Here is a 141007-nt window from a genome sequence, read left to right as displayed (position 1 = left end):
AAGATACAGTAGGAAAGGATAACTAGAATCAAATCTAATCTAGGATTTACACAATCATACTTAAACTAGAATGTTTACAACACTTGCTACCATTTTGCACATGTCATATTGTTCTTTGATCTACTACGTCAACAATTCTACATCATTATATATAATCTTGCCTCCCTCCTTGATGATATGGTCGCAACAGTACAATACTATTTGATCTTCGCCTCAACTTTGGTGCTTTTAGGGATAGGCACGGTCCGGTTCGGCTTTGTTCCACTCTCAAATCGAAAATTTTTAACGGTTCTGTTCGGTGCAGTTTTGCTTAAATTTATTACTAAAATCTTATGGTTCAATTCATGTTGGTTCCAGTTCAGTTCATGCCAATTTACGATTTTAACCAAAATTATTTGTATATTTTTTCGAATTTTTTATTTTCAATGCCAAACACCTACTTCAACCACAAATTCAAGCAATTTTGAGTTCCCACTACTAGATCTACAAGATTTGTGATCGGAAGATAAAAAGTGTACATATAAATATAAATCTAAAGATAGAAAGCCTCATATCAAGACCAAAGTGTACACCCTAAACTAAAACTAAAGTGTACACAATGCATAATATACTAAAAAAGAATGAAGAAAAATAGAGTAGGGAAGAAAAGTGATAAAACAATGAAGGAGGGCGAGAGAACTAAAAAGAAATATTGGGTTTAAACATATAACTTTCTTGGAAAAATATCTTATTTATATAAAATAATAATATAAAAAACAATAATGTATATTAAAAGCAGTTTGGTCCGATTCTTCTAGTTCTTAATATTTCCAAATCAGAATCAAAACCGTTTTGAGACAGTCCGATTTGGTTTTTTTCCGGTTTAAAATTTTTTGGTCAACGCGGGTTTTTACGAGTTTCTTTTTATTTGTCATCGTTCAATTCGATTTACCGGTCCGGCGGTTTTTATGCACATCCATAGGTGTTATGGTCACCTATTGCGAAAAGTTGGGCCTTTTAGCTCCAGACAAAAATATCTAAAGTTTACAGTTGGCCACCAATTTTCACATGTGTTTTGACCAAGAAATAGAACCATATACAGGTCCATAAAACTACATAGAAGACCTGAGATTTCGACCCCCCACCCCCCAATACATGTGTGGACTGATTATTAAGTACCTAATGTCAGTTTCTAATGAGGATGAATTCAAACATAGAACTCGAGCGCATAATTGAATAGCCTTAAAAACGTGAATCACACATTGTTAGACACATGTAGTGAATTTGTTAAAATTGAATTATAATTGTACTTTTGATTGGTAGAAATAATTTTTAGTGTACAAGAAATGTAATTGTATATATTGTATTCCGTATCAATGAAAAGTTTATTTCAGCCAAATATATTTTTCTACATGGTATCACAACAGGTTTCAAACCTAGCTCTTCTTTTTTATTTTGGCAGCTATCCTTGCCGCTGTTTTCTTGTCACATGAGTAATTCTTCTTCTGACGGCACCAATCCTTTTTATTTACACCATTTTGATCACCCAAATCTTATTTTTGTCTCCACTATGTCTCCAAGAAGTTGAGAGGAGACAACTGAAAGAACTTAAGCAAGGATTGTAAAGACTGATTGCATAAGCTCAGCTCAATTAATTATGAGTGAGTTCTATACTTCATTATATAGGATTTTCAGGATTAGGTAGTTACAGTGTATCTATTATCAAGATTACAATGGGATTCAAATTACAAAATACATAAACCAAAAGCTAAGGTACACGGTGATGACAGAGTCATGTTGAATGAGGACTCTGGTTCTTCTCAATCTGTTGAAGATTTTGTGTGTTATCCAAACTGTGATTTGGAGTAGATGAGCAGGAACCATGTAATTCGAACGGTTGATGAATTGACACGGATTGCTAACCTGGAGGACATGTAGGATTAGTAGGTTTATCATTCCCTCTGCAAGTTAAGCGATCGTTGTCGAACGGGAAGCTTGGAAAGAACATAATGAAAACGAGTGGGAGACAATCCTTTTGTAAGAAGATCAGTAAGTTGGTTAGTAGTAGCAACATAGCCAGCAACTAACTCTTTGCACACCACTTTCTCTCTAACTTAGTGGTAGTCAACTTTAACGTGTCGCATGCGAGCTTGATAAACAAGATTAGAAGCAATGGCAAGACGCTGATATTGTCACACCATAACCGTGGTGATGTAAAAGGAAGATGAAGGTCATGAAAAATGTGACGAAACCAAGACAAGGTAGCCAACTATCGATATTCAGCTTCATTGCTGGAGTGGGAAACACCTTGTCGTTTCTTGGAGCCTCAAGATACTACGTTATCCCCATGAAAAATACAGTAGCCCCTTGTCGAGTAACGGTCATCGGGGTCGCCGGTATAGTCGGCATTAGCAAATGCAGTGAAGATAAGATGACTGGGTTTGTATACAATTCGATGATCATGTGTTGCTTTTAAATAACATAATATACGTTTGACAGCAGCCCAGTGAGCAGTGGTGGGTGAATGTATATATTGGCAGACCTGGTTGATAGTAAAGGTAATGTCAGGTCGTGTAAAAAAGAGATATTGAAGTGCCCCAACTACACTTCGAAAATCAATGTCATCCAATAATGGTTCGCCCTCGTATAAACTCAATTTTCAGCTAGTGGCAGCATGAGTGGTGAGTGTTTTGGCATAAACCATTTTTGTCTTGTTGAGGAGGTCCATGATTTACTTTGACTGAGAGAGATACTATTGAATTTTGAATGTCTATATTTGTATTGTGTGAAACCAAGTACAAGGAAAGCTCATATAAATGAGCGGAAGAAAGGAAAAGAAACAGGAGGAGCCGAAAACAAGGAAAAGCAAAACATAAAGAAAGAAAAAGCAAAGCATGAAACATGGAAGCAGAAAACATGGAAGGAAACATGGAAAAGTAAAGCAGCCATAGAAAAGTAAAGCAGCAGCCCTAGAACTTCTTCCATGCTTTCTTCCAATACTCCCCCTCAAGCTGGATCAAAGGGATTAATTAATCCAAGCTTGAACAAAAGACGTTGAAAATCAGCACAGGGTAATCCTTTTGTGAAAATATCCGCAAGTTGATCATGACTGCGCGTGTAGTGAGTGTCGATCACCTTGGACTGAACTTGATTTCTGACGTAGTGACAATCAACTTCAATATGTTTAGTTCGCTCATGGAATACAGGATTCGATGCAATGTGCATCGCGGCCTGATTATCACAGTGTAGGGATATGGGTTGTTGATGAGGAAAACCTAAAGTCAACAGAAGGCTTTTGAGCCAAATAAGTTCACAAGCAGTGAACGCCATAGCACGATACTCTGCCTCTGCACTAGAGCGTGCAACAACACTTTGTTTCTTGCTTTTCCAGGTAACTAGGTTGCCTCCCACAAACGTACAAAACCCAGTGGTAGACTTGCGATCGAGAGAATTGCCTGCCCAGTCAGCATCGGTATAGCCTGAGATCTGAGTGTGACTATTGTTGCGCATAAGAATTCCTCTACCAATGGAACCCTTAAAATAACGTAGCACACGATGAACAATCTTTAAGTGATCCATGCTTGGAGAGTGCATAAACTGGCTAACAATGCTGACAGCATATGATATATCAGGACGTGTGATAGTCAGATAAATGAGTTTGCCAACCATTCTTTGATAGTAACTTAAATTGGGAACTGGATCACCGTGAGTTTTTAGCTTCAAGTTGCTATCCAAGGGAGTACGAGCAGGCTTGCAATCTGTCATTTTTGCTTCGTGAAGAAGATCCATGACATACTTGCGTTGGTTGAGGAAGAAACCCTTGTGAGAGTGTGCCATCTCGATGCCCAGAAAGTATTTGAGAGTGCCAAGATCCTTGATAGCAAACTTGTTGTTGAGATACTGTTTAAGAGCATTAATCTCTGACATATTATCACCTGTCACAATTAGATCATCAACATAAATGAGCACAACTAGTTTACCCACTAAGCTGGAATGAACAAATAGGGAAGAATCCGCAATACTTCGACAAAAACCAACCCTTTCCAGAACATGACTGAGCTTGGCATACCATGCACGTGGACTTTGCTTGAGACCATAAATGGATTTATGGAGTTTGCACACCATTTCTGGATTGTTTGATTGAGGATGACCTGGGGGTAGCTTCATGTAAACCTCTTCTTCAAGTTCACCATGCAGGAAAGCATTTTTAACATCCATGTAAACCTCTAACAGTGCTCATTTTTGCCACCGGAGCAAATGTCTCTTTATAATCGACGCCATAGGTTTGTGTAAAACCTCAAGCAACCAAGCGAGCCTTATTCCTTTCGATTGTGCCATCTGAATGAAACTTAGTTTTGTACACCCAACGACTCCCCACTGCCTTCTTTCCTTTTGGAAGTTTCACTATAGTCCATGTGTTATTTTCATGGAGGGCTTGAAGCTCTTCTGCCATAGCATTTCTCCACTCACTGTAAAGATTGGCTTCTTGAAAACTTTGAGGTTCTCGAGCTTCATTAATGGCACTTAGGAATGTAGCAAAAGAAGATAAGACTTTGCTATAATCAATAACATCAGTCACGGGATACCTGGCAGTGTAGGTCACATAATCATGCAACTTGGATGGAAGTTTCCTCTCTCGTGCAGGATTGCGACGAACTGTAAGAGATTGAACTACAGGTATTTGAACAACATCATGGTTGGAAGGATCACTGGAGGGTGCAGTGTGAATCTCTGATGAGGAAGGGTTTTCATCTTCAAGATGTTCCACCGAGTGAAGGTTAACATCATCCGGCACATGATCACTAGGAGTGCATGTTGCATCTTCTCCGTTTGGATATGGAAAAGGAAATAAGTCCATCAAATGCTCCCCCTGTCTAGAGTAATCCAGTGATTGTGAGAAGTAAGGAACATGTTCTTCAAATTTAACATCCCTTGAAACAACCATTTTTCTAGTTGTTGAATTATAGCACTTGTAACCTTTTTGGGTAGATGAATAACCTAGAAAGACACATTTGGCAGCCCTTGGGTCTAGCTTGTCACGATTTTGAGTTTGAATGTGAACAAAGCATGTACACCCAAAGACTCTCAAATGGGAAAAGTTGATCTTTCTATTTTTCAAGACCTCATAAGGTGATTTAAAATTCAACACTTTACTAGGCAATCTATTGATGAGATATGCCGCAGTAAGGACTCCTTGAGACCAAAACTTCTTAGGCACATTCATGTGAAACATAAGAGCTCTAGTCTTCTCAAGTAGATCTCTATTCTTCCTCTCGGCCACCCCATTTTGTTGAGGTGTTCCAACACAGCTTGTTTGGTGTAATATACCATGCGTGCTCAAGTAGTGTGACATGTTATGAGACATATATTCTGTGCCATTATCTGATCGTAAAATATGAATTTTTGAAGCAAATTGGGTGGCCACAAGTCTATGAAAATCTTGAAAAACTTCCATCACTTCACTTTTAAATTTCAAAAGATACAACCAAGTAATCCTTGTGAAATCATCCACAAAAGTTACAAAATATTTGTATCCATCAAAAGACTCTATAGTTGGTCCCCAAACATCGGAATGCACAATTTCAAAAGGGTTACTAGCCCTAGACAAAGAGGAAGTAAATGGTAATCTAGTAAACTTAGAAAAATGACAAACATCACAAGGACTTGTAACTTTGCACATATTTGGGAACAAGGTGGATAGAACTTTTTCAGAAGGATGTGCTAGACGTTGGTGCCAAAGTTGTTGTTCTTGAGCTAAGCTTGAAGTGACTTGAAAAACCTTGGGAACTTGAATATGCTTGGAAAGATAGTAGAGACCATTTAAGAAAAATTCTTCACCAATCGTCTTCTTGGTGACTACATCCTAAAAGATCACATTTTTGGGAGAGAAAATGGCAAGACAATTTAATGAGTTTGTGATCTTGCTAACAGATAAAAGTTGAAAAGGGAATGAGGGAACATAAAGAGCCTCAGACTCGACATCACTTGAGATCAAATGTATTTTTCCTTTTCCCACAACCATAGCATTTTTTCCATTGGCAACTGACACTTGGGATGGAATAGAAAACTTTTCAAATTTATGCAAGTTTGTAGACTTGTTAGTCATATGATCAGTGGCTCCAGAATCTATAATCCAATAATCATGCACATTACCAATGTTAAGAGCAGTTGAGAAGGAGTGTAAGATACCTGGGATGTCCCTTTGTACCACGCCTTCATTTCCAGCCAGGAAGCCAGTAAACTGTCCTAGTAGTGCAGTTTGATTGTTGTCACACTGATTTAGTGGTCCTTCACTATCTCCAAGACCTTGTTTCTTGTGAAGAAACATAGCAAACTCGTTGATCAGTGCAGCTGGATTAGTGGTGAACTTCAGTGCTCCATCAGAAGAAGTTGTGGCAACATGATTTGCCTTGTAAGAAGGGTTGTACGAGCCTTTCGAGACACCTTTGTTATCCCTAGGAAACTTTGGTTTTAACTCTGGATGAAGAATCCAGCATCGGTCTCTTGAGTGCCCACCAGCATCACAATGGCTACATTTTAAGCCAGTTTTCTTTCCTTTGTAGCCTCTCTCCTCACCAAGTTTTTGGTTAGAGAAGTAAGCCCTAGTTTCTGGTATATTTGCCTTCATGTCCAAGGTCATGACTTTCCTTCGAACCTCTTCTCTTTGAATTGTGGCACACACACTTGAAAAATAAGGCAGGTCGGGATTCATAAGGATATGGCTTCGAAGATCTTCGAATTCAGGGCTCAGGCTTGCTAGGAGTTGGAATATTTTGTTTTCCTCGACTCTTTTAGTTAGCACAGCAGCGTCGATGGTGTGTGGTCGATACACATTCAACCGCATTGTTCTGATTTCCATACATTTCCTTGAGATTTTTCCAAAGAGTCATGGAGGATTCAGCATAGCTAAAAATTTCTGCAATCTTACGATCCATGGAATTGAGTAGCCACGACATGACCAACTAGTCTTTGCATAGCCAAGCATCATACTCCGGTGAGGTAGTCTCAGGCATTGGAATAGCACCATTAACATAACCAAGCTTTGATCATCCTCCTAGAGCAAGAGAAACTGCTCTTTCCCATGGAAGATAGTTAAACTCATTTAGCAAAACAGAACTAAGACGTTGATTTGGGTTGATATCAATATCTGAGTGTGGTGATGGTGGAGTAGCATGAAAGCGGTCTCCTTCCAATTTTCTAAGCTTTCTTCAGCCATGATTGAAGGACAAGAAGCTCACAAATCTCTCAAGAGAACACCACAGAGACAGGCCGGTTAGGGTCACTGCTCTGATACCATATTGAATTTTGAATGTCTATATTTGTATTGTGTGAAACCAAGTACAAGGAAAGCTCATATAAATGAGCGGAAGAAAGGAAAAGAAACAGGAGGAGCCGAAAACAAGGAAAAGCAAAACATAAAGAAAGAAAAAGCAAAGCATGAAACATGGAAGCAGAAAACATGGAAGGAAACATGGAAAAGTAAAGCAGCCCTAGAAAAGTAAAGCGGCAGCCCTAGAAAAGTAAAGCAGCCCTAGAACTTCTTCCATGCTTTCTTCCAATAGATACATTGCAATGGGAATCCTCTTGATTTCCATGCCCAGAAAGTAATGTAAAGGGTTGAGGTCCTTCATGGAAAACATTTGACCGAGTTGGGCAATAAGCTGGGATATGTGACTTGCATTGTTGCCCATAACAAGGATATCATCAACATAAATCAACAAATAAATAATGGTGGTGCCATTGAAGAAAGTAAAGAGTAATGAATCTACCATAGATGCTTGAAAACCCAAGTGCTCAAGATGTTAAGAAAAACAGTGAAACCAGGCGCGATGAGCATGTTTCAAACCATATAAAGATTTATACAAACAACAAACATGTGAGGGGTACTGAGGATCAACAAAGCCGGAAGGCTGACGCATATACATTTCCTCTGTCAAAAAGCCATGTAAAAATGCATTTTGGACGTTGAGTTAACGAATGGGCCAGTTATAGTGCAGGGCAATGGAAAGAAGAAGTCTGATCGTGGCATGAGTGACAACGGGGCTGAAGGTTTCACTGTAGTCAATTCTGGCTTGTTGATGAAAACCATTTACCACAAGACGTGTTTTGAATCGTTGTATGGAACCATCAGAATGCCTCTTAATTTTGTACACTTATTTATTAAGGAAAACGTTCATGGATGATTGAAATGGAACCAATGACCATGTACCAGTTCGTTGGAGGGCATTAAACTCTTCTGCCATAGCATGTCTCCATTATGCATATTTGTTTGCCTGTGTAAAACAAGTAGGCTCAACTACATCATTAGTTGTATAGGAAATAAATGCATATTTGGGATTAGGTTTGTGAATCCTTTCCTTGGCATGAGTAACCATGGGATGTGTAGGTAGAGTGGACCTCTAAGATGAAGAGGTGACATGCATGTACTTGCATTCTCAGGGTGGGGAGAAACTATGAGATCTAAGGGTAGAGTACTAACTAGAAGAGATAAAGATTAGGGAGTGGGGTTGGTAGAAGGGTTGGTACTAGTAGGATGTGGGGTAGCAGAAGGGATGGAGGGAGTAGGTGAAGCAGAAATTGGTTGGAAATGTGGCATGTAGGGTTCAATATTTATTATGGTGTTAGGTGAGAAATTAGAAGAATAAGACTAAGTAGAGTTGATTTCTTTGTAGGGAAATGTAGTTTCATCAAACACAACATGACGGGACAAAAAGACTCGACCTGTAGATAAATCTGGACACATATAACCTTGTTGATTTAATGAGTAGCCAAGAAAAACACAACGTTTGGATTGAAACTGTAATTTATTGGAATTGTATGGCTTAAGATATGGGAAACATGCACAACCAAATACTTTTAGAATATCATACTGAGGAGTTTTAAGAAAGAGTTTTTGAAATGAGGACTCATCATTCCAGATCTTAGTGGGCAAACGATTGATTAAATAAATGGCAGTGTGAAAAGCCTTGTCCCAAAAAAGAAGTGGGTAGGGATGAGTGAGCGAGAAGAGTAAGACTAGTTTCAACAATATGACGGTGTTTACGTTTTGAAACACCATTTTGTTTGAGATGATGAAGACATGTGAAACGATGATGTATACCATGATGAGTCAATAAGGTTTTGAAAGTGTTATTAATATATTCTCCTCCACCATCTGTTTGAAAGGATTTGATTGTGGTGGTAAATATTTTTCAACTAATTTTTTAAAATTTACAAAGGTGGAAAAAAAAACATCAGATTTTAGTTTTAATGGATACAACCATAAGTATCTAGAAAAATCATCAATAAACACTACATAATACTTAAATCCATTGATAGAAACAGAAGGAGAAGTCCATACATCCAAATGAATCAATTGTAAAAGAAAACTTGACCTAGAACTAGACAAACTGAAGGGTAACTTATGACTCTTGCCGAGTGGACATGAGTGACAAAAGTCACTAGTTACAACACCATTGACTGGTAATTTATTCCTAGAAATTAAAGAATTCAAAACATAGGGTGATGGATGACTTAATCCAGAGTGCCAAACAGAATTGGACACCCTAGCACCTAGGAATGCAAAGACTCCTTTATTGCATGATGAGACACTGGAAAAAGGGTAGAAACCATCCCTACTTGGGCCTTGGAAAGCGTCTTCCCGGTATAAAGGTCCTGAACACCATATGAATTTGGATATAAGGTTAGGGAACAATTGTTATTAGTGGTAAACTTACGAATGGATATAACATTGGTGGATGTGTTAGGGCAAAATAGTGTGTTGGTTAATTTAAAAGTGGCTTTGGGTGTGCAAAAGCAAGAGTATCCAATATGAGAGATGTGCAAACCTGTTCCACCTACTACACCATTCACTTGGTCAGTACCATGGTAAGGACGCGGGTTAGACACCTGGGCTGGATCATTTGTTATGTGAGCATTAGCACCACAATTGAAAAGCCAATTCTAGATAGCTGGAGCACTGGTAGATGCAGGTGGAACACCATCTGCATAGGCTTGAAGTTTTGGCATTGGAACACGCCATTCATAGGACATGTTGAGACAGTTAAAACTGTCGATTTTCGAGTGACCATGTATACTACAGATTTGGCATTGAATCCTACCAGTAGGAAAATGACTTAGAGATGGAGCATTATCGAGGATACCATTAGGTTGGCGAGAGTGAGATCTTTGATGAGGCCTATGATGAGAACTTGGTGAGTTGCATGGTCGAGATGAAGAGCCACGACCACCATTTAGACTGCCGAGACCTCAAACCCCAAAATATGATATGTGTCCTCAAAAAATAGCATGTGAACGACCGCCATTGCGAACTGCAGCAACGGCAATAGGTTTGGTGTCAACAGTGAATGCAAAATTCATTTTCTATCGTCATTCAGCGCCAAGAAGAAGTACTTTCAAAGCACTATAGGTGATGGCCTCGTTATGGGCTTGGGCAGAGCCAACCATTTTTTTATAAGCAAGGCCAACATTATTAAGGATAATGGCGACAATGTCGAAGTTTGAAATAGGAGCATCATAAAGAGAGAGTATTGGCTAGACAATTAATTTTATCCAAGAATTCAAAAATAAACAAATCACCTCTGTGAGTATTCATCAACTTACTTTGAAGTTGAAGAAGACGACCAGTTAATTGAGAAGCATATTGGTCACATAGTGTTGTCCAGGCAAAATGAGGGCAAGTTTTTCCAATTAAAGCAGCAAGGACGGTGGGATGAACTAAAAAGTTGATCCAGGACATGTCAATAGCATCCTGTTGTATACAGATGTCAAAGTCGGTGTTGACTGTATCAAGTGATGTTACCATTCGCATCTTTCAGAAACGCTAGAGGACACTGACTGATTCCATCTACAAATGATACAAGGCTTCAACTACGAATGAGTGGAAGCATTTAGGCTTGCCAAAATAGGTAGTTGGTACGATCAAGTTTGATTGTGAGGAAATTTGAGACATTTGGTAGAGGAATGTCATTTAACTTTAGCTCTGCGATACCATGAAAGAACTTAAGCAAAGATTGTAAAGATTGATTGCATAAGCTCAACTCAATTAATTATGAGTGAATTATGTACTTCATTATATAGGTTTTCAAGATTAGGTAGTTACAGTGTATCTATTATTAAGATTACAATGGGATTCAAATTACAAAATACATAAATCGAAAGCTAAGGTACACGACGATGATAGAGTCATGTTGAATGAGAACTCTGGTTCTTCTCAATCTGTTGAAGACTTCATGTGTTATCCAAACTGTGATTTGGAGTAGATGAGCGAGAACCATATAATTCGAACGTTGGTTGATGAGTTGACGCAGATTACTAACCTGGAGGACATGTAAGATTAGTAGGTTTATCAACAACTACACGGCATGTGCGCATGGTATGCAGATCTTTTTGAGTGCTAAGAATAAGCTTGGATTTATCGAAGGCAATGCCAAGGAGCTGTCTTCATCCGAGGATCCCGATGCCCAAGCTACCTAGCAGCGTTACAACGACATAATCTTTTCTTGGATCCTTCATTCAATAGAGCTTGATTTTAAGGAATCCGTCTTTTTTTTTCACCTGTGCTAAAGCTATATGGGACAATCTTTGCGAGAAATTTTCACAAAGCAACACATCCTGTATTTTCCAACTTAATTGTCACCTTGCCACTATTTTCCAAGGCTCTTCCTTCGTCTCTGCCTACTTTACTCGCCTCAAAGGGCTCTAGGATGAATTCACCTCTTATAGCAATGCATGCTCCTGCTCTTCAGGCACATAGAATGATCGTCAATAGCTCATGCAATTTCTTATGGGCCTTAACGAGTTGATTGCTGCCGTTCAAGACCAAATCCTTCAATGAATCCCTTTCCTACTATCTATCAAATGTGTTCCTCATTTTTCAGTCCAAGAAACTGTGTACTATCAGCGTCATGCATTATGCTGACCCTCATGCTACCATGGTTATTCATAGTTCCTCTTGGTCTTCTTTGGATCGACCTCTTCTTCAATGCACATATTGTTACTATGATTTCCACACTCGTAAGACCTACCACAAGCTTCATGGTTATCCCATTGGCCACCCTTTTCATGGCCAACCGCAAAGGCATCTTCATTGTTCACCTTCCTCCACCGGTTTCGCTCACAACCCCTCTACTAACTCACGGCCCAACATCAACCAATATGCTCACACTAGTTCTTCTCCATCTGCACATAATGTGCAGGGCTCTCTCAGCCTTCAGGACTTATGTCGCTATGTGGAGTCTCTTTGATGCTCAATATAGTCACATTCTAGCTATCGTAGATGAACCAACTACTTCATCCTCTTCTGCTCAAGCCCATTGATAGGAGCATATTTAGGCGACTTACTTAGCTTGTTTTCGTGCATCTATGTTGTTAATTCATAGTTGTTTTAGTAGTTTAAGCCATTTTCGTGTGTTTTTAGGTTCATATGGCTAAGGAAGCAAAAAGATGCATTTTGGAGCATTTTGGAGCAAAATTGGGCTTGGAATGGATAGCATATGATTGGAGCCAAAGTGTTGGACGAATTTGAAGGCCTTGTATTCATTTTGGACATAAAACAAAGGGCCTAGCCCATTCTCTCTTAAACCAACCCCAAGGCCATGCATTTCCTTCCAATTCCAAAGCCCACAATCACTTCAAAAGCCATGCAAAGAACCATCCATTCCATCAAAAACAATCCATCAATTCACATGCAAAACCACCATTAACACACATGCACCCAAACAAAGCCAACCTAGCTAACCCTACATGCATTCTTTATGCAACTCTTCATCATTCCACCATTCATTCTTTATTCCACAAACAAGTCACATGCATTTCCACCTTCCTACTTCATCATTTCACCACATTCTCCCTCTTTAACTCATTTCATTATTCATTCACTTTGCATCATTCAATTCCACCCCACATGCACCCTTTATTCTTCATCATTGCAACCATGGCACATTTACACCAACAAAACAACTCCCATGCCATGGCCTACTCATATTCCCATTTCCTTTCCAACATCTCACATGCATTTCCACCTTCCTACTTCATCATTTCACCACATTTTCCCTTTTATTTCCACATGCAATTCTTCATCATTGTAGCCACAAACACCTTAAACAAATAGCCATATACATCTCCACTCCTCCTATAAATACCCTTGCATTCATTCATTCAAATATCATCTCATTCACAACACAACAACACACCACAAACACATTCCTCTCTCCCTTAGAATCCAAAAACCATCTTCCATTTCCACCACTCCTCATCCATTTCCATAATTCCCCAATCCATTCAACACACCAACAACATCCCTTAGACCTTGTGCCACAATAAAGAGGAAGAGAAGAGTGCCTAAACGTTCATACAATTCAAGTTTGAGTTGTTGGAATGTTTAGGTGTTTCTTTGATTTCAATGCTTAAATTCAATTCTCTTTGTTTTTTTACGTATGAGGAATGGAAGAGAAGAGTGCCTAAACGTTCATACAATTCAAGTTTGAGTTGTTGGAATGTTTAGGTGTTTCTTTGATTTCAAAGTTATGAGGAACTAAACCCCCCCTTTAGCTAGGGGGTGATTCGAAATATATGTTTATGCTTGCAATATGATTTGAGTACTTCTAATTACGTTTCATAAGTTGTGAATTCAATTTGTTTAACTATTTGATTGATAACCTATTTATGTATGTTTATTGAGAGTCGACGCTTAATTTTCATGCATGAATTCGACGCTAGAATATAAGTGAGTTTCACGTAATAGTTATGAACTTATATTCACAAGTAGTGGAGGTTGCTTATAAACAATCGCGTTAAACAAATTCTTGGCATAAGTTTCATGCAATCATAGTAACGAATGCCTCGTCAACACTTATAGTTTTCATATTGCTTAATGATTCTTGCTTGTATCTCTATTATGCAATTCATGTAGGGAACTTGTGAGGAATGCTTTGGATTGTCGTATGCAATCATCCAATTCATTAACTTAAGGAAAACTTGACGGTTAATTTAAGCGGACCTAATTAACCCGGGGCGTTGAGAATTCATGGTTTATTGAAAAGCAATTGGAAATCGTTTTATATGCAAGTATAACATGTATGGAGATGAACCCCTTAGCTAGCCATTCCATCCATTCTATCCCTTTGTTTTATAATTCTTCCTAGTTTATTAACTTGTTTTGTTATTACAATTTTCATCAAAACACAATCCCCCTTTACTTTATTGTTCAATTTAGCTAGAAATCAATTTAGTTTATGTCTTTAAAGTATTTTGAGTCTTTTGGTTTGTCTTAGTGTTTTAACGTTTAGTTTCACATTCTTTGAGTCTAGTTTAGTGTTTTATATTGTTTTTACGTTTTTGAGTCAGTTTCCAAGAGATTAACAATCCCTCCTAATCCCCGGTCCAGAACGATCCCTACTTACACACTTCACTACAATTGACAAAAAGAGGGTTTAATTTGTGTGCGTATAATTCTCGCATCAAATTTTGGCGCCGTTGCCGGGGATTAGCAACTTTGCTAATCTCTTGGATTGTTTTATTTTCGTTTGTGTGTATATATTTTTAGTTTTATTTTGTTGATTTTAGACGCAAGACATGGCACTTGATAATGTTTCCCTTTTGTCACAGCTTATAGAAGAGTACCAAATGCAAAGAGTTGGTACATTTGATCATATTCAATCAAGGAACGACATGTTTTCCAATACTTACAATTCGGATTGGAGTGATCATTCAAACTCTATGTGGTGGGAACCTCAACATATTCAACAAGAAGGATATTGGCAGCCTTATGAGGAGTTCTATTCAACGTCTATGCATTCACCACAACCTCATATTCAATATGCCCAACCAAACTCAAGTTCGTCAATAGATTATAATCAAAAGCTTAATGAAATACTTTGTTTGGTGCAGGGCTCACAAAACCAAGTTGAGGAGGCTCAACAAAGGGAATATTGGCAACCATATGATGAGTTCTATACGACACCTATGCAGCCACCACAACCTGCCCAAAGCAATGTAAGTAATTCAAGTGATAATGATACGATTTTTCAATTACTTACTACTTTGACGCAGGAAGTCCAAACTCAAAACAAGAACGAACAAAATCAAGACAAAAAGTTGGGTAAATTGGAGGAGCAAATTGGGCAGATTATGGAGTTCATGAAACAAATTCAAGAGCAAGAAGTGGATGAGGAGCTGCTAATTGAGGAAGAGGAACACACGCAACCTATGGCAAGGGTGGAAACACCTTTGCCGCAGGCACCTATTGCTCCTACGCCATCCAATTCAGGTAAGGTTGTTCCAAAGTTAATTATTTCTAACCCCGTTCCACTGAATGTCCCTATTCCTTGCAGGATCATGCAATCCAAGGAAGAAGAAGGTGAGAAAGGCATCTTCGAATCCTTTCCAAAGAATCAAGAGCAAGATGTGACGGGGGAATTCGTCAAAGAGGACATATTTGAAACCACAACACCCGAAGAAGTTGAATTTGACGACATTGGACAAGTCATAACCATCACATGCAATCTGGCCAAGTCCAATATCCCTGAAACTTTCAAGGGAGTGGTGTTTGTCATTGAGTTCTTGCCGGAGCACACAGGTAAGCCGCCTCCCCGAATTTCAATTTTCTTTTATACTAATATGTTGTTAATGATCCAGGCACCCACTTTAGAATTTGAACCATTACCGAATCATCTCAAGTATCACCCCCCATTCAGAGATAAATTCCATGTCATGGGTCCTAAGTGAGCCTAAGAAGGTCTCGTCCGGCTGCAAGACGTAAAAGAAAGCGCTACTTGGGAGGCAACCCAATACAGTAAATAAAACTTTTGCTTGTTCATTGATTTTTTCGATAAATTACAATTGTATCTAAACATGGCAGAAAGATGGAGCCTTTACAAAGGTTGTGTACGTGAGGCCCCACTACGTGGCAACACTCTCGGAGCAAGAGGCATCGGAGCAGGAGGCATCGGAGCAGGAGGCATCGGAGCAGGAGGCATAGGAGCGGGAGGCACCGAAGATAGATCATTCAAGGCCCCAAACCTTGGTGGAACGCTGGATGACCCAGGAAAGAGGTGCCTCTGGAAGAAAGCTGCAAACCGTTGACGGTCATCAAGCTCATCAAGCTTCCTCTTCATGCCTGTTGAATAATTGTTGGCAAGCACGTGCAAACTTCGGTTCTCGTACTTAAGCTGTTTGATCTCCTGCTTAAGACTCTCTACCTCCGCCATCAAGGATTCAACCTGACGGGAGCGAGCAAGAAGGCGTTGGCCCATGTTGGACACAGAGCCAGCGCACTGAACACTCAGAGCCAGGGATTCTTGAACGGCCAACTCATCGGACCGTCCGGAAAGCAGCTGACTGTCTTTGGGAGTGAGGAGGTTCCGAGCCACTATCGTAGCCGTTGTGGGATCCGTCATCACAGAGTCCTCATCTGTAAGAGGACCATGAGAAGATAAGAAAGACGGGCACCATACCTTATCCTGACGCGGCGCAACAGGATCACTGCTTAGACTCAAATCTAAGCAAATGTTCGATGGGTTGGATGAGCTAGCCATTGTTCAAGAAGTTAAAAGAGAAGGGTTGGATGGAGGAAAATCTCGACGGGCCGAAGATGATTTTTGGGAAGTCTTCAAAGTGTGCAGATAGAGGTGATCGATCACCTCTATTAAAGGAGAGGCGTTCACCGATTCAGAAATGAAGAGACACCACTCTTCAAAACCGGATTTCCCGGCGTAAAGATCGCCTGCTCTTCAGACGCAATCCAGGCTTTTCAGAAAGCGTGTGCAAATTTGTCAAAAGCTCCCAGCTTTTCAGAAGACGCGTGGAAGGCGAGAAATCAGCTGCACACTTTAGCCGACAAACGTGGGTGAAAAGCCGAAAGCTCCCAGCTTTCCAGAAAGCGAGTGCAACTTTGTCAAAAGCTCCCGGCTTTTCAGAAGACGCGTGCCACTTTGTCAAAAGCTCCCAGCTTTTCAGAAGACGCGTGGAAGACATTGCCGCATCCGCACTGCCATTTGCCATTACAATGCCTATATACATCAACATTCATGGCAAGGCATATACCCAGAAGCGCATAACTTTCCTTCTCGGCCAAAAATGTAAGCTGCAACCAACCTGCATAAACATGCTCAGTTTTCTCCTTCTCTTGAGAACACACTTTCAACCATGGATGTATCCCCCAAAGAAGATACCAAAGGCCCGAAGAACAAAGAAGGCAAGAGGAAACGGTGGATCGAAGCATGTCGATTCATTCGCTGCCTCTTCGAAAGCAAAGGTATCTCATATCATCAAGGGCGAAAGCAAAAGTATCTCATATCATGCTCTTTCCCTGTCTTTTCCTTTGTCCTTGATATTACTTGCATGGCAAAGTGAAAGAAGCAATCAGCCAGCACTTGGAGTCTATCCGGACTCTATTCCCTGGTTGCTTACCTATCTTTGCTGAGCTATCCTCTAACCCTCTTCAATACGAATTGGAGAGATTGAACAAAGAAACAGATAAGAGGAGGAAGCTCAGACCTTCGGGGGAGACCAAAGGAAGCCTGCTTCCCAGTTCAAGAGTAGCACAAAGGAAAATCAACGATGGGAGCAGCGCAGTTCAAGAGTAAGCCTGTGGAATCACAAAGATCCAAGCCTCACTGCAATCACTAAGGAGAAGATGGAACGAAAACTCCATAACCAGATTTGCATCTCTAAACTCTTCTCTTTGTTAGATACATTCTGCCATGTTTAGATGTTTAATTGCTGTTTATATGTTCGTTTGTGTTTAGTGTGGTTTTTAACATTGAGGACAATGTTTGATTTAAGTGTGGGGGTATTAGTTACTAAAGTGTTTAATGCAAATTCGTAGGATTTTATCCACCATAACTTCAAATGTTGTTTCTTGCTGTTTTTAAGTGTGTTTAGTGTGTTTTGACTTAAAAATTCAAAAATCACATAAAAATTTGAAAAACATGTTTTGAAAAGCCTAAAAAGAGTGTTTTAAGTCGTTTTTGTGTCGTAGGTCACCTTCCAACACAATGATAAGGATTTGGTTTCTAATTGCATGACTGTTGAAAAGAGTTATAAACATGGAGAAAAGTTTGATTTACTCTTGGTATATGCTTGGTTATGGTTATAATGTATGACTTCACATGCAATCATAAAAGAAAAAAATTAGTTATGTAACATGCTTGAAGGAAGGAACTCAAACAAACGCTACAACCCTGAGAGACTTGAGCCTATAACGTTCTTTGGAGAGTATAATCTGTGATTTCTTGTTTTCTAAAGCTGTTGCATGATCTCATTATTCTTTGCTTGGTTACTACTTAGAAGGCGTTTCATCATATAGTTCCAAATGCTAGAACTCATGCCCGTTTCATTCAAAGCATGTTATTGATTTACATAACATATTCAAGATGAAGTTGTGTAATTGCCACCATAGCCAAATAACCTCACTTCCCATATTTCGTATATGTTGTAAGTTTTACCCCCGTTGAGCTTTGTTTAGCCTTTATTCTTTGTCAACCCACATTATCCTCACCTAGCCTAGTTTAGGACAATCCACACCTTTGTTCTTAGAAGATAGTGAGCATGACTTAAATGAATTCCTTTTGAGTTACATTATGCAAGAAAATGAGTGTGGGAGAAGGAATGCTTGTTCTTAAGTATGTTTTGAGTTTCAAAAGAAAAGAAAAACAGAAAAGAAAAGAAAGAAAGAAAAAAGAGCTTGAAAAAAATGAAAGAATGAGTGATTGAAGTAAGGGCTCAAAACACCAATTCTGGCCCTAAATTGTCTCCTTTTTTTTTTTTTGTTCCAAAGTTGAGTTTTCATTCAAAAGTGAATTCTAAGTTGATTCAATTGCCTTGCTCACTATTTCTTTAAGAACCTTTGTTTTCCATATCCCTTCTTTGTTATCCACACGCCCCAAGCCCCATTACAACCCGTGACTTCAATCTTGAGTGTTATGTGTTTCAATTTGTGGAGTTTGAACTTGGTATGAGCATATGGTGTCACTGGTTCTCGCGTCTAAGTAGTAGCATTCCATTCATGAGATCATAATCTAAACATGTTTATTAACTCCAAAAATTGCGTTCTTTGTGATACATATATGTGAGTGTTCGTTTTCATGTTTACATCAATCTTCTCACATATGACTAGATTAGGGTGTGTAGTTAGAAAATCTGAGTGAAAATTGACTGCATATCTTGTAAGGAATTGAGCAAATTCTCTAAGGCATGTTACTACATTCAAAACATGGTTTTAAATGCTTAATTGTGAACTAGTATGTGGTGACTATGATTAAGAATGTACTTAAGGGTAAAGATGGCTAAATTCTGTGGGAATAATAATTTTTAACTTGTCATGTGCATTGGAAATCCCTGAAACGATTGTTGGAAGGTGTAGGTTGTGTTTTACGTGTTTAGTGTCGTTTTGTTTATTTGTTTTTATTCTGTTTTGCTCGAGGACTAGCAAAAGATAAGTGTGGGGGAGTTTGATAGGAGCATATTTAGGCGACTTACTTAGCTTGTTTTCGTGCATCTATGTTGTTAATTCATAGTTGTTTTAGTAGTTTAAGCCATTTTCGTGTGTTTTTAGGTTCATATGGCTAAGGAAGCAAAAAGATGCATTTTGGAGCATTTTGGAGCAAAATTGGGCTTGGAATGGATAGCATATGATTGGAGCCAAAGTGTTGGACGAATTTGAAGGCCTTGTATTCATTTTGGACATAAAACAAAGGGCCTAGCCCATTCTCTCTTAAACCAACCCCAAGGCCATGCATTTCCTTCCAATTCCAAAGCCCACAATCACTTCAAAAGCCATGCAAAGAACCATCCATTCCATCAAAAACAATCCATCAATTCACATGCAAAACCACCATTAACACACATGCACCCAAACAAAGCCAACCTAGCTAACCCTACATGCATTCTTTATGCAACTCTTCATCATTCCACCATTCATTCTTTATTCCACAAACAAGTCACATGCATTTCCACCTTCCTACTTCATCATTTCACCACATTCTCCCTCTTTAACTCATTTCATTATTCATTCACTTTGCATCATTCAATTCCACCCCACATGCACCCTTTATTCTTCATCATTGCAACCATGGCACATTTACACCAACAAAACAACTCCCATGCCATGGCCTACTCATATTCCCATTTCCTTTCCAACATCTCACATGCATTTCCACCTTCCTACTTCATCATTTCACCACATTTTCCCTTTTATTTCCACATGCAATTCTTCATCATTGTAGCCACAAACACCTTAAACAAATAGCCATATACATCTCCACTCCTCCTATAAATACCCTTGCATTCATTCATTCAAATATCATCTCATTCACAACACAACAACACACCACAAACACATTCCTCTCTCCCTTAGAATCCAAAAACCATCTTCCATTTCCACCACTCCTCATCCATTTCCATAATTCCCCAATCCATTCAACACACCAACAACATCCCTTAGACCTTGTGCCACAATAAAGAGGAAGAGAAGAGTGCCTAAACGTTCATACAATTCAAGTTTGAGTTGTTGGAATGTTTAGGTGTTTCTTTGATTTCAATGCTTAAATTCAATTCTCTTTGTTTTTTTACGTATGAGGAATGGAAGAGAAGAGTGCCTAAACGTTCATACAATTCAAGTTTGAGTTGTTGGAATGTTTAGGTGTTTCTTTGATTTCAAAGTTATGAGGAACTAAACCCCCCCTTTAGCTAGGGGGTGATTCGAAATATATGTTTATGCTTGCAATATGATTTGAGTACTTCTAATTACGTTTCATAAGTTGTGAATTCAATTTGTTTAACTATTTGATTGATAACCTATTTATGTATGTTTATTGAGAGTCGACGCTTAATTTTCATGCATGAATTCGACGCTAGAATATAAGTGAGTTTCACGTAATAGTTATGAACTTATATTCACAAGTAGTGGAGGTTGCTTATAAACAATCGCGTTAAACAAATTCTTGGCATAAGTTTCATGCAATCATAGTAACGAATGCCTCGTCAACACTTATAGTTTTCATATTGCTTAATGATTCTTGCTTGTATCTCTATTATGCAATTCATGTAGGGAACTTGTGAGGAATGCTTTGGATTGTCGTATGCAATCATCCAATTCATTAACTTAAGGAAAACTTGACGGTTAATTTAAGCGGACCTAATTAACCCGGGGCGTTGAGAATTCATGGTTTATTGAAAAGCAATTGGAAATCGTTTTATATGCAAGTATAACATGTATGGAGATGAACCCCTTAGCTAGCCATTCCATCCATTCTATCCCTTTGTTTTATAATTCTTCCTAGTTTATTAACTTGTTTTGTTATTACAATTTTCATCAAAACACAATCCCCCTTTACTTTATTGTTCAATTTAGCTAGAAATCAATTTAGTTTATGTCTTTAAAGTATTTTGAGTCTTTTGGTTTGTCTTAGTGTTTTAACGTTTAGTTTCACATTCTTTGAGTCTAGTTTAGTGTTTTATATTGTTTTTACGTTTTTGAGTCAGTTTCCAAGAGATTAACAATCCCTCCTAATCCCCGGTCCAGAACGATCCCTACTTACACACTTCACTACAATTGACAAAAAGAGGGTTTAATTTGTGTGCGTATAATTCTCGCATCACCCATGTCATTTCCACCGATGATTTTGCTGTTAACGATTGATTCATCTCATGGTCAATATATCATTGACAGCAGAGCCACGAACCACGCCACCTCATCTCCTTCTTATTTGATGAATACATTAACCTCTAATTGCCGTCTGTATCTTTGCTGAGTGGAGCCAAGGCTCCAATCACAATGACAGGTGCTTTTCATTTCAATTACTCCATTGTTTAGTGGCCATCCTATTTTCCATGAGCGAACTCACTATATTGAGATTGATTGTCATTTTATACGTGATAGGGTTGATGGCATGATGGCTACTAGACATGTTGGTACAACATAGCTACTAGCAGACTTGTTTATGAAGCCGCTTGGAAATGAGAAGTTTTCAACTATGCTGCACAAGTTGCATCCATTCTCCAACTTGAAAGGGAGTGTTAAACAAAAATGATAAATTAGTTAAAATTAAATTATAATTGCAATTGCACTCCTAACTTGTAGAAGAAATTCTTGGTGTACAGAGAATGTAATTGTATATATTGTATTTAGGTATCAATGAAAGGATTACTCTAGCCAAATATAATTTTCTACACAAGTCTCTGGCATAATCTATTTCTTAGACAGAATTATCATTAGACGGCTGAACATATAATAAGTAGTGGATGCACTTTTCTATTTTTTGTTGAGAGTTGTCCCACATCGATGAGAGACAATGTTTGCTATGTGCTTATATGATCTTGGGCTACTCCCCATATTGCCAATTGGTTTTATGGTGGAACCTCAATTTCATCATGGTATCAAAGCAAGGTTGTCCACGTGTGAAGCCCAACGGCCACATGGGCGCCACGTCACCCAGTTGTTGTCCATGTGTAGGCTTGAAAATCCACCACACGTGCGGGGGCATGTTGAAGGTTGTCCCACATTGGTGAGGGACAAGGTTTGCTATGTGCTTATATGGTCTTGGGCTACTCTTCATATTGCCAATTGGTTTTATGGTGGAACCTCAATTTCATCATGATATCAGAGCAAGGTTGTCCACGTGTGAAGCCCAACGGCCACATGCGCTCCACGTCACCCAGTTGTTGTCCACGTGTGGACTTGAAAATCCGCCACACGTGTGGGGGCGTGTTGAGAGTTGTCTTACATTGGTGAGAGACAAGGTTTTCTATGTGCTTATATGATCTTGGGCTACTCCCCATATTGGTGAAACCTCAATTTCATCATGGTATCAGAGCAAGGTTGTCCACGTGTGAAGCCCAACGGCCACACGCGCGTCGCGTCACCCAGTTGTTGTCCACATGTAGGCTTGAAAATCCATCATACGTGCGGGGGAGTGTTGAGAGTTGTCCCACATTGGCGAGGGACAAGGTTTGCTATATGCTTATATGGTCTTGGGCTACTCCTCATTTTGCCAATTGGTTTTATGGTGGAAACTCAATTTCATCTCTTTTAAGATCATAATTTAGTGCATTTGCCTTTCTCAAGCCAGAAGAATGTGCATCAGCCAACCCAGGTGGAATAAACATAAATCAAGGAGCAAAATCCATTGCATCACTGATATAAATTCCTAATATTACCAAACATAAGTCAGGTCTGGCACTTTCCAGGAACCACAAGCGATATCAAGTGCCGACTGGCTAGGGTTGATTTTAAGGGCAAAATTAACGAACGATAAGGATGAATGGATGAAAGCATCATAGCAATATTGGCAGTGTTGGGCGTGACAGTGTTGGGTTCACCACTTTTCATTATGTTCCCCACTAAATCCTCTGGGCGTGGGCACTCAACACACTAAAAGAAATTAGACTTTCAAAGAAGAAATTGCAACTCCAATTTGGAGAAATGGAATTTTTAAGGCGAAGGTGGGAAACTTTTTCACCGTGTAGGGTTTTGATTCAAGGTGAAGAATGATGATAAGAAAGATTTAGGAAGGAGGCTCTACTTTAAACCATAGCCCTCAAGAATGACTTCTATGCATGGATATCAAATTTGTTTAAGAAGTCTATAGCACAAGGATGAAAAATATGTTAGTGGGGAAGGTGAGGATTTGATGAAATGAACGTGGCACTCACAACTATTGCATAATTCATCTGCTTTATTGCAGCCTTCCCTTGATTTTCTTTTTGCACTAGTAACCATTTCATAATTACAAGGACTTTAGGTATAGTGGCTAAGATATTTATCTCCACACCTAAAGTCTTAGCCTTGATTTTTCTTCCCTTAATATCCCATTAGCCTTCGCATCTATCTCCACATCTAAAGTCTTAGCCTTGATTTTTCTTCATGCACTCTTACCTTAATATCCCTCTAGCCTTCATGCACGCGCTCACGCGCATATAGAAGATATTTTTTGAATTACAACATACTATGCGTGATTTACACATTTTAAATATATTTATATGCGTAAATTGACAAAAGAAAAGTCAAATATTTGAAGTACATGAATAATTTTAGATCATGCTAGAAGAAACCCCTTATAAACCAATTAAAGCAGCTAAATTTATATGATAAAATCGGTTTCTATTGAATTTACATTAAGAATAGAGAAAATAATATTTAATAAACAATTGATTGAATCACATTATTGCTAGCTCATTGTGAGACTAAGCACATCCCCCTCTCCCTTAGTGTAGATAGCATCGTTTATTTAAAAAAAAAAAAACAATCATTTGATAATTAATTTAATCACATTATTATTCACATGCCAAAGGCCTTCTTTATAAAAAAAAAAACTGATTGAATCACATTATTGTTAGAACATTATGAGGCTAAGCCCATCCATTTCCCTTAGTATAGATAATATCGTTTGTTAAAAAAAAAAAAACAATTATCTGACAACTTATTTAATTACATTATTATCCGAGTGTGAAAGACATTTATTATAAACGGCATTACATGCCTATTAAGATGTTGGATTTTTTTGATTGAGGGGCAATTTTTTTCCTAATATTTTTGTCGAAGCCTGCAGTCAAACTTCAAACACGGCAAATCATTGTCCTAGTAAAACACAATTAACATCAAATTACCATCCATAATTCAAAATTAGCAGCCTAATTATTACCAATCCAACGGCCAAAGAATCGAGTCAAAATCCCAACGGCTGCGATTGATTTAGTCAACTGGGATGTGGCTGGTTGGCCCATCGTACTGTTTCGGAATCTAATCCAACTTCCCCAGAAATATCTGACTGCTGCCCGTAGTCAGTCCCAGTGACTGCCCGAACACTGACTCGTCAGCACCCAGTCTCGCTCCGGGCAGCTCCAAACTCCAAAGCTCTCTCTCTCCTCCCTCTTCTCTTTCTCTCTCTACACTTGGAAATACATAAATGTGAAACCTTTCATTCGGCGAGGAATGGAGGCCGCCACCTTCTGCCTTCAGGTAAAGGTGGCTCAAAGATATTGCTGAATGAAGTTCTCCCATTGACTCCATTGATAAGAGAAAAACAGAGAGGAGGAGGAGAGATAGAGAGAGAGAGAGAGAGAGAGAGATGGGTCAGGGGTTGAGTTGCAGAGAGAGTGACGAACATGGGCTGTTCCGAGCCGTAAAATTTGGGGAGCTGGACACCGTGGAAGCTGTGTTAGAGAGAGACCCAACTCTCCTCGGCCACTCCATCGTCTACGACCGCCACTCTGCTCTTCATATCGCCGCCGCTAACGGCCAGATCGAGGTGGATTCTTCATTTGCTTCATTGGGATTTCATCAAATCAGTGATTGTTCCCAGTTTTTCTGGATTTTGGGCAATTGTGTTTTTCTGGGTTTTTGATTCTTGGTGGGAAATAACTTTTATTTTTCGGAAATCTTTACGCGGTTTGAATGTTTGATTAATGACAGAGAAAATTGAAGAGATAGGTAGAAAGATTGTCAGGAGAGGATCAACTTTCTCTCTTGGGCCGAGTCCAAATTCCGGTGGGATTGGCCGGAATCAGCAAAACTCCGCCAAAAAAAGTCACTGTTCTAGGCTCCAATCTTTGAACACAGTTGATTTTGAGGTGTGGGTGTCATATCAGATGGAAGAGAGTTCTGATACGAATCTATAGGCTCCGACCTTGCGTGATTTCGTTACCGTATGAAAAAGTTACGATGAAATTAAGTTTTGCAGTGGAAGAATGCAGGAGGGAGGAGTATAAGAACAGCAGTGCAGCTGCTGGTCTGCACGCAGGAAGGAAGGTGACTTGTTTGGTATTTTCACTATGATAAAATAATAATTATTTAAAAAAACTGTTTATATGACGAAAATATCCCTATATTATTTGATGTATTATTTTGAACTTCTTACTAACTTTTTTGTTTTGAGGGCATTTGTGTTCAAAAAAATTTGTCGAAACCAGTGACACCAAAATTGGCATTTGGCTTTATATATAAAAGATATTCCCATGTATTAAAAAAATACAATTAACAACTCGCCTAGTATAATATACAATGTTATTAATTTATTGTCCAATAACATAATTTTAGTAATTGATATTTAGAACGTCAAAATTATAAACCATTAACTAATGAAAAAAATTACATAACTAGAAAATGTGAGATGGTAGAAAAAATTCGGAATGTTTATTTATAATTAGATCAATTTTCCATCACAGAAGGAGTTAAGTCAGGGACACCAATAGACATATGATGCCTCTGCCCATGGCCCCCGCCTCCAATTATTTTTCTAATGTTAATGCTAAGAAAATAAAATTTACAAACTAAATAATGTATCATTAATAGAAATACGTACATTTTTCAAAACTTAAGTAAGAATTTAATTATCAACTTTTGTATTATTTAATTTTTAAAATTTTATCTACAAATTTAATTTTTCTATTATTACCCATTTTGCTAATTAAGATTTTGCAATGCTTTTTGGATATCCTCTTCTTAAGCATAGTTATTGGGGAGACAAGATGTTTGACAAATGTCTGAAAGTGGTTCAGACATAATAGGTTAAAAGGATAATTCGTCAAATTGTCATTCAAACTTTCCACTTGTCAGTTATTAACTAAATATGCGAAGGAAAATTTTATAAATCTGTTATTGTATATTAACCAGATCCTCGCCGAATCTATTTCTTAGGGATTGTAGGGATTACGTAATCGTGTTCGTTTATCATATATCGTACGGTCAGTTTTCGTTAAGTATTATTTATATTTGAATTTTAAATTTTAATTATTTTATGATCGTACGATATATGATGAACGAACACGATTGTATGATTTTTAGGATTCTTAGAAAATGGATCCGGCGAGGATGCTGGTTCATTGTATATGACCACATCAAGTACCAAGTAGTGTCCAAAGTTGGGAGTACGATCATCCTGATCACAACTTTTCTTATCATCATGATCACAACGTACCAGCAAGGTCAAAATTAGGTTTAGATCCTACTGATTGCGATGCAGGATGGAACCTTACCACTGCCAAATCCTTTTTGAGTCTCTAGACATCCCAAACAATCTGCAATCGCAAATTTGTCTTTTTATAAGCAAAAGGAGAACAAAAATAAAGATTATGTTCAAGTAACTTAAATGTATCGTTAAAATAATGTTTTATTTTCGTAAAGAGTAAGTACCTTTCAATTTTCATTTAAAGAGACGTTGTAACTCGATCATCAAAAGAATCAAAACTAGTGGTTCATGAACAGAAGAAAGTAAAAGCAAAAGAAGTATTCTCATTCTTTGATGCTGCTTATAACTTTGCAATTTGCACAATTTGCGTAATGAATAGGTCCATTATGTCGATGTATACATTTCTTATTGGCTTATAATTATTAGTTTGTAAATTAAGTCTCAAAATTGAGGGCTCCAATGCTCATACATGCATATATATTGTTTGTTTTTTTTTAAAAAAAAAATCACGTTTGTGTTAGATTATAAGAAAAAAGAGAGATACGTGGAAAACAGATTACGAAAAAAATATATAAAGAAACATACAATAAAAATTAGACCTCAAAACTAGAAAATTATTTTAAATTTGTTTTCACTTTCAAAACCAAAGTTATCATGTGTAGACTTTGTAGGCTGATTGTTAGACTTTAATTCTATTCTATTTTATTGTTAGACTCCTAGGTTTAATGAAAGGGCAAATAAGTTCATTGACTCTCTCATGTTATGAGATAAGTTGATAACAGTTTTATGCACGCTTTGCGTTGGCAGATTTGCTCCAAACTTTACATGCCTCTTGAAATATTATCTTTTTCTTTTCTCTTTTTTTTAAGATTTATTTGATTTCATGTTTCGTCCGTAAATAAACACTGAGCCCATGTGATAATTAAGTGTTATCTTTAGATGAGCAATTTAATATGTGCTTTGACTTTATATTACAGCTTTATAGATAATCAAGTGTTATCTTTAGATGAGCAATTTAATATGTGCTTTGACTTTAGATTAAAACGTCGTATCCTGTAATATATAGTTATGTACATAAAAGATTAGCCTAACCTCCTCTATTATTGCCCTCTAAAGTTTATGACTCTTTATTTAATGTGTATTCTCCACTCATATCATGTAGTGCATGTGAAAGCATGTATGTTTGGTTGCGTGATTAGTGACTGTTAGGGTCTATTTTCCTACTTTTTTTTTTTTTTTTTTTTTTTCTTTGAGGATTAGTGGACAAATACAAGATTTGAAAGTGAAGAACAAAGCCCCACGGATTAGGGTTGATTCAAATACATAGATTTAACATAAAAGATGACATGAGATAATTTATTTGAAACATATTTTGTGTGTTTAATGGTTTTTTTTTTTTTTCAAATCATCAAACAATTAATAAATCTAACCATTAACAACCAATAAGGCTGAACTAGCCGGTTGACTTTTAAGACTAGCTCCAGAGGAGTTCAAATCTTATGCACCTAAAGGCTAAAACCCGTTGTGGCTTTTTTGTGACCCATGTACTTGAGTGACACTTGTCTTTTCAACTTAATTTATCTTTAGTTTTTATTTTTTTTAATTGAAAATATAAATTGAAGAGTTAACATTATTAAGTGAAACTTAAATAAATAGCCAAAGGTCACATCCCAGCCCAGGACAGACCACTTCCCGGGCCCGCTCCACCACCGTAGCACGATATTGTCCGCTTTGGGCCCCGATGACACACCCCGACCCAGAAATTCCACTTGGACCCTGAGTCGAGCTGTGCTGGCCGACACTTGGAAGGTGACGAAGCCATAAGATGTGATAGTGTATAAAAAGTGAATGAATTTGAATCTAAAAGTGTCTAAATACCAGAGTGCGCTACGAGTGGGAGCGAACCCGTTTCACACGCGATGTCAGAGCATAAGTAAGGTACAGTAGTATGAGTAAGAATCATACCCTCAAAAATATCCATCAATACTAAGATTCGCCACAGATTCTTGTTGATACAAACTCAGCAGCTAAAACCTGGAGGGCACTAAACAGAAGGTGTGAGTAAGCAATAAAACCAAGCTTCCCAAAGTTACTACCTCTCTAAAAGTAATGCCCCTAAATGTAAAACCCGTATCGTTTTCTCAAAAACAGTACAACATATATACATATATCCAAACCACACTCAGAAATGACCAAAACCACGGTTTGCCATCAAATCCACCATACATTAATAAGTAGGCCAAATGAACTAAATCAATACAAAGTGATATATCAGTCAGAGTCATCTAAAATGACATGTACAACTTAACCGTATCTCATCAATCATGGCTAGCATATAAGTCGGAGTCACCTATAGTGACCTGTACGACTTATCCATATCTCGTCAATCCTGGCTAGCATATAAGTCGGAGTCACCTATAGTGACCTGTACGACTTATCCATATCTCGTCAATCCTGGCTAGCATATAAGTCGGAGTCACCTATAGTGACATGTACGACTTATCCATATCTCATCAATCCTGGCTAGTATATAAGTCGGAGTCACCTATAGTGACCTGTACGACTTATCCATATCTCATCAATCCTGGCTAGCATATAGCTCAATAAGTATACCTGCACACGAGTCGGAACCACCTAAAGTGGTCTGTACGACAGGACTGGGTGTAAATAAATACACTCGAGTGCTACGATCACGTGAAGACTGGGCGAATAATCGCGGGTCACCTACGAGTCGAAACCACCTAAAGTGGTCTGTACGACAGGACTGTGCACCTACCTTGGATCCAAGGTGAGCGTAAGGTGCGGGAGGTGAACATCATGTGAAGGACTGTGCCCTGGCCACGGGCGGGAGCACTAACACTGGGGTGCAGGTTTATGAGCTCTCGATGCATCTCAATATAACATGTACAACTCATGGCAACCAGTACGACAGTATCGAAGTTGCCTAACTCATAACTGTAGTCATGCTATAACGCGATCGATTCAACTAGTACCATAAACTCACCTGAACTTACCTGGGTGTCCTGAGTTCACCTTTGCACTTGAAAGCGTTCCCAATAATTATATGCAAGTAATATACATATGAATATACCATGATGCAATCTAATACTTAACCATGTCGTAGCATTTTCAATTATAAACAATACAGTGAGAAGTGTACAATCAATAACGCCCTACACCCAACTACTTATTTTCAGGGATAATTATCCATGACAACCCAATTAACACTAATTTAACAAACTAATTCATAAAACTAAAACTTGCCTTTACCAATTTCCTTCGCATTACTCAATTTCCCAAGCAAGGCTTTTGTCTCAAATATTTTATGGCTGCATCTAACGTCTCGTTAGACTGCCTACGTACCCTAAATAGGGATCAAGCCATTCGTAGTTCATATAGGTACTTCAAGCATTCACAATAATTATATAAAGGTAATATACCTAATCAATTTAAAAGTGTCGAAAGAAATCTCAATAATATGCACAATAAAAAGGAAAATATCCACTCACCTAGAGTCCACGCTATACTTCTCTAGCGCACGCATCGAGGCGTCCTGAATGATCGGTCTCTGTGGCCAATTATCAAATCACATCTCAGAACTCTTATCTGTAGAATACGTAATTCACATAAAACACAACCTCAACGACATTCTAAAATAGTTTGATACCCATTGACCACAAGTCCGTAACTCCCAACGATCCGCATATCAGATTTCGAATCCGTAACTCCCAACGATCCACAATATGTTTCTAGAATAACATATTAAAATTTCATTACGATCCAACGGTCAGATCTCCGCCAATTGCCTAAAACAAGTGGTCGTGAACATTTATTTTACTAACTTACAAATCCAATTCAGGAAGATCCGTAAGTCGGATTCCCAATCTGTAAATTCCTATGATCTTTAAATATTACGTATTATAATGTATCCAATTTTGGTGACGATCCAACGGTCGGATCATCGATTCACATTTTTATCAAGTAACGCATCGTAACGAATTTAGGTTCCAACTATCAACTTACGTCATTCAAATGACAAAACTGAGTTCAAGACATTTGACATAGCCTAAAAATAGCATTAGCGGCCCACTGGCCACGCGCCGCCGCGGGTGGCGGTCGGCCGCCCCAACTCGCCGGAAAATCCAACTATTTCCAAAAATTCTCAAACTTCACAGAAATGAAGATCTCCATGAGTGGAACAACTTTCATACCTGCCACGAAGTCCAAAAGTGGACGGAAGATGGTCAATTTTGCCCACGAAGCCGGCGGGTGTCTAAAACTTTCCGACGTCGATTCGTCGTCCACGGTGGTCCAACGGGGTCAAGGTTGGTTGGGTTTTGCTCCTGGGATGATAGGCTACAAAGCCCAAGTGGTGGCATTGGCCATCACTTTGCCGATTTGCCGGAAAATCGAAAAGGGTGGCCGGAGCACCATTGATTTTCGTTAACTTTCGTGGCCTCAAACCGCCCCATACCATGGTTAATCAAGGTGGTTCTTGGGTGGGTTTTGTAGAGGGGAATGAGAGCTTCAAGATGGGGGTGTTGGCATCCAAAAACTTCACCGGAGTTGGCCGGAATCGGCCTTGGAAGATGGACCTGCGGTGGGTGCAGGTGGACGGAAACCACCTCCTTTTTTTTTTTTTTTTTTCCTCCCTCCATTTCTGATTTTGGGCCTCCCCCACAAAGTGGGGATTTAATTTAAATAAACATTAAACTTTGAATAACCAATTTCGAACCTCCGTAACTATACCGTTATAATCCGGACTCGCAAACGGCTTTTGCCTATACGTTCGTACCAAAGAGTACTACGAGAATATGTTTAAAGAATAAGTCTCACATCTCTCAAGTCGATGGTCAACGGAAGTCAAAGTCATTGCCTCTAGGGCAATTTTGTAAATTCACGCTTTTAAAATAAAATAAAAACGTAAAATTTGGAACGGGTTGTCACACCCGACCACGCCCTCACGGTTTTGTTTTTGGGAACTCACACGAGAACTTCCCGATGGGTTACCCATCCTGGGAGTGCTTTCGTGCGCTACTCACTTAACTTCGGAGTTCCCATAGAACCCGAAGCCAGTGAGCTCCCAAAAGGCCTCATACTGGGTAGGGATGAGAATATACATTTAAGGATCACTCTTATGGGCGATGTGGGATGTCACAATCCACCCTCCCTTAGGGGCCCGACGTCCTCGCCAGCACACACGCGACCAAGGTTAGGCTCTGATACCAAATTGTCACATCCCGGCTCGGGCGGGACCACTCCCCGGGCCCACTTCACCACCGTAGCACGATATTGTCCGCTTTGGGCTTACCATTCCCTCACGGTTTTGTTTTTGGGAACTCACGAGCAACTTCCCAATGGATCACCCATCATGGGATTGCTCTCGCGCGCTACTCGCTTAACTTCGGAGTTCCAACGGAACCCGAAGCCAGTGAGCTCCCAAAAAGCCTCGTGCTAGGTAGAGATGTGAATATACATATAAGGATCACTCCCCTGGGCGATGTGGGACGTTACACCAAATATCAATAAATGAGATAGATAACACAGAGGACACAAAAAGCTTTGAGCCAGAAGATTTCGTCTCCGATTAGAGTGGTCACTTGGGGTTGGCAGGTGTTTTTCGGTTTTTTCTTTTGGGTTGACCTACCTACCTCACTAATTAGTAAAATGCGAATTGCCAAACTGATCACAACCCTAGAGGTCTTCAATCACGTAGATCGAGCATGTATCACAATGAGAGTTACGCACACATTAGTGCTCACGTCAACTCAGAAAGCGTTATGAATTCACCATGTTCTTCCTGCACAAAGTTTCTAAGTAAGCAAACTCTTAAGCAAACATTAACTTAGCTAAATTGATTAGGGCAATCTACTGTCAAAATTTTGACTTTTTAGTCAAAATAATTCCTGAAATTAGCATAATTACTCTTTATTTTGGTTTCTAACAATGAAAATCTATAGAAATGGTTTATGAGTTTGTTCACTATAAATCATTTTGATCATTTCGTGACAAATCTATCAATATACTCATTAAGTGAAGGAGTTGGTTTGACAAAAATACCCTTTAAAAGTGGTCACGTGGCCGTTCACAAAACAATTTAATGAGGATACCGACAGATTTTTCATGGAAGAATCAAAATAATTTACGATAGACAAACTCAGAGATCACTTTTATTAATTTTCATCGTCAATAATGATCAAAGTGAATAGTTATGCTAATCTCAATAATCTGTCTAAAAAACCCTAAATCCCTTGACCCTTGAACCTTCAAAAGCAAAAACTACTTCCTAGGATCAACCGTGTTTCCTCCACAGCTATGTGCTCGGAATTTCGATAAAATAGTCACTCACCCGCTATCGAAGGGAGAAATACTCACAAAAGAAGGCCAACCTCTTTTTAATTTATTTGGAGCAAAAGAATAATCAACGGTTAAAAATACACATATAATATAACTTTGGAGTCAGGTAATCGAGTGAGGAATTATTTATGGTTCAAACCAACAAAATATAGGAAAAGAAAAAAGAATACTAGGAGTGTGAGTTGTTTATGCTCTGTAACCATTCCTACACTCTTGTACAAAGGGTGTTGTGCGCTTCCGAGAAGTGTAAGAGTAGAAGAGGAAAAGTGTTGAATCTCACTTTGGTGGGAAAAGAGATTTTGCATAGTCTTATAAGTAAGTTGGGCTATTTTTTATATTGCTAATTGGTTTTATGATGCTAGGCGGAGCTAGGCCTTTTTTTTTTTTTTAATGAAATTTCAAAAAAAAAAAATCCTATCTAAGTCTAAGTTGTTTAAAATTTTGAACTTGTTGTACATGTGTCATCCTACAATACTCATCACCATGGTTATATGGCATATATGCTTAATGTGTTTTTAAATTATGGACTTGTTGGATACTCTTTTTGCATTTTATCATTTTTTTATTATCTTATCTATGGATTTCATACAAGTATAATTTATTGTAAGTGTCAATATGCACTTATTTACAAGATATACAAGAAATTTATCTAAATCCGCTTAGACGCCAGCCCACCGCCCGACTAGCGTCTAACTTTTTTTTAAGAACCTTGGGTTTATATAGTTCCTTGAGCGGCCCCATAAGAAACGAAAAGAAAAAAAAAATAATTGTTCCATCATGCATGATGGTGCGATCACGAGAGCATTATGTTTGCGGACAAGCGTTGAAGTCAATGCAGTAAAGCCAGCTAACACTAACAAGGACCATCAGGATATTGGAGACTTGGGAAGTCAATGGACAACATCAAATGAAATGAATCGCATTGATCGCAAAAATAGACTTTGGCGAATTAGGCTACTCATTTTCGACAATAGAGGACAGCCACAATAAGGGACTCAAAAGTCTAAAGGCAATTTTCAAAGCATGACATATTACACAATGGGCAATCAAGAAGTTGTAGTTTGCAAAAATGATTCACTCTATTTTCCATGTGATATAAACAAGCAACAATTTAGGCAGCTCACACTTTTCAACAACTATGCTTATGGTAGAGAAAATAATGAACCATATTCATTAAAAAATTAAATAGAAATTCAATTCTTAATGTAGATAATATCATTTGTTTAAAAAAAATTCTGTTTAAAATTTAATCTAGTGCATCTAAGAAGACAAATCAAGTCCAATTCTCATTGATTTTGATAATTTAACAAAATAGATTGGATCCTTAAATTATTAAACTCCAAAATGATTCGACCAAATAACAGATTTACTTCTTAGAATTCAATCTATTACAAAGTACAAAAACAAAGTACCAAAAATAAAAGAACACCTAGGTAAAATATTGATTATATATGGTTTGTTTATTGCAATCAGTTTTCAACAATCTACGGAACGAAAAACAAATTAAAGAAAACTATACTTGAGGGTTTCCATGAACGCAAATATCTTGTTGTTAATATCTAGGATGAGGACTATGATTGACGATTGGAGATGTTGAAATTTGCCGTTTTCTATCCAACAAGGAGAAGTTGAAATTTGGACTGAAGTATTGGAAAGAGACAAATGCTAGTGGTTTTTATAGGAAACGTAGAGCTCTTATTTTCTCTAATCTAGATGTTGACTATCTTTAGAAAATACAAAGATTTCACAATAATTGGAACCAATATTGACTCCTAGTATGTGATCAGAAACTTCCCCTCTCACTAATTCATTTGTATTTTTATTTTTATTTATTACAAATAGTTTTACCATTTTATTTTTGTACACTGACATATTTTCATTAATTAACAAGAGAATAAATTGGTATCTAACAATTATTCATGATATTCAAATCAAACACCTAATGAATACTACCAAACTGTGAGTTGAAAAACAGAAAAAATATGAATTGTTATATAGCAAATGAAAAATAATAACATTAACCACCATGACAATCTACCACTAACAAAATGTCTCTGACCTTTATAATATTTATCTCTGTTCTTTCAACCTCAAATACACGCTATGCCATTATACAGACACAAATAAAACAAATACTATGAATATTTTTTATTTTTGGTGGAATAGATACTATAATATTAAAAGTGTGGAAAAGTATTAAAAAGAGAGCTTTCCAATCTATTCCCTATTACGGCGGGACTCATGAAAATGACATGGTGTTCAGAAGTCTTAAATAACAACTGATTCATTCCATACGCGTTGAGTCGTCGACTACTTTATTATAATCCACGGAATGTGACTCGTTGTTGGATATATATAATAAGAAACAATTTTCTGAGGAGCAATTAGCATGCAATTGAGATATGTTATGATACCTTCATGTAAGACTGTAAATCGGGTTAAAAACAACTTGAACTTGTACACATATAGAGATTTGTGTTCTGCTCGTGAAAGAGATTAGTCAAATTTATCTTTGATTCGATAAAAAACAAGTCAAGCTTGTTCTGCTCGTAAAACTTGAGTAACTCATACTTTTTAGGGAGAATTCAAACTAGATTATGTTCAAGAAGTTAATTGGCTTGCAATGGAAGATCATGTTTGAAATTGTAAATTGCAAATTTTTGTTATAAAAACAGATCAATTTTTTGTAGTAAATAGCTTGAAACAATTTGTGTTCGGTATCAAGCTTGAAAATTTTAATCTGGCTCAAGCTTGATTTGTATTAGAAGCAAACCAAGCTTAAACCCAACTTAAAAATAGTTAAACAATCCAGAGTGATATATATTCTGACTCGACTAGTTTACATTTTCGCATGAGATACAACACAACCAAAACATTCCCTTGGCTTAGGTCCATATGCTACATAATCAAACAATAGGACTCACTACAATTAATTACCGAACACGAACCAATATAAATGAAAAATCCGAATATGATCCATCGTTTTTATGAGAAAAAATGCATCAATGGCTAAAAATTATTAACAGAATTTACTTGCATTATTGGCTAGATATTATTAAACGTTTGGCGGTTGATTCTAGCATTTTCCAATTCGCAAGCATTACTATAAAAAAAAAAAAAAAAAGGAATAAGCAAAACAATGGGTCTGTGTGAAACCAAATGACAAGTGCCAAACCAATAGTCGTAAGAACGACGTAGAAGGTGAGACTTTAGACAGGGTGAGACGGTTGACTTAAAAAATAAAACTGGACGGGGGGAGAATCTTGAAAGAAAGATAGCTATCTAAACATCTATTTTTATTTTTACATTTTTTGTTAATTTTTATCGTTTGATCTTATTTCATTCATTTAATCTGATGATTAAAAATTCATATAAATGTATGATAGATCGAAATGACTGTGTGAATAACACTACTAATATGCCTGTAGAAGTTCATACTTTACTCTTTGTGTGAACGCATTGGCTGCTGCCGTTGCCTATAAATATTCACATTCTACCTTTTCCTTTTGTCACCACCAAATCTCTTCATCTCTCTCTCTCTCTCTCTCTCTCTCTCTCTCTCTCAACAAACAAAAATCCGAACAGGTTAGTCTGCAAATTAAATGAAGTAATTTAGCTAATTAGAGATTAAACTTCTTCGTTTGTGCTTAATATTTTCTTCCATTGTTGTTGCTCTTGTAATTAGCCCATTAATCTCTCCATGCATAATTCTCTATCACGCATGCAAAATGCAAGCTCAGTGAAAAGTGCAAAGTGCAAAGTACGGTTTTCTCTGTCATTGGGAATCAATACAATTTATAGCTTTTTCATACATATCATTCATGGGTTCTCTTCCCTTCTGTAATTTCCACATGGGTTGTCCCACTTCTGATTTAAAAACCTTAGAAACGTGAGTTTGGTCAGTTAGTTAATCAGGACGGTTTGCCCGCCCCTTGTGTCTAAGTTCAAAATCCCCTCTTTTTTACAGCCTTTCCAGGTACCAGATCAGAGTTTAGTTTTCTGTGTTTCACTCTAAAAACACCCCCTTTCATTGCCTTTATCTTCCTTTTTAGGGGTCTTAGCAGAGATGTAGGAAAGAGAGAATTTTTAGAAACCCATTGTGCATCAGATGCAACTAAGTTAGAAAAATAAGTTAAAAGTAGTATTAAATCTGAGTTTTGGATTTACCATTATCTTCTTCTGAATTTAGACTATCAAAGATTTGTAGCCGTCCAAACTAATTAATCACATTCATAATCTACACCTGTAAATAGCTGTAAATATTAGTTTAAGCCAATTAAATTACTATTTTGATCATTTTAATCCGAAGAAATCTGGTTCAACATCCCTGGAAAAATAGTGGCCACTCTGTTTGAAGGGTAATGTAAAGTGCTTAAGGTTTACAGGTCAACGAGTCAGTGTCTTTGGAGAGCAAAGATTAAAAAACTTAAATTAATTCTGTGGTTCGATATTGCTGGAGAGACAAAGGTTGAAAATTTTAATATAATTTGTGTTTTTGAATTATTTTTAGAGATAAAAAATTGGCATCTGTTTGTCTGCTTGTGTGGGGTAGTTCCTCAAGGATTTGTGTTTGACAACTCTTACGTCGATTTAAATTAGGGAGTTTTAACGAAAAGTTTACAGTACTGTTAATCACTTTAACGAAAAATTATATTTTTATATTAAAATGTCAATTTTGATACTATTCACTTTACCCTTATTTTGTCGTTATCGTTAAAACTCAAAATTTTCAAAACTTTTTTATTAGTTTTCCTTTTAAATTAGTTTGACATCGTTCTCCAAAAAAAAAAAACAAAAGAAAAGAAAAATTAGTATGGCATCGTGTGAAACAAAATATCACGGATCCCGTGTTTTGTGAGGGTTTTCCCCTACAAGAGTTTTTTTTCACTTTGAGAAAAATCTGAATAAAAGACAAATATTTCTTCAGCGACAGAATGAGGCAGAGTTCATTGTTGTTTTTGCCTTTTCTTCTACTTTCCCGGTTGTCATCGAGGTTTTTGCCTTTTTAATTTCCAGAAGATCATTTCACTTTTCATGCTCAAATAAAAAGGTCCACTTTTTGTTTTGGGATGCAAATAAAATTTCTTTAGTGTGTGTGATTAGTTATTATAATATCTTTTATTATTTTTTTGTTAATGTTCACTAGCATCTTGATGCGTGATGAATTAGTGACATAAATTAGCAAAAATAAGAATATTTGAAAGTCAAAAATCATAAAGTGAAGTGGTTGAATATATTTTCAACATACGACCAACGGGTCTCGTAGTCTTACTGGTGACCTGTCAGAGTTGAGAGTCCAATTTTCAAACTCCCTTGTTGATGTTGAACAGTTGTTAGATTTTCCCCCTTTGTTGAAGATTGACAGATTAATTATCACTCATAGCAAATCTGTGTTAATCATGATGTAGATGTATTTGCGATTTGAGGTTTGTGAGAGTTTAAATACTAATTTTGTTATTAGTAAAATTTTTTTCTGTCTTCAAATTAAATGTAGCGAAAGCCAAACCAGTATAAATTGTTGTATTATTCTCTTCAAATTATTGTTCAAATATTTTATATTATACTTGCGGTTTCCGCAGAAGAAGTATTTTTTTTTCATTTTCTCACTCTTATTCAATTTGTGCAGATAAAAAAAGCTGGTCAGAAAGAAAGAGAAGAGAAGGAGAATTTGTAAAAGCTAGCTTAGCCATGGCTAGAGAGCAATTACAGGTGCTTAATGCGCTTGATGTAGCAAAAACACAATGGTACCATTTCACTGCAATTATCATTGCTGGAATGGGATTCTTCACAGATGCATATGATCTCTTCTGCATATCTTTGGTGACCAAGTTGCTCGGCCGCATATACTACCACGTTGAAGGCGCAGCGAAGCCTGGGATATTGCCTCCGAATGTGTCAGCTGCCGTAAATGGTGTGGCATTTTGTGGAACCCTGGCAGGCCAGCTCTTCTTTGGCTGGCTTGGTGACAAGATGGGAAGGAAGAAAGTTTATGGAATGACTCTTATGCTTATGGTCATATGTTCTGTTGCTTCAGGTCTCTCATTTGGGCATACCCCAAAGTCCGTTATGTCAACGCTTTGTTTCTTCCGCTTCTGGCTAGGGTTTGGTATTGGCGGTGACTACCCTCTCTCTGCCACAATCATGTCTGAGTATGCTAACAAGAAGACTCGAGGCGCTTTCATTGCCGCTGTCTTTGCCATGCAGGGGTTTGGAATTTTAGCTGGTGGAATATTTGCTATCATCTCTGCGGCCGCATTTAAAGCGTTGTTTGATGCTCCAACATATGAGGTCAATGCACTTGCCTCAACCGTTCCACAAGCGGACTATCTGTGGAGGATTATTGTGATGGTAGGAGCAATTCCAGCCGCAATGACTTACTACTGGCGCATGAAGATGCCTGAAACTGCCCGTTACACCGCCCTGATTGCAAAGAATGCGCAACAGGCTGCATCCGACATGTCAAAGGTTCTGCAGGTTGAAATTGAAGCAGAACCGCAGAAGGCTGAGCCGACTGCTAATACATTTGCTTTGTTCTCCAAGGAGTTTATGCGCCGCCATGGACTTCACTTGCTTGGAACAACAAGCACTTGGTTCTTGCTTGACATTGCATTCTACAGCCAAAATCTGTTCCAAAAGGATATTTTCAGTGCGATCGGATGGATTCCTCCTGCAAAGACTATGAATGCTATTGAAGAAGTTTACAGAATCGCAAGGGCGCAAACTCTTATTGCATTGTGCAGTACCGTCCCGGGCTACTGGTTTACGGTAGCTCTCATTGACAGGATTGGAAGATTTGCAATTCAGTTGATGGGATTCTTCTTCATGACAGTGTTCATGTTTGCACTGGCTATTCCCTATGATCACTGGACTCACAAGGACAACCGAATTGGGTTCGTGGCGATCTACTCATTGACCTTCTTTTTTGCAAACTTTGGTCCTAATGCAACAACATTTGTTGTGCCGGCTGAGATCTTCCCAGCTAGGTTCCGGTCTACTTGTCATGGAATCTCAGCTGCATCCGGGAAGCTTGGCGCCATAGTTGGTGCATTCGGTTTCTTGTACTTGGCTCAGAACCAAGATAAGGCCAAGGCAGATGCAGGGTACCCTGCAGGCATCGGGGTTAAAAACTCGCTCATCGCGCTGGGTGTGGTCAACTTCTTGGGGATATTGTTCACTTTCTTGGTGCCCGAATCGAATGGGAGGTCGTTGGAGGAGATGTCGGGTGAGAACGAAGAAGAAAGCGAAAGCGTGGCAGTGGAGTTGGAGCACTCAGACTATAACAACAGGACAGTTCCAGTTGTGTAGGTTGGATCTGTTAGCAGTGTGCAGGAAATAATCTTGTAATGTAAGCCTGTTGTTAATTTTGGGGAGGGAAAAAGCCTACTTTTCGATTTCCTACTTTGTTGTATTCACTTGAGTCTAGGTCCTGGCTTTTACAAAGCCAGACAAAGGGTACGTTTTTCATGTATAACAACATGTACGTATCAATATCAACAGGCAAGACCATCGAGTAATCTTGTCCTTCAGTCATGTTCTTCTTCTGTCTATTTTTCTTATATGGTATCGACTATCGAGAGCTTAAACAGCTAATGCCCTAAACTCAACTTGTTTGGGTTAATATTTGAACATTGGGCTGCAAGTGTGTAGAAGCCTAGAAATACCAACTAAAAGAAGACTTAGCCAAAGCCCAAGCATCAAGCCCAGAGGCAAATTGGCGCCTTTTTAATGCATAGGCCATGTGCCTATGATTTAAATGTCAAGTGATGGGAACTAACTCACAATCAGCCAAAAAGCACATTTCAGTGGCAATACAAGTAAAAAGCTGATGACTCACTACCCTCCAAATGCTTTCGGGCAAGAGCAAAGTCATTGCAATCAAGCTAATTTGCCTATAAAAGGAGGAAGAGGCCTCAAAAACAAGGACACTCAACCAATTAAACAAACAAACATACAAACTCTGCTCTCAAGCCAGATTTGCATCTAAAAACTGTAATTAGCCCAGATCTCAATCCTTTTTAGGATATCTCCCTTACAAAAGTTTTTTTTTTTTTTTTTGGTCTTGTTTAAAAGCTCTGCTATCACCCCTAGTGGCGTAGTATCGATTCCTTTGTGTATACTGGTTTACCATCCATCCCTTTTTAGCATAGAAACCTCTTTAAACTCAAAGAGAAGTGATTGCAAGAAGTTCAACCTTACCTGAAATCTTGCTTAAAGTTCTTTGTGTGTTTTCTAAGATAATAGATCTCCTGCATTCTGTAGCATGTATTCAAGTCATTTCCGCATGTTTTCCTACTTTAAAAGTCTTATTTGTATCTGGATCTGGTCAGCTTAACGGATATGCTTTCATTTAAAACCAATCAAGAACCAAACAGATGACTTAAGGGATCTAGACTCCCCTCATTCGAATAAACAAAATTATAAACTGAAAGTCCTTGGTCACAAGGCAAGAAAAAGAACTTAAAATGGATTTAACCCATCCATGACAATCCTTTGATAAAGTCCGAGTAACTTGGGGCGCAAGTAATCGACTAAACACAATCTTGTTCTACATCTGCTATATACAAGACTATGAACTAAAAGTCCTTGGTCACAAGGTAAGAAAAAGAACTTAATGCGGACTTAACCCATCCACGACAATCCTTTGATAACAAGAAGTCTGAGTATCTTGGGGCGCAAGTAATTAACTAAACACAATCTTGTTCTACATCTGCCACACTGAGATAGCAGTGGCACGCCTAGCACTTAGTTAGTTTTGATTGCGAGCCTCAAGGCCTACACTTAAGGCCTCACAAAGGCACCTTTCAGAACTAACTATGTCATCTTGTTGTAGCACATCAGCTAGCAAGAGCCCGACTATACATCCAAAGTGTCAATCCCTTGGGGAGCTGTGCTGAGAGCCGAGGAGCCCTCTCCGGAGAAATCTTCGCCCGAACACAACCCAATGGCAAACACCCAATCTTCTTCCCTCCCTTCATCTGCTTCTGCTATTTCTGAAACCCCTGCAAGCCTAGCCTCTTCAACCATGGTAGCCATCTCCTCAAGGCTCCCTACCTCGTTCAGTATTTCTCACCTCTTCACTACCCCAATGGACCGATCCAATTTAAAGACGTAAATTTGAACTGCATAAATGGAGGGGAATATACCACTGAAACTCTCTTCACCTGCTTCTGTTTTCGGTTTTGGCTACTTTCTATTTACTACTAGAAACTCCCTGACATTTGGAACATACCACTGAAGGATGTCTTAAGTTCGTTGAACAGAAGGGTCTACAGAGAAACAACAGCTAGCTAAAATGGAGGGGAAAAATGCATCACTGTAATATTCCGGTTGCTCGGCGAAACGCCCTTCCCTTATAAATTCTCATGCCCGGCTTGCCCTACACCATTACCTATCCCCCCCCCCCTCCCTCCCTCTAGATCTCTCGTGGAGTGGGAGTCTCTGTAGGTTGAGAGAGAAGATCCAGGTTAGAAAAAAAAAAAGCTACAGCTCCACGCATGCATGTTCTTGTTTCTTCTTGATGAAGCTGCATGTTTTTCATATTTTATTTACCTTTTTTTTAATTTTTATAAATTAATTCTAGGCATTATTTTAATCCCATCCTATATATTACAACATGCGATCTTTCAAATTATATATGAAACATGATTTGTCCGGCTATGGAGCTGATGCCCGTTCTTTATTAATCAACAAAATGTCGTTATGTCATCGATAATATGTCAATATCATTGTCCGTAATAAAATGTACAAATGTGTTATTAGCATGTATTTTCAACATTATCAATGCACATCCGTTGTTTAATAAGAACCAACGTATTGCACATATAGTTTCAGGGAACTATTAGTTATATCCTCTGTGAATTTTGCCGACTTCTTATAAGTTTCTTCAAGAAATGTGAAACTCTTGTGCTTTAATTTTCTGTGTTTATCAATCAACTTCACATTTAAATCATTCTTTATTCATACATTGTTATGTAAATGTAATCTAACCGTTTGTGTTCTTGCATATTGAGAACCAGAGCAATAGAGTTTGCAAGAGAGAGATCAAACCAAGCAAAGCAAAGCAAATCCATGGCCAAAGAACAACTGCATGTGCTCAATGCACTTGACACTGCAAAAAACACAATGGAACCATTTCACCGCAATTGTAATCGCCAGAATGGGATTCTTCACCGACGCATACAACCTCTTCTGCATATCCCTCGTCACCAAATTGCTTGGCAGCACATACTACCATGTTGAAGGCTCACCAAAACCGGGCACATTGCCTCCAAATGTGACAGCGGCTGTCAATGGCGTGGCGCTTGTGGGCAAATTGGCAGGGCAAGTGGTCTTCGGCTGGCTTGGTGACAAAATGGGAGAAAAAAAGTGTATGGCATGACTCTTATGCTCATGATCATTTGCTCCATTGGTTCCGCGCTCTCCTTTGGGCACAACGCGAAGGCTGCAATGACCAGGGTTTGTTTCTTCCATTTCTGGCTAGGGTTTGGCATTGGTGATGACCACCCTCTTTCCGCCACCATAATGTCTGAATACGCAAATAAAAAGACTCGTGGTGCCTTTGTTGCGGCGGTGTTTGCCATGCAGGGGTTTGGAATTCTAGCAGGGGGGTTGTTTGCAATGCTCATCTCTGCGATTTTCGAGGCCAAGTTCAACGCTCCAGCTTATGAAGTTGATCCAGTTGGTTCAACTGTCCCAGAAGCAGGCAACCCTTGGAGAATCATTCTAATGGTTGGAGCACTTCCGGCCGCTCTAACTTACTACTGACGCTTGAAGATGCCAGAAACTGTTTGTTACACGGCACTTGTTGCGAAAAATGTCAACCAGGCTAATGCTGATATGGCAAAAGTTTTGCAGGTTGACATCGAAGCTGAACCCGTCAGGCTGCCTAAGGAAACCATGCAATCTTTTGGTTTATTCTCTAAGGAGTTTATACACACCGTCATGGACTCCACTTGCTTGGAATCGCAAGCACATGGTTCTTGCTTGATATTGCATTTTATAGCCAAAATCTGTTTCAGAAAGACATTTTCAGCACCATCGGATGGATTCCTAATGCGAAAATTTTGAATGCCGTTTCAGATGTTTATAGGATTGCTGGGGCACAAACGCTTATCGCCCTATGCAGTATGGTACCCGGATACTTGTTCACTGCAGCCTTAATCGAAAAAATCGGAAGATTCACAATTCAAGTGATGGGATTCTTCTTCATGACAGTGTTCATGTTTATAGTGGCATTTCTCTACAATTATTGGACACACCAGGATCACTTGATAGGGTTTGTCGTATTCTACTCACTTTCTTCTTTGCAAATTTCGGACCTAATGCCTACTACATTTCTGGTGCCGCCTGGAATTTTCCCAGCTAGACTGCGGTCTACTTGCCATGGCATATCTGCTGCAGCCGGAAAGTTCGAGGCAATGGTGGGTGCATTCTGTTCATCAAGTGGGGCAATATTTTAGGATGTGTTTTCATTTTTCTCTGTTTCGGTCTTTATATAACTATTTAATACATTAAAGTAGAAACCGGATACTCATCTCTGTATTTTTATGTTGTTTATCCTTGTATTAAAGTACCTGGTTGATCTTCGGTGATCTTTCCGTCTACATTGCCTATTAAGCATATATTTCGGGTTATGAATTTGTTCAAGAACAAAAGATCAATGACTTGGTGTATTTCTTGCTCCGCAAACATAAATCCATAAGTGACCAAATGTATATAGCAACAATTTTCGGGTTTTAATCACCTAAAGGTAATTAAATCCTGAAACAAGAAGATAACATCAAACCATACTTTTTGTACCTGCTAACTGATCTGCCAGTTTATTCAAGCAACAGTAATGCAGTTTTGTGCCGGTGATGGGTTCTAACATAGTGAAGCCAGCAGAACAAACTTACAGAACCCTAGAGATTTTGATTGACCAAGGAAGATGTGTTTTAGTACTGCAGAGATTTCAATGGGCACGGTCTCTGAGCACCTCAAGATCCATCTCTGTTGGGTCAGTAGCCTGAATCTCGTAGTGGATACCGTCCAGCTCCCTCCTAAACCTGTCTTTAGATGTGGCGTAGAGCATCTTCGCACGGATTTGAGAGGCCGAAGGGGACCTGAGCATTATTATGTAAATAATCATGACTTAGCACAAGACAGAACAACTATTTGAATTTCCAAGCGCACAAAGTTCTGGTTTATTAGGACCAAAACTTGCATCAATAGTATCCTGCACCACTGAGTTTATATGAAAGGATCATAAAACTGGATACCAAATTAAGGGAGCAAGTGCAACCGTATGGATGATTTATTGTAAAAAAAAAGAGGTTTGTATTTGCAAATAACTGCACGGGATTGAAATATTGCGACTTCGGAATTGGGATCAAAATTTGTGATTGTTCCTTCATTGATCAAGACTTTATATTTTTGATAAGTATAATGATCATCTAACAAAGAAGAGTTTCAATTTTTTCAAATGAACGATTTGAAGACCTCTTGATTCTAACAACTGATTGTAGAGTTGATCATTCAGACCTTTCAATTCATACATGTGTGGATCACCAAAAGAAAACAGCCTGGTAGTGATAGTTTTTCTTTTTTCAACAATGTGACTAATCTACGGGGAGCAGGATTCCGAACTTAAGTGCAAGGAGGAGACGTAATGATCTGGCCAACTAGCCTAATCTGCGTCTGGATTTGAGTCCATAGTGATAAATCATATGGTGAAGAGATTAAAGGGAAAAACTAACCATGCGATGAAGAAGATCTTGCTCTTTTGACAGTTCTCAGAAGTTACGAAATCATAGTCATATACGGCATATCGACAATCATTATCAGGTAAAGCTGCCACAAAATCATCATAGCTCTCCGCCGGACCACCAATCTTTTCAACTACAACCTCTCTCTTCTTCTCATCAACCTTGAATATCACATAGCGGTGAAGCTTCTTCCTCTGCAGCTCCATGAAAGTGTTCTTGCTCTCATCAGAAACCCCCATGGCACATGAAGCATTTGGCTGGAAAATCAACAAAAACATCCAATGCTGTTATATAATTTAACCCAATACTAAGGAAAACTTAGTAACTAGCTTGCCTAGACATCTATCCTCTGTCTGGCCATCAGGACCACGAAAAATTTGGAAGTCTAATACAACGATCACACAGCAATATTTCAAACTACTCTAATATATAAGGAAGGATTCCAATATGGTGCGGGAAACACCGCACTGATTAACTAGCTCAACTCACGTATGCAAAAAATTCCTCGAGAACCGTGTGGATACTAAATACAATTTATTGGGTTCATCCAAAGCTACATCAGACTGAATTATCTTTACGGAAACATGGGATTTAATACAAAATCATGAGCTCTTAAATAAAATTAAGTCACTAAACAAAACCCACAGTTAAACCAAACCATATAGAAGCTTCAAAAACCCACACACACACATATATATATATATAGAGAGAGAGAGAGAGAGTACCCGACCGAGCCCTCTGAAAGACATTGCAGCCGTGAAAATCTCAAATATCCCAAGAGAAAGCTTGATCAAGAACGAGAAAGAACAGATTTTTCAGCGAAGGCTAGCAGCTAAAGAGAGATTTGAACAAATGAGGCATGCAGAAGAAAAGATAAAGAAATGGGAAATCTGAAACGAATCGAACTATACCAATCAAAACCACAAAAAAAGAAAATCAACTTATCAAACTAAAAGGTTTAGAAAAAGATAAGGAAATGGAAAGAAAAATAGAAAGGTGGAAAGATTCGGATTCTAAAGGAGAGCGGTGCAGTCTGCAGTGCGCCTATGCTTTCTGGTATTACCCTTTTGCTGTGAGGCTCTCTGGTGATGAAAGATACGTACACATGGCGATGATGCTGCGTGGGACTAACGCTTTGCCTGCAAGCAAATTGCAATGGCCGACGTTGACTTTGGGGACCAGAGTTTCGGGGAGGGACCACTCTCCACCACCGTCCGCGCTGACGCGCTATATATTAATCTTTGTCCACTCGCCACGTACAGAAGACTGACTCTACTTTTGCTACTGCCAAGACAAACGGATTATGTTTGTGAGAATTCAGAAGATTCGTCAATCTTATTTGTTTATAGTATATCATGTGGTTAGAAATTATCTTAAATATTTTTATTTAAAATTAAACACAAACAGTTAAAAAAACTAACCGCACAATGTACTATAAACAGACATAATTCACGGATTTTCAAGATCTTCACCAAAAATATCCGGAGATGATCCTGTTAGGTGTTATCATGCAACTAACATCGATCTTGTGATTAAAGTAAGAAGATATAAGTTGGGTCAATTAGTTATAGTAATGTTTCGTTGTATAGGAGAAACCAAACTTACGTTAATAAAAATTAATTTCATATAACTGTTTGCAATCGGGGTCACATATTCAAGCAATTTAGATAATTACCCTGTCCAAAAAAATAAGAGTAATTCAAACAATGATCTGATCCAAAAAAACATTTAAACGTAGATTTGTATGAAATACTTCCAAGTGTTTCTTGAATGGCAAAAATCATTTTTTGACGCACTAATACATTTCTGATTGTGTTTCCTAGAAAAACTATGAGTGCTTACTTACAATTAGAGATGTTTTGCCTGATGAAATTTTGTTTCGGCTAGTATTCTTATTCATTTCCTTGTTGATCCAATTTAATGTTGAAAAATGGTTAAAGAAAAAAAAAACCCTATTTTGACTATGTTTCTATTGCACTCAAATGTGAAAATGTTACGCCATTTAGTATTACGGTATAGTAGTATTTTTTTTTTCATTTGTAAGTGTGAGGCTTTAAGTTTAATTTTCACAAAAGACGAATCTGAACCATATTATTGCTACTCTATTATGAGGTTTAGCATACTCTTCCATCCTTGTTTCTATGTAGATAACAAATTTTGTTATAAAATAATAAAAATAAAAAAAGTGAAAGGGTCACGTGATTGTCACGAGCTCTCCACCAACAAAGAGCAGGAGCATCCGCAACCCAAACCCGAAACATCGACTGCTTTCCTGGATCGAAATTTTGTGCCCTAAAATTTGGGGTTTTTGGGTTTTCGAAATTTGGTTCCTGGGCAGCTGCTAAACGATTCCCTGATGAAAATGGATTCAGAAGGTACGCGTCGGGATTGTATTCTTTCACAAAATAATTGAAAAAAATCGATCTTAATTTTATTATCAATGAAAAATTGATTATTTTTTATTTGTGTTAAATATTTAGCAGCGCAAAAGGCGTCGAGCAATAATCCGTCGGTAATGCTCGCTTCTCTTCTGAGTAGGAGAGCCAAGCTTCAAGATGAACTCCGAGGCATTGAAAAACAGGTTCAATTTTTATTTATTTCTTAAATAATTTAATTACATTTTTCGTTGTTCTTTCACGTAGGGTTGGAGAATGAGTTTTTTTGGCTACTGGGTTTATTAGTTAGAGTTCATTTCTGGGGATATAGCTGAAATGGAAGACCTTTTTCTTTTGTGCCTTTTTTTTTTTGGTTACACAAATGATTTTAATTGGTCATGTATAGAAAATCAGAAATGTATGTAAAAAAAATTGAGTTTTTTTCTTTGTCGTGTTATTAACTTTACATGAAATGGGTGTTAACCCTTTTTTGTTCTAAACTTACATGTTCTAAACTTCCATGAAATGGGTGTTAACCCTTTTGTGTCCATCTCCCTTATCACATAACATGTAAGTTAGCCCGCGATAGGTAAGCGTTTCTCGTCTTAATGATGTTTCTATGGAAATTTGTTCTTTCTCGTTTTGGTTTGGTCCACAGTTTAGAACCGAAATGCAGCAGCAGATATGAATAGAAATGTATGCAAGTTAGTGGAGAAAAAATTACTTGGTTTTGTATAGTATGTTTAAAGAATAAAGCATTTTTCTTTCGTGTCTTAATGGAGGCAAACTTACATGAAATGAGTATATAAGCACTCAATGAGAGAGAGAGAGAGAGAGAGAGTGTGTATACGCCCATGATAGGTAAGTTTTTCTTGGTTATGTTGCCACGGATATTTGGTTGTAATTGTTTCTTTGTCGTTTTGGTTTGGTGCACCGTTTAGAATTGAAATGCAGCACAAGCCATGGGATGGAAAAGTTTTTTTATGTCTTGTTGTAGTTGCAGCTGAGCTGTGTATTTGATACGCCTCTTTACTGGAACTAATGTCTTCTTATAATGCAGGTCTATGATTTGGAGACTAGTTATCTGCAGGATCCAACTCAATGTGGAAATGTACTAAAAGGTTTTGAAGGGTTTCTATCGTCATCCAAGAACACTAACCTGTGAGAACTAGCTAAGATATCCTTTGGCTTTTTTTTCTTTGTACTCCTATGTAGGGTTATCCTCCTTAGTTAACTCTTGCCCATGAGGCTTCTGTGTTTGCGTGATAGTCTTAAACAAACTACTCTTTTTCCCATGAAGAACTGGTTCTTTAGTATTCTGGCTAGTTAGATTCAATGCTCTGATTATTCAGTTTTCCCTCTGGTTCACTTCCTTTCTGATCTTACCTGTTGTGTTACTCCTCCAAGCGGTCTTTTTCTTTGCTAGCAGGGTTCTTTCACTGACCACTTTTGCAGCTAACTAAAACTGGTAGTATTAGCTCATCTAGTGATCCCCATTAACTATAGACAAAAACTCACGAAATGACCTTTGGTTTCGCAGGTTGAGTCTAAATTCATGGAATGATTATCTCTATATATGATATTTGGCGGTTTTGAATAAATTATATTCTTGAATTATTTCTCGGGCAAGCCTTTTTTATGTCGGAAACATGCTTTAGCTGGGAGATGATTGGCCGTTACTCATTGCTCTGATGGCATCTGAATTGAATGTTCTTACAGCACATTTCCCCTGAATAATCTATTTTTCCATACAAAAGATTCCACATGGCACATGCAAATTATATTAAATCAAACACGCAGCACTGATATTTTCTGCATTATATGCACAAAACTTTCATGTTTGGATTTTGGAGTCTGCTGTATACGGATTAATGGAATGGAATTCTTCATACCTTTTGACTGCAGCTTGAAGCGATCTAGGAAATTTCAGCCTGAAGATAGAATGTTTTCATTATCTTCTGTTACATCACCAGCAGTAAGTATTCTAAACATTAAAAGTCCCGTTATGGTGGCTGTACCGGTTGTCCTCATCTTTTATTGTTCTAATTTAATGTCATTTTCGCATTATCAGTACATTCATGCAAGTGAATGTGGACTTAAAATTTCAAACCACTTTTATTTGCATGTATAGGTTTACATTGATAAATAATTGTTTGAAACATGAAACCGATGTTCATAGGTTCTCTTCTCTTTTCTCAGGCTGAGGAACTTGCGGCTGCACGAGATGGTAAAGCTTATGTTGCCAAATATACAACAACAGCCTGCGCAATTCTTATTCATTGTTTTGTCCCCTTGTGTTTATTGTAGATGGGAGATCAGACTTTGGTCCAGGTCGGTCCAAAGGCGGTATATATGCAAATGGGCAGTAAGAACTCCACTATCTATCTTTGATGGAAAACAGTTTGTATCAATTGCCGCCATTTATCTTTGAGGCTCTATCTCCTGGCATCACTGTCTGAAATATATAATTTATGTCACAGAGGAAAACCGAAGAAGGGAAGACCTGCACCGAGGGATGTGAAGAGAATCAGGCCAAGCGAACAAGATTACGACTATGAAGATGATGCCGAGATGTCATAGTGAAATGGGGAAATTATGGTTTTACCTTTCCATATGAGGTCTGCGCAAGCAAGAGCTGGGACCGAGAGCTTTCGTTTAAGAAGTCTTTCGACTGTCAAAAGCCACATGCCCCTCAGGCGAGCAAAGCCCCCTTTTTCACTTGTGTAATTAATCTTTTCTCAGGCTGTAAGTATTACTCCCGAGTCCTGATAGTATTTAAGATTTGGTTATTTCTGCATAGATCTTGTTACTCGACCAAATGTGAAACTTCAATTGGGAAACAACTTTCATGAGAAATATAGTTGTCAATCTTGCAACGTTGTTTGATTTGTTTTCCATCTCACAAGGTTGCATCGTGCCATCAGGTATTTACTTGCGAAATTGGGTTGCTATCAAATTCGTTAAAATAAATATTGGACTCGAGAAAGCGATAATAAAAGGCTTGTAGCTCAAGTGGTTAAAGATACGAGAGGATTGTGATTCATTAAGCACAAAGTTAGCTAAGTGCATTTGTAAATACTCGTTTCCACATAAAATTTGGCTTCTTACCTTAATGCGTCATTTTCTCAGTACAAACTAACATCTCATTGAAGTGATTTGACAAAATAATTAAATGAAGCTGAGCAAACGAACGTACATGCAATTGAACGTCAAGCTTAGTATCGTTAATTTGTGATTAATGCTGGTGTATTTTCGAAGTAAAACACGTAATAACACATAATTCATGCTGATATATTTTCAAGTTAAAACACGTGGTGCCACGCGATAGACTTAGAGTTGAGTAATTGAATGACGTCCTTTTTGCTTGTGGGACTCAAATTGTCATTACATAGCACGATGTCGTTTCACTTGTTTCTTGGACTCGGAATCCAAATACCAAAACCGTTAAGCTAGTGCCGCATTATCGTTGAATTTATTTCCGGGTGGTTTGGCCCACCCTATTCCGCCGCGGAAATTCTTATCTCCTTTGTAGAGTCACCCATTTCACTCCACCTCCTTCCCCCTCCCATGAAATTGTTGGTATGTCCCTACACCTACACCTATACATACACATATACATATATATTTTATCATATATTTGTTTTCATTCGTGATTCAATAGGAGAAGATAATGATGCCGAAGAAGGAGCCAGATAAAGCTCCAGCCCCTCCTGAGGTGCCGGCTTACTGGATTGAAACCTCCGAGTCGGTCTCCTACCGCTGCGAGTTTGACCCCAGCGGTCAACTCTCTGTAAGTTCTCATCTACTTCCCCATGTTTAAATTGCGTATTCACTTCTGGGTTCAGCTGGGTAAGCGGTAGTTTTAGCTGCTGATGCACCCTTGACTGAAATTCCCAAGTTGGGTCTGATTTGAGCTATGGGTTCTTGTTGATTTGGTGAAAAGTTGGGGACTTTGTGGTCAAATGGCAATGCAAGTCGGTCACTGAGTGTCGGGTTGCTGGGTTTGATTTTAATGTATGGGTAGAGAGAGAGAGAGAGAGAGAGAGAGTTGTTTTGAAATAAACATGGTGTGGAAATGAAAGAAGGGGATTTGAAATAGTTAATTGTACTCGAAGGTGTAGTTTTTTTTGTGGGAAATGAAATGAGGATGCTTTTGGTTCAACAATGTCTTAGAATTTTCGGCAAAATAAAATACATAGCCATTGCAAAAATGGGAACTGGGGACCCGGTGGGAATTCGGGTTTTGGGGAATGGAAAGAGGATTAGTTGAAGTAGCTGCGGTCCGGTGTGTTTTTTGCGTGCCGGGTTGATTTTGTTCTTGCTTTTGTTGAACTACTTTAACTGCATTGAGTTTTCTGCAGGTGAAGATTCTTGATGACTCGAGGCCAGTGTTCCTTAAGGTCGCTGACTCATTCGTCAATAAATTTTTCCCCTCGGGATATCCATATAGGTAAAGTATTGGTTTATTCCTTTTGAGAACCCATAGACTGGTTCAATTACTCATGTACCTTTTACTTGTGCAGTGTAAATGAAGGATATCTCAGATACACACAATTCCGGGCACTGCAGCACTTAACCAGTGCAGCCCTGTCAGTGCTTTCAACTCAGGTCTTTTTTCCGATGCCTTCAATGCATTTAAAATCGTCATTTATATTTCTTGCGTGGAAATTTAACCCTATGAATTCTGGTCGATATTGCACCTTGGACCTTTTATATGTTGTTTTTTGTGCTATTTAGTATATACTATCTATTTATTTGCTACAATTCTTGAGTGACAATTCATCATATAAGCTACAGATTTTCTTATTCTCTCTCTTCCCCACACCCCCACCCTAAAATAAGAAATCTTCAAGACAACTATGATTTGGGTCATTGGCTGCATTCTTACTCCTTTACAGTCACTCCTATTTGCTGCAGGCTTGCGACCAACCCCTGCACAAGCAACTGTTGTAAGTTGGGTAAGTTCTCACTTTTTGAAGAGTATAAGATCACTTGCGACCAAATCATGACTCTGATCGCTTTCATTTCGAATATTATCAATTCCATATTGTTGACATGCAGGTTCTAAAGGATGGGATGCAGCACATGGGAAAGCTTATATGTAGCAATCTGGGCGCAAGAATGGATTCCGAGCCTAAATGTTGGAGAATTTTGGGTCTGTTTGGGAGCTTTAATTCTTATCTAACTATATGTTTTTGGCGGAAAGTGACTTTAATGCTTTTAGAAGATTTTTAATTAGATTAAGCTTTTCGCCTTGCAGCTGATGTGCTCTATGACTTTGGCACTGGCTTGGAAGTACTTTCTCCTTTGTGTCCACAGCTTTTTCTTCAAGTTGCAGGTTTAGGCAATTTCGCAAAGGTATAGTTTTCATAGAGATGCATACATGTGCATATTAATTTCTTCTCAAGTCCTCCTCACTTTTTTCATTTTTATTATAATTTATTTATTACTGGTAAACATTAGGTTTTTTTTTTTTTTTTCCTTTTTCTGATTTAACGTTTTATTTAAAGTAATAGGTAAACTTGTCATTGAAATTTATTTTATTGTCTTTGTATTTAATACCATGTCCGTGTAAAGTTTTGAGTCCCTTCTCCAATCCTAAAATATAAATTTGTTGATTGTTCCTTAAGATTTTTACCTTTGAAGTTAACAGGGGATGGCAGTTGTTGCTGCGAGAGCAACAAGATTACCAATTTATTCGGCCTTTGCAAAAGAGGGCAATCTTAGTGATCTATTTGCCAAAGGGGAGGCAATATCAACTGTGTTCAATGTCATTGGAATGGGAGCAGGGATCCAATTAGCATCTACTGTCTGTTCGTCTATGCAAGGAAAGGTAGTGGATATGATTCACTGTCTAACCCTCAATTTTACCATTCAGCCTCATCTATTATTTCTATTGTGTTCGGAATTGCACGAAATGTCCATTTTCAAACTGAGTTAAAAACAGGTTTGCATCACTCGTGTGCTATGACTGCAGTGAATATTGCATAGTTTGTTATTCTGAATTCATTTCGTACGGTGGTTGTGAATTTCTAATATTCCTTTTGAAGGAAATAGATTCGAATGATCTTTAACTTGTTGCAGATGGTTGTTGGGCCTCTTCTTTCAATGGTACATGTATACTGTGTCATTGAAGAAATGCGGGCAACTCCTATCAACACATTGAATCCACAGAGGACTGCAATGATTGTGGCTGATTTTCTGAAGACAGGAAAAGTATCAAGCCCGGCTGACCTGAGGTATCGGGAAGACCTCCTATTCCCTGGGCGACTCATAAAGGATGCCGGAAATGTAAGAGTGGGGAGGTCATTCCACAAGGTCATTAAGCCTTCAAAACTTGGTGAATTGAAAGAAATGTTCCCTGAAGAGAAGTTTCTTTTAAATCGTGGAAACAAAGGGGTTGACATGATATTGGAGCAAAATGCTACCGGCGAAGACGCATTGAGAGGGTGGCTTGTTGCTGGATACACTGCAGATATAGAGAAGTCTTTTCATGTGCCGAGTCCGAGTGCACTGGAAGAGGCTTACGAGAAGATGAATGACGTATTTGGTCCATTTGTATTGGAACTGCAGGCCAAGGGGTGGTATACCGATCGATTTCTCGATGGAACAGGAAGCCGTTTTGCGTGGGGGTCGAATCTAGGTACAGATAATTCTTCTCAAAGATATTGAAGTTCTTTGGTACGGGTAGGATTGGACAAAGCAGGGACTTTGTGATACAACGTTTATAGAAGTAGGGAAATACTGTTACTAGGGAATTGCACTCGCACACCATAACTTTCAGTTGTATTTAGGATCATCGTAATAGTTTTTTGCCTATTTCCCTCTATACCTTGCTACTGTCGATTTCTTCCCTTTAACTTTTTTTCTGGCCTCTTTTCTCTTGTTTAAACACATTCTCGTCACCCTTCTTCACACTCTTCTCATATCACAGATGCAAAAATAAAAACAAAAAACAAATTGGTTATCAAAAAGACTCTTCATTTTTATTTAACTTTCCTAATCTTATTTGTTATTATTTTTGTACTTTTTTTTTTTTTGGGTTTTTATCACAAATGGTCCCTAAAATTGACCTTCACTATCAAAATGGTCCTTAAAATTGAAAATCAATCAATGTAGTTCCTGAAAATAGATGTTGCAAATTAATGTGATCCTTCCGTCACAATTTTGTTGAAAACTCTGTTAAGTACTGATGTGGCACATAAATGGGTTCCATAAGTCATTTTTTCTTACAAATAATTCCTGAAATTGACCCGAGACATCAAAATAGTTCTTAAAATTGAAAATTGATCAATGTAGTCATTCTGTCACACTTTTGTCAAAAATTCTGTATGTGTTTAATGGGATACATAAATGGGTCATACAAGTCTAATTAAATTTAAAAAATTACAAATAGGCTTAGTAATTTAACAGTTAATAAAAAAGTTGTCAACCTAAAAACCCAGTCCTGTAATCACCTCCGATCCCAGTGTACATTTCTTTACCTCATTCCCTTTCTATTCTCTAAAATATATATATATATAATATAATATAAAATAAAATAAAATAAAAACTCTATATAACCATCTTTACACACTTTGACACCCTTTATCGAATTGAACATGGATCAATATCACCTTTGGTGAAGGCTTGGCCGATTGGTAACGACTTCTGGGACATCACTGTTAACATTTAGGAGATCAACTTCCTCACAACTTTAATCTTGGAGAGCTTGTTCGACGCTTCACTAGCGGTCTGGTGATGCAAATAACAGCAAGTTCTATCTTGAGATAATGAGGTTATACTCGAGGTGCGTCTATTGTTGGTTAAAAACTATTTTCACACCCCCTCTTAGGCCTTGGTTAAGCTTTGTGCCTTTGAGAATTTATGGGAGGGAACTCTCTTCGGAGTATGCCCTACTATAAGAAAAACATTTCATTATGCAAAAAGGTATTTAGACAACTATTTTAATTCATTATTAAACCCACATTAGCATATAACAAAATTTTTATAGATTGTCGCGGAATGATCATATTAATTTGTGACATCTATTTTCAAGGACTACATTGACCGATTTTCAATTTTAGAGACCATCTTGATAGTGTGGGTCAATTTCAGGAACCATCTTGACGGTGTTGGTCAATTTTAGGGACCATTTGTGATAAAAACTCGTAAATCTTGTGGGGACCATTTATGTGCCATATTAGCACTTAACGAAATTTTTAACAGAATTGTGATAGAAGAGCCACATTGATTTGCGACATCTATTTTCAAGAACTACATTGATTTATTTTTAATTTCAAATATCATCTTGATGATGAGTCAATTTTAGGGACCAATAAAACCCCTTTTGGTTTTGAAATTTGACATTTATCACCGACAAGTTGAATAAATATGAGGAATCACATTTGAATGTAAAACCGACCATTTGTGATAGTTCAAAGGAAGAAATTAGCGACACTAAAATCTCTTTCAATCCAAGAGTAGAAAAGAAAAGGTGATGATGATAGCACGCCATTGATGATAGCATGGGAAGTAGACTAGCCACATCAGTTGGTACTGATTTGGAATTGTGGTGTCTTAAAAAAAAAGTTAATTAAAAATTTTGGAACATCAAATGTTTTTTTTGGTAATAAAAAGTTTATTTTCTTAAAACTGTTATCAAGGACAATCGAAAAGCAAAAACAGTGTCTACCATACTTCTAAAAAAAATGTTTTTTTTTTTTTCAAAGCATAGTAATTATTGTATATTTAATGAAATTTTCAAATAGAAAATATACCCTCGTATATTTTACAAAATTATAATCATTTTTTTGACAATTGTTATATCGCATTAAATAACATATTATTTTTATGCATTAAACTTATTCACAGCAATTTATATAAAAGTTTATCAAACACTCAAACACTTTTTTTTTTTTTTGGTTATAAGCACTAAAAAAAGAAAAAAAAATTATCAAACACTCAACAACTTTATTTTACAGCTGTTTATTCTCATAGCACAATAAAAACAATGTTTTTAAAAAGCACCACAATACCTAACTAGCCGTAAGTGGCTATTTAGAAATTAAATTAAAAAGCATCTTTCTTTCTTTGGTGTTTTCGATTTTTATCTTTCACAACTGGACAAAGCTGACGTATATATATTGAGGTAATGTTAAGAATATCAAAATTTTAAATCAAATTTACAAACCAAATAATACAATACTAATTAAAATAAGCACGTTAATCAACACTTAAATAATAATTCTTCAACCATCAACATTCACATGATTTAGTTTGCAAATTTTAATATATAAATTTTGCATTACTCCTTAATTGATGCAGCCTTACCATCTTTGTGATGGCTGCCGATTTTCAGTTGGACAGACAGACAAAGACAAACTCGCTGCATTCCTATTTCCATTCTATATGTGAGGGCGAGCCAGCCTATAAGGAAGTTGGACATCTTCAAATTCTTCATTCAGTGGACTGGACATGCATGTCGACTGATATAATACGTGCACTCCTCCTCCTTGCAGGTCCCATACTTCACATGGTATACAGTTTATACTACATTATCTTAATCAGTTTTTCAGTTATAATAGTATGATATGATATGATAAATCATGAGAACTGTTTATGGACATTCTAAACAAGTGTGGTTACACACGCTTCTCTTATATTTTTTATAAGGATTAAATTGTACTTAAAGAAGTCACTCAGTATTACGGTTTAGTGGGTATTCTTTTTCGTTTAGAAAAAAGAGGTTTTAGGTTCGAATCTCGTGAATGACGAATATAATATCGAATTAAGCTACCCATTATGTGGTGTAAACACGAGAAATTATGTGACACGTGAACGTTGAAATTTTAATTATTGGTCAACATTCATTTCACCGAAATTTTGATGTCTACATGTGGCTTAGCCAAACTACTTAAATAGATTCATAATATATATATATATATATATATATGAAACTTATTTTAAGAGAAAAATGTACATCAGGAAATTAACTACTTATGTGTTTATAATTAAATAATCAGCTATCATTACCATTTAATTTTATAATAAAACTTGGAGGTATATAATTAAGGTAATGTTAGATAAACTAGATTTTTAAATCAAATTTTGTAAATCAAATGATGCGATTGTTGATAATTGAATTATTAATTAAGTATTGATTAACGTATTTATTTTCTCTTGATGACATATAATTTGATTTGTAAATTTAATTTAAAATTTTAATCTACCTAGCATTTTCTATATAATTAAGTTAGCTACATGACAAAGGTCAAAAGATGAGGTTCTACTCACTTTATAGAAGAGATGAAAAGTTGAAGTGCAGCTTTGTCGAAACGATGCATCAATTGTTATCTCAATCTAAGTTTCTTACATTTCCGATCGATATCATATTTGGTGCATCTGTCTACACGTTATTAACCAACACCAACATCGATTGTTTCAAATGCATGCGTTAGCGATTTGCTTTGCATATCCTGATATCCAAGTTAATCACGGCAATAGAAATTTAACCCTAATGTTTAATTGCACGTGCATGTGCCACAATTTATTATCTCATATTTGTGCTTGTTTGAAGTTGCAGTCCTCGCCTCATCAGATATACAAATTCCTTGAATTATATATAAATAAATTTGAATTCACATACTTTTCTGTCTGAGAGCAGGTTTGAACTTTGAAATTCTGGGAATCTCTCTCTCAGAGGAATATATACATTTACAATATATCCCACTACAGTATGATCCTATCTAAATGTTTGAGAATTACAATTTGTTATCTATATGTTCTAATCAACAATCGAGCATCGCTAGCTCCACCGGACTCGGACCAGCTCCACCATCTTCCTTGCACGGTTGGACTACGAATATATGAACATTTATATATTCAATTGTAGATTAAAAATCTATTCACATATCATTATGGTTTTAGCGACTTTGTTTTGTCAATTTTTTCTTTCACAATTAAATATTGAACATCTTCTGATTGAATGAATAGTTGTAAAGGATGATCTTTAAACCAGATTTACAAATATGAACGGTTTAAATCTTAGAAAAATACTGTGAACTCAAACATGTAATTAGCTTGCGGTTTTCAGTTACTAATTAATTAGCATTTGAGAACTCAAATAAAAAATAAAAAAATAGCATACATATATATTGAAAAGTATGAATGAGGATCCTCTTTGTAAGCATTCTAGGAATTTTTTAATTATATTAGCTCATCGTATGTCGTGCAATAAAAAATTATTGTAAATATTTGTATTTAAAATTAAATATATATAGTACCTGACGAAAATTGATCGCATAATGTATAATGAACGAATGTAATTGAAAGATTTCCGAAATCCTCACAAAAAGAATCCAAGGAGGACCCTCAATCGAAAAGTATGATCAGCTACTCGATCGCTCTGTTACATAGAATTACTATATCCAATTGCCGATCGGTTAAGTGCTTGACGAACTTTAGGTTTTCGAGCCTGTAGGTTGAAACTACTTTAGGGGCTTCTAGTTCTAGGGCATCCTCCCCAATTCAAAAGCTGGATATGTATTATATGTATGAAGAAATTTTACGACACATCAGAAGTCAAGTCTCAAGATTTTATTACTCGGTAACTCAAACATATATCTTAGGTCTCAATACAATTAACCATGAAACAGTTTCCAACGTTTAACACATATAATAATGTGATGAATAAAGCGAGAAGATGAGAGATTGAAACTGGCTGCCTTGCTGCTTTTTCTTGGGGAGTAAAGTTGAAGTAATTTTTGTGTAGTGTAGGACCGATCATATATATGTGCACGAGTTGATTGAATCATATTCCCACCTAACTTATCATAAAAAATAAAAAAATAAAAAATATTCATCTTTTGCTTATCCAATTTTATGGCACTTCAACCGTAAGCATATCAAAGCATGGACTTTTTTATTTGCTTTTGGAGTAGGGATGGCAATTACAGTTGGCATGATTTTCAGATGTCCAGTTATATGGTTAATGTAAAATAGTTTCACATCGAAAAAATATAACAAAATAACATACATCTTAATTATATAACAAAATAACATACATCTTAATTATATGTGGGGTATAACTTTTTAATATTACCAAGGCTTTTGTGCTAAAACATCACATCTAACAATAAGTGATTAAATTAAAAACAATATCGATGATATTGATTCTGAATATATTAAGCCTAAAAATGTCAATTGTGAGCATTTTTCTTTTAATAAGTAAAATTGAAGATTAGCTATATTAAAACATCTGAGAAGAACGCAAAATGTCACCCTCAAAATCCTAAGAAGAATAGTCCTACATGCACAGTCTAACCTATGGTCAGTAATACGATACGGAGAAACAAGTTTGAAAAGTATCTTTTTACTTTGTATTTCGAATTACGTATGCATTAACTGATTTTTAAAGTTTTTGTCTCATGCAGGAAAAAAAGAAATAGTTAGTGTAACTTTGACTGTATTCGTGACATCATTCAATTACTAATTGTGAAAGTAATAGTCTATTACAAATAGGCGCACAACTTAATCCATGGTCCATTACTAATCGGGAAACCATAAAAAACTCAACTTGCGCGGGGCGTCGTCCCCCCACCCCTGCCCTTTTCCCTACTCCAGTTTTTTCTCCTATTGCCAGCTACATTAATAGATTTTATTTATTTTTTTATTTATTTTTTCTTAGAATAAGAAAAAAATTTCAAATTGAATTACGTTCCTTAGTTTTATTTTTGAGGTGTGGTTTTGCAATAGTAGTTAAGATGAAGAAAGATTTTTCAATATGCCTGGAACACGGTATGATACAACATATGTCTCTATATAAGTTGTGAGATTCTTTTGTTAAAAAATTAATAACATAAAAAAGAAAATCTTCCACCACTTACATAATAACACGTGGTGTACCATTTGTGTCATGGGCACAATGAAAATTTTCTCCGGGTTGACACCCTAGTTCAAGAAATTAGATGGAGAGCTGCATTTATTATTGTAGATATGTAAAAAATGTGAGAAAATTTTAATTTGGTAATTAAAAACAGCTTTTTATATAAATTATTAAGAACATAATCTTCTCAAGGTTTTGATCTAAAGCATCATTTCTGGGTTCATTGTTTTTGGCACAATTGGTGCTTTTACAGCACCAAAAAGGGTATAAGTTTCAAACCTTATGAAACTAAACCAAGAATTAAACACTATTTACAAAACTTGATCAATAAGTAGACACTATTCATGAAACTAAACTAATGAGTAGACACTATTTATGAAACTGGACCAATAAATAGACACTATTTATGAAGCGAAACCAAGAATTAGGCACTATTTTCAAAACTAAACCAATAGGTGGAAATTATTTATGAAATTGGACTATACACTATTTATGAAACTAGACTAGGAACTAGACAATATTTATGAAATATAACTAAGGACTAGACACTATTTATGAAAGTGAACTAATAACTAGACACTATTTATGAAACCGGACCAAGAAAGAGATACTATTTATGAAACTATACCAATTACTATACATTATTTATGAAATAGAGCCCAATAACTAGGCACTATGTATGAAACATGACCAAGAACTAAACACTATGTATGAAACATGACCAATGACTAGGCATTATTTATGAAAGTGGATCAACAACTAGAAATTATTTATGAAATTGGACCAATAAATAGTGTAGTCCTGTTCATTTTTATAAATAGTGTGTTCAATTTCATAAATAATGTTTAGTTTCATAAATAGTATCCGCAATAGACGCACGGGGCCCGCACGTCAATTTTTTTTTTAATTTTATCATTTTCACTAAAATTTAGTTCTTTTGTCCCCTTTCATTAAAATTTATGGGTTTTCATTAAAATTTAATTCTTTTTCATTAAATAAAGTTATAGTATGATTTTTTTGTTAAAATAAATTTAGCCCAAATTTTTTTCATGAAAGTTCTTTTTTTTTAATTGTGTTCCTTTAGACTTAATCAGCACTTCTTTATCCACATGATGACCGGATTCGCCACTAACTCTCCTACTTTTCTTCAGTTCAATTAGTGATATCATTGGTGGAACTTAGGGGTCCCCAGTTCAAAGTCGGCAAAAATATTTTAATCCTTTGTGTTTGAACATTTTACACACCAGATAATGATCGACATAGAAAAATAGGGTGATATACGACTGATGAAGAAGGTGGTGAACTCAGTGGCATTTCCATGCCCTACTAGTTAATTTATAGTTTCACTTGTAATTGGTTTGAGAGTTTTCTATGTTTAATTGGTTGTAAAAGTATTTGATGTGATTTTCTTAATATTCTCATAAACTGAGAACTTGGATCTGAACAGAACTTGGTTTTAACTCGAGAGTCTAAACCACACACGTTTGACGTTTGTCTGAGTTGAACTTGGGTGCATGCTTACAAAAATATAGAGAACAGAACATTTTGTCGGAGGCTTGTTTCTAATGTGAATGCCGTATTGAGCACGTTTTACTGTCATGACTCGTATAGATTTCAAGATGTTACATTTATGTCTGAATGCCTATCATTTTTTGTTTGTGATTTACTAATTCATGGGATTTAATATGCATACTGAGCTTCATTGCATGAAAGAATTGATTAAAAAAATAAGTATTATCATGCTCTAAATATAACAATTTATTTTCTCAAATAAATTGTATCTGGTGAGCTTAAACTTTAAAAGAATAGTTTTGAAGTTTGTCCGTACAAGTTCAAGAAAACCAGTCCTCTATGTTGACCACCAAAGCATTGATGCTGTAACTTGAAACAACGCCAGAAAAAGGCTGGCCTTGCCTCATTTTTTTGGTCCCTATTCATACATATTTGTCATGTACAAAAAAGCCAGAAGCAAAACTAAACGGTAAACCCACTAAGGCATAGTAGTCTAATCTCCCGGGCTGTATGTAAATATTAATGAATGTATAACGCATCAGAATTAAATTACAGAAAGATACTCATCACCTATCAACTGTTAGGGTCGATAGAGATGTCTTAGGTGCAATATGCCAATTGAGGTCAAGGTTTTTTCCCCTTCAAAACGGTATTTTAGATGTTTATTACGATTTTTCTACAACACAAAAAAATTTAAATCCAAACTAATGTTAACTATGACTTCCTTAAGAAAAATTCCAATACCAAAGATTTGACTTATTACGTTCTAAGCTTGCAAAAGCATATGTTGACATGTATATTTCCCTAAAAATATATTGAAATTAAGATAATAAGAATTTGTCTCAATAAATATATTGGATCATGAATTGGATTCGCCAGTATTCGTGTTTTTTGTTGTAGAATTTGAATTAATATCGTAGAATCTCCATGTGAGAGGGGTGGGCACGGTGCGGTTCCACCCCTAAATCGGAACCGAAACTGAAAAATATCAATGGTTCGGTTCGGTGCGGTTTCGCTTAAATTTATTACTAGAACCGTACGGTTTGGTCTACACTGATTCCAATTTGGTTCTTGCCGATTTACGGTTCCAAATACTAAATTATTTGAACACCAAATCATTATGCATTCAAATTATTTATGGCACAAATCCTCAAGAATTGTACAGTACGTTTTCACAAAGGGATTTGGCCAAATGGAAGAATAACTACCTAATTTCCATTTGGACTGTCCCTCAAACTGATCCACAAGCAGCATCAATTTGAAGTCCACATAAATTTTTTTTATTGTTCTTTTGTCAAGAAATTGGCATAAAGTTTATGTAAAAAAACCTAGGAAAAGCGATGAAACAAAATGTTCTTCAACTGACATGAGATCACATATCCTAGCAACAGGACAGCATAGCAATAGATGCACCGCACCACCCCTTTCCTCTACTAATATAACACTAAACCAAAGCAATGACACTCCTCTTGGGAGAATTCTCAATTTAAGGTAGCCACTGATATTGGTTTATGTAGAATAGAATGCAGACTTTCCTTTTTTCCAAATGGCAGTGACAACTAAAAAAGTGCAACCAAATGGGGTTGGCTATGTGAAATTGAAATGGGGAAATGGGGATGTGAGGCCGTGAGTGAGGTGAGAGGGTGGGGTGAGTGAGCTCTCATTGGGATGGGATCCATTGTTTTGCAACTTGGTGAAACTAATTTTTCAACCTATCATACCATGACATGTGTGTATATATATTATTTATTTATTTATTATTAATAAACGGTTTGGTTTGGTTCCGGCCGGTTCTTGTTCATTCGAAATCGGAACTGGAACCGGTTTGAACGGTCTGGTTCGGTTTTTGGCTCAAAGTTGACTTTTCCTGTCAACACGGTTCTTTTCGGTTTATTTTCATACGGTTTGATGCTGTTTTATGGTTTTTATGCCCACCCCTATGTGAGATGCTTTATATGCTTAGTTACTGTGCAAATGTTAAAAAAAAAATGGTGTTGAATATTCAAGAGCAAATATGAGAGAAGCATGTATAAATCCTCACGTTTTAGTTCGACTAATAAAAAACAAAAAGTCATATACGCCACTGCACCCCACAAATACATGAGAGAAAAAGAGATTTCAAATTATGCATGTCTGTACTTTGGACTATTTCGTACAAGGCCAAAGCTAGCCAGCACGCACATGCATGTATATAAATAGACTTGGGAGTCTTCACAATCTTAGACCTTGCCATTGTTTATAAGTTTATAGCAACAGCCTAAGCAGAAGGAGAAGGAGAAGAAGAAGCAGCTCAAAGTAACACTCCTACGATATCGCCTCAGCCTTGGACCTAGGCCAAGTGATTGGTTTCGTGAGTGTGCCACTAATTTAGGCCCGAACAGAGAGTTTTTAATCACTTTCTGATCAAATTCGAAAGAGAAAAATGGTTAGAGCTCCTTGCTGCCAGAAGATGGGTTTGAAGAAAGGACCTTGGACTGCAGAAGAAGATCACATACTCGTCACTTACATTCAGCAGCATGGCCATGGAAACTGGAGAGCTCTCCCAAAACTAGCTGGTAATTACTGATTAGACCTTGCTTTATCAACTGCTAATCCACTAATGCAAACAAAAAAATGGCTTCTTGGGTTGTTCCAAATTAAGTTCTTAAAGGACATTTTGGAGAAGAATTATATATATATATATATACACACACACACACACACACACGTACATACATACTAGAAACTAGAAAGTTTTGAGCTTTTGATTGACCTTGAGTGTTTATTTTTTCTAGGTTTGTTACGGTGTGGAAAGAGTTGTAGACTCAGATGGACAAACTACTTGAGGCCAGATATCAAAAGAGGGAATTTTAGCAGGGAAGAAGAAGACGCCATCATCAACTTACATCAAATGTTAGGAAATAGGTACGTAGTACGTAGTTCCATTTCCTCTTCGATTTTTCTGCAAATTTGAACTGCAGGTTAACGCAGTACTAACAGTTAGATCTATAATTTCATCATTCTCCGCTAGAGTAAAAGACCATATTAAGTTATTGAGAGGTATTCATTTTCCAAGTATTGCATGTTTACGCAATTATAATTGGTCCATAACTTCACCTTTCTCGTGAATTATAAATCATTAAAACGTGTTTGTATTGAATACGAATTCATACTATCGACAAACTCTTTTTTTTTCTTCTTAATTTCTAAATGGAAGATCACATCATACCAATGAAGAACATTGTTGCATGTGGGGACTAGATGACAATCTAGCTAGTCGACTAGTGAAACATGTGGGGACTGAAAAAAGATTCCTTACATAACTTTTTCATGCACTACCTAAAACCCAAGAAATAAAAATGAAAAACACGATTTTCAAGCATTTAAAGTACTACGCAACATTTTTTGCACTCTTGCGTAGTGCTCACAATGATTCATGTGACACAACAGAACAGATTTGATATCCCTAAATCTGATTTCCTTATTGTTTTTTTCTCAGATGGTCACAAATCGCAGCGAGATTGCCTGGTCGCACAGACAATGAAATAAAAAATGTATGGCACACCCATTTAAAAAAAAGGCTGAAATCGAACCAAACCGAATCAGATTCTAGGGCACATTTCTACTCTAGAAAAACGGAGCAAGAGCTAGAGCCCATTGATGATTCTTCACATTGTGCAAAATCTGATAGCTTGGATTGTGTGCCTGTTTCGCCGGCTCGATGTACTTCAAGTAACACGTCATTTGTCACGACCAACGAGGACAACAACAACAACATTAGTAACAATGTATGCGTGACATTTGACGATTACCAAGCAAATTTACCAGAACCGGATGACAGTTTTTGGTCGGAAGTTTTGTCAACTAAGTACTATGAAGAGACGGTGAATGAGTTTCAGGCATTTGGTGGTGACCCACAAGTGAATATGGGGCCTACTGATGGTGGTTTTAGTTTAGACACGTACAATGACAACAACATGGACTTTTGGTTTAATATATTCTCAGGAGCTGAGGAAATTCCAGAATTGTTAGGAATTTGATATGTCAATAAGGAAGGCTGTTTTATAATTTTGTTTATGAAATTATGAGTTGGGAAATAGAATTTTGTGTTGTTGCTGTCCAATTCTTTGACCTTTCGAGATGAGGCCCCATTGTAATCATGGCGGCAAAAATTATATATAATTCTTGTTCAATTTTGCCGGAATGATTTGTCAATTTTGCCGGAATGAATTTACTTGGACAATTCAGATTAGTATTTGATTGGTAACGCAATCATTTGTTAATTTACAGCATAAATGAATTTCATATAGGATGAGGATTTATGGTCAACCATCTGAATCTCACATCGGATAATTAAGAGATTTAGTGTCTGATTATAAGAAGTTATGTTATTCTTCATACTGTTAATTCATTCTAGGAATTGGATCCGCTCCGGACTTTAGTGTCCGGAGCCTAAAGATCAATTCATCTGGGCCGTTGATTAGTGTATAAAAAAAATCAGAGTCATTGGTTTTGTGTGATGGGCCAGGAAAATGAGTTAATAGGGACCGTTGGATTCAATTTGTGTGGCTCAAATGAATTGATCCTTAGGCTCTGGATACTAAGGTTTCAAGCGGATCCAATTCCTTTATTCTATACTATAAAGTGAAATGTCGATTCCTTCCTGATATCAGAGTCATATTCACTTCTGTTGCCCAATATGTGTGCATGCATGGTTCATCCATGTTAGCCCAACGAGATACATGCTCCTACATCCAGTGTTGAAGCCACGTGAGAACGAGGAGTGGCGGCCGCCACTCCCCTTGGCGGAAAACACCATTGGAGAGTTGGGTTCAGCCCTTCCCCTCGCCGAAAAACTGACTGGTGCAACCCCTCTGTTTCCGGTGTTCTATTTCTGCTGCGTGCAGCAGCTGCAAATTTGAATTTTGTTTTTTTTAAAAAAAACATCCAGGCCAAAACGACGTCGTTTTGGTCCTGGTAAAAAAATTAAAAATTTTAAAATAAAATGATGCCGTTTTGGGTGTTTGAATAAAACAAATATATATATATATATATCTATATGGGGGATCGCGTGTTCCCTTCCCTCAGTCCTTCAGACTCGTGCCCCCTTTATTGTTTCAACCTTCCCATTCACCAATCAGAGAGAGAGAGAGCAGATTTGCCCCCTAAATCCAAGCAGCCAACACCCAACAGAACGGAAAAGTTAGGAAGGTTGATTCCCGTTGGCTTTTTGCAGCCATCACCAGCCACTCTTCAGCCACTGAAGTATGAGCCACCAGCTTCCAGGCTTCAATCAAAGGTAAATTTTTTATTTCCTAAATTTATAATCCCTAACCCTAATTAATTATTTAATACGAATTTTGTTTAATTAGTACAGAATCATATGGTAATGCAGTAATATGGTTATTGGTTATTGATTATTGATTTGATTCTATGATATCGTGTGGACCTCTATTTTCAAGTCCTTGATATGCAACTAAATGAATTGAATGAGCGCTTCAATGAGGTAAACACCGAGTTGCTTCTTTGTATGGCATGTTTGAGTCCGGTGAATAATTTTGCATCTTTTGACAAAGCAAAAATTGTTCGTTTAGCCCAACTTTATCCTCAGATTTTGATCGTATGGACCTCATGAATCTTCCAATTCAACTTGACAATTACATTCATGATATGAAGATGCATAGTGAGTTTTCATCATTGAGAGGAATTAGTGATCTTGCAAAAGAGTTAGTGATGACCGGGAGTTGTGAAAGCTATATGTTAGTGTATAAGTTTTTTACATTGGCTTTGGTGTTACCGATTGCAATGGCTTCGGTGGAGAGAGCTTTTTTTGCTATGAAGATTGTGAAAACACCATTGCGTAACAAAATGGGAGATCAATGGTTGAGTGATAGCATGGTTGTTTACATTAAGAGAGATGTATTTGCTTTTATTGATAATGAGCCTATTATGCGACGTTTTCATGACATGAAACATCGCCGGCAACAATTATAATTTGTTTGAATTGATTAATTATGGAAGACATTACTATATAAAAAGATTTAGTTGTTGTCATTTTTCTTTAACCTTGCACTCTTTTAAGTTCGCCCCTTCCCCCGAGAAATCCTGGCTTCGCCACTGCCTACATCCTAATACGTGTTGTCTACATATTAAACTTAAATGACCTCATGCGCGAGAAAACGTGTGAATAGTATAAAACTCACATCAAAAAAATATAAGAGACCCAATATGTTTTTATAAGAAGTTGAGTTGCTCTCTATATCATCATTTGAGTTTTTGATTTTCTGATATATGAGACGCGCTATATCTCATACCCATGAATCGATAGTTACTGGAAACAAGGAAAAGAAACTACTTACCTAAATGTATCTAGTCTTATGCAAGAATAGATCATAGTACATAATAAAGTTTTGCACTTAATTAGGGCATTTTAAATTATGCAATGAGGAAATTTCCGTGGAAATTTGCCAGGCTAAATCATGTCGTACATGTTGTAATCATCTTTTGTTATCAAATATCTAACCTGTTAACTGATCAAACCGTGAACATGATTTTCTTGGTACATGTTAAACTTTCAATAAATCATACTATGTAGATCTGCAGTAATGTTCCTTTTTCTTTTTCTTTTTTTAAGCAACGGCATGATTTTTCATAGACAAAAATAACCAATACAGAGTAAGCCGGCAGAGTAATGCCAACATTAGTTACATTCAGACGAGATTAAACTTAAAATGAAGTCTGGGGGCTCCTCAAACGAGGAGCAAGTAACCAAATCCATACGGAGAGCATGGCGAGCAAGGCGATGTGCAATACTATTTCCTTGACAAGGGTGTGGGAAATTGAAACTCCAGTGATGTTGAGGAGGAGCAGCCTTGGAATCCTCCACGATATGTCAAACTACAGTAATGTTCCTCCTTTATCAGATGATACGTATACATATTTCCAACTCACACAAAAACAAAAAAATTGACCAAATCTCCAACTCATTCCGCATATTTCATCCATGGAGTGCATCTTCACACTTATTGATTATTGCTAGATTAGTTATTCAGTTAATTGATCCAAGACACAAATTTAAAAATTTAAAATAATCTAACCGCTATTAGCTCACCTTAAATTTGCAAATTAAATGATGTGTCACCAATAGAAATGAGCATGTTTATCAACGCTTAAATAATAAATCAATCATCAGCTCCAACAATAAACCAATCATCAGCTCTGCTTAAGAGCATGATTATCCTTACCAATCATCAGCTCCAACAATAAACCAATCATCAGCTCTGCTTAAGCAATAAACCAATCATCAACTTTCATTTTCTTTAGTTTTTAAAATTTAGTCTACAAATCGAGTCTCTCTAACATTATCCTTACCAAAAAGTAGATTTTTACATGAAATTTGGAGTTTATCTGCAAACCAACTTGTATGAAGACGTGTAAAATCTCAACTTGAATATCTAATGCTTAGAAAAATCTGTCCACTTCAAAGTTGAGCAGAAGTATTCCCATCAATTAATTAGGCCAAATGTATCTTTTCATGTTATAAAAATCATATATGACTCTCTCCCTCTCTCTGAATATGAAGAGGGTTTTTATTGTGATTGGAACACGAGATAATATATCACGCGTCATTATACAAATGATAAGATATATGTGTTAAAAAGTTAATAAATTAAAACATAAAATTTTCTATCACTTATATAAAAATACGTGATGTACCACCTATATTCCAATCATAATGAAAATTTTCTCCTCAATATGGGCTCCACTTAAGAACATGATTACCAAATACTATATTTTCACATGAAATTTAGAGTTATCGCCTTGCCTGTTGTATAATCCTTCCTTTGCAGGCGTGCATGAACTAAGAACATAAAAAAACAAAATATCCGGCGAACACGTGCGCTTTGCGTAGACGAGAAAAAAACAGTTTTTTGTGCATATAATAGTCAAGCCTAACACGAGAATAGAGCAATATTTAATGGTTGTGATATTCACGCACCTTATTTCACTTCTTACATATTTTTTTAATTTTCAATCGTCGGATCGGATTAATTAAAGAAGATCAATGGACAGAAATTATTAAGAGATGTGTGAAAAATAAAATGGGATGTGTGAATATCACACCCCTATTTAAACCAGAATTTTCTCTTTTTTTTTTTCCTCTGGACAAAATATTAATCCTAAATAATCCCCAAAGGATTTGTATGCAAGTTTGCCACCCTCTCAAGTCATGAACTACTACTAACTTTGAACATTTCTATTCCACTTGAAAAGTGTACTGACTCTGATACTAGTCATCTAAGACCATCTCCAACCGAAGAGTCCAGAGAGACCAAAAATAGTTTGAAAACCATCTTCAACCGAAGGCCAGACCAAAGGGCTCATGGACCCCATTGGACAAAAAAGGGCCAAAGAGCCAACCGGGCAGGGCCATTTGCTGACGTCTCATATTTGATTTTTTTTTACATTAAATAGTATTAAACAATATTAAACAATATTAAACAACATTAAGTAATATTAAACAACATAAAAAAAATTGGCAATGTGAAACTTAAACAACATTTTTAAAAACATTTAACAACATGAAAATTATTGACAATCCATAACATAAAATTATTGAGGTAATTTAATTTAAGTAACCATAATAATTCAATTAAAATAATAAATTATGTTTGACCCTAGACCCTTTGGCCCTCGATTGGATATGGTTTTTTGTGACAATGTTATGTTTGGCCTAACTGTGAACACGAAAGTTCATTGAAACAAGAGACAAGAATAACGTGTACAAAATAATATTTTGTGTTTAATGATTTTGGGGTTACGATCTCTCTCAAATTTGATCCTCTGATTCGATCTCCGTAAGATGTAGATTTGTTGATCCAAGGGCCGTCGAGGCTTGATCTTGGATGAACGGTTGTAAGTTTCTTCAAGGGCCTTCATGGCTTTGATCTTGAAGGTTGATGGAAGTTTCTTCAAGGGCCTTCAGGGCTTGATCTTGAATGTTGATGGATGAGCGGATCTTCAAGGGCTTTTGGGCTTGATCTTGAAGAACGGTTGGTTTTCTTCAAGGGCCGTCGAGGCTTGATCTTGAATGAACAGTTGGTTTTCTTCAAGGGCTTTTGGGCTTGATCTTGAAGAATAGATGTGTGGATTTGTTTGTTGATCCAAGGGGCCGTCGGGGCTTGATCTAAGGATGAACAGTTGATGAATGGATCTTCAAGGGGCGTTGGGCTTGATCTTGAAGAATGGGTGTATGGGTTTGTTGAGGTCGTTGATCCAAAGGGCCGTTGGGGCTTGATCTTAGGATGAACAGATGATGAATGATGAACGCTTTCTTCAAGGGCCGTTGGGGCTTGATCTTGAATAATGGTTGTGTGGATTTCTTCAAGGCTTTTGGGCTTGATCTTGAAGGTTGATGGATGAGCGGATCTTCAAGGGCTTTTGGGCTTAATCTTGAAGAACGATTGGATGTGTGGATTTGTTAAGGTTGTTGATCCAAAGGGCCGTTGGGGCTTGAGCTTAGGATGAACGGATGATGAATGATGAACGCTTTCTTCAAGGGCCGTTGGGGCTTGATCTTGAATAATGGTTGTGTGGATTTCTTCAAGGGCTTTTGGGCTTGATCTTGAAGGTTGATAGATGAGCGGATCTTCAAGAGCTTTTGGGCTTAATCTTGAAGAACGATTGGATGTGTGGATTTATTGAGGTTGTTGATCCAAAGGGCCGTTGGGGCTTGAGCTTAGGATGAACGGATGATGAATGATGAACGCTTTCTTCAAGGGTCGTTGGGGCTTGATCTTGAATAATGGTTGTGTGGATTTCTTCAAGGACTTTTGGGCTTGATCTTGAAGGTTGATGGATGAGCGGATCTTCAAGGGCTTTTGGGCTTAATCTTGAAGAACGATTGGATGTGTGGATTTGTTGAGGTTGTTGATCCAAAGGGCCGTTGGGGGCTTATGCTTAGGATGAACGGATGAACACTTTCTTCAAGGGCCGTTGGGGCTTGATCTTGAAAGAGGATTTAACGAAGAACGAAGAGAGCTTTCTTGATCCTTCGGAATTCTTGGGAATTTGGATGGTTGGAAGCTTTGGAGTTTCAAAGCTTCAAGGATTTGGGGAATTCTCTTCTAATTTTGGAGTAGAGAAATGTATTTGTGAATTCCTTGATGCTTGATACCTTGATGGAGAAGCCTATTTATAGGCTTTGAGAATGAATCACCACCACAAAAATATTTTTTTTCCTTTCCAAGCATCATTACCTAATTTTCCCACTTAATGCAATATTGAAATTGAAGTGGTGTAACTTATGGCCTAATTTCCCACTTAATACCATTTTAAACTTGAAGTGGTGTAACTTATGGCCTAATTTCCCACTTAACACCATTTTCAACTTGAAATGTGTAAGCTTTGTCATTACCCAAATGAGAAAAACTTGCTTTGATCCGTAATGGATTGAAGTGTGCTTGCCTTGTCATTGCCCAACATGAGAAGAAAAACTTGTTTTGATCCTCAATGGATTGAAATGTACTTGTCTTGTCATTGCCCAAAATGAGAAGAAAAACTTGTTTAATCCTTCAAGGGTATTTCTTCCTATTTTGTTGAGTCACACGCCATGTGTACAATTTGTACAACACGTGGCGTATGCCATGTATGCCTTGACACGTCAAAACTTTAATGCATTGGTGAACATTTGTTTTACTGAAATTTCGATGTCTACAAATACCCCCACTTCAAGGCGCGTCGTAGACATGTGCTTGACACGTGTAGAAGATGCGTTTTGAAGTCCCTTAATGTAGATGTCAACCCAAGGGCCGTCGAGGTTTGATCTTGAATTGGGCTGGAAATTTCTTCAAGGGCCATTGAGGCTTGATCTTGAGTTCGACTGGAAGATTTTCTGGTTTCTTCCAATCGTTGATTTTCCACAGGCTTAGTCTTGAACTGGGCTGGAGGATTCTTTTGGTCTCCCCCGAAGGCCTGAACTTACTCCTTTTATCTGGAGTTGAATTTGATTCAAGGGTGGTGAACACTTGATTTTGAATCGGACTTGTGATTTCTTCAAGGGCCATCGAGGCTTGATCTTGAATTGGGCTGGAAATTTCTTCAAGGGCCATTGAGGCTTGATCTTGAGTTCGACTGGAAGATTTTCTGGTTTCCTCCAATCGTTGATTTTCCACAGGCTTAGTCTTGAACTGGGCTGGAGGATTCTTTTGGTTTCCCCCGAAGGTCTGAACTTACTCCTTTTATCTGGAGTTGAATTTGATTCAAGGGTGGTGAACACTTGATTTTGAATCGGACTTGTGATTTCTTCAAGGGCCATCGAGGCTTGATCTTGAATTGGGCTGGAGGATTCTTTTGGTCTCCCCCGAAGGTCTGAACTTACTCCTTTTATCTGGAGTTGAATTTGATTCAAGGAGAACACTTGATTTCGAATCGGGCTTGTGATTTCTTCAAGGGCCATCGAGGCTTGATCTTGAATTGGGCTGGAGGATTCTTTTGGTCTCCCCCGAAGGTCTGAACTTACTCCTTTTATCTGGAGTTGAATTTGATTCAAGGGTGGAGAACACTTGATTTTGAATCGGGCTTGTGATTTCTTCAAGGGCCATCGAGGCTTGATCTTGAATTGGGCTGGAGGATTCTTTTGGTCTCCCCCGAAGGTCTGAACTTACTCCTTTTATCTGGAGTTGAATTTGATTCAAAGGTGGAGAACACTTGATTTTGAATCGGGCTTGTGATTTCTTCAAAGGCCATCGAGGCTTGATCTTGAGTGAAAATAGGACCATGAGCGGTTTCAGGATTCAGACACATGGCAGGCAAGCACGAGGTGGAGGTCATGACCTGTTTCTTTGTTCAATCTTTCCAATTCGTATTGAAGAGGGTTAGAGGATGACTCAGCATATGCAGTTGCGTTTGCTGACGATCCACAAGATTGATGTTTCATTGTCACTCGTCTTAGCTGTTCTCCAAGCAGATGTGGTCCCTTCTCTGGAAGTGTATCAATCGTTGAAGAAGACTACTCGAGAGCAACGCTAGGTAAGCAACCAGGGAATAGATTCTAGGTAGTCGGTTCCAGATCGGAAGACTGACTCCAAGTGCCGGCTGATTGTTCTCTTTCACTTTGCCATGCGAGTAAGAACAAAAACAAAGGAAAGGACATGGAGAAAGCATGATATGAGATACTTTTGCTTTTGAAGAAGCAGCGAACGAATCAACACATATATTTGTTGTGCTTGTCTCCACATGCTTCGATGTATCATTTTCACTTGCCTTACTTGCTCCCCTTGTAGAAGTGGTATTTCCTTATGCAAGTTTGGCATCTTCTCTTGTAGTATTTGTCCTCTGATACAGGAGTGGAATGCAAACCTTGTATTTGAATGGACCATCACTTCTTGGTGGCAGCGCCAGTTTGAGTAGAGGTTCCGACATATTATTTTCTCTGTCCTTGTCTTGGCAGGTGAGAACAAGGGCAAAGGAAAAGACAGGGAAAAAGCATGATATGAGATACCTTTGCTTTCGCCCTTGATGATATGAGATACTTTTGCTTTTGAAGAAGCAGCGAACGAATCAGCACATATATTTGTTGTGCTTGTCTCCACATGCTTTGATCTACCGTTTCCTTCTGCCTCATCTGTATCCCAGGCATCTGGTATCTTCTTTGGGGAAGAAGAAAAAATTAAGTATTTCAAGAGGCTTTGCTGGGAGTGCGCCCTCAGAGGTGAGGAAGAGTTGGGCTTTTTTTTTTTTTTTTTTTTTTTTTGCAGGTCTGCCTTGCCATAAAAGATGAAGGTTGACATATATAGGGATTTCCCAATAGCAAGTGGTGGTACTGTTCCTTTACCATTGTCGACAACTGTTGGGTAATTGAACAGTAAGATTCACGCGTTCTCAACTTTGTCAGAAATCTTTGACAAAGTTGCCCGTGATTTCTGCAAAGCTGGGGTTGCATACGAAGGGTGATGACAAATCTGGAAGAGCCCAGCTTTTGAAATTCAGAGAGTGATGACTATTCAATCCTTGAATAAGCGGCCCAGCTTTTGAGGTTCGGAGGGTGTTACCTCTTTGATTTCTGAACAAACGCTTCTTCGATTTTTGAGTACGCGTCTCTTCTATTTCTGAATGGCAAACAGTAGTGCGGATGCGGCTTTGTCAGAGATCTTTTGACAAAGTTGAACGCGTTTTCTGAAAAGCCGAGAAAGCGTCGCCTAACTTACGCCTTTTATCTGGCTTTTGAGATTTTGAAGAGTGGTGTCTCTTCCATTTTTTAATCGGTGGTCGTGTCGCCTCTCCTCTTTATAGAGGTATCGATTACCTCCAACATGCACATCTTGAAGGTTGCTCATTCCTGAAAATCATCTCAGGTATATTTTGTTTTAATAGCCCCTTGAGATTTTTCTCCATCCGACCCTTCTCTTTTAACACCCTTTGAAAAATGGCCAACCCATCTAACATTTGCTTAGATTTGAGTCTCAGCAGTGCGCCACGTCAGGGTAAGGTATGGTGCCCGTCTTTTTTATCTTCTAATGGCCCTCTTACAGGTGAAGACTCCGTGATGACGGATGCAACAACAGCTACGATAGTAGCTAGGAACCTCCTTACTCCCAAAGATAGTAGGCTGCTTTCAGGACGGTCCGATGAGTTGGCCGTTCAAGAGTCCCTCGCTCTCAGTGTTCAGTGTGCGGGCTCTGTGTCCAACATGGGCCAACGCCTGCTTGCTCGATCCCGTCAAGTGGAATCATTGATGGCAGAGATGGAAAATCTTAAGCAAGAGATCAAACAGCTTAAGTACGAGAATAGAAGTTTGCATGTGCTTACAAATAACTATTCGACGGGCATGAAGAGGAAGCTTGATGAATTGCAAGAATCTGAAGGTCGAATTCAAAGTGACCGTCAAAGGCTTGCGACTTATCTCCAGAGGCACCTTTTTCCTGGGTCATCTAGCGTTCCACCCAGTATTGAGGCCTCGAATGCTCTATCTTCAATGCCTCCCGCTCCGATGCCTTCTACTCCGATGCCTTCCGCTTCTAGAGTTTTGCCACGTAATGGGTCTTCACGTGAACAAACTTTGTGAAAGCTCCATCTTTTTTTTTTTTTTGATGATGTAATAAAATTGACTTTCTTTAATGAAACATTTATTTATTTAGTTTGATGTGACTGTACTTGAAGTTTTGAAGTTTCAAGTTGCCTACGTACTCTTCCAAAGAAGGGATCAAGTCATAACGTAGTTCAAATGAGTGATGGTTTTGATGATGATTTTGCCGTACACAGTTTATGCTCTTGCGGGCCAGGAGCGTTTGGTGCCGTTTGCAGTTTCAGCTCGTGCAGGCAAGGAGTGTTTGGTGCCGTTTGCAGTTTCAGCTCGTGCAGGCAAGGAGCGTTTGGTTGTCACCTTTTAGGCTCGTGCGAACGAGGAGCTTTGGTTGTTGTTGTGGATTTGTCAAGCGATCTGGGAGAGGTGTTCCTCGCAATCTTCATAGGAAGGAGCCTTGACCGAGTAATTGAAGAAGTCTTCTGGGAAGAAGTCGCACATTGTGATGGGGATGGACGATCTTTGTGTCGAAATTTCATTATCTCCAATACTTTCACATTGTTCTGGAGGTTGACAAGAGCTGTTTTGCCTCCTTTTCGACTGATAAACTTGTGGACAAGATGGTTGCTGCTTGTCCAATTTCTTCGAAGTGATCTTCGAAAGGCATTCCTCACAATCTTCATAGCAAGGAGCCTTGATCGAGAAATTGAATAAGTCTTCGAGGAAGAAAAGATCCCGCATGAACGATCTTTGTGTTGAAATTTTCTTATCTTCAACATTTTCACATTGCTTTGGAGGTTGGCGAAAGCTGTTTTCCCCCCTTTCTGATTGGTGCACTTGTGGAGAAGACATATGTTTCTCGTGCAGTTTCTTCGAAGCGACATGAGTCCATCCTTCAATTTCACTTGACTTGGAGCATGCCCCCAACAGTCGAGGTGAAGACTTTGAGTCGAAAGAGCCAGAAGTGACATCTTTCTTAGGGATTTCATCTTCAGTGCCGTCCTCTTGGGTTTGTTGGCATGAAGATTTGCCAGTGTGGACGATGATGCGCCTCCTTACCTTCAGTGGTCCTTTTGTGTCGACCTCTAGGATTGCTTGGCGCTTCATCCTTGAAGGAATCAAGCTTCGAACGTCGCCTTTTTCTGCTAACCCATCGAACTTTTCTTCCTTTGGTGTTGTCTTCCTCTTTCCAAAAGGCTTCTCATTATCTTCAAATCTTTCCGAAGCTGATCGTCGCAGAGGAGAGATAGCTGTGTTGCTTTGTTTCTTAGGCTTTAACAACCTTTCAAAAACAGAGCTTTGGGATGTTGGCGCGCTAAGCCTCTTGAAGACAGAGGTTCGTCCTTGACTACCAATGCGATTAAGCGTTGAAATTCTGGAGCTTGAATGGCTCATCCTATCGAAGACCGACGTCCGAGGGGCGGGTTTAGGCTCTTTTTGGTCTTGTTCAATGCTCACGCTGATGTGTTGAGCGCTAGCTTTCTTCACTTTACTTGAAATCTTCACGGGTGCATTTGGTGTGAAGCCAAGTCCGGCTTTGTTGTTGTCAACTCTGTAACCATGCTCCTTCAACTTCTTTTGAGTTTTGGTGAGATTACGTTCTTTGTCTTGTGGTTAGGTCCTTAATCTTTGATTATGTCAAAGTCACTCTATCAGGGTGTCCACGGCATCGTTGGGGTTAAGCCACTTAGCCATGGAGGCAAGTGAATGCGCAACAAGGGATCTCTAACCTTCAAACTGTTTGAGGGAGAATACTCTATGATATGATTTAGAATCTCTGGCCAGAGTATGAATGAGATGTTGGAATGCGTTCCAGATCACATTCAAGGTAATCATATAAGTACAAGATTCACATTGGATAGTAGACATGAATAAACTATCAAACCAAACAATGTGGTCAAGAGTATTGTATTAGAGAAAGACCGTATTGCATTTGTAATCCTAAACTGAATAGGTTCTCCACCTCTTCTGATTAGCTTGGGTAACCATGATATGCTGCTAGGTGTCACTTATGGTTTGTGGAAGCCCTAAAAGTGTATTATCACTAACGGGAGAATTGAAAGTAAGTTTCAATTCACAATCGATTTGAAAGAGTTTGAATCGCCCACTGCCTCGCTAAAAGGAACCTAATGGATCGTACACCGTGTAAGGTAGAGTTTGAAGAAACAACGGAGATGAGTAAGAATAATTAAATGGTTTAATTATTTATCTAAGGCTAGGATTAATTAATATGTTAATTAATCAAACGAATAAGTTCGTTAAAGACCTCGGGTTAGTTTTGGGCCGCAAGGCCCAATGGGATTTGAATGTCAAGCCCATTAACTCAAGTTTTATGACAACTTGAATAAAACAAAGGGCTTGAAAGCCCAATAAACCTATAGGCTAGCCATGTGTAAAAGAATAGGGCTTTTGGTCCATTAGGTCACTTATTTGAAGGGACTATATAAAGGACTTTATAGCCTAAAATTTACTAAGGGTTATTTTTGGGGGAAAGGATGAGAACACAAGCTCTCCTTTCTCTCTAAAATTTTGGCCAATCTAGAGGGGAATAGCTAGCAATCTTACTTCCTCTAGGTCACTCATTTCTTCTACAATATACCTTGGTGTGGAGACTTAGAGGTTCTCAATTTTGAGAACTTGGAGAAACCTTTTCATCCATCCAAATCCATGGATCCAAGATGCAAGGAATGAAGGCCCTCTCTTTGGGTGATTAGCCTTTGCTTATGCAAAGAGGAATCTACAAAGGTATTGATTTCTCAACTCACTTTGTTTTGAGTTGAGTCTTGATTCACCTATCTACTAGGCTTTGAATTTCATGGGTAAATGTTTTGTTTTAAGTGCATACAAGCATGATTCCGCCTTTAATTGTTAATTGCATGCTATTGATGTTGCTTAAATGAACATGTTTTTCACAAATTTTCCTTCATGGATTTGTTGAGGTTGTTGATCCAAAGGGCCGTTGGGGGCTTATGCTTAGGATGAACGGATGAACACTTTCTTCAAGGGCCGTCGGAGCTTGATCTTGAAAGAGGATTTAACGAAGAACGAAGAGAGCTTTCTTGATCCTTCGGAATTCTTGGGAATTTGGATGGTTGGAAGCTTTGGAGTTTCAAAGCTTCAAGGATTTAAGGAATTCTCTTCTAATTTTGGAGTAGAGAAATGTATTTGTGAATTCCTTGATGCTTGATACCTTGATGGAGAAGCCTATTTATAGGCTTTGAGAATGAATCACCACCACAAAAATATTTTTTTTCCTTTCCAAGCATCATTACCTAATTTTCCCACTTAATGCAATATTGAAATTGAAGTGGTGTAACTTATGGCCTAATTTCCCACTTAATACCATTTTAAACTTGAAGTGGTGTAACTTATGGCCTAATTTCCCACTTAACACCATTTTCAACTTGAAATGTGTATGCTTTGTCATTGCCCAAATGAGAAAAACTTGCTTTGATCCGTAATGGATTGAAGTGTGCTTGCCTTGTCATTGCCCAACATGAGAAGAAAAACTTGTTTTGATCCTCAATGGATTGAAATGTACTTGCCTTGTCATTGCCCAAAATGAGAAGAAAAACTTGTTTAATCCTTCAAGGGTATTTCTTCCTATTTTGTTGAGTCACACGCCATGTGTACAATTTGTACAACACATGGCGTATGCCATGTATGCCTTGACACGTCAAAACTTTAATGCATTGGTGAACATTTGTTTTACTGAAATTTCGATGTCTACACTAACTCTCGGTTGGAGACGGTAAAAAATATGTGTCACATCCCGGTCCGGGCAAGTCCACTTCCCAGGCCTGACTCGACCAAAGCACGATATTGTCCGCTTTGAGCTCCCAGCACACCCTCACGGTTTTGTTTCTAGGAACTTCCCAGTGGGTCACCCATCATGGGAGTGCTCTCGTGTGCTACTCGCTTAACTTCAGAGTTCCAACGGAACCCGAAGCCAATGAGCTCTCAAAAGGCCTCGTGCTAGGTAGAGATGGAAATATACATATAAAGATCATTTCCCTTGGGTGATGTGGGATGTCACAATCCACCCCTCTTAAGGGCCCGACGTCCTTGTCGGCACACCACGACCAGGGTTAGGCTCTAATACCAAATTGTTACATCCCGGCCCAGGCGGGACCACTTCCCGAGCCCGACTTCACCATAGCACGATATTATCTACTTTTGGCCCCCAGCACACCCTCACGGTTTTATTTCTGGGAACTCACACGAGAACTTTCCAGTGGGTCACTCATCATGGGAATGCTCTCGTGCGTTACTCGCTTAACTTCGGAATTCCAACGGAAGCCGAAGCCAGTGAGCTCCTAAAAGGCCTCGTGCTAGATAGAGATGGAAATATACATATAATGATCACTCCCCTGGGCGATGTGGGATGTCACAATATGACCCTGCACTGTTCATTAAAATATTAATTTCTTGGAGGATCAGATGGTTAAAACGAGCCATCTAGCCCTCATTCAGTTGGAGATGATCTAACACAACTGAGCTTTGAAATGCTCAAGCTTGGTTAAGGGGACCGTATTAAAGGAGAGCACACAATGGTCACCCAATATGTGTCCTGAGCTTTGAACATAAAATTTTAGGATGATCTCATCCTTAGTTGTCGAATTTATAGGAGGTTTTGATCTAATAAGTCAATTTAATTTGATGATAAAATGAGGAATATGATGGATGGAAACATCAGGACCTAAAATTTGGGCAAACAAAGTCACATGCTAAAGCTTTGTTGTTATTGGTTTTTATTTTTTATTTTTATTTTTTGTGTATTTCACTTGAGGTATAATTGTATTTCGATATTAGGATTAACTATATAGTTCAACATTTTAGGGCTCGTTTGGATGTGCTTTTAAAATAACTAAAAACGCTTTTAGAGAAAATATTTTTGAGTTCCAAAATCACTTAAAGTGCTTTCTACAAGAAGCACCAATTTTGTACTTCTTCCAGGAAGCACTTTAAGATTTTTTTTTTTTCAGGATTTACTTGCATTTTTACTAAGGATTGGTTCTAAAAACATTTTTACTAAAAACGCTTTCAGTCATTTTAAAATCACATCCAAACAAGCTCTTATTCAAAGGAAGAGGCAAACGAAACATTAACTTTTAGCAAGTATTATTGACCTATAAAAATAAAGAGTGCTGATAAACCCACCCCATTGTCTTATTTTTCCACCCACATTTTAATATAAATTTTAATGTCAATTTTACCCTCTTGTAAAATGACATGTAAGGACCAAAACAAAAATGTGATGCAGATTGCCAATGTCCTTATGCTCACTACACATTGCAGGATTGCCCATTTCCTTATGCCCGTTCACCATCTCTATAATAGAAAAAAAATTCTTATCTCTTTCAATTTAATTATTGTGCATTTCTAGAACGAAATCTCATCTCTTGTAAACAAGTATTTCTACTTCCATTTTTTCTTTCTCCAAAATCCTAATTCCAAGGATCTAATCAAATATGAACCAACCGATCACATATCACCATCATTGCTTCATAACATCCATAACTTTAAACTCTCTGTCCTTCCAGCCCTTTCTTTGGTTCTACTCCCAACCTAAACCTCACCTCCCTTCTCTCTCATTTCCCTTCTTTCTAAAACTTTAAATACATAACCCACCCATTGAATTCCATTGCAATCTGCAATACTTGAAATTCATAGGAAAAAGTATAATATCTAGACTATGCAAGGAACAAGAAGATGGGTGGTGAGGCAATTTTGCTGTCATGGTGGCGTTCCGATGGTTGGGGGACCTGGGTTGGGTGTTAGGAGTTGGTGCGGCACTCCAGCGGAGTAGGGGTGTCGAGGGCTAAAATCACATTAGGGTATTTTAGGAATGATGGTGGGTGACAAAAGAGTGTTTTCTTCTTTTAACAGTTTTGGTGGGTGAAAAAATAAAATGGGATGGGAAAATAAGACAATGGGGCGGGCGTGATACCACTCAAAATAAAATATTCATTGACATATGACGAAATGTGAAGTTACTTAAAACCCCTAAACAAATTTGCTATTCTCTATTTAATTCACTTTTTTATTTCAAACAAATGATGTTATGTACACTAAAGGAGATGGGTGAGCTTAGCCTCATAATGGTTAACTATAATATGGTTCAAATTCGTCTTTGACGAGAACCGAACCTGAAACTTTTCATGTACAAGTAAAAAGAAATATCACTAAACTGTAGTACTAAGTGACCTCTCTTTAATTCAGTTGGATTTAACACACACACACACATACAAAAACAAAAACAAAAAAAAAAATTACTTGGACTAGCTGTGAGAAAATGAAAGCCCAGTTGGTAGTCCTCTTAAGTTTTAAGAAATCCTCCTTAGGAAAGTTATTGGCATCAATATAATTAATCAAATGAGCACTAAATACCAAAGGGTGTTTTCAAAACTTACATCATCACCTGTCTTAATTCTCTATTTCATACTTTTGCGTAACAAATCAGTTTCATACAAAATTATTTGTAAGTGTAAGATCAGTCAAACCTCATGTAGTTTAGTATTCAAAATAGAACTCCCTTACAAGTATTTTGCCTCGTAGATTTTTGCACAAAGACATGTATCCTTAACATGAATTCTCCATCAAACTTTAACCAATAAAGCTTGATTTATCTCTGTTGTTTCTTCAATCACACACCTCCACCGCACATAGATCTTAATAAACAATAAAATCATATATGCCATCACTACCTCATCGCTCCACCACTACCACAACATTCTCCACTGTCTCACCATCATCACCACCACAGCCAACATCTTTGACACCACCACCATTGCAACCACTGCCATATCCTCTATTGTCATCACTCTCACCACCATGTCCACCACTAATGTCTCACCATCGCTACAACCCAAATCATTGCCGCCATGTCACCATGACCATCACCACCTGCACCTTCGCCGCCACTACTGCTACCACCACCACCACCATATTATCCACCTCATCACCCCTGTCACCATGGTCATCACCACCTCCACCATCGCACTGTTGCCACTACCACCACCTCCACTATCTCCACCCATTACCCTCAGTACTACCAACACTCCAACCATCATTGCTACCAACACCATCTCTACCCACCACCACCATCTCCATCACCATTACTACCAAACATGAACTTATACTAATTTTTTGAACATGTTACATATTGGTACCAGACTCGCGCTTTTTCAATGTTTGATCATTCTCAATAATCATGCTCATATTAAACAACCAAACTCATTTTCAAATCATAAAAATGCAAAATCATATTTGTTTTCGTTTCACAAAACATTTCTTCAAAAATCATGTTACGAAATATTACCGAACGGGCCCTTATTTTTAGTGTGTTCTCAGTTTTCACTTTTTTATATTATGTACGACTTGGAAAACGAAAGTTTTCTTGGGGGTAAAATTGCAAATTTAAGATGGCGATGGGACGAAGTGTTTGTACCATTTTCGGTCAATTTTTTGGAGTTAAGATAGTTAGAATGCTACAAGAGGCTGATCTATCAGATTTCGAGACCGGAGTGCGATGTATGTTTTGTGACATACAAGCTGAAAATTGTAATATGAAATTAAACATGTTTTTAATTTTCAAAAACAAGTGAAAACTAAAAGCTAAATGTTTATCGAACGCTCTCTAAACTACTCTAATATACAAGAAGTGGGGATCAAATTGGGTGTAGGAACATATGCACACTATTCTTACTAACTCCCCTACATATCCCCATGAGATCATTTGAATGTTTTTTTTTTAAATTGCTTCTAGCTCAATTGGTTAGAGCATTTGCTCTTGCACTCGGGATCTCACTCTCCATAATTTAGATGAGTTTAACGTAAATGATCATATTGTTTGTCAAAAGAATTCTATAGCAAAACTTTGGGTTCAAAAGAAAGGCCCAATCTGTAAACCCTGTTTGGGTAAATTTGGGCCGAGATCAGCAGGAAAACTAAAGCCCTGCTGCCTTATGGTTTGCTAAGAAGGTGAAACGTTGCCGTTTTGGCGGGAAGGAACATAACCGCAAACACCTCCCCCAAAATCTGACCTCTCAATTCAATTTTTCCGGTTGGGGCTAGGGTTTTGATTCTTCATCTTCGACGGTACAAATTCGAATCAATTTTTTTGAAGTTTGAGCTTCCAGACCAGCGAACATGGCGACTGCTTCAGGTTCGTTCATCTTCTCCATTGTTTGTCCCCAATCTATCGTCAATTTTACACTTTTTTACTTCAAATTTAATCCATTGTTTGAATGTGACATTCTTTGGTGCTGTTTTTGTTGAAATTGATCGGTTTAAGATTTACGAATCGTATCATTACGTAATTTCAATCGGCGATTTAGGGTTTTGAGCTCGGTTGGTCCAAATTAGATTCGTATATAGATACCTGGGTTGGAATTACGCTGTAAAAAGTTGAAATTTATTGGGTTTTACCAGTCATCACATTCGATTCGGTTGAATATATGAATTGGTGAAACAAACATATATATTCGAAAGTAGGAATTACATCGTAGATGAATGCTGTGCTACTAAATTTTATACCTTTTTTGTGGAAGGTTGATTTTTCCAGTGTTTAAGTTACTATGGTGCTGTCTGGTTTTTGGCAAAACTGGTAGATTTCAGAGTTTTCCGGGTTCTCCTTTGCTACTCTGTATATTGATTTATCTCATGTGGTGGTCTTGTAGGGTCATTCAAATCTAGGGAAGACCATCGTAAGCAAATGGAATTGGAAGAAGCGCGTAAAGCTGGGCTTGCGCCAGCTGAACTGGACGAGGATGGAAAGGAGATTAATCCTCATATTCCCCAATATATGTCATCTGCGCCTTGGTATCTCAAACACGAGAGGCCTGTAAGTTGTTCGTTTTCTTTCTAATAAGTTAATAGTTTTCATAAACGCACCCTTGTGGTATAAGTTCTGAATATTGATACATTTTTTTCCCCAAATCAGAGCTTGAAACATCAAAGGAAATGGAAATCAGATCCAAATTACACAACATCATGGTATGACAGAGGTGCAAAGATATTCCAGGCTGATAAATATAGGAAGGGTGCATGTGAGAAGTAAGTCTCTCTATCTCTCTCTCTCTCTCTCTCTCTCTCTCTCTCTCTCTCTGTGTTTCTTGCAAACCGAATTGTAAACAACTTCATGGATTTAAGGCCCTTACCGAACCTTTTTGGTCCATCTTGACAGGCTTAGAAATTCATAAATGTCATTCAATTTTAAATTTTCAATGCATATGTACTTGATTAATTGCACTTTGTGGTAAGTCGTGTTGGGTCTTTCCCTTACCTGTCAAAAGTAAGGCTTTCTTTCCCCTTTTATTATATCTCAAGGCCTAGAGATTAATGAATGTCTATTCTTACAGCTGTGGTGCCAGTACACACGACTCAAAGTCATGCATGGATAGGCCCAGGAAAGTGGGAGCAAAGTGGACAAACACGCACATTGCTCCTGATGAAAAGATAGAGACTTTTGAGCTTGACTATGATGGAAAACGGGACCGCTGGAATGGATATGATGCAACGAGCTATGCTTTGGTTGTTGAAAGATATGAATCAAGAGATGAAGCTCGAAAGAAATTCTTAAAGGAACAGCAACTAAAGAAGTTAGAGGAGAAAAATAATAACCCAAATGGTGAGGATAAGGTTAGTGATGTGGATGAAGATGAGGATGAGGATGAGGATGAGGATGATTTGAGGGTAGATGAAGCCAAGGTTGATGAAAGCAAACAAATGGACTTTGCAAAGGTTGAGAAGCGTGTACGTACAACTGGTGGTGGAAGCACAGGAACTGTCAGGTAAGGGTTTTAAACCGATTTTTTTAAATTTTCATCTTGTCTTGAAGGGGCGTTATTGTCTCAATACCGATTTTTTATTTATTTATTTTTTTTTTTTTTTTCACTTGTGCGTTGGTCTCTATATATGAGTCCTTACTGAGATCTTTTTGTTTTCAGGAATTTGCGTATTCGCGAGGATACTGCAAAATATCTCTTAAACCTTGATGTCAACTCTGCACATTATGACCCCAAAACCCGATCCATGCGTGAAGACCCTCTTCCAGATGCTGATCCGAATGAGAAGTTTTACGGGGGTGATAATCGATATAGAAATAGTGGTCAAGCCATGGAGTTCAAGGAGCTCAATATCCATGCTTGGGAAGCATTTGAGAAGGGACAAGATATCCACATGCAAGCGGCGCCATCCCAAGCTGAGTTGCTGTATAAGAATTATCAGGTGATCAAGGATAATTTGAAGTCAAAAACAAAGGACACTGTTCTGGAGAAGTATGGCAATGCAGCTAATGAAGAAGAATTTCCTAGGGAGCTTCTACTGGGACAAAGTGAAAGAGAAGTTGAATATGATCGCGCTGGGAGAATCATAAAGGGCCAGGTAAACTATTTGCATCTACCATTTCTCTTCATCTTTTTATTTCAGAACTCAAAACTTTTTATTTGCCTCAGTATGGAACATAAGGCCTTAATCAGCATGTCAAAGTCTCAATTATATAGACAGCTGATGATTATACTTTGCACAAATACAGGATATAGCACTTCCCAGAAGCAAGTATGAAGAAGATGTCTATGTCAATAACCACACCACTGTATGGGGTTCGTGGTGGAAGGATCATCAATGGGGCTACAGGTGTTGTAAGCAGGTTACTCGTAATAGCTATTGCACAGGCACTGCTGGAATTGAGGCTGCTGAGGCTGCAACTGATCTTATGAAGGCTAACATTGCTCGCAAAGAGGCCAATGGTGGTTAGTCTACCGTCTTTTTCCCCCTTCTTTGTTTTAGATAGATATAATCTTTTATGTAAATATGTCATGCTTAAACCATTCTCCATTAGCCCTTTGATTTGGTTGTTTTATTGACATGTTGTGTTCCCAACCTGGAAACAGATATGCCTGCACCAGTGGAGGAGAAAAGACCCGCTACTTGGGGAACTGATATACCAGATGATTTGGTTTTAGATGAGAAATTACTTGCTGAAGCTCTTAAAAAGGTGAGAGTTTGTCAACTTATGCGAATTGAATTCTTGAGTTGAAAATTGACGTGTATGTTGTGTTTGTTGTTTGACTAGTTAACTAAATCTCATACAATTTTGACTTCAACAGGAGGATGGAAGAAAGAGAGAAGAGAGAGATGAGAGGAAGCGTAAATACAATGTTAAATGGAATGATGATGTTACTGCAGAGGACATGGAGGCTTATAGGATGAAGAAAGTCCACCATGATGATCCAATGAAGGACTTTCTCAACTAAGTTGAGACATGGCACGTACTTCTGATGGAGCCCTTTCCTCAAAACACTTTCGAGGCTGTCAACGTGATGCACTGGCGTGGCTGTTATACCGCAGTTCTGCAAGCCTATTTCTTGAATTTGTTCAGTTGTGGCAGAACACAGCTGAGTTTGACCCTCCGTCTTTAATTTCTGACCTATCGAGTGTGATTGCTGTAAGCTATTACATGAGCTACCCTGTGGTTGAGCCATGAGGTTGAAGGGGGCCGGAATGCCGATAAGCGGTTACCCGTTTAAATTGTCGTTTACCTTGTACTCGAGTGTCATGTGGAATTTACCTATTATGTTGTTCTTGTTCTGATGCTCATCAATTAAGGCTGGTTTGGGTTGGTTCAAATTGTTTTAAAATCACCTTCTGAAGAAAATTGGAGCCTTGATTGTCTTTAGTAAATGAAAAAAAAAAAAAAAAAAAGTGTTCTTTTAGCAGAAGCAGTTATACACATTCCTCTAAAATAAAAATGACATGTTATTTTCTTATTGGAGGCATGTGAACAGTACCTATTGATGGAAACTTTGATATTGACAATCGTATCCCATCTATAACATCTCTGTTTTTTTCTTTTTTTGGCTAGAAGCACTTTTATCGTTATTGTTTACTAAACACTTCTTTTTTTACAGCTGTTTATTCTTACAGCACACTAAAAAAATAAAAAAATGCATGCCAACTCCAAACAAGCCATTAATAAATTGTTCAAAGAAAAAATGCACTGATGTATTGTGTTAGTTCCACATTAATGTATCAACTCGGAAAAATTACATGTTTCCAACTTCAAATGATCAGGCATTTAAAAAAAAAAAAAAAACTTCAAAATGATTAGAGTTTAGTCTAGTAGGCTAGATTATTAAGTTCCAATTCCATCATTGGCACCCAAAATTCAAATCTTACCTCCTTAGTTTAGATTAATTTAGAATAGACTATCGGTGGTATGGGAATTTATGGTGACCATCCTATATCTTCCATAGAATATTATAATAAAATTTAAAATATTAAGTTCATTTTTTCTGGGGACAAACGATAGTTTTAGCGGGTTAATAGCTAGTTGTTCGAAGGGAGGAAAATCAACGGGAATTGAACTTGCACATATAACGCATAGGCATAATTATTTTCTGTCATTACGATAAAATGTCATCTTCATACAAATACTAAGATTCTTGCATACAAATAAATATGTCTTTCTATATTTTTCATCACACAATTGAATTCTTGCATACAATCATATATAAACTCTGCTCTTCCACAAGCAAGATGGAAATCTATCCCTTATTTGTCTCAGCACGGCCAATAACTTCCCCCATCCAAGTCATGCTTGTGGAAAAGCTGCAAAAGCTTCATCCTGTTCTTCCTCTTCTACCCACTCGTGTTTTTTTTTTTTTCCCTCATTGAAGCCAATAAATATAACAGAAATTCATGCGAAACAAATTATTTTCAGAATAATTAATCACACTTAATTTACAAATTTACATCATGTATATATTTCTTAATCTAATTAAACAAGAAAAGCTTATGCTACAAATGATCACGTGCCAACTTCTCCTGAACCGCCATGTCCCTTCTAAACTTGGCTATGAACTCCTCAGCTCTTTCATCAATCCCATGCATCATTGGGGAAGCAAATCCCAATGACTCCCACATATCATCCGCCGTCGCAGAACATCCTCTCTCAGCCCCACTTTCAGCACCCGCGGCGGCAGTGGTAGCTTGCTTGCACTTCGCTACCGGAGGCTCAGAACTCCTCACCAGCTCAGTCACAGCAGGCTCTTTAAAAAGCTTGTCAACGTAGACATGCGCATCACTACCACGGTTCTGAAGAAGCTGGCGGTGCTTGTAGCGACGCCCCTTGCGTTTAAAACGCACCTGGAGAAACTTGTAGGATTTCAGTCCAACAGAAGAAAAAGCAAAAGCAGAAGCAGAAGATGAAGCGGCAGCAGTAATGGCCTTGACTCGATTTTTTCCGGGTTTCGCGATGCCTTTAGGCTTTTGGAGTTTTCTCTGTAGTTTGGAAGTGAAGCTCTTCCAGGCCCTTCTGGCTGGTGGAAGCCTCAATCTCAAGCAAGACATGGATAACTAGGGTTTGCATAGAGTGAGTGGATGATGGCTTTTTTAAAAGCTGCTAGAGAGATTCTTTCAGCTTTTGGATTGTGGATTCGTTTTTGTGCAGTTTTATACTATCGGATTTGGACTAATTAAAGGTAGCTTACTTCTTACTCTACGCGTTTGACATGAAAGAAAAATCCATTATTCTAAAAATCCTTGCCTAGCATTGTCTAAGCTCTGCCTAGACGTTAGGCGGTTAGCAATCGTCCCGATTAATACCTAAACATTTGAAAATTAAGAAAGGGCGCCTAGACCTCCTGAGATGCCCGCCTAGCCAGCCCAGACCCGCCAAGGTTGTGACTCACTTAGACAGAAAATAGATAACTATCATTTTGCATTTTATTTTTTCAATAAATTGTAAGGGACTTGTTGAATACTTAAAGGAACACACATTATATACTTGTTCTCCATGTTGTCATTATGTTTCAATAGGTTATAATATATATGGCATTCCATTTTTTAATTTATGATGAAATCATATATATTTTAAGTATAAACAGACATTTATTTATACAAAATATAATAGATTTAATTAAATCCTCTAAGTCTGCCTAGGCGCCCGCCTAAATCCCACCTAACCTCCTAGGCGTTAAGCTTCAGCCCACCATTCGATTAGCGCCTAACGTCTTTTAGAATCTTATAAAAATCTAAGTATATGGGTAGTCTTTGTGTGTGGGGGGGGTGGGGTGGGGTGGAAGCAGTTTGGACGCTTCATCTTATCCATGTTGGACGTTGAAAAGTTTAATTACTTAAAGCCCAAGATCATTCTACAAGGATTGGAATGAGCTTAACCTAAACTTATAAGTGAACATTATGAGTTGAATCGCAATCAATTTCAATTTATGGCATGTTTACTTATCAGGAATGAAAACTACAATTACTTGACATTGCATTCGTTACTAACTATTTGGACAATAATTTTCCGCATTCATTCTAGATTTCCTTAAGGACATATTTTTGTCATACATTCACAGCATGCGCTAACACGCACGGAATAAAAACTTTCATTAAGTTCCCAATTCATTGTTTTTGGGATAATCAATTCATTATTCCAAGTAAATATACGATCAAATTGAGTTTTTCTGTTTTCAGTTCTCTTTTATACAATGATATTCAACTTTAAAGATTTATTTAGCCACATAAGTGCCCGAGTTTGCTTCGTAACCCCGAAGGGGAATAGATAAGTGAATTTGCTGCTAACTAGGCAGAGGAACCATCATGAAATTGGGGTATATACATGGGCCTTTCTATAGCTTGGGATAAGGGATGCGGAGATGTGATTCTTGTGTTGTTATTTTAATCCAACAATCTATTTTGGTTTAGCACCCGCTCTACAATCTCATTAAAGATCGTAAAAAAGTTATCGTAAGAAATTAGAGATGCCAAAGTCATTCATATTTATAGAGAAAAGAATGCATCAGCTTATCACCTCCACCTACCACTGCTGCTAATTTTCTAGTTTCTGATATTATTGGCAGGGCCCTTCCTAGGGTTGTTCTTGCCAAGCTTTTTTGTTTGCTTGCTTGGCTACGCCCTCCTCTGTACGATTAAAAAAAAAAAAGAAGATATTCTACTTGAGTGCATTTTTGCTCACCACCATTTAGTGTGGTATATGTTCAACATCCTATTTATCAACGTTAGATAAGTTTGAATTTTGAGTGGTGAGCAAAAATACTCCAGATTCTACTTTAAAGGGTAATTTTCAACTAAACTATACTGAATCAACCATAACAATTAAATATCAAACTCGTTATTCTAATTTTTCTAGTGCTAGTGCGTTGTGAACTTTGATGGATTTTTTAAACCAACCTAGGCCTCATCTAAGTTTTATAATTATGTCCTCACATGAAATATCATTATATGATTGATGTGGATGCCTTCATGTTCCTTTCTGTTGTCTCTTCTCTCAACTTGGGTAATTGCAATCACGTAAAGCAAGTGCAGTATTACAACAGATGCATCTACTTTTCTTTCTTTTCTGCAACTTGCGAAAATATTCGAATTTCCAAGGTCGCGTAGAATAAAAAGATGGCACCAAAAAAACAAAGGGGAAACAACTTCCTTCAGATAATATATGATTGTTCTTAATTAAGCAACTATATTTATCTACTACAAAACTCCCTGGAAGTGAATAACAAAACCCAGGCAAGTTCGGACGCGGGAAAAACGAAACACCATTTCTATTTCGAGCAATAAAAATGCTACAACATCCATCAAGACTCGCGATTTATACAGAGAACTAAATGAGGGCTTGAACTCCGAACTGCTGCATCTCTCTAACTTTCCAAATTGGATACATAGCACCTTCACTCAGTTCTTCTAAATCTACCTGTTGCATCGCCCATGCGTAATACACCGTGTGGATTGTGTCCTGATGAATCAATAGGATTTGACAAAACTTATAAGAACTTTGATTAGAAATATAATGAAGTCTCGTACATGTTTTCGTAGAGAATTGTGGTTCAAATGGGGAATAACACATTTGATATAACGTGCAGAGGGGTGTGTGTGTGTTTTACCTTGCCACCTTCTGTTACATCACCATTTCTATCTCGTACACAGTACACTTGCTGCGTTTGGAACTGTTAAATTCACCAAATATGGATGTCACTATCAACTTCTGCTAAACAAATCAAACATAGAAAACATAATCGAAAATGCCTACCATTACAATAATAATGGGAGAATGTCCCATCATTTTGGTCTCTTTTATTTCCGCCTCCGAAATATGTAGAATCTGCACCACCAGAAAATCATGAATTAGTTACGTGGCAACTAGCATATCCCTGCCACATACACAGCACAAGCCCTGAAGAAGTTTCCATCACTCGGTATATAAGTAAAATTTAGGCTACAAATGACTTTGTCACCCAACTACCGGTAATTACACTGCAGCATACAAAAGCCTCTGTTCGTTAACCTAAATTCTCAAAGTAGTCTTAGACTCAAAGATCGATACTGTATGATCAAAAGTAGTAGACAAAAAGAAGCACGTGTTTTTAATTAGCATTTCTTCAGTATAGAATATTAGCATGGTAACACTGATATATTTTAGGAAGAGGCACACTGTCTACCTTGTGATCGAAAAAGATGCCATGGCTTTTAAAACCATCATGCTCGGCTTTACACCGCTCAATCACCTCCCTACTACAATACTTCTTCAATGTCTCAAGATCCCCCTACATATCAAATGCCCTTGTTATTCCAAAAAGATGAGAAACTATAATGGTACTCAGGCATCTTGGAATGATGATAAGTTGACAGCAAAGCATGAACAAGAAAAACAAAGATGAGAGACGAGGAGGGAGAAGGAGGGAGAAAAAGAGACGAATAGGTAACACGGTTCCAGCACTAACCTTGATGTAAGCATTAAGCACGGGTTTAACAGCATCCTGAACTTCTGCCAAAAAGTCTGGTAAAGAGAAGGATCTACCATCCAGAGTTTACAATTAGAAAAAGAAATTAATAGTCATCCAAATACAAAATAAGTATGACAAGAAGCAGCGGCAAATGAAAAATATGATCATACGGATCTCTGCGACGTATCTCCTTGATTGATGCAGCAGTGTCTGTTTCTTGAAAAATAGTTTCGTTTAAACTGGCAAAGGAAGAAGGGTCAATTCAGGACTCAAATATTTTACAATTGACTCCACCACTCATATATTTACAAGTAACTGTTTTAGGGAAAAACTCTCATTCTGTGGGGATAGACGGCAAAGCAAAGTCTGTTACAAAAAAGAAAAAAAGAAAAAAAGAAAAAAAGGATAATGAACACTAATGAACAAACAAGAAGTAAAGAAAGTTTAGCAGCATACTCCTGAATTTTGTGAACAATTGGGCTATCGCTTGTATCCCAATGTTCCCGTATGTCCTCAGCAATCTGCCAATTTCAACAAAGACATACAGCAACACTAAGAGATTTAGTACAAATAAAAAGGCTGTCAAACATAAGTACAACAGAAATTTACTCAGTAGATTTTTATACAAATGACAACATCCTTTGCAATGTTGTAACATTAAAAAAAGAAGCAAAACAAAAGACAGCAGAAATGTTCTACGTCCATAAACATTAAGTATAAACTAGAATTTTAACATAACAGAGACAACAATTGAATTGTAACATACCTCCTGGGTTTTGTTTGTAACTGGTTTACGTATTTCATCAAGACGCTTGAATATAGGATAACCTTGCATCTAGGTAAGAGAGTAAAAACAAAAAAATCAAATAATTTATAGAGGAAAGGCAACTAGATATTACTTACTGGTAATATTTAACAAGCGGATAAAAAGTTAACCTTCATTCTGAAAGCCTCCCACTTTTTACTCCAGCGAGATCGGGGTACAGCAACAATGTCCGTTCTTGAACTAGTTTCAACTTTTGGGGTGGAAGAAGGATCAAACTCCAGGTGCTTTCTCCTAGTTGTAGTACCACTTAACTCATCCCTTACAATGTCATATCCCTTTCTAGCCAAGTCCGTAATCTTTGCTTCCTTAACTCGAGAGAAGGCAGAGGAAATATACGAGGAAGAAACACTAGACCTAAATTTTCCAAAAAATGTTTGTTCAGTGTTACTAGACCCTGAATGCGGGTTTTTATGTTCCCCAGATTGCTGATTATTATGTTCCCCAGATGAGCCCTTCGTTCCATCATCAGCAACATGCTCAGATTTAGTACCAGAAGGTCCTGAGGCCTCTTCTTTCCCAATTCCAAAAGTTCCTTTGACCTACATAGAACAACAGAGAATTAGAAAAACAATAAAGTTCAGCAGATCAAAGCATGTACAAGTACAGATCCAAGAGACGAAAATTATAGCAGCAAGCAGACCTCCTCTGTGGCAGCTGAGATCTTCTCCTTTACATTGACAGAAACCTGCAAACATAAATTCAATGAAAAGTTGACAACATGTTTGTCAAAACAAATGCAAGTTTCTTACAGTAATAATCAACAAAAACTTGATATACACCACAAACAACATAATGGGAGGGGGTGGATATCTTGCACAAATTCAGCACCATCGAGTACACTAGATATTGAAGCGCTAAAGATTTTAATATATTTGAAATGATACCTTCTTTGCCGTTGCTTCCGCCTCTGTCCACGCACCATCCACCCGCTTGTATAGCTGCTCACTTGTCTGCTTCGTTCTGCATTCGCCATTTCACCATCTCAGAGCTTCCACTTGGAAGTGCCCTTGACATACAAGGGTATGTCTCAGCCTATGAACTACAAATACAAATCATAGCATAAAGTGACTATATAAAACAATTACCTCACTTTCAAATCTTCTTTAACCCCTTTGAGCTCTTCCGCTTTCTCTTTCAGCTCCTTCACTGACTGTTGAAATTGAGGATTCCTGCAAGCAGGGCAATGATGGTGAGCCAGATGTCCCAGAAATTTCTTACGAGAACTCGATAAAAGTAAATGTTAACAATTGCGGTTTGAATAACAGCTTCTCTCAGTAAAAGACCCGAAACTAAGCCGAAGGACTGCATTACCTTCCACTTTCAAATATCTGGCTCTTACTGGTTTTTAAGTTCAAGAAACAAACTTCAAATACAAAGTTCAATTTTTTGTTGGTTATAAACAGAGGAATAACAATTTGTTGGAAGTAAAACAAATTTGAGCCAACACTAAACAAGAAAAACCAATTAAAACAGCAGATATTACACGGGCAAATTAGAGAGAGAGAGAGGTACTTAGTAGCTTCGCCTTTGAATTGCTTCGAAAACTCATTGAAAACACTGAATCGACGATTCCCCAAATACCCATTTGCCGAAATCAATCGAACTCTCGCGCTCGAAACCTATCAAATCCCCAACCCACAAAAAAAATCATCAAAATCAACCCAAAAAGCACCGAAAGTTTCAGTCTTTGATTCATAACTTCTTCCATTAGAATTTGGAACGAACCTGCTGTTGGGAGGTCAGATGAAGAAAGAGGGGTCGTCTGTAGAGGTGCAAATCTCGCACTAGCTTTCTGCCCGCCATTAAATTGCAGGCGAGTTAACAATTTTCGAGCAGAGAAAAACAAACAAAAACCCAATGGCGTTTTGATTTTGACTTTTTTTTTTGGGTTTTTTGCAATGTGGGTGTCTGAATTAGTAGAGACGGTGCCCCTGCGTGGGAAGGAAGATAGGGACGAACAAAGAAGGAGATAACGTGGATGTTACACTTCCCAAACCAAACACGGCCTAGGGTTTCTGTTTCCCGGCGGATTTGGGAGATGAATGAGCCCAATAGTAAAATATAGGCCCAATACTGTTGGGGCGGCCCACTACTTTCTTTTTTGTTGTAGAAATGGTATCTCAACTTTAACCTAATTAAAGTAATGGTCTCTCAACTAAAAATCTATGACTATTGGTCCCTTAACTCATCAAAACATGCAATTATAGTCATTTTCGTAGCTCCATCAGAATTCTGTAAAAATAGTCGTGTTGGAAGGATCATTACTACAATTTTTCTCATTTGGTTTTCCATATTTGTCTCTTGATTTAACCTCACGTACGTGACACGTGACTCGTTTGACTGAAGTTCTAATGGAGTTGAGAAAAAGGACAATAGCTGCACGTTTTGATGAGTTAAAAGATCACTGGTCATGGATTTTTAGTTAAACGATCATTGCTTCAATTGGATTAAAGTTGAATGACTATTTCTACAATTTTCTCAATAATGATTTGTAGCACTCCGAAGATTTAACTGTGCACTACAAATTTTTGATATTTAAAAAGAAAAACAACCTTACGAGGAGTCACAATCAAAATTTTGGATTTTCATTAAGAAATAATACTTGGATGCTTGTTAGTCAGCTCTCACATTTTGATTTGACACATCGTAATGGTGGAGAGCAAACGTTTGGGAAAGTTTTGAGGGCAATGAGGAAGAGTGAAAAGAGAGTTGTGGTCTGGTTGTGCAGCGTAAGACGGAAGAAAATACATTCTTTCAAACCCACCATTAAGAATGAAGTATTCTACTAGTATTAAGGACCTAAGGTCCATACAAACAAAAATCATAACATAACCAAGTTGGTTAGAGCAGCATGCTCTAACTCTACACTTGAATTCAAATTTTCATCACCTTAATTTAGACTAAAATAGAACATCGCTCAAATAACAAAGAGGATGACAAGGGTTGCTTGCTAATGCTAATGACATGCCTCATTGGCATTAGAGAAGTGCTGGGCTTGAAGGGCAGCTGCCTTCTTAGACACCAAAGCTTGGATCAACAAAGTCTTGACCTCCCAAGCTGTGTAAGGATACCCTTTTCTTGCATAAGAGTTCAGCAGTGCAGCACTCGCCTGCTTCAGCAGCCTAGGGTACACGTTCTCCTCGTCATTCATCGCCGTCGCTTCAAGCAACGTCAGATCGGATCTGTACCGTTCGTACGCTCTTGATCCAAACACCTTGGACACCGTCGATGTCTGTGGGACCATCTTCGGCCACGCCTCCATCCTGCTCCCCCAGTACCTGTGCAAACAACAGATTATAACTCAGAAACGTCACCACCACTCAACAGAGGGATAAATTGAACTAATAGGCCAGTAATTTTTTTGAATTTTCACTTTTGTTCTCATAGTTTTTTTTACTTACATTTTCATCCATTGGGTTGTTACTGTCCGTCCAATCCGTTGGACTCGGCATGGTTCCTTTCAAGTTGGAATTTTTTAAACAAAAAAATTGCATCATACATCTTGAGTTATAATCAAACTGTTGCTTTGGTCGCTAAATTGAGAACTTTAAAAAATTAAGAATTATTATTGGCACTCTAAAAATTTCATTCTACGTTCCAAACTTTTTATATTAGAAAAAAAAATACACTTCCGATGAGTGTAAAATGAAAATTTTGAAATGCTAATAACATTTTTCTAAAAAATTAGTATCTAAATTTGACAAAATCTGAAACATTTTTCCTTCACGCCAACTCTTTAAAAATTTGCTTCAAAACTAAGCACGTGAAATCTTTTGATAAAGTAAATCTAAACCAAACAGATGTATCGTTCATACACGTGCTTAGTTTTTGTCAAATTCCAGCAATAATTTTAATTAATTTCTAATTTAGAGACCAAGGCTACTATTCTCCCATTTACTATTTTTCAAATAACAAGGATTGGACTAAACCGAAAACAAAATGAAACTGCAAAGACACATATGTATTAAAAAAAATCTACAAAACAGTGAAAATCTAGTTAACTACGGAGAGTAATTGCAATCTAATCCCCAACACATCGATCCCAACTGAAGAAGAGAAAAGAGAGATAGGAATCCAGAGGGGTTTGCTTACTGAGGAGTGCATCTTCCTGTTGTTCTTGTGAAGAGAAATCCTGGCCGTTGGTTTCTGGCTGTTGTTGCGGGTACAGAGCAGGCAACAAGTAGCAGAAGAAGAAGAAAGAGTTGACTCAGTTGAACTAAGATTTGCTTCATTTTTGGTGGTGGGGTTTCTGTCTATCTTCTGTTTGGGATCTGAGTTTATATATGGAGCTTGACTTGGTTTCAAACTTGGTCTGTCTTTACCAACACTGGCAGACTGGTACTTGTTTTTCAAATACAACTGGTTCGGTTCTCAATACATGTTGATGTGCTCATGGTTTTATGTTTTATAGGGAAATTTTTTATTATGACTGAAACACGGATAATACATTATTTATTTTTATATAAGCGATGGAAAATTTTATTTTTAATTTATTAACTTTTTACCATATATATTATATCATTTGCATAATGACACGTGATGTACCATCACGTATTCCGGACACACTGAAAAATCTCTCTGTTTCATGGAGATTTGGTTCAAATGTGAGGGGTGATATTGTCTTTTGGTGCACGTGCTGAAGAGCTTTGGACTTGAGAGTGTTGGAACCTTTCCCTTTTTTTTGTTCAAATGACAGTGTTGGAACTTTGGTTGTGCTTTTCATTGAAAACACTACAACACAAGGGGAACTATGCGTTGCTTACAACAAAAGGGGAACTATGGGTATCGCCTTGGGATTGAATTTTTTTGTTATTGTTGAATCTGATTCCTTGGAATCAATCTCTTACCTTAGGGGTAAGATAACAAATGGCAGTTGGGAGGTTTTTCCTAATCTGACGAAGAGCAGGAAACTTAAAAAAAAATTTCAAAACTGTCACTGGTCTTGGATACCAAGATCAGCCAATGTGGCGGCAAACCACTTGGCGTCGCGAAGATGTTTGGAGATGTATGACATTACTTGGGTCGATAGACCCCATCTTCACTTGTTCACGTCCTAAACAATGATGGGTTACCTTACCCTCCTTAAATTTGTAGTGACGGTGTAAGAGATGACGTTTTTAGCTATGCTTGCAGCGTCTAGTTTCCTTTCACCCGCTTGCACTAGCCGGTTTGTTATTGTGTTGCTTGTCTTGTCGTAGGCTTCATTATGTGCTTTTGACACTTTTGTCTTGGTTATGAGAATTTCCAATTCATCAAAAAAAAAAAAAAAAAAAAAAAAAAAAAACAGGTTGGGGGCAGGTCTTGTTATTTTAGAACGAAAATTCGGCCCACGGTTCTTCTTTAGGAAAAAGAAGCAGCTAATCTCAGACCAGTGCACAAATTATGATGAATTGAAAGTTGTTAATTTGCAATGATCGAGCGAAAGCCATGTTTAGAAAAAAGAAGGAAAATTTCATTAGACAGGATTATCACATACATAAGATTACACGTAGTACTTATTTATTTAGTAGCTACGCACTCTCTCCTCTTTAGATTATAGGGAAAAGGATCTGGCGCCGGATCATTTTTCTAGGATCATAAGGATTCTGTGATTGTAAATATTCATCGTACATTATGCAATCAGTTTTCGTTATGTACTATTTATATTTAATTTTAAATTTTAAATTTTTCAATGATTTCTAACCGTACGATATATGATGAATGACGCGCAGTATGAAAGTCCGGCCAGCTAGAGTGCGATCATGGCGTTGTCGTTGGTCTTGAAGGCGATGTCCTCGAATCCCTCGTTGTCAGCCTGCGTGATCACTCCGTGGTTCTGAGGCACGACGAACAACTGTCCCTCCTGCACTTGGTCGTCCAAGATCGGGTTGCCGTTCTCGTTCACAACCTGAACCCTAGCGCTTCCTCTGATCACGTACACCACTGAGGGGGCGTTTATTCCCCTCGTGAGTTTTCAGGTATTTTACTTATTCCAATATCCATTCTATATGTCACGTAAATAAACATACCACAATATCTAATCCATCTTTTATCCCTTTTTATGATAAATAATAATCAACATATTGATGCACATAGTTGCAGTATCACTAATAATATCTTTTTAATTAGTAAAAAAAAAAAAACTAGTGTACGTAGTACTGGAATTTTGTCAAGTTGCAAATCCTAATGCAGCAAGTTATATTACATGAATTAATTAGTTATTAATGTTATACTCTAGCTAGTCTCTAGATCACAAATTTATAATTTACACATATTATAACATCTAAATTAACCATACTACGTCAAGATGTTCCATAAAATATGTTTTTGTAAAGGTTGGAGTAATCTTCATCATTTAAGTTCAGGTGCTAGGTGGAGAGGAAAACAAAGAAAAGCCCTAAAGTCGTTGCCCAGCCTTTAATCTTGGAGTCGGCAGCAATCATTCTTGATCTTTTTCTTTCTCATCTCTGGGAGTGTTCACTCTCTCCGCTCTGTCGAGGAAAGCCTTCTTGCTCCTAGCTAGTTGCTCTCCCCTTCGGTCGATGAGAGCTTTTTGTAGCGGTTATGACTTGCTCAATCTCGAATCTAGGAGTAGGACCATTAATAGTTGTTCATATTTGAGTGGTTTTGTGGTTTAAGCTTTTGGGAAATGATGTGAAGAGGAAGCTCAACGTTTATTGGAGGTGACTCATAATAGAATCTTTTTGCCAACAATGTACAAAATCATTAAAGGGTGGTGTAGTCTTTTCTATGGTGCGCATTGCAGTGCCGTGAAGGGTTCAATACTGCTAGGTTGTGTTGTGTGTGTTTTTTTGTTTGTGGTTTTGGCCTTGCGAGTGTTATCTTTCCATATGGTTAGATGTGATTATGTGGTTGAAGTTTTGTACTCTTTTTTTTTATCCATTTATAATTGTGGAATTGCACTCCATCATGATGATGTTATTCGTTTTATTTGATTAGTGGAATGTTTTTATTTCAAAAATTTCAAGAGCTAAATAAATTTGAGGATCATTATTCTCCAAAATATGGTGATGTTTTGTGAATGTGACCATTAAATATGGTAGTCAGGTAGAGTCTTTGCTCTTTTGCAAACTAGTCTCTTGTATTCCTCTGCACTGTTATGTTATGTTTTCTACAGAAATTAAAGTACGTACCAAACCACTGATTAACTGTTAACCATTTTTTACTTTTCATGACCTAGTTTTGAGACCAGTTATAAGGAAGAAATAGCACGAATTAAGCTTTCAAAATAAGCAGAACTATCTACAAGGCACCAGCATGATCATGCTATATATTTATCAATATTATACTCTAGGTTTGAAACATCATTCATGTTGTCCAATTACATTATAATACGTGAATTAGTAACATCAAATGACTGTTTTGACTATCGCACTAAAAAGTTTCTCTGATTTAAAAGTTGAAATTGAATTTATGAGAAGGTCGTATTTGATGTTTAACGTAATAGTACCTCAGCATCTGGTGTGAAATCACCATCTTCCTCTCTTTTGAGGCCACCATACTAAGCTGGGAGTTCTTCTGGTTCTACAAATCTTTTTGGTAAATTTCCAAGCAAATTTGTGAGATAAAGGAACATAAATTAAGCATTCAAACATTAATTAATAAAATTATGATATTATATAGGTTATATATAGATCTTACTTGAGAAGGGTTTTTGTAACATCTGAAGGCCTGGCAAACACAAACTTCATTTTGGTTCTTTGACTTAGGAGCCTTGATCTGAGCACACGCAGTAAATAATACCAAAGAGGAGCATTTATCACAATCTGCAAATTAATCAACAAATCTTATTTCAAAGCTTGCGCATATATTTCAGTGTGACCATCGCATCGTAATATATTATTAATCAGTATAACCTCAAATTTGAGAGCACTACTTAAATTCTTTTGAATGAGCTCTAGATAGTTTTCTTGGAGCAAAACTAGGGTTTTGTTGCTACGAGAACGAAGCTCATTCATGTCCGGCCCGGCGAGTTCTTCAAATCTGTAACGCGAACCATAGAATCCACTCCTCCATCATTGAAGTTACGTTTTTGAATTCCCTTTTCCATGAACTAAACCCTCCCCCTCAAAAACTCTTCTCCGCAGAACCAAAAGTCCTACCGTACAATTCCCTATCTCTAAATGGCCCATAAAATGTGGAACACAAAGGGTGCCCTTCCTTGTCTAAAACACACGATCGAGTTTTTCCATTTATGTACCACTTTCTATTTAAGCTTACCCCAATTTCAGTCTACCCTCAATTAAAATTTTATATGTTAACTTTTCATAAGAACACCACCATTTCAGTACAATCATCATCTCGACAATCAGATAGTAGAGGAGGAGGAGGAGGCGGTGGTGGAAAAGGCTAAAATATCCTTAATGCGGTTAAGGGAGTCATCGTCGATGAGAGTCTGGTTGTTGGGTCCGCCGTGGGCTTGGTGGAGCTTCGACGGCGAGCCGCCTAGTGATTGTCTTTGCATGGTCACAGACTCACAGACAGGGAGAAAGACAGAGAGAGAAGAAAAAGCGAAAGATAAAAAAACCGTTCAACAATCAAATAATAAATGACATTAAAATATTAATAAAAAAAATTTAATAATTAGTAAAAAAAAATTGAAGTTGCTGTCAAATTTGACAGCAAACCCCTTTGCTGCCAATCCATGTCATGCCACATGGGATTTGGTATTTCGGTTGGAAACAATTAGTGGCTATATTTTTTTACTTTTATAACTTATGTGGACATTTGGAAATGCTCTTACACACTTTTTAGTGCTTTAAAAATACGCTTCAACGATTTTCCTAAAGACACTTTCAAATGGTATTTTAATAAAATATTTTGTAGCCACTTAGTATTACGGTATAATAGTATTCCTCCACTTATAAGTAAGTGACCTTAGGTTCGATTTTCGTCAAAAACGAATTTGAACCACATTATTACTAATTTATTGTAAGGCTAAGCATACCCTCTTCCCCTTAGTGTAAATATCATTTATTAAAATAAAATAGAAATAAATAAATTAATTAATTGAAAAAAAAAAACAAACAAAATGTTTTGTGTGATTATGACAAAACTTTCAACAAAAGCCCCTATGAGGAGACTTAATTTCTACATAAATATCCCCAAGCAACCCCTAGTACAGTCAATCTCATTAGGCATAAGCATGCCTAATGGTGCTTTGGGCCTCATGACGACCACACGTTGGGACATTCATTTGGTCTCATATACTCTCCTCTTTCTTTCTGGCCATACAGCGGAACATATTAAAAGACAATCAATGGACGTACTTAAGAGGAGAGTGCAAGAGGTAAAATGAAAATTGCAGAACCTCTCCCCAAAAGAAAAACATAAAAGAACAGTAGATAATGTAAGGATTATTGCTTTGCGGAAAAATAAAACATTATCCGTCTCGAAATCAAACATAACCAAAAGGAGTCATTTTTACATGCCTAACACATAAGAATCTATCTGCCGAATTCCATACCTAATTATAAAAGAACAATCCCAACAGTCAAACAAATCTTAGAATCTTTATGTACAGCGATTACATCAAATGTCAACGAAACGATCTGTATCTACATCATAAGCATGGTTATCTATCTGAAGCCTGGAGTAGCTGTATCACGACTCCCGATACTTGGTCAGGTCAAATGTCAGAGTTTCCGAACAGCTGCAATAAAGAAAACACAGTTAGTGCATTACTAAACCGTATAAAGTGAATTGTGAAAATGTAATGATGTTCATAGTATCATGTGAAGCTCACCTCCTTTCGCAGTCCCTGTAAACCCCAACTAAAGCATCAGCCTTGTCGTAGAAACTATCTTTTAGAGAGATTACAATGCTCTGAAAACCACCGCCTCCCTCATCATCTTGGTTAGCCCTGGCACCTTCACGTGACTTTGAACGGATGAATCCAGCAACCTTAGCAACATTCAAGTTATCTAGTGCAGCATCGACTTCATCCAGTATGAAAAACGGTGAAGGCCGAAAACTGAACCCGTGTATAAGAGGAAAGAGAACTATTAATATACATTAGTATTGTGGCGATCTCCATATACATAGTAAGTTCCATCCCAAAACTTTCATGTGCAAAGAGTTAAGAGTAAAAACTTTCATGTGCAAAGGTAGAAACTTTTCCATTCGTAAAGAGTTAAGAGACGCACCTGTGTATGGAAAAGAGTAATGCCAATGCTGCAACAGTTTTCTCACCGCCGGATAATTGTTCCATATCACGAAAGCGCTTTGTTGGGGGCATAGCAGTGTACTTGATGCCATGTAAAAATGGATCATCTTCATTTTCCAAATTTAAATATGCCGTCCCACCCAGTGGATGTGTGTTGCTCTTTGTGAGTTGTTTGTATATCTTATCAATACTACTGGAAATATGTTGGAAGGCATCCATAAACAACTCGTACCTGCATTGACCAAAACAAGAAAACAAGCATGCTAGTTGCATTACAATCCAAGGCCACAGAACAGATGGTAGGTGTTGCAGGAGATCACCATAAAACAATAAAATACTGCTACTTTTCAGAAGTGGAAAATTAAAAGTTTCTCTTTCTCGTTCTTATCCTATAGAAAACGTCTATTTAACAGAGCAGAATTGCATGTCAAATTGCCAATCATCTTTCATCCACTGAGTTGTGTTTTATCTGGTAATAGAATAGAAGCAATTAGTACCTCTTCTGCTTAACTGAGTTAAACAGATCAGCTTTTTCCTTCTCTTCTATTCTAGCCACTTCAAACTCTTCAGTTACAGCTCTTTCCTTTTCTTTTATAGCCTCATATTGGTCCAGGGCCTTCAAATTTGGAGCTGTTTTTTCAATTTCTGAAATTACGGCATCCATTTTTTGCTTGAAATCCACCTCAAGCTTTTCCCGTTCAGATGGCCTTCTGTCCCGCGCATGAGACTTGTTTAACTGACTAAAATCAAAAAATGGGCCCATTGTGGAGGAATCAGTCTCCATTGGGTCTGAGATGATGGGGAGGTTTATTTGTTCCAATTCACATTTCTCTACTATTTCCTGCTTCTGTGACATCAGCTGCTCAATCTGTGACTCCTGTAAGGTGAGAAAAACATATGTAAGCCTTTTAAATTTACCTAGAACAAGGTACACAACTGGTAAAAACAGAACTGAACTCCAACCTTAGCGTGTATCTGTCGATTAAGTTTGGATAAACTTGTTGTAGCTGTAGAACCCCTCTTGTTCCATTCTTGGATTTCCTTTTCACACCCTTCTGACTTGGATTTCCATTCTAACAAATAGGAAGAGACATACTAAGAACTAAATCTCGGGCTGATTGAATAGAAGCTTCAAAATTTAATTTCTTGGAAAACAACATGGTCCCATTTCATACCTTGTATTTCTTCCTTCCAACGATCGATCTCACCAGAAGCTTTTTCTGCTGCTGACTTGGCTGCAGCCTCTTCCTTCTGAACCCGTTCTAAAGCTTTTTTAAATTTACTAATAGAATCTTGGAGTTCGTTGATTCGTGATTCCATGTCCCGGTTTTGCTCATACTCTAACCTGTAAGAAACAAAAATAAAAGTATTGCATCATATAATCTGAGTTAGTGCCACGGCTGCCATACAACTAGTAAATAAAAAATGAGGAACCTGTTGATTCCAAAAAGATATTACGACACGAAGGAAATGAAACTCTTAACAGGTTTAAACTGACATCTAAGTTGATATTTGCATGTATTGAATTGAGGGATAAATGGAGGGGGAGGCAAGGACGTACTGGTACTTCAACTTTGACAGCTGACTACTCAAACTAAGCCTCTCTTCAGCCATATATTGGGAAGCCTTGAGTTGATTTTCCTCGTACTCACGGATGTTTGCCACCCCAACAGATCTACTAAAATCTTTGTAGATTCTGTCAACAATTTCATTTATCCTCTTCTCAAGCTTATTGATTTCCTTGCTTCGCTTATCTACAGCTTGCTTTAACTGCAAGAAAAATTGAAAACTGCTGGTACTAAAGGCTTGAATTCAAATATTGCAATAAACTAGATGACAAGCCTTGTCTTAGAAAAATCAAAACAAAAAACCTTGAGAAGTTCAGGACTGCTGCGATCAATCTCTTCTTTTATATTCTGCTTTTCCCGTGCCAAGGTTGCAAGTTTGTCCTTAATGCTTTTCTGCAACAAAAATTGTCTTATTTGTCATCCGCCAAAAATAATCATTGTATAAGATAAAATCCAGAAATAGCAATGTCATTTTGCAGTGCATACAGTACACCTCCACCCCAACCCACCTAAAACAAATAAAATAAAGGGGTAATTTGACCTTAGATGGGGAGAAAAATTAGGATTGAGTGAGAGGTCAATACAACAACAACGCCTCATCACACTAAGATGGGTCGGCTAATGAATCCTAGAACGCCACTGTGCTCAATTTTGTGCCATGTCTTCCATTAGATCCAAGTGGTCCAAGTCTTTTCTTAGAGTCTCTTTCTAAGTCTTCCTAGGTCTTCCTCTACCCCTTTGGCCCTGAGTCTCTGTCTCGTAATCACATCTTCTAATCGGAGTGTCTGTAGGTCTTCGTTTCACATGTCCAAACCACCTTAACCGATTTTCTCTCATCTTAGATGGAGAGAAAAAATGATTGTATTGACCTTAATTGAAGAGGATAAATGATTCAATTGACCTATGCTAGAAAGTGGAATGCCCATTGACCTATGCCAAAATATAAAATTATCTACCTGAATTTAAAATAAAACCTACTTATTTCAAATATTTGAAACTGGCCACACCTTTCCACAATTCCATATGTAAAGATCATATTTTATTTTTCAAATCACATACAATAACACGTAGCAACAGCTCTAATTTTTCAACGTCCATCTTCCCTTCTGGATATGGAGTATGGGTCACATTACTTGATACCAACAAAATCAAATGTCAAGATTTCAAAAGAATTTATATCCCACCCAAGTTCTGCCAGAATCTCAAGCCATTTTCAGAATGTTATATAAAACAATTATATGCTAACCGCTAAACAAAAGTTCAAGGACCCGAGCAGCAATAATCTAGCCGAGGGACCAAAACAAGTGAAAAGTGGGTATGGATGCAAAAATAAATACCTATTGCCAACATACTTAAAGCTTCAAAGCCTGATAAACTAACAATTAAAACCATTCAGACAAGCCTTCATCTGTAGAATGGAAGAGAATTCGATGGATTTACCTTCTCAATCTCTGCATACTGGATCTTTTTTTGAAGTCCACTAATTCTACCAGTTGTCTCAGACTCTTTTATCTGCATCTCTCTAATTGACCCCAGCTCTTCCAACTCTGACTCAAACTGTTCTTTCTTCTTCTTCAATCCTACAGAACAAAAATGTTAAAGCCACATCCAAAATAATCCCAAAAATAATCAAATTAAAACATATTAAAATGCAAAAACAACCTTCAACTTTTTTATCATCCCACTGTTTTGACCTTGCTTCCATTCCACCACTGGTACCGCCAGTCATTGTGCCGGATTTCGCAAGCAGAATTCCATCAACAGTTACAACTAATTTATATAGGAAACATAAAAAGGTAAAGATCTAATTCAATAGGAACATGATTTAATACACAATGTGAAATTTTTTACAAACAGAAGCTAATTACCTTTGAACCTCTCGCCAGTCCAGCTGAGACGCTTAGCCTCATCAAGTTCATCACAGACAAGAGTATTGCCAACAGCAAAAAGAATTGCCTTCTCCAAGGCAGGATCAAATGTGTGATTTGTTAAGTCCACAAACCATAGAAGCTTTTTCAGATTTTCATGAATAATCACAGTTTAATCTCACAACGAAACCAAAACAAAAATAATAGAGGCCAACACACATAAAATATAGCATGGCATAACCATGACATAACCAACAGCAACAAGTTGACAACAGTCACCAGAAAACATGCAGATGTGACGAAAATGTGGAGAAGTGCCAAAAGGTTTAATCATCAGTTAAGTAACTCAAATTCCTTTTGGGCGACAAGAGTAAGGGAGTCACATGATGGAAACATTACTGAAGATGAAAGAAGAAAAACATGCACATGAAATCACGAGTAGGGAGAATTGTCAGCTGACCAGAATGGAGCACCTGAAAAAGACAGGACTCGAGAACTTTTGCAATCAAAATGCCCATAAACTGATTCAAGCAGCCATGGACACTGACGCAAACAAAATACCCAGGCTACTGTACTGTAAGATCATTACCAGAAGACAGGATTATAGAAGTATTGCATTGCTAAAGGATATTGGACTACATCAAAGATCAGCTTTGCAGTACCACCTAAATTGCGCAATCTCTCCATTACAGGCTTCACACGAACAGACTGAAGAGGTATGAATGTCTGAGGAGGAAGCCTTTGTTCTTTCAAATACTGCAGGGATGTAAAAGGATCAGTACCAGAATTGCATTTACATACTTAAAAAGTTTTGTCAACCCATGAATCCAGTGATGACTAGTCAATAAACCAATAAACAACCCAGATATTTGTATTCAACACAAACACAACTAGCAACTACGTACATGGAAATTGAAAAGGAAAATAAGCATCTGCTTTTCCTAGAAGGAGAGGACCGCATTCAAAGCAAGAAAATGAAATGCCCTCAAGTATTCAGTATGCAAACAGTAGGCTAGTTAACAGCTACAGGATGCCTCATCCATGATCAGGGGCCAATCACATTTTATGGTTCAACAATTCTCAGTGAATATGAAGCAAAAAAATGTTAAAATAACCAATAAAATACAAAAGCAATGTATTGATTCTTGATGTCAACAGTATAATTTAGATAAACACACTATGAAAGGTTAAGCTTATAAGATCATAAATCACCTTGATGCATTCCTTTCCCGTTTGTTCATCCTCAACTACAACGGCATCCATAAATTTACCCATGGCAACAGTAACAGCTAGGTTATACTTTTTTTGTGTTGGCCTACAGAGTTCAGTCATACGACCATGGACACCGTGAAACAGGCGTTTGAGAGTCTCGACTGCCTGAGACAACCTGGAATCTCTCTCATTCTCATATCTGTCAGCCTTCAATTCCCGCAGTTGCTTTTCTATTTCATCAATTTTTGACTTCAGATTTTCATATTTTGTTCTGTATGCACCAAAAAAGACAATCGAAACATGAATTTAACACTTTTTTGTCTTAATTTCTGGTCAAACAACCAAACAAAACGACAAAATATAAAACAAAACCAAATCAACACATAAGAGAATAGGGTGGCAGCAAGATACACCTGCCAGAGCCTACACACACATATATACATAAAATAGAGAAGCATACAGGCAAGCTGAATAACCTGGCCTGTGAATTTTTAGATTGCATGGCACGCAGTTCATTATCCAGATTTTTAGCTTCATCCCTATGTTTCGCAGAATTTTCTTTAATTTTTTTCTGCCTTGTTTGCATTTGTTCCTCTTGTTCCTCTAATTCAGCCTCGCGACTTCTCAACTGTTGAAGATTTTCTTCCAAATTCTTTTGAGCTTCAAGATCAGCATGTTGTTGCCTGTCCAGAACCTCTTTCTCATCTCTTAGCTTTGCAGTTTTCATCCCAGCATCTTCCTTGCTGTCATCAGCATTTCCATGACAATTTAGAAAACCATATCATGAAGAGAAACTCTAGAGAACTGAGAAAGCACAATGGTTAAATGAATGTAACTAAACAAGTCCAAAAAGAAAAGGGTAAGCAGGGCAACAAGTTCATTCCTCAGCTTAAACTTGAAAAAAAAAAATTAAATAAATAAAACATTGTATTTGGCCCCAGGAAACTATATTTTAGTTGAATAAGAGTAAAGAGCCAGACTACCATCAGAATCAGATATATTAACCATATAAAGCAGGATTGACAAACACTTGCATTCGAAAATATTCCCTTAATTCAGTATCATCTAACTTCAGTTTGTCGCCACTATCTCGGCCTTTTTCATGTAAATCTTCTAGTTTTGCAGTCAGATCATGTATGCCCTTCTGGAGCTGCTTTATATCCTCCTTATGTCTTTTCCTTTCTTGTTCTTTCTTAGCGAGCTCCTTCTCACTTTTCTTGATTTTTGCATTTATACGAGACATTTCCTCTTTCAGTTTCAGAAGGTCTGGTTGCTGCAAACAGAAAAAACAATATTAGATGACCAATAATTTTTTCCTCTTCAGCTCAAAATAAACTCATTTTCATTAACACGGATCTCAAGTGAATTTTCTATGTCCTGTTGAAGCCAAGGAAACTCACACTTTTGTCAAGTTTATTATTTCTATCTGAAATCTTCTTTTCACATTGTGCAATCTCTTTCAGATATTTTGCTTGTTCTTTCTTCTTATTGTTTGCTTCTAGCTGAAACTCATCAATTTCTTGCATAACTTGCTCACGGCTTTTCTTTTCAGCTTCAAGCTCCTCAGTCATTTTTGCAATATCATTTTCTATGTTGAACAATTGCCATAAAGAATGTTCTTTCTTCAAAGATTTCTGCAAGTCAAATATTTAATCATACAATCAGCATATTACAACTGTTAGAAACTATGAGTCAGAACATTCAATGGAAAACACTTAAAGCTATTAAACTTGTACAAATAACAAACTTCAAAAGCAAAATTTAGCATGGAGAAAAGTTTGACATATTAAGGAATTCCCCACCTAGCCTACACTCAAGTCTTGTGTATGCCCACACACAATACCACCATGTGGACACAAGACGGATAGTCTGTGTGTGTGAGTGAGTGGGCAAGTGAGTGATTGTGTATGTGTGTTTGAGCGAGAAAGAAAGGAAGAACCAAGTCTTTGCAAGGCCCATTTGATATGCTCTTTCCTGAATTACATAATCCCCTAAGGGTATGAAATTTCAGCCTACCTCTGCGTTCAGTTTGTCTTTGTACTATTCTTCCCTTTGTGTGTGTGTGTTTGTTTAAGGGATGGCAAGGTAGAAATATTAAGCATTCAATTTGTCTTTGTACTATTCTTCCCTTGTGTGTGTGTGTTTGGTTAAGGGATAGCAAGCTAGAAATATTAAGCATTCAGTTTGTGAGAATCCAAATAATTATAAAACTTAAACATTTTCAAGGACAACTAACTGCAATTCTGCAGCTAAAACAGATAAGGTATTAAGGCAAAACATGCATATACATCCGTGAATGTAGACATATGTAAATGTAACCCATGTATTCATGCATGTATATGCAAATGCAGCCGCAGCACATGTGCACGTGTATGAAACCAGCAAAGAAACTTTGAGATGCGCACCAGTTGATCTTGCAGGCGGAGGTGTTTCTCAGCTTCTTCTTTTTGTTCTTTCTTTTGCCTCCTCTCCAATACTATTGTTCTCTTTCTCTGATAAACAAGACTTGCTTTTTGTTCAGCTTCGGATTTTTCTTCTTCATATTTTTCATAGTCTCTCTTGAGTTCATCAGACCCAGATATCTGCTCAAGAAGTGCAGTGAGTTCCTTGGGATTTTTGGAGGCAATGGACTCCACATCACCCTAAAATAAAAAGATAAAAGGTAGTTAGAAGTCACCCCTAACTTCCTATGCACATATCAGAACCACCGTAAGAGCTCCAATATATCTTAACAGTATTTGAAAACTAGTGAACAAGGCACTGTTTAGCATGCTTATAAACTTCCTATAACAGTTAGATACCCGTTAGGTAATGGCTCGACACTCCTATGACCACTCATTTTTTTCCCTTTTATGACTATGACTACTCATTTTCCCCCTTTGGCCTAGAATGAATATACTCTCCAATGCAAATAAGATGAAACCCACGGTACTAACTCGGCCACTACATACGACTCAACGATAAATGTACAGTGACGGAAAGTTGGAAACTATACAGGGAAATGAAATCCTAATTACAATTTCAAAATTGAAGTCTACATGGAGTCGCATACATTTCAATAGTTTCTGAGAAGTCATATGCATTTGAAAATAAATAGATATATTTCCATTTCCTTTCCCTCCTTATTCAAAGAAATTTTTTCAAGTGCCCGGTATTCAAGTGGGCACTCCTCGTGTCACAAAATAAGCGGAGGGACACGTAAAAATATATCATTTTCTCTGCTTGTATTATGACATGTGGACTACCGGCTTGAATACCCAATACTAAAAATCTCTCCCTTATTCAACTCCAAATTTTCAGCTGCCAAACATCAGCAAGACCTCTGGCAAGATGATTGATAAAAAAATGTAAATCGAACAGAGAAATGAAGTACCCTAAGCTCACATTACATATCAGGAACTGTGAAATTCGAAAGCATTTGGTCTTTTAAATTAACCTGAAAGACGAGGAAATTCCGCGCCTTGACAAGAATCCCAAGAGACCTGAGCTTCGCATTGTACTCTTCCCACGTCACAGACGCCCCATCGATGCGGTACTCGCTGCCCGCTCCGCCGGTAATGGCTCGGGTGAACTGGAGCTCCGACCCATTGTCCAGCTGGTAAACCAAGCGGACAAAGGCCCTGCGGCCCTTCTGGTCCTTCTCCTTGTCGTCGAAGGCATAGATCAGGTCCTTCAGCTGGGCCCCACGGAGGTGGCCCGTCCGCACGCCGAGGACGAAGCTTATGGCGTCCATGAGGTTGGACTTTCCAGCGCCATTGGGCCCAATAATCGCCGTGAAGTCGTAGAAGGGGCCGATGGTCTGGAAGCCCTTATAGGACTTGAAGTTCTCGAGCTCCAGGCGGAGGATTTTGCCCTGAGAGACCAGGGACGGCATGGCCGGTCGAAGCAAAACTAGGGTTTGGGAAAAAGTGGAGATTTAGGGCGATTCTGAAAATTGAAGCTAGGGCTTCAGTGCTTAGTAGCAGAGGGAGAAAATTTACAGAAGCTTGATATTTTCCAGGAAAACGAAGTGCGATTTTCCTGGGAAAATGGAGGGAAATTGAAAGTCGGAGGAGGAGGGGAATTGGCGGGAGAAGGGGAGTTTTGCTGAAGTGGTGGAACTAACCAGGGACCCGACCATGATCGAAGGGCGTATTGACATTTTCCACTTCGCTGCATTAAAACGCTAATCGACGTTGCCGTTTTGGATTTTTAATAGGTCCAATTTTTTGGTTGGTTTTTGGTATTTTTGTAAATCAAAGGTAAGATTATTTGTGTTTTGGTCCCTTTCTAGCTTTCTTGCCTAATTTTACTAAAGGAAAGTGTTATTAACGTACTAATTTTTACCTCTTACGCATTTTTATCAATTTTTTATCATTAGTTTTTTTTAATTTATTCGATTTGATAATAAAAAATTTAAAATATGTGTGAGAAGTAAAAATCTTTAACTAATAATGTTATAATGCAGTGGTATTGTTCTTTGTTACGTATTTTAACTTAAATTCTCGTTATACTAGAATATTATTTAACTAAGCACACCATATAACAAGCATATATTGATTAATTGATTCCCTATTTTGACACATAATAAACATTCATCAAATCGATAAAGTCATTAAGACAATCAAGGTTGTCTTTGAGATTTTGGAGGGCCCGTGCAAAATTTGTAAAGGTGCCCCTCCTTAAGATTTTTTTTTTAGCAAATGATATTATTTGCACTATTGGGAAGGAGGTGAGCTTAGTCTCACCATGGGCTAGCAATAATATGGTTCAAATTCACCTTTAGCGAGAATCGAACCTAAGACCTCTCACTTACAATTAAAGATGAATACTACTAAACCGTAGTACTGAGTGGTAACCTCCTTAAGATAGTTTTTTTTTTAAAGAAAAAAAAAACAATCTATTGATACTAGAAAACAATCACTTAAATCAAAACAAATTTTAGCAATTGAAAGTTTACAAATGTCATTAATCATCAATAAAAAGAGTTACAAACATAACATTCACCAAGTAATCAAAAGCAGTTAATTCTTAAACAACCAAGCATGAAAAGAAAAACTTCAAAACTCTTAACTTTGAAGTTTCACTTAAACATATAACATTATTAAATTGAAAAAAAAAATCGTTTTTAGAGTGTTGTTATTGGCACACAAAATACCTCATTGTACTCCAAATTTTTATATTTATAAGGGAAAACAATTACTCTTATAAAAGATGCACAATGAGATTTTAAAGTGCTAATAAAAGTAAAAATTTTTAATATAAAACATTATTACATAACATTAAATGATAAAAATTTTCGAGATCCCTTCAAATTTGGGGGCACGTGCGACTATATCTTCGCTCCCCTCAACGCCTCCTTTGAAGACAACGCATTGGTTGCAATCTTAATTTTGTGAAAGAGTTAAGAAACCCTAAGGCCTGGTTTGGTACTGAGGTGATTCTGAAAAAAGCTGGTATCAAAAAAAGTTAGCAGCTATTTTTGTGTTTGGTAAACATTCAGCTTCAACTTTTTTTCACAGTTTTGGGTTAAAAAAAGCCAAAAACAAGAAGCTACAAAACCCAGCTTTGAAAAACTGGCTTTTTTTCACATCTGTTTTACATAAAAGTTTACCAAATACTATAATACTGTTTTTTTTTTTTTCAAAAGCACTTTTACAAAAAAGTTTACCAAACACTTCGCTGCTTTATTTCACAGCTGCTTATTCTCACAGCACAGCAGAAGCAGCTTTTTTTCAAAGCACAACAATACCAAACCAGCCCTAAATGAAGAGGCAACCACCATATGAGTTGAAACGGCATGTCGTTTAATATACGTTCATTTAATTATCATTGGATTGAACACCAATGTCAATCCATCATCGTTAAAGCTGCGAACTTGCGATTGGCGAGAGCCCACGAAACAAAATTTCCCAATACCAAAAAAGATCAGTTTTTTATTTTATTTTTAATTCTGGGGGTTTAAGAAAAAGGGGAAGGCGAAGGGGGAAATGCCCAAAGCTACAACGGCTTGACGACGCATATATCTCGTGCAACAACAACTCGAAACTGCTGGCGGTCGTCTCTCTGCGATGGTTTCCCTCTCCACCTGGTTCCGGTACATAGCCCACAAGCTTGAGTACTCTGCCACGCTCAGCTGGAAGGTCCTTCTCTCTCTCTCTCTCTCTTCCAATTTTCGATGTTTAACCTTCTGGGTTTTGTTTTTAGACCGTTTTAAGATTGTCCGTTGTAAGATTGCTGCCATGGAAGGTTAAAGCAAATATTGGGGTTTTTAGATTTTGGGTAATGGTGGATGGGTTGTATTGGGTTTTTTGAGAACGATATTGTTTTGGTAGTTTTGTGATTTTGTGTTAAAATGGTGTTCTGAATAAGGGCTTTCATGGGTTTTCTCAATGTTTTGTGTTCTCAATTACAGTGATGTTTTTTTTGGAATAGATATTGTGTATGATTTCGGGTGTTAACAGAGAAATATTGTGTGTATGTTGAAGGTGCATTTAAATGCTTAGTTTAGCTTCAAAACTGTTACTTTTGGCCTATCCGAAGGTATTTGAAAAGATTGACAAATACTATGGAGAAATATTCAGTAATGTTCACTGCTTTTGGTAAAGTTAGATTTATAGTTGTTTTGGGTTAGGCCAGTTGGCCATGGCAGTGTCCCTGCCCCCTCCCTGAAGATTAGAGTAGTTTATTAGAATATCGCATTGTCAAAAGAAAAAGCTTTTGATGCGCATTTCTTAAATGTTCAAGATCAATTGTGAAACCGCGGAGCCAGTTATCTCCCTCATAGTTTTTCACATGTAACTTGGGGTGAGCAAGATATGTAATGTGGGTGATCCTTTTGTTATTAGTATTTGGCTTGTCAGATGGTTTAGATGGTCAAATAACGCTTAATTTACTTCTGGTCTTCTGTAATTTTAAAGACAGTTTTCTTACTTCCATTTTGCACATGGTTATAGTTAAGCTGTGAAAGCTTTATAAATGCCTTTTGTTTTATATTTTTCTTGTACGTTTTTATGACAAAAGTTTTCATGTATAGCAGAGCTATCAAAGAGGTCAAATCACGGACAAGGAGCTAGGTGATGCCGTTTGGAAAAATCTATTTCAGGGAAGGCTGACGTACTTGCATTGGAATAAGGGAGAGGAGATGGCCCCTAGTATAGGCGCGCAAAGTGGAACTCTTCTTGTCCGGAAGATACCAGCTGCAGATCCAAAGTAATTACCAATTTAAATACGTCCTCTCTTCTTTTTGCGAGTTTGATTCCCTTGTTCTATTATTTTTTGTGCTTGAATATAAATATCATTCTTCCGAAAGATGCTCTCAGGACCAGTTTAAGTATTTTATCTAATAATCTAAGATCGTGCATCTAAAAGAACGAACCAGTTGTTGTTATGTTGTTGGCCCCAGATCAACTTCATATGAGAGACTTGTGTGTTTCATGTGAGGAACTGTGATATCATAAATGCCTTCAGCACCTTGTGGATAGTAAATTAAATCTAGTTTACTCTTGTGATGATGAGTAGTTAGGGCACTTTTCTTTAAGATTTATAGTTTTTCAGTTTAGGACTTAGGTGCAGTTTAGGAAAGGCTTCAATTAGTCATAAATTGACTGCGAACCACTTTGGTTGCCTGTGTTATCTCTGTGCATGGATAGATAGCAAGTTGAAGTTTGTGCATATGAGCTCTTGGCTCAGTCGCTTGTATTGAGTCTCTCTATACTGTTAAAGCAGACCCTTAGCCTGTAAGGTAAACTTTTATTCAACTTGCGCTCTAAATTCTCACATGGTTTTAATGATAAACTTTCTGGTGCTTAATCATGCTGTGACACTGTGTACTGCCTGTCATTCTTCTAAAGATGTTCCCAAGCTGAGTCCTGCTTTGATCATTACCTGTTAATTCAGATATTAATACCTCTATGTGTAGCAATTTCATTTTCTTTTTCATATTGATGTATGTGAATTTATGGTTTCCTTACAGCTCAATTGACATCCTTGTGTATATCTGACAGGCGTGTTTTTGTTGGGGATGTAGTTGTCTTGAAGGACCCTGAGAAACCCGATAATTACCTGGTGAGAAGATTGGCTGCAATTGAAGGGTATGAAATGCTGTCCACCGATGAAAAAGATGAGCCTTTTGTCCTTGATAAGGATGAATGCTGGGTGTTGGCTGATAATGAAAGTTTGAAACCCAAGGTACATGCCATATTCAGAATTTTGATAAGTATATTTGCTCGATTACTGCACAGTCTGCACAATTCTTGTATGAGTCCATCCACAGTTTTCTTTTATGTTTTAGTATTTGGAAATAGCTATAACACAGGGGCTGAGTATATTGTCATCATTACATCAGCATGTAACGCTTAGTAGAATGTGTTGATTGCCATCTATTTGTTGTAACATCTATCAAATATTTAAGCGTAATCTTCCATGAGCTGTACTCGAGCAACATCCCTTTATTTGAGGAGATATTCAGGATTATCTCTCCCCTCCCTCCTCGTGTTTAGATTTTGGACTAAATTGACAATTCAGCATTATGACATGTTTTAGCTTGGACATATGCATGCAATTAGGGTGAATTATGACATTATCCATATGGCATTACTTGAATTGAATGGGCACAGATGGATAAATATTCATTCTTATATCTGGCAGGAAGCCAATGACAGTCGAAAGTTTGGGCCAGTTTCCATGACAGACATAGTTGGCAGAGTCATATATTGTTTACGAACAGCTGTGGATCATGGCCCCGTGCAGAACAGGCGAGTTACTCAAAACTAAATCTAAATCTGCTTAACTCATCTTTGTTTTATACGACAAGAAGTTCTGTAGGGATTAATATTTGTGTTTGTTATATTCTTTGTCCAGCCGTTCTAGCATGCGAAAGGATACACCGGTTCTGGAAGTTGAATTGGATGTCGATGAGATGGCAAAAAACCACAAAGCCTGAAGTATGTCCTCATAAAGCAATGACTACTCGTTTGGTTTGTATCTATTTTCCTCCCAATTGCTTATTGGATCATTTTTCGTCTTTCTCTGTTCTTCCCCTTGTTTCGAGTACCAAGAAGAAAAATAAAGATGGAATTTCTAGTTGTTCTTGAGTCATGCGATGGTTGTAAGTTTATGGTGGTTGTTCAGGTTCTCCTACTTCAGTAACGTTGCGGCCTGTAACGAATCTGAGTTTAGAACGGTATTTGTCTTTTGACGAAGTTTAGAACAGCGCTGTACTCTGAAAAACTACCTGAGAGAAAGAAGAAAATCAAGGTTTTGTCAAGTTTTTGGACCTATATTTAATTCCTTGGCATGTCTTTAGTTTCATGCATCATGAGGTTGGTTGATCCTTCCGGCGGAATATACTTTCGTGTGTTTCTACAAGTTCCATTTTTGCTTTATTTTCACTGCGACGAGCATAAAACTTGTTAAACGTGTTATGAAATTGAGCTTTGCCTCGTCGAATTATCAAGTCAACTGCTATTATTTTCACTGGGCACTTAATAAGTTTGCCTCACATAGACCCGGTATATGCGCAAACGTAAGGGAAAAAAAGAAGTTAACTTGACGGTTAAACTGGCGGAGGCATTAATGGAAATCACTTAAAAATAACAGAACTGTTACATAAGCGCATTAGTTCAGGATGTAGCAAGACAATATTTTATCCTAACCTATTTAATCTCTGAAAAGATAGGTTCAAACTTGAGTTAAAAAGTGATCCGCACTGACTTGGTCAACTGGCTTAATTTTATACGTATTTTTTTTTTTCGTCAAATGATAAATTTTTTTAGATTAGCCCCACCAACGGCGTTTAGACCCATGACGTCATGTAATGACTTGACTTCTTTCCACTACTGTGGTAAATGGCCACTTGCAACCTTATATGTAATTGACTTTTTATCAAATTAGTCAGAAAATAAAACTGGGCCAGGCAACACTGGGCCTATGGAAAAGCTAGACAATCGGGTCAAATGACCCGATTCGACCCATGACTGAACCGCCTCAAAACCTCAGAGCCATAATACCGAACGAGTCCCTTATCAATGGCGCTATAGGGTTTAGCAAAGCCGAAGTGACAAACACTTGGAGGGAGCTACACCACCAGCAAGCACGCCAGAAAATGCAAATCCGCCATTGACGACTGACCTGAAAACTCTCCTTCTCAGTCCCTCACCTCCCCAGAAATGTTACAGGGCGTTCATATCATCGGTGAGCTTCTCATAAACCCAAAGAAAACTCTGCTGGGTTTCCACAATTGGCTGGAATTTCGAAGCTATTTCCATTTCCATTTATTATTTTTAAGATATGGGTTGTCGTAATATTGATTGGTTTCGTTCATATTTTGCTTAGAAATCGAAGTATTCGTGTTTGTTTGTGTGTTCATTTTTGAAAATTTAACATTTTGGTTAGAGTTCCCAGCAGGTGTTTGTTGAAATGATTTTGTATGTATAGAGAGAGTTAGCTCTCCTGTCGTTCGCTCGAATTTTTATTTTAATATTGCTACTTGATTTCAGTCTTGTATTTCCTTTGGAGTTATAGTGATTACTGCTAGCTGCATTTGAATTCTAAGGAAGAGTTCAGTTACGAGGAACGCAAAATCTGTACCTTTTTCGGTGCGTGGGGGGTATTGTTTGCACATGAGGGATAGAATAAGAGTGGTCTCTCATGAAAAATATTTTCGAGCACGAGAAGGTGAATTGGGGTTGTGGATGTTGCTCGGAGCTTTCATTTTTACGATTAGGTTTATTGCCTTGTGATTTTTGGTGATGATGGTTTTATTCCAGGTCATGGACCATCAGATGCCAAATGTCTTCCGTGTTCTGGAATTTCCGGAAGAGTAGCCCCTTTATATCCCTGCTCTTCAAGTTTCAACCATAAGTCCAAGTCACAGGTCAGTTATGGATCACCAAAAGGTGCTTACAAGGGGGTATCCTTTACGTGCAGAGCGAGTTCTGGTGGTCGTAATAGAAATCCAGAGTTTCCAAGGCAAAACAGACATGGGTACTCCCGGAGCAGGAATAGGAAAAGTGAAGAAAGAGATGGCTTTGATAACTTTGATGAATCTGATATGCTGTCTTCTAAAAATGGGCCATCGGTCTCCCCTTCAAGTAACACAAAGTTTGGGGCCACTGCATCCCCTGGACCTAGAGAAAAAGAGATTGTTGAGCTGTTCCGGAAGGTCCAGGCTCAACTTCGGGAGAGAAGTGCAGTTAAAGAAGAAAGGAAGGTTGAAGCTTCACAAGGGCATGGTAAAGAGAATGCGACTGTGGATTCCCTCCTCAACCTGTTAAGAAAGCACTCGGTTGAGCAATCAAAGAGAAACAGCAACAGTGGCAGCAGCAACAAGGACTTCACGTTGGACCAACCGGAAAAGAATGCCCGATATGGTGAAAGAAAAAACACAGCTTCTTTTGATTCAAATAACAAAGCTCCTTTTGATTCAAATAACCTTTTGAAGGATGATGTTGAAGAACCTACTGCCTCCTTCAGCAGGCCTGCTTCGAATTTCCAACGCAAGTCTCCCATTCCTCGGTTAACATACCAGGCCATTTATTCTGAGGATGATCACACAGGCCACTCGGTGCCACATGTGAATTCAACTGGGAAAATAAAGAAGAATCATGTTGAGAGAGTTCCTCAACCAGAGCCTGAGCCTGAGCCTGAGCCACAGCTTGAGTTGGAGGCAGAACTTGACCCTATGCCTGAGCATGATACTGAGTTTGAATTTGAGCCTGAACCTGAGCCGGAGCCTGAGATTGTTCAGTTGTTAGAGGACGAGACTTCAGAAGATGAGATTTTGGGTCCTGAAGAACCTCTAATTGAAGACGATGAGAACAAAGGAGAACGTGTTGAAAGTAGGGATTTGAGTACATTGAAGCTGCCAGAATTGAGGGTACTAGCAAAGTCTCGAGGTGTAAAAGGGTATTCGAAGATGAAGAAGGTTGAGCTTTTGGAGTTGCTAAGCGGGAACACAGTTTGATTTGTGATGCATGGTATACCGCTGACATCTTAATATAGTTTCAGATAAATTTTCACCATTTTATATTCGGGCTTCTGAATCGTTGTTGAGAATTGAGAGTGTGTTTAGCTTTTCCAGTTTTGGAGGGTCTTTTTCGAGCACAGGATGGTCTCACCGCGATGGGATTGGTCCTTTTTTTGTATCTGTTTTCGTAGAGGGTTTTCATCCTGTGGAAAATATATCAGATTCTGGGTTATTGTAGCTTAAATGTTGCTCTCTTTAAAATTGGTGATAAAATTCGTTGTAGTTTCCTTCACAAACTACCTGCATATTGTGTTTTTACAGACCGTTGGAGTCCATGCCTTATTGTCCCAAACAATCTTAAGGACTTCTTATATGGTTGTATTGCGGTGGTGTGAGTTTAATAGTTGAATGCCGCATATATAATAAAAATCAAGGGCACGAGATGCATATATTGTACTTAAAAATTGGTCACACTCACGTTGGCTTCAATTTTTTCGGAGCACTCTGTGAGTTTGATTCTAATTTATAGAAATCAAACTTGAAAAAAATCGACATGTGGAAGGCCTAATCATACAAAGCAATCACCAAAGATGAAAACAAGCAAAAAATACTTTGAGGCTCGTATGAAAAGGCTTTTAAGACGATTGGACCTCGTTTAGAGAAATTACTTTTGGGTTTCAAAAAGTACTTCTTATAGGAAGTACTTCAAGTGCTTCTTAAGAATTCATTGGTTCCAAAAATATTTTTATCAAAAATACTTTCAGTCATTTTAAAAGCACTTCCAAGCGAGTTCTTAAGCTTTTTGGGACAAACTAAGTTTCTCTAAAGAGCACTATTGTGCAAATGTAAGTATATACTCCTCATTGAAAAATGCTAGAGAGAAACATTTTTGATCAAATTTTGTAAACCATAAGATGTGACAGTTGATAATTAAATTACTTATTTAAATCAAAGAAAGAATCAAACTATCAAATGTCACATCATGTGATCTACAAAATATGATTTAAGCAGAAGACCTCTCTAACATCACTCATTCCTCATTATATGGGACTGCCTATGCTAAAATAATTCATTAATCAACAACAAAGTTTCTACATATACGTCAAATTATAATTTTTTTTTTTATCTGAGTATTTTCCATCTCAGAAGTTGGTGGAATTTGAAACTAGTTTTCCACACCAACAGGGAATTGGGGTTAAAGTGAACTGTTTCAAAATCCGAACCGATCTGAGCCGGTCCGATTCCGTTTTTTCACCTGATTCATTTTTTTCATCAATGCAGCTTTTATATTTTATATTTTGACGGTTCGGTTCAGTTTTCCAGGTTGCCGGTTTTTATCCCACTCCCAGTTCATACCAATTGGGAACTGGGTTTCAAGTGAAATTACCTAAAACTTAAGGGGAACTTTCCCAAATTTCCACAGTATTCACGCAAATTTCCCACCCTACCCCTTCTCAAAAATTGCACAGAGATAAGATAAGGCAAACCCAAGAGCACACTCTCCCTCCCTACTCTCTGTTCTTCTACAACCATGGAAGCCACTCTCTTCAGCTTCCATTCCTCCAAACCCCCATCACCCTCCCTAACCCAAACCCAACACAATTCCCTCCTAACCCGACCCGCCACAAACCCATTTCTCTCCCTCGCTCCCCGCCCCGCCCGCCACCACCACCGCCTCCCCACAATCCGCTCCGCCATCTCCCGCACCAAAAAGGAACAGACCGTCGAGACCATCAAGGAAAACCTCGAGAACTGCCACCTCATGGCCGGGATCCGTTACAAGGGCCTCACCGTCAAGCAATTCCAAGACCTCCGGAAAGTCCTGCCGGAAACGACCAAGCTCATTGTGGCGAAGAACACCCTGGTCTACAAGGCAATCGAGGGGACGCCGTGGGAGGCGCTGAAGCCGTGCATGACGGGGATGAACGCCTGGATGTTCGTCCACAGCGAGGAAATCCCGCCGGCCATTAAGCCGTACAGGGATTTCCAGAAGGAGAAGAAGCTCGACAGCAACGACTTCACCGGGGCGGTTTTCGAAGGGAAGTTTTACGGGCCTGGGGACTTTAAGCAGCTCGAGACAATGCCGACGAGGGCGGAGATTTACGCTAAGTTGCTTGGGACGTTGAATAGTCCGGCGTCGAGCTTGGTGGGGACGATTCAGGCGCCGGCGAGGGAGTTGGTCATGCTTTTGAAGGCATATGTGCAGAAATTGGAGGAGGAAGGCGGCGGCGGGGGGCAATAGTGGTGTAGTAAAAGGAGAGGATTTTGAGCCTGTGTAAGTGTATCTTGAAAGACCCAACTGTCGATTTTTGGTGTTTTTCTGATGTTGTAGCATGATTGCGGTTTATATTCGAGCTGTAAATTTATGTACAATTGAAGTTTTAGCAAGCAATGATCTTGAATTTTATGGCTATCTGTGCACAATGTGTGCTATTTACTTGAATTAGGAATGCTCAATGCTTAAAGAACAATTCTTGCACTGGTGTAACTTAGATACAACAAAGATGTTCGGAGTTAATGTTGTGAGCACATGAAATTACGCTCGGTTTTCCTTGTATTCAATTCCAGTGTTTTAGTAATGTAGATGGAATGGCAATGACATAATCTATAGCTTAGTGTATTTTAACATCCATTTTGCGGACAGGGCTTTAACAAGAACTATAGAACTCCATTTAGTCGGTTAGAATGATATTGTTGGGGAGGCGATATAGGAGCGAAGGGATGAAAGGTAGTATCTTATACCTATAGCTTTTCTCTTGTTACCTTCCCATCTTAGCTTGGGTCCTGGGAGACCATTCATTTCGGCTATCTCCCCTATTCTTCCCTCTTGCTTCTTGACCAAATTAATGTTGAGGCCTGATAGTGAGGAGCTGATGGAGTGATAAAATGATTTGATAATATGGAGAATCATATGTATGATGACTGGAGTGGAGTGAGAGAGCATTCTGTTACCATCATCTTTGTATTTGCAGCATGGATTTAGATATCTATGTATTTGTGTTGTATGGTGATGATCAATGAAAATACAATCAGTCAGCAATGATTAATTCCAACGTATTTGGTCTCGGATATTGGTAATGTGAATCCAATCTTGCCACTATTGATTGAGAACCCCATCTGAGCTTCAAACATTTTCTATTTTCTTGGCTCTTGTGCTTTTTTCCTTGTGGCTTGAAATTGGTGATATCTCTTGAAATCATAAGTTGATGATCCAAATCTTGATTCGTTAACTAACAATGTTCCAAACCGGAGTTACTCTATGAGATTGTCAAAGCTCCAGCAAATGTGGAAGCCATTAAAAGGTCTTTGCGGTGAAGTTGCTAGCCTCGAGGTAATCAACTGGTAAATACTAAAACAGCTCCTTCTAAGTTATTCTTCTTTGTATATCTTTTTCTTATTATCTTGAACATCCTAGCTTAGACTTTTGTAATTTGATGGATATTGTGTTTTGTTAATTACGTGCAAAACCCAGAACTTCAACCTCATATCCCAACTCGTAGTAGCTTAGTACACTCTTGCCACTGTTTAGTCATTGGAATCTTTCAATTCCAAAACTAAGTTTCTTTCTGGTTGATAATTAGATTGTAACTGTGATTGCGATATAGAGTTCGTTTTTGGGGAGAAAGTTGCGACCTGGGTTGTATTTTTCACACAGTGGCTTCAGTGAAAGGGGAAGAATCCACGAAACACATGAACCCCAAACTGATTGGTGTTGCCAAAATTTGAGCTGTTTCTGTATATGTTTTATCAGAACCCCAATAATATGAGCTTGCAAGGGAGTGCCGGCGACAACTTCAGTGATTGTGCAATTGCATGCAGAGGAATCCTTCAGGTTCAGGTGCCTTGTTAAAGACTGCATATAGTTTTTAGTTCTATTTTTATTTGGACGCATTATTGCTTCAAGTATCATGTCACATATGATTCACATTTAGATGTTAGAGATTTACTGGTCTGCGTAATTGCTGAAAGAAAGTATTTGCCTTTTCTTCTGTGCTTTCGGGTTATGCCTTCCCCGGTGCCCCACCCAAACTTCTGCAGAAGCTGTGGATATACCGACTTCCTAACGCTGCCCGGATCTCTGAAACAATTAACAAAATGGTTGGAGCTCTGCTGAGAAGAACAGTCGTTATAGTTGGCGGGGGATAGTTTGTACAAACAGATCTTCGGAGGCTACAATTAGTGGATGGTTAAATGAACCAGGAAATAGCAACATTCAATTGTAGCAATTTGTATGTGATTTTTAACAGTCATCTGCAAGTTTGTGCAATGGAAAGAAGTTTTGGTTTACAGTTCCTCAGTCAGAATCCGGAATTGACGATTTGAAAATGGCAATAGATATCAAATATATGAGAGAAACTTCGGTAGGGCGTGGACTAGGACATTTTTCACATTGCACGGATTATAGTGGGTCGGATAAAATCAAAATATAGTTTCATGCTTTTATAAGAAGTGTCATACATATGACATGATTGGACACCCTGACGGGCCTGACCCGAGTTTTAGGGAAAATGAAGCTCCAGGAGGATCCTAGGGATCCTCAAATTGCGTCCGTTCTTATCAGATACTACTCATATTTAATTTAAAATAAAAGTATTTAAAATGATTTCTGGTCGTACAATATATGATGAACGAACACAATTTGAAGATCCTCACAAAAATGATATGGAGAGGATCCTCGTTCAATGAAGGTGGGGAAGGTCAACTGTTTACTGGTGTATTCTAACATCACATGAGAAGTAGCACTTCTAAAATCAGGGGACCCTACCTTCCATCTATGTGAAAGCAGATGCACATGGCTCCCAAGTACTACTCTTCATAAAAGACAGGTCTCCTTCAACTTGTTTTGACTGCCCTAAAACTCTCACTTGAACATTTGTCCATAACAGGAGGGCCACGATAGTCTCGTCGGTTGTTTCTGGCAGTTTTTGTTAGTCTCATAAGTATATGAATGATGAAATTAACTTATATTGGCACACGTTAATTGATCATGGTCGTTAATGTTTTGTAAATTCTATCAACATGAATTGCTGAATCAACTCATTTTCACGTGCACAATTGATTCTAACATTTTTTATATCTATAAATATGCGATTGCTTGATTAGACTAATATTGATTACAAACATGGAAGGGGATCCTCTTCAGATTCCTTCCATCCTAATCCTAGGAATCCAGCAATTCGGATAATTGAAATTTAATCTAATCGATAAAGTTATTATAACTTTTAAAATAAACTTCTGTTTGTAGCCGTTGAATCAAATTTTAATTGTCCAAATTAATGGATCCTTAGGATTAAGGGGAAAGGATTCGGAGAGATTCCTTTCCCACAAACATAGCTCTAAAGATCCAGACTTGAATTACCCATATGCCCGTATGTGGAACCAAATCTTTAATTATTCTGTCCTTTGAAGGTGGAACCATGCCAACAAAGCGTGTACGGCAAAATGCAGTTCTGTAATTTAAATATCAGTTCGATGATAGAAATGGTACTCTATACTTGATAGTATAGGGCCTCGCGTGCTGGTGAATGATTTGTCTGTACTTTAAATTTCGCCGTAATGGTCTATCAAACTAATAAAATATGATTTTTTTTAGTTAAGATAGTATATAAGATTGATATAAGATAATGAAAATAGATAGAATTGGTGTCTAAGTTTATCCATCGTAAATCATTTTAATCATTTTATGAAAAATCTGTCAATATCATCGTTAAGTAAAGGGGTTGGTTAGACAAAAATATCCTTAAAAAAGTGATCACATAACAATTTAACGAGAATATTGATAAACTTTTCATGGAATAAAGTGACTTGCTTAGCAGTAAAATAATAATTAAGCTAGCGGAAAACAAAATAATGGAAGGGGAATTGAAAGATAGAGAAGCATTATTTCTTGAATGAGAACGGAAGGGAAGGGAAAGTTACACTTAAACCAAAGATGTATGGTCTGATATGGATTGGTCCAACTGGCTTATTGGATTTAAGCTCACAAATGGTGACTGCTATACAAATTAAGGACAAAAAGAAAGGTTTTGTTTGCTTTTCCAATTTATAAAACCCTACCATGTGTGTGCGTGTATTACAAAATTTCAAAGTCAAGCCCGTAACTCACTACTAATTATATTAATATTGTTATACTTGACCACCTATATAGTTCGGAAAATGTTGAGTTTTTATCACAAATGATCTTCGTAAAATTAGAAATGAAATCATTTAATATAAATATCATTTATCTAGTGAAGTTTTCGACGCAAGATTATATTCCCTAACATAAATATACAATGTCTTTATCTATATATACTACCATCAATCTATATCAAATATACAAGTATATATATAGGATGGAATTGGAGACAAATTAGGGTGTGAAGATGCCAACTATTTAGAGATGTGGATGCAAATCCTTTGTTTTTATTAAGAAGATGGTTATGTTTCCTAATATCACACCATATCATGGTTGGATTCTGAAGATGAAATTTGTAAGAGGGTGAAGATATTATTTAAAAGGACAACAAAAAAATTGGGCTCCAACTAATTTTGGGGTTTTAGGTTTGGTTAGCCAGCTCATGTAAGATCATGAAGAAAGGACAATTGTTTTGATATTGTAAGATCCCACATCGTCCAGGGGGTGTGGATCATGTAAGCCTTATATGTATATTCTCATCTCTACCTAGCACAAGGCTTTTTGGGAGCTCACTGGCTTCAGAGTTCATCGGAACTCGAAGTTAAGCGAGTAGCGCATGAGAGCACTCCCATGATGGGTGACCCACTGGGAAGTTCTCGTGTGAGTTCTCAAAAACAAAACCGTGAGGGCGTGGTCGGGGCCCAAAGCGGACAATATCGTGCTACGGTGGAGTCGAGCCTGTGATGTGATGGGGGCCAAGGGGGGATGTGATAATTTGGTATCAGAGCCAATCCCTGGCTGGATGTGTGCCGACGAGGACGTCGGGCTCCTAAGGGGGGTGGATTGTAAGATCCCACATCGCCTGGGGGTGTGGATCTTGTAAGCCTTATATGTATATTCTCATCTCTACCTAGCACGAGGCCTTTTGGGAGCTCACTGGCTTCGGAGTTCATCGGAACTCTGAAGTTAAGTAAGTAGCACGTGAGAGCACTCCCATGATGGGTGACCTACTGGAAAGTTCTCATGTGAGTTCCCATAAACAAAACCGTGAGGGCGTGGTTGGGACTCAAAGCGGACAATATCGTGCTACAGTGGAGTCGAGCCCAGAACGTGATGAGGGCCCAAACCGGGATGTGATAGATATGCTCCTTAACTTGGAGAACAATTAATTTTTAAAAAGGAAACATTTTGATTCCAAGAAAAATTTAAGTAATATTGTCTGATCTCGTTATTCATAGAGCATGTCTTATAAAATTTGAACCTTTTTAATATTTTAATTTCATTCGAGTTCACGTCAATCGTGTCACTTATAATAAGAGCAGTTACAAATTAGACAATTCTACTCAAAATTTTCTCCAAAAACCCTAAGTTGGTAGTTAGAACTTTTAAAGAGATGAAAGATTGACAGCTTGTAGTCATTGGTATGGGCTCACTGTCAAATCTCGCTCCAAAGTTAAAGATGACCAAAATGTTGTACAATAATAATGCAATCTAGGCACTGAGCAAAGCCACATGCACATGCACATATGTACTCTGTTCATCACGGGGTACAATCTAACATTCACCTAACCTTTATTCAATTGCGATTAATGTACCGACAGCCAAACTTTCTTGGAACGAGTTACATACATTCATACAACTTCCTTTCTCTACCCTCAACCGACAGGCATGTAGACATATACACCTGGTTAGAAGTAAGTTTTAGCCCTACAAATAACATTTCATTAGTTTAGGAAGTGATTTTCCAAGGTAATATTTACCATGTATGAAAATACAAGGAGATGCCCCATCACAACTTCTTGTTTGGTATCGTTTGACATGAATCTTATAGAAAATCCCATGCTTTTAATTAGCAAAGCTGAAATCAACTAATTTTCTCAGGGAAATTATCCATGTTCTTTATATATATATTTTACAAATAGCATATAGGTTGTAATCATTCATTAAATAAGTTACTAATTTTTGTCTTAAAACTAATCATCTTATGGTTAAAATTGGGGGTAAAAAAACAAAACAGATTAGATTTATTTCGGTTGGGCAGGTATGAATCTCACTTATTCTCTGCTTTCTAGCTAGGAGGCAAGTGAAGTGGCATAACAGCTGAAATTCTAAATCATATTTTATATATCCTTAATTATAGTTTAATAGATCATAACATGCGATTAATTGGAGTAGGTGACATCTATAAATTAAGTTATAATTTTCTTTTTGTTACATAATGGGGTAGATCACTCCAAAGCTAACTCAATAAATTATTACAAACTGTTCGAATCCCAGAGACTCCAATTATGTTATCAAATAAATGAGTTATAATCTATTCAGGTGGATTCTCATAATAGTGGTACCCAAGATTCATATTAAATCTCCAGTTGGCTAAGTCGTCCGCCACAACGTTCTTCTCCCAGTAAACATGAACGAACTTGAAATTCACTATGCATACTATAAATTATCTGCAATGATCAATAATGTTGACAGTAAGATGAAAGCTGGTATTAGTTATAATGTTAACTAAATTAACCACTATAGCCGAGTCTATCTCTACACAAGGCTTAAAACACTTTTGTTTACTGCAAGCTGTAGGCCAAGATAAAGCTCCCAAATTTCAGCATCAACCACCTACTCTTCGCTTAAATTGACCGAAAACCCATCCAACCAATCATCACTCTTATCTCGTAATACTCCCCCATCGCCTATATTTAAAGAAGTGTTGATAGTTGTTAGATATTTGGTCACCCAACTTTATCCCAATTCTACAACCTCCTTTGAATCTTGAATAATTTATTGTCACCCCTTTATTTAAGATTGTGTAGCTTATATAAAAGCATTACATATCTTCCAAACTTCAAATTGTCTCCCTTTATATAATAAATTGATATTTGCGTTGTTTACTAATATGCGTATTAAAATTATTCTGATTCCTGATTTTTTTTTTCTATGAATACATACAACAATATAATAGGTGACTGACATACTATAAAGTGACATTTGCGTTATTTACTAATACATGAATTTAAACTCGGAATGTATTAAGTTGAAGAGGAAGGTCTTAACTACTTGAACAACCCACCACTTAAAAGGCAGAAAGTAAATTGATTAAAAGGATTAGTTGATATTGTTCTTATTTTCTCCCTTTTATTCACGACTTCTTCCATTCCAAATAAATAAATATTGCAGATGATGCCTTAAAGAAAGGAATCATGCCTATGCACTAAAGAAAGGAATCATGCCTATGCACCATGATGTGGGTTCAATTCCCACTAATTCTCCTTTTTCTTACAATTAACAATTTAACTCACTAATGTTATCATTTAAAAAAAATAAAAAAATAAAAGTAACATGTTCTATAAAAAATATTAAAATATAACATTAGTGAGTATATTATTAATTTAATGTTGGAAAGTACAAAAAAATTATGCACACGTAATAAAATTGTAAGATGTGAATGGCACATTAGTAATTTAAGAAAACAAGAGAAGTGCTAAGGATAAGAGAATCTTAATGGATTATCAGTTATCTTATGTATTTAATACAATATTTTATAAAATTAATACGAGAATTAACGTTAAATTATGAAGTAATAAAGAATCTATAAAGAATCTTATTTTGAGAAAATCTCTTCACATTTCTCAAAAGGAAATTAGGCAAACAATGGTACTTCCTCAGTGGAATCTTTTCCTGGATATCATTGTTCTAATGCATCCTCTAATACTTTAATTAAAAACGGCATGAATTCCCTTACAAATTTTCTCTCTAATCATGATTAGATCCCCAAGGTGAGAAAGTCTCCTCCTTTACATTTTACCTTCTTCATAACCTCTTAATTAATCTTCACCTCCTCGCCCAACAAATCTGCAACCAAATAGACCCCACCAATTTTGTTTCTTTCTTTCTTTTAATTTACTTTTTAATTTAATTTCCTCTAAATTTATTCATTCCCAACACACACACACACACACACACACACACACACACACACACTCCTTCTCTCTCATGCAGCTTTGTAACGAAAGCAGTGCATGAGGGTTAGATTGATTCTTGAATAAAAAACCCAATTGAAGTTTCATGTCAAAGTTTCCACCTTTGGCTTTGGGTTCATCAAGATCTGTTTTTTATGCCTTAACCCACCAGCTCTAAGCCTCTAACTGCATGAATAGGGGTACAGTTTGATTCAAAGGTAACAATTTTCGTTTTATCCAATGTTGTTGTTTTTATTTTTATTTTCCCAGTAAAATGTCTGGTGAGGTTTGTCTTATGTTAATGGGTGGGGGAGGTAATGGTATGGTGTTGTTTGTTTAGTTTGGATTTAGCTGTGTTTATTCTTGTGGGTTTTCTGTCAATTTTTCTGGGTTTGTGTACATTGCGAGTTTGATAATCTGTAAACATGTTTGATCAGCATTGTTTTAGGAGAAATTAAGGTATTGTTATTTTGGGGTTGGAGGAAATGAAACGTTTTTGGTTTAGTGAATTCACCCGCCTCTGGTTGTTGTTTCTAAAAAGACCAAGGAAGTTGAGCTGAGGGGAGGAGAATTAGTTTTTGAATCTCATTTTGTGTTGGTTTTCGGAAACAATTTGTGAAAAAAGGATAAAGAGTTAAGATTTCAATAATGTTTTCCCCCTTTGAGTGTTTTGTGTTTGCAGAGTGTGTAATAAAATTGATTTAGTAGCTTGAATCGAAATGGTTATAGCCCGAAAATTTGGTTTTTTGAAACAGCAAGAGGCAGACAATGAGTGTAAAGATTCTGATATTTGCAATAGTTATTCAATGTTTTAGAATCTAGAATTCTATACACATTGTTAAGAGAATCGTTGCAACACATATTTGATGGTTGCTGCATAATCCAAGGACCGTTCTTTTAAGTTACGTAGACAAAGAGGACCAATTGGTATACAGCCTTTAAAGCAATAGGTTCTGTAGGAGTTTCAGAACCAGAAATCTAAACTAGTTTCGCAGAACACATTAGCAATGTTTTCGATAATAATTCTCTGTTGTTTGTAGTATTTATTTGTGGTTTCTTTTCTCAAACAGGTGATATGGACACATCATCTATGAAATGTCTGATAAACAGTATATCTCGATTCGTTCATCTAGTTTCAAGCCAAACATTGAAACATATTCCTATTCAGAAGGATTACAGAACCATAGTTGATGTACTGAAGCTTTTGAAGCCATTGATTGATGAAGTAGTCGACTTTAAAGTACCGTCAGATGACATTCTATATAAAGAGTGTGAAGAATTAGATATGGCTGTCAATGGAGCTAGGGAATTCATCGAAAACTGGTCTCCAAAGTCGAGCAAAATTTCAAGTGTAAGTGCAAATCTATTCTTGTGCTAAATTCACGTCCTTGTTTCTAGGCCATGCTTGAGGATTCTCATTAGGGAATCTCTGTTGATTTATTTAATTTGAAAAGACATACAGTCAAGGAAACTCGTGGTGCAAGACATAGAAACCTTACAACAATAATTGCAATCACAGTATGTTATGATGCTTCTGCATTTCCCTTTGAATACACGGAAATTGAACGAATAATTGTGCATTAAATACCTCAAATTTGACATACTATCTGGTGTGTGTCCGTGCATGTGTTAAGGGGTGCGGTTTTGTTCACATATTTTGATCATAGTTCGAACAATTTATCCTCAGGCTTGGCGGTGTGAGCCGCTGTTGATAACTATCCAAAACTCTTCACTCAAGATTTGCAGCATATTACGTAGACTGTCACAGTCATCTTCATCAGGGTCAAGTTTAACGGGTCTTCAGGTATTTGCTAAGTTCAAACTGCCTTCTGTATGTATCATTTTCTTACAAAGAAAAAAGGAAAAAAGGAAAAAGAAAACGAGGTTGATTTAACAAACTTTCTAATATTCATTCTTATAATTGTTTAATATTAACCTATTTCTTTGAAACTTTATATTCCTCATCCTACTCGTTATTTATATTTATGTTGTTCGATTCATCGGAAGTCAAGACAGATGCATCTCTAATCTGTATAAATTGTTTCAGCACTGTACACAGGAAATTCAATCTTTGAAGCTGGAAAGAGTAACAGAATACTTAGAAGAGGCTGTGAGAAGTCAAAGTAAAGATGTCATGCCTTCCACCAAACTTCTTATGAAAATTATCGAATTGCTTAATCTGACTTCAAACCAAGAACTGCTGAAAGAAAGCATTGCTGTAGAAAAGGAAAGAATGAATGTTGAAGTCGGTGATGTTAGAGGGAAATTAGATCAAATTAACCAAATTGTGGTTCTTGTCTCCCATATTCGTGAATTCATGGTCAAAATTGAGCACCTTGAAACCGTATCTGGCGTCTTGATCCCTTCATACTTCCGCTGCCCTCTGTCTTCAGAACTCATGCTGGACCCTGTGATTGTAGCTTCAGGTCAAACCTATGAGAGAGATTCCATCCAAAAATGGATTGATCATGGGCTAACTATTTGCCCAAAGACCCGACAGAGGCTGTACCATACTAATCTCATTCCCAATTATACTGTCAAAGCTATGATAGAAAGCTGGTGTCAGGAAAATGATATAAAATTTACGGTGAACTCTGACGGCTCTAATGCTATCTCGGTCCCATCTCCATCAGATCAAGTATCTCCTGCAGATTCAACTCACACAGGTGGTTTGCATTGCACTACACACAGTAGCAATTCGACATCGAGGTCATCTCTTGAAGTTGGAAACATCTTTGAGAAGCAAAAGACAGATGTCTCTCCTAGATTAGGTGGAGAAATGTCCAATGGATGCGATAGTAACAAGAAAGGCAACTCATCACCAAAACAGTCATATAGTCATAGCAGGGGTGAATCAGCCACTAGTGCTGTTTCCAGTATTGATTATGCACCTCCAGCATCGATTAAGGTGTCAGGGATATCTAATAAGCATGAAAATGTTCGTAGGTTGTCTGGAGAAATCACATCTGAGCATCCGGTTGCTTCTACTCCAAAGAAACAATCAGCAATTCCCCCCGGGTTATCAGGAAAATTATCTCACATTTCCAAGACAAAAGCAGAAGGGGCATGGACTGATAGCCCCAGTTATCCTGATAGACAGCTGCTTCCATTTTATAGTTCAGGATCTGATGAGTTGACAACAGCATCCCATGTCAGGAATTTAATTGAAGACCTCAAGAGCCAGTCAAATGAAGTGCAAACTATGGCAGCAGAAGAGTTGCGGCTTCTTGGAAAGCACAATATGGAGAATCGAACTATTATAGGCCAGTGTGGTGCTATCACACCATTAGTTTCACTTCTATATTCAGGAGAGTTGACAACACAAGAGCATGCTGTGACAGCTCTTTTGAATTTATCAATTAATGAAGACAACAAAGCGATGATTGCAGAAGCAGGGGCAATTGATCCCCTAATCCATGTTCTAAAAACAGGAAGTGACAGAGCGAAAGAAAATTCTGCTGCAACTTTGTTCAGCCTCTCTGTATTGGACGAATACAAGGCAAAAATTGGTCGGTCTGGTGCAGTTAAGGCCTTGGTTGATCTTCTAGCCTCAGGGACTCTTCGGGGGAAGAAAGATGCTAGTACTGCATTGTTTAATCTGTCAATTTTTCATGAAAATAAAGCTCGCCTAGTTCAAGCTGGGGCTGTGAAGCATCTTATTGATTTGATGGACCCTGATTCTGGGATGGTTGACAAGGCCGTTGCTCTCCTGGCAAATTTGTCCACCATTGCAGAGGGCCGCATAGCAATTACACGGGAAGGGGGCATTCCGTTACTAGTTGAGATTGTTGAATCAGGTTCCCATAGAGGAAAGGAGAATGCTGCCTCCATATTGTTGCAGTTGTGCCTTCATAGTCCAAAGTTTTGCACCCTTGTTCTTCAGGAAGGAGCTGTTCCTCCCCTGGTTGCCTTATCTCAGTCTGGCACACCAAGAGCAAAGGAAAAGGTATGCAGCTTAAACATTTTTCTTGCCTATTTATTTAGCTCTCTGTTGATCTGCTTACCGGTTAGTGTGCCAAATAATGGCGGAGGCAAGGGAACAGAAATATTTCAAAAAAATGGGAAAAAAAATTGATTGTTCAATACTGATGATTTCCTTCTGTTTGGTGAAACAGTTCTCTTCCTGCCGTCATTTGGCAACTGTTATTACTTATTGCCCTAATGCAGCTATAACCCAATAATTTACCATTACCGGGGAGATCAATCTATATTGTCGAAAGTTTGTTAGAAAACATCTCATGTGCACATAAAATGCCATGTATGGTTTCTTTAGGACAACCTAGAACACTGCCAGGGCGTTCACTCAGTGTTTATCCCTGTCGAGTCAGCATAAAACCGAAGCTATGCCAAGCATTGCGTGAGTTTGTCAGAATATAGAGTTGTGGGACAAAGAAGATAATATTGTGCTTTACACATATTCTGCAGGCACAGCAGCTTCTCAGTCACTTCAGGAATCAGCGAGAAGGGGCTATGGGAAAGGGAAAATAAAGACAATTTTGTTGACCTGTTGCTGATTTTTTTCTTAAGATTCGCCTCCATAACATTTTCTCGATCAAGATTTCTTTAGAGATATTTATATATATATATATTCTTTAATTTATTTTAGCTTCAGAGAAGTCTGAGCATTTTTCTTCCCTTTTTCTGATTAGTGATCATGGAAATTTTGCAAAGTGCCGCAGGAACACAACAACAGCGTGGAATGTCTAAATTTTTCTCCTCCTTCCGGTAGAGCTTGGGAAGGCGGAATTTATGCGCTAGCTAGGTAGGCTACTTTGCTCTTAGTTTTGCTGAGAACATAGCTTTTGGTTTTGTGTTAGAATCATGTAGTGACTCAAAGTTTTTTGTGTTCTGATTGATTTGTTGGTTCTGGATCAATGTTGTATATATACTTGTACATAAATGCTATACACTTCTGTAGTTTGCAATATTTGTTGGCAGAAATTCACAACTCCATTTTGAGGTGTTTACGATTTCGAAAAAGTTATTGCATGATACTGGAGTACGGTCACGTGATAAAATCTTGACATGCGATTATAATATTTTCAAGATGGGCTAATGGATAATGGGCTTTTCTCAAAACTAGCCAGTTTACAGCCGAATGGCTGATGTGCGAGGACGTAGATAGTTGTGTTCGAAGATTGAGGAACACTGCGTGTGGGTTGGCTTCTCTCCCATTGCGGATGGATTCGGGATGGAACTTGAACGTCCTTCGTAGTATCAAAAGGCTGGTTTGTCGTTGCATGAATTTCAGTAAGTTGGTGAATCAGATGAAAAATTTTGGTGAGAAATTACCCAGAGAGCGATTGGTTTAGAAATTGGTCATAGGTCTAACAAAAGCCCATGATCTTGTTTATTATGTAATTGAACAAACTAAGGATATTGAAATCATTGAAGTGCAAGAAGTTGTTGCTGCTTTGAGATGATTTGAATGTCTTGATAAACATGTTGAGGGTGCTACTGAGAGAGCGTTTGCTAGTATGAATATGAATCCAAAGGGATCTTAGTCTAGTTCTTCCTTTGGTAACCCTAAACCAAAGAAGAATTGGAAATCAAAAGGCAAGAAATGAGATCCAAAACCTTAATATGTTGTGAACCAAGGTGTCAAAAATGATCAAGGAGGCAAATTAGATCAGTCCAAATGGAAAGTGCAAACTTTATGACAAGCTTCACTATGGTGAGTGCTGGTTTAAAAGGAAGCCTAAGTGAGATGGATGCAATCGATTTGGGCATCTTATCAAGGACTATGATCAGCCTAATAGGACTGGACAACTAGCAAACTTTGCCAATCAAGTAACTGAGACTGCAACAATGTTTTATGCCTGCTATTCTGCTACTGTTGGAACATATATGAACATATAGTATATGTTGATAGTGCATGTAGTAACCATATAACCTCCTATGAGTCTTTGTTTGTTGATGTTGATAAAACAATGAGGTGTAGAGTTAAAATGGGTATTGGAGACTTAGTACAATCAACTGGCAAGGGTACTCTAGTTATAGAAATGAAGGGTGAAACTAGGTATATCAAAGAAGTTATGATAGTACTCGGATTAGATGAGAACCTATTGAGTGTAGGGTAGATGATAGAACATGGATATTGGCTTGTATTTGATAATTTCATGGTTGATATTTATGGAGATAGATAGATGGAAGATTTGCTTGCAATTGTTCCAATGAAGGGAAATAGATGTTTTCCCTTAGCTCTTGAATATATCAATCACACTATAGCAATATAAAGCAACAGTTGAAGAGTCATCTTGGATGTGGCATAGGAGATTTGGACATATAGACTACATTAGTTTGATGCTCCAACAAAGCAAAGAAATGGTGCTGGGTTTGCCTAGACTACAACTCTCTGAGCATGTTTGCTCTAGATGTGCTATAGGGAAGGGTTACATGGAACCATTTGACAAGGATAAGACTTGGAAAGCATCACAAGCCTCATAGCTTGTTTATTATGATATTTGTGGTCCAACACAAGTCACCACTTTTGGGGGCAACAAATTTTTTCTCACATTTATTGATGATCATACTAGAATGTGTTGGGTATTTTTCTTACAACATAAGTCACAAATGTTCTGCATTTTCAAAAAATTTAAGTCCATGGTTGAGCTGCAAAGTGGCTTTCAAATCAAGATGCTTAGATGTGAAATCCCATTCCTAGATTTCATTGTTATGATTTACGTATTTGTATTATTGAGATTTGGTATTATTTTTCGAGAATTTATATCAATTTATTTGAATTTAGATTTTAATTAAACTAGTTATGAAGTTTGAAGTTTGGAAATTATTTATTTAAAATCCGGAGACCTTTCAAGGTCGTAATTTATATTTTTGAATAGAGCACAATCTCACAAACGCGTAGGTGAAAACCGTTCGTGAAACAGAGTTATAACGAAAGAGTTATTAACGTTTAAAGTTAGGGTTATCTTTGTAATTTTGGCTTCATCTAGAAGGTTCCAAATTGTTGGAGCCATTATCTGTGATGACACGTGGACGGCTGAGATGAAAAGAAAAGAAGAGAAAGGAGAGGAAAGCAAGGAAGGAAATGAGGGAAGGGAGAAGGAGAGAATCGGCCAACCTGGTTTCTCCACCAGACCCCGTTCCTTGACCTGGGTCTATGGAAAGCTTTCGGCAAGCCCAACGTCTCTGTGATGTTAGATTTTTAAATTTCACACCCAATTTTACAAATCAAAGCCACAAATTTCCAAGTTGTCCGACAAGTTTCCCCATTTTTCGGTGAATCCGATAATGATTACCATCAACTACCACCACCATAAGACTTCCCCCAACCTCAGGAAAAAAACCAAAGCATTGGTTGGGGCGTCGTAGTTTGTTTTGGCGTCGAATCAAGAACACCCTTTCTAGGGTTTCCACATGTTCGTGGCGAATTGAGGCTTTTCTCGGTGAAATTGGCCTTGGTCACAGGTATAAAACTTGCTATACTCATTGGGATCTACAATTATGTGAATTTTGGTTATTTTTGGAATTAGTTAGATTTTCCGGCGAATCGGGGCAACTGGTCGCTAAGTGTGGCGGTGCGTGGGCCGAGACCCTACCTGACCATCCTAGGCTAATTTTGATGCCCTAATTCCATGTTTGACATTCGTTTAGTGGAATTTCAATGTTTTAATAAAGTTTCGTAGTTGACCGCCTAGTTGGCCGCCACGGGGTTATTATATGAATTGACGATCAGATCGTTGGATTAGCATAAAACTTAAATAAGTAATAGTACATAATATTTGAGGATAGTAAGAACTGACGGATCGTTGTTAACCGTAATTTAAATTTGAGATTGGCTGAGATCCGACCGTCGGATCGTGATGAGACTTTAGTATGTTGTTCTATGAGCATAATGTGGACCTTAGGAAGTTACGGGTCCGAAATACAATGTGTGGATCTTCCAGATTAAATTATTAGGGTGTGGACCCAACGTTGACTGAGAGTTGACTTTTGCTCAACATGTCTTGAACCATTTCAATTACTAAAATTAGTTTTACTAAAGACTCAGTGAGGCTTTGCGGACTTATCTCGGTGAGTGACTTTAATATATGTGATATGGTTATTACCCTGTTTTCTTATATTAGTATCCTTTGTGGATGTGACTTGATTTTATAAATATGTTTTCTATTAAAATGTGATTTTTATAATTGGTCATTGATCTATTTTTATTAAATGTGATTTGATTCATGGATTGGAAATATTTGTGCAAAAGTGATTTGAAGTGCATATTGAAATGTTTGTTAAACTAAGGGCTAGTAGGGGACCGTTACCCTAGTATCACGGGGTTAGGTGACACCAAGTCTGCACCATGTAGCAATGGTACATGGATGGTCCTGCTTGGTTAATTCACGATATGGGACCATACTATTTATGGATCGCGCTTGGTTAATCCGCAATGGGCAATCCTTATGGCCATGTATACTTAGGAGTGATCATGCTTGGTTAATCCACGATGGGTGATCATTGCCTAACATATTCGTAGGTGTAACTCTACTTGGTTAATCTGCGATGGGGGGGTCACTACCTACTTGGTTATCTTGGTCCTGCTTGGTTAATCAGCGATAGGGGACCATGGTCCTGCTTGGTTAATCCGCGATAGGGGACCATATTTTCTATGGATCGTGCTTGGTTAATACGCGATGGGTGATCCTTATAGCCATACATACTTAGGGGTGATCATGCTTGGTTAATCTGTGATGGGTGATCACTGCCTACTAGATTTGTAGGAGTGACTCTGCTTGGTTAATCCTCAATGGAGGGTCACTACCTACATGGTTACTCAGGGGTGGCTCTGCATGGTTAATCCGCTATGGGGGGCCACTTCCTGTTTGGTAGGCTTCGGCCGAACTGCGTCTCTCTAGTCCTAGATTTTAGTGTATTTATGAACGATAGTTTTTGAGAATCTTTGTTGTTTGAATTGGAAAAGCCATTGGATGTCTGGGTGACTCATTCAGAGTTTTTAGAGACTTGACTATGTTTTCATAATTATGAACTTATATTTGAGGTTTATAAATTGTGGTCGATGGTCTTTCTTTTTATTGATTATCACATATTTGTATTATTGTCACTCACCTGAATTTCGCAGCTTATCAGAGTTCTAGTTGCCCAGTGCACCATTCCCATGATGTAGGCACTGATTATACATGTGACAGGTTTGGGTAGATTACGAGAAACCACTCGATATTTTGGTTTCGTTGAATGGTCTAGAACCCGATGTTATTGGATTCCGTTGAGAGGTTCGTAATCCTTGCTCTTGCTCATTTCCATAAGGTTAGTTTAGAACCCTAGATTCGAGTGAGTGAAAATTACCCACAATAGACCTTGTGAATATAAATTAGATTTACCATGTTTATTGTTCATAATCCAAGTGGAGAATTATATAGAGTTTCTTAATTAAATTCATGAAATGATAAAGTATCGCATTGATTTATTAACGTAGTTAAATGCTTAGATCATGCATCTTTGATTCATGAATTGATTAATTGACATGATTGTGGAATGACGTTGGATATGATTGTTATTATTATGATTATTTCAGTTGACCAATGTGGCGAGAGAATAATATTGTGCTTCGTTGATTGCTCTTTGAGATGTTGCATGCTATGTATTGTGGTATTACGTTGAAACATAATGATTTATGTGATTGATGAAGTGGAAACCTTGAATGTCACGTAGGTTTGTTATGTAGCCATGAACCTAGTAAATTCATGCTTGTTAAGTTCTAATAATTGATTGAGGAATACTATGCTTTTCGATTTGATCATACTGTGATAAATGTCAGAGTGTTGTAATGATGAACTATGATTGGCTTGATCCCTATTTAGGGTACGTAGGCAGTCTAACGAGAGGTTGATGCA

At 37.7% G+C, this 141007-nt stretch overlaps 15 protein-coding genes, 1 long non-coding RNA gene and 1 pseudogene across 18 annotated transcripts; 11 read left to right on the top strand and 6 right to left on the bottom strand.

The window, feature by feature from the left end:
* Positions 1-2985: 2985 nt before the first annotated feature.
* On the bottom strand, positions 2986-4197 carry LOC125472556 (uncharacterized mitochondrial protein AtMg00810-like). The gene is made up of 2 exons (XM_048574195.1): positions 4131-4197; positions 2986-3914 (listed from the first exon to the last, which is right to left on the bottom strand). Exons 1-2 carry the CDS (start codon positions 4195-4197, stop codon positions 2986-2988), a joined length of 996 nt encoding a protein of 331 aa, XP_048430152.1.
* A 20199-nt stretch (positions 4198-24396) lies between these two features.
* On the top strand, positions 24397-25857 carry LOC125472324. Its single transcript, XR_007254237.1, has 2 exons — positions 24397-25226; positions 25391-25857. It is a non-coding gene; the product is annotated as an uncharacterized LOC125472324 (long non-coding RNA).
* A 10812-nt stretch (positions 25858-36669) lies between these two features.
* LOC103958893 (inorganic phosphate transporter 1-4-like) lies at positions 36670-40772 on the top strand. The gene is made up of 2 exons (XM_009371216.3): positions 36670-36827; positions 38869-40772. Exon 2 carries the CDS (start codon positions 38931-38933, stop codon positions 40545-40547), a length of 1617 nt encoding a protein of 538 aa, XP_009369491.2. The 5' UTR covers positions 36670-36827; positions 38869-38930; the 3' UTR covers positions 40548-40772.
* A 2538-nt stretch (positions 40773-43310) lies between these two features.
* On the top strand, positions 43311-44739 carry LOC103958918 (annotated as a pseudogene).
* Positions 44740-44893: 154 nt separating this feature from the next.
* Positions 44894-47085, bottom strand: LOC103958891 (actin-depolymerizing factor). Its single transcript, XM_009371213.2, has 3 exons — positions 46711-47085; positions 45977-46242; positions 44894-45343 (listed from the first exon to the last, which is right to left on the bottom strand). Exons 1-3 carry the CDS (start codon positions 46732-46734, stop codon positions 45193-45195), a joined length of 441 nt encoding a protein of 146 aa, XP_009369488.2. The 5' UTR covers positions 46735-47085; the 3' UTR covers positions 44894-45192.
* Positions 47086-48201: 1116 nt separating this feature from the next.
* On the top strand, positions 48202-51246 carry LOC103958892 (chromatin modification-related protein MEAF6). Of its 2 annotated transcripts, none has more exons than XM_009371214.3 (7): positions 48202-48360; positions 48466-48566; positions 49421-49521; positions 50266-50335; positions 50560-50587; positions 50668-50725; positions 50841-51246. In XM_009371214.3, exons 1-7 carry the CDS (start codon positions 48342-48344, stop codon positions 50938-50940), a joined length of 477 nt encoding a protein of 158 aa, XP_009369489.2. In that variant the 5' UTR covers positions 48202-48341; the 3' UTR covers positions 50941-51246. The 2 variants fall into 2 exon arrangements, with proteins under 2 accessions (XP_009369489.2, XP_009369490.2); XM_009371215.3 differs by having other exon boundaries at positions 48208-48360; positions 48469-48566.
* A 418-nt stretch (positions 51247-51664) lies between these two features.
* On the top strand, positions 51665-55237 carry LOC103958917 (protein root UVB sensitive 2, chloroplastic). Its single transcript, XM_048573978.1, has 9 exons — positions 51665-51939; positions 52022-52150; positions 52722-52810; positions 52884-52968; positions 53259-53318; positions 53422-53515; positions 53621-53718; positions 54014-54193; positions 54445-55237. Exons 1-9 carry the CDS (start codon positions 51928-51930, stop codon positions 55030-55032), a joined length of 1335 nt encoding a protein of 444 aa, XP_048429935.1. The 5' UTR covers positions 51665-51927; the 3' UTR covers positions 55033-55237.
* Positions 55238-64951: 9714 nt separating this feature from the next.
* LOC103958890 (transcription factor MYB30-like) lies at positions 64952-66839 on the top strand. The gene is made up of 3 exons (XM_009371212.3): positions 64952-65292; positions 65512-65641; positions 66216-66839. The coding sequence occupies exons 1-3, from the start codon at positions 65160-65162 to the stop codon at positions 66754-66756; spliced, it is 804 nt and encodes a 267-aa protein (XP_009369487.2). The 5' UTR covers positions 64952-65159; the 3' UTR covers positions 66757-66839.
* Positions 66840-84748: 17909 nt separating this feature from the next.
* On the top strand, positions 84749-88370 carry LOC103958889 (pre-mRNA-splicing factor SLU7-A-like). Its single transcript, XM_009371210.3, has 8 exons — positions 84749-84906; positions 85421-85584; positions 85684-85796; positions 86102-86533; positions 86690-87125; positions 87277-87493; positions 87635-87738; positions 87851-88370. Exons 1-8 carry the CDS (start codon positions 84891-84893, stop codon positions 87995-87997), a joined length of 1629 nt encoding a protein of 542 aa, XP_009369485.2. The 5' UTR covers positions 84749-84890; the 3' UTR covers positions 87998-88370.
* Positions 88371-89190: 820 nt separating this feature from the next.
* LOC103958888 lies at positions 89191-90161 on the bottom strand. The gene has a single exon (XM_009371209.3). It carries the CDS (start codon positions 90090-90092, stop codon positions 89541-89543), a length of 552 nt encoding a protein of 183 aa, XP_009369484.2. The 5' UTR covers positions 90093-90161; the 3' UTR covers positions 89191-89540.
* Positions 90162-92173: 2012 nt separating this feature from the next.
* LOC103958887 (mitochondrial import inner membrane translocase subunit TIM44-2) lies at positions 92174-96270 on the bottom strand. The gene is made up of 14 exons (XM_009371208.3): positions 96039-96270; positions 95826-95932; positions 95399-95482; positions 95198-95273; positions 94954-94998; positions 94424-94852; positions 94254-94322; positions 93944-94008; positions 93658-93726; positions 93485-93557; positions 93203-93307; positions 92794-92865; positions 92648-92710; positions 92174-92499 (listed from the first exon to the last, which is right to left on the bottom strand). Exons 1-14 carry the CDS (start codon positions 96114-96116, stop codon positions 92368-92370), a joined length of 1467 nt encoding a protein of 488 aa, XP_009369483.2. The 5' UTR covers positions 96117-96270; the 3' UTR covers positions 92174-92367.
* Positions 96271-97079: 809 nt separating this feature from the next.
* LOC103958885 lies at positions 97080-98697 on the bottom strand. The gene is made up of 2 exons (XM_009371207.2): positions 98406-98697; positions 97080-97591 (listed from the first exon to the last, which is right to left on the bottom strand). The coding sequence occupies exons 1-2, from the start codon at positions 98543-98545 to the stop codon at positions 97270-97272; spliced, it is 462 nt and encodes a 153-aa protein (XP_009369482.2). The 5' UTR covers positions 98546-98697; the 3' UTR covers positions 97080-97269.
* Positions 98698-103658: 4961 nt separating this feature from the next.
* Positions 103659-113155, bottom strand: LOC103958884 (structural maintenance of chromosomes protein 1). Its single transcript, XM_009371206.3, has 18 exons — positions 112563-113155; positions 111532-111768; positions 110527-110760; positions 110161-110399; positions 109603-109869; positions 109127-109397; positions 108546-108670; positions 107915-108024; positions 107709-107816; positions 107487-107626; positions 106350-106439; positions 106040-106248; positions 105654-105823; positions 105442-105551; positions 104976-105355; positions 104459-104710; positions 104059-104286; positions 103659-103965 (listed from the first exon to the last, which is right to left on the bottom strand). Exons 1-18 carry the CDS (start codon positions 112998-113000, stop codon positions 103917-103919), a joined length of 3657 nt encoding a protein of 1218 aa, XP_009369481.2. The 5' UTR covers positions 113001-113155; the 3' UTR covers positions 103659-103916.
* A 1795-nt stretch (positions 113156-114950) lies between these two features.
* Positions 114951-118192, top strand: LOC103958883 (mitochondrial inner membrane protease subunit 2). The gene is made up of 5 exons (XM_009371205.2): positions 114951-115248; positions 116145-116317; positions 117112-117295; positions 117755-117861; positions 117968-118192. The coding sequence occupies exons 1-5, from the start codon at positions 115177-115179 to the stop codon at positions 118047-118049; spliced, it is 618 nt and encodes a 205-aa protein (XP_009369480.2). The 5' UTR covers positions 114951-115176; the 3' UTR covers positions 118050-118192.
* Positions 118193-119116: 924 nt separating this feature from the next.
* On the top strand, positions 119117-121393 carry LOC103958882 (rho-N domain-containing protein 1, chloroplastic). The gene is made up of 2 exons (XM_009371204.3): positions 119117-119299; positions 119875-121393. Exons 1-2 carry the CDS (start codon positions 119275-119277, stop codon positions 121068-121070), a joined length of 1221 nt encoding a protein of 406 aa, XP_009369479.2. The 5' UTR covers positions 119117-119274; the 3' UTR covers positions 121071-121393.
* A 1166-nt stretch (positions 121394-122559) lies between these two features.
* On the top strand, positions 122560-123486 carry LOC103958881 (50S ribosomal protein L10, chloroplastic). Its single transcript, XM_009371202.3, has one exon. The coding sequence runs from the start codon at positions 122605-122607 to the stop codon at positions 123313-123315; it is 711 nt and encodes a 236-aa protein (XP_009369477.2). The 5' UTR covers positions 122560-122604; the 3' UTR covers positions 123316-123486.
* Positions 123487-131132: 7646 nt separating this feature from the next.
* Positions 131133-136565, top strand: LOC103958878 (U-box domain-containing protein 3). Of its 2 annotated transcripts, XM_048574254.1 has the most exons (6): positions 131133-131365; positions 132218-132498; positions 132835-132951; positions 133195-135093; positions 135827-135909; positions 136086-136565. In XM_048574254.1, exons 2-6 carry the CDS (start codon positions 132223-132225, stop codon positions 136201-136203), a joined length of 2493 nt encoding a protein of 830 aa, XP_048430211.1. In that variant the 5' UTR covers positions 131133-131365; positions 132218-132222; the 3' UTR covers positions 136204-136565. The 2 variants fall into 2 exon arrangements, with proteins under 2 accessions (XP_048430211.1, XP_009369474.2); XM_009371199.3 differs by lacking the exon at positions 136086-136565 and having other exon boundaries at positions 131135-131365; positions 135573-136074.
* The last annotated feature ends 4442 nt before the right edge of the window (positions 136566-141007 follow it).

Source organism: the organism of the source record quoted next, unplaced genomic scaffold (assembly GCF_019419815.1).
Source record: "Pyrus x bretschneideri cultivar Hongxiangsu unplaced genomic scaffold, Pyrus_bretschneideri_v1 Contig7, whole genome shotgun sequence".
Lineage (NCBI taxonomy): Eukaryota > Viridiplantae > Streptophyta > Magnoliopsida > Rosales > Rosaceae > Pyrus > Pyrus x bretschneideri.
Note: the sequence above shows the minus strand (reverse complement) of the source record. Positions and strands in the feature narration are given on the sequence as shown.

What these genes read in the sequence shown, in the direction of transcription:
- LOC125472556 (XM_048574195.1), bottom strand. Translation starts at nt 4,197, where the DNA reads ATGGATGTTAAAAATGCTTTCCTGCATGGTGAACTTGAAGAAGAGGTT. An exon ending in TTACATGAAGCTACCCCCAG is followed by an intron (nt 3,915 to 4,130) that starts GTCATCCTCAAT and finishes TAATTGTGACAG; the next exon opens with GTGATAATATGTCAGAGATT.
- LOC103958893 (XM_009371216.3), top strand. Translation starts at nt 38,931, where the DNA reads ATGGCTAGAGAGCAATTACAGGTGCTTAATGCGCTTGATGTAGCAAAA.
- LOC103958891 (XM_009371213.2), bottom strand. Translation starts at nt 46,734, where the DNA reads ATGTCTTTCAGAGGGCTCGGTCGG. An exon ending in CTTTCAGAGGGCTCGGTCGG is followed by an intron (nt 46,243 to 46,710) that starts GTACTCTCTCTC and finishes TTGATTTTCCAG; the next exon opens with CCAAATGCTTCATGTGCCAT. An exon ending in AAGATCTTCTTCATCGCATG is followed by an intron (nt 45,344 to 45,976) that starts GTTAGTTTTTCC and finishes AATAATGCTCAG; the next exon opens with GTCCCCTTCGGCCTCTCAAA.
- LOC103958892 (XM_009371214.3), top strand. An exon ending in TCATCCAAGAACACTAACCT is followed by an intron (nt 49,522 to 50,265) that starts GTGAGAACTAGC and finishes TTTTGACTGCAG; the next exon opens with CTTGAAGCGATCTAGGAAAT. An exon ending in ACTTGCGGCTGCACGAGATG is followed by an intron (nt 50,588 to 50,667) that starts GTAAAGCTTATG and finishes TGTTTATTGTAG; the next exon opens with ATGGGAGATCAGACTTTGGT.
- LOC103958917 (XM_048573978.1), top strand. An exon ending in TGTCAGTGCTTTCAACTCAG is followed by an intron (nt 52,969 to 53,258) that starts GTCTTTTTTCCG and finishes ACTCCTTTACAG; the next exon opens with TCACTCCTATTTGCTGCAGG. An exon ending in GTTCGTCTATGCAAGGAAAG is followed by an intron (nt 54,194 to 54,444) that starts GTAGTGGATATG and finishes AACTTGTTGCAG; the next exon opens with ATGGTTGTTGGGCCTCTTCT.
- LOC103958890 (XM_009371212.3), top strand. Translation starts at nt 65,160, where the DNA reads ATGGTTAGAGCTCCTTGCTGCCAGAAGATGGGTTTGAAGAAAGGACCT. An exon ending in AGCTCTCCCAAAACTAGCTG is followed by an intron (nt 65,293 to 65,511) that starts GTAATTACTGAT and finishes TATTTTTTCTAG; the next exon opens with GTTTGTTACGGTGTGGAAAG. An exon ending in CATCAAATGTTAGGAAATAG is followed by an intron (nt 65,642 to 66,215) that starts GTACGTAGTACG and finishes TTTTTTTCTCAG; the next exon opens with ATGGTCACAAATCGCAGCGA.
- LOC103958889 (XM_009371210.3), top strand. An exon ending in GGAAGCACAGGAACTGTCAG is followed by an intron (nt 86,534 to 86,689) that starts GTAAGGGTTTTA and finishes TTTTGTTTTCAG; the next exon opens with GAATTTGCGTATTCGCGAGG. An exon ending in TTGCTGAAGCTCTTAAAAAG is followed by an intron (nt 87,739 to 87,850) that starts GTGAGAGTTTGT and finishes TGACTTCAACAG; the next exon opens with GAGGATGGAAGAAAGAGAGA.
- LOC103958888 (XM_009371209.3), bottom strand. Translation starts at nt 90,092, where the DNA reads ATGTCTTGCTTGAGATTGAGGCTTCCACCAGCCAGAAGGGCCTGGAAG.
- LOC103958887 (XM_009371208.3), bottom strand. Translation starts at nt 96,116, where the DNA reads ATGGCGGGCAGAAAGCTAGTGCGAGATTTGCACCTCTACAGACGACCC. An exon ending in GGGAGGCTTTCAGAATGAAG is followed by an intron (nt 94,323 to 94,423) that starts GTTAACTTTTTA and finishes TCTCTTACCTAG; the next exon opens with ATGCAAGGTTATCCTATATT. An exon ending in GAGATACGTCGCAGAGATCC is followed by an intron (nt 93,558 to 93,657) that starts GTATGATCATAT and finishes TCTGGATGGTAG; the next exon opens with ATCCTTCTCTTTACCAGACT.
- LOC103958885 (XM_009371207.2), bottom strand. Translation starts at nt 98,545, where the DNA reads ATGAAGCAAATCTTAGTTCAACTGAGTCAACTCTTTCTTCTTCTTCTG. An exon ending in ACAGGAAGATGCACTCCTCA is followed by an intron (nt 97,592 to 98,405) that starts GTAAGCAAACCC and finishes TTGTTTGCACAG; the next exon opens with GTACTGGGGGAGCAGGATGG.
- LOC103958884 (XM_009371206.3), bottom strand. Translation starts at nt 113,000, where the DNA reads ATGCCGTCCCTGGTCTCTCAGGGCAAAATCCTCCGCCTGGAGCTCGAG. An exon ending in GCAGTCCTGAACTTCTCAAG is followed by an intron (nt 106,249 to 106,349) that starts GTTTTTTGTTTT and finishes TTTTTCTTGCAG; the next exon opens with TTAAAGCAAGCTGTAGATAA. An exon ending in ATCGACAGATACACGCTAAG is followed by an intron (nt 105,356 to 105,441) that starts GTTGGAGTTCAG and finishes CTCACCTTACAG; the next exon opens with GAGTCACAGATTGAGCAGCT.
- LOC103958883 (XM_009371205.2), top strand. Translation starts at nt 115,177, where the DNA reads ATGGTTTCCCTCTCCACCTGGTTCCGGTACATAGCCCACAAGCTTGAG. An exon ending in CTGCCACGCTCAGCTGGAAG is followed by an intron (nt 115,249 to 116,144) that starts GTCCTTCTCTCT and finishes CATGTATAGCAG; the next exon opens with AGCTATCAAAGAGGTCAAAT. An exon ending in ATGAAAGTTTGAAACCCAAG is followed by an intron (nt 117,296 to 117,754) that starts GTACATGCCATA and finishes TATATCTGGCAG; the next exon opens with GAAGCCAATGACAGTCGAAA.
- LOC103958882 (XM_009371204.3), top strand. Translation starts at nt 119,275, where the DNA reads ATGTTACAGGGCGTTCATATCATCG. An exon ending in ACAGGGCGTTCATATCATCG is followed by an intron (nt 119,300 to 119,874) that starts GTGAGCTTCTCA and finishes GTTTTATTCCAG; the next exon opens with GTCATGGACCATCAGATGCC.
- LOC103958881 (XM_009371202.3), top strand. Translation starts at nt 122,605, where the DNA reads ATGGAAGCCACTCTCTTCAGCTTCCATTCCTCCAAACCCCCATCACCC.
- LOC103958878 (XM_048574254.1), top strand. Translation starts at nt 132,223, where the DNA reads ATGGACACATCATCTATGAAATGTCTGATAAACAGTATATCTCGATTC. An exon ending in CAAGTTTAACGGGTCTTCAG is followed by an intron (nt 132,952 to 133,194) that starts GTATTTGCTAAG and finishes AAATTGTTTCAG; the next exon opens with CACTGTACACAGGAAATTCA. An exon ending in CACCAAGAGCAAAGGAAAAG is followed by an intron (nt 135,094 to 135,826) that starts GTATGCAGCTTA and finishes AAAGTGCCGCAG; the next exon opens with GAACACAACAACAGCGTGGA.